This window comes from Rhincodon typus, chromosome 23 (assembly GCF_021869965.1).
Source record: "Rhincodon typus isolate 14 chromosome 23, sRhiTyp1.1, whole genome shotgun sequence".
NCBI lineage: Eukaryota > Metazoa > Chordata > Chondrichthyes > Orectolobiformes > Rhincodontidae > Rhincodon > Rhincodon typus.
The window spans coordinates 31,914,601-32,058,779 of record NC_063354.1 but is presented as its reverse complement, the minus strand read 5'-3'; positions in this window follow the sequence as shown (position 1 = coordinate 32,058,779).

The following is a 144,179-nucleotide window of genomic DNA, read 5'->3' as shown; positions in this document are numbered from 1 at the left end:
CAAACAGCTTCTGTAAATCCTATTTATATGAACTGAGAGTAAGTTGTTTTCTTGTATTTAGATGGCTTAAGGCTTAGTTACACAATTTGATTTCACTGATCTGTGTCATTGCAAAGAATGAATTAGAAACTGGATTTTGAGTTAATCCAGAGTTGGGTAGCTCATCGTAACCAAACTTAATGCAGTTAAGCTTTGTCCAAGCTGAACATAATTTGTTAGCAAAATGAAAACTTGGAGCCGAGATTTTATTTTCCTTTTAACCTTTGAAATCCCATTCATTTTGGATTTCCTTTGATTCCTTTTGTCTTTTCTCCCCCCTGGGCATAGATGTTCTGTGAGTTATCCTGAACAATTACACTGAACTTTTGGACCCCAAGAACTCTTTGAATCACTTTTATTCTAAAGTGAAAGGACAGTGAAGATATGAGCCATTCAGCTTCATCTTGCACAACAGTGGTTATTGGCAAGATAATGAGTTTGTTTGCTTGGAATTCATCAGGAACTTAGCTCCTGTAAAATGCTTAGCTGTAGACTTAAACATAACATATGCAACATATGGAAAAAATGTAAAGTGCAAATAATGCAAAGCTTTTGTGATACCCCCAAGTTACAAACAAATAAGAAACAAGACTTGGCCACTCAGCCCTTCAAAACTGCAACACCATGCAATAAGATCATGGATGATCTAATTTTAACCTCAGCTCTACCTTCCTGCAAATCCCCATTAATCTTTTATCCCCATGACTATCAAGAATCTATCTACCTCCTCCTTGAAAATATTTAAAGATTCTACATCCACTGCCTTATGAGGAAGGGAATTCCAAGGACTTGCAACTCTCAGAAATAATTTTTTTTTCTCATTTCTGTCTTAAATGAGTGACGCCTTATTTTTAAACTATGAATTTTAAACTAGGAGTCATTCTAGATTCTCGAACAAGAGGCAACATTCTTTCAAAGTCCACCTGATCAAGTCCCCTCAGGATCTTATATGTTTCGATTAAGTCACCTCTCACTCTTCTAAACTCCAGGGGATCCATGCCGGGTCTGTCTAGCCTTTCTTCATAAGGTGATCCCCTCATTCCAGGTATTAGTTCGGTAAGCGGTCTCTCAACAGCTTTGAATGCATTAACATCCTTACATAGTTGTTGGTTTTACAAAGTGCAATCAATTTTCACGCAGACTTTGAAACCTGAAACTGTTTCACAGGCCTGAAACTGGGCATATGCACATTGCATGATTCTGCTTTACAAAAACAGCCTATAATTTTTACGGTGTTTGGGAACAAGGGTGTATCCCATCATTTTTTAAAATCAGGCACCTGAATCTACACTTCAGCTGAAAATGCTATAGATCTCGGATGGTAGATGACTAGTTGTGAGCTGTGAGGTGTAATTCAGGTTGTGGAGTTTCTGTTTACATAGTAAATACACACATTGTATGTTCATTGAACTGGTGCCAAACTTTAATACTAATGTGACATGTCACCTGAAATTGTGCCCTTTAGACTGAATTGAACATGCACAGTAACTTAATGAGGGCCTGTGAAGAAAGATAGCTCAATGTTTTGGTTGGATCTTACTTTGGATTTTAGCCTCACCTTTCTCTGGCTCAGTGATATTGCTTTTGCCTGTATCTCTGGAGAGCCCATTGTCTAGGCTGACACTCCACTGCAATAGTGAAGGAGTGCTGCAAGATCAGAGGTGCCATCATTTACATGTGGCGTTAACTGGTCTGCCCTCTCAAATGGACATAAAAAATCCCACGCCCTTATTTTAAAGAAGAGCAGGAAACTCTTCCCCACTGTCCTGGAAAAAATTCATCCTTCCACAAACATCACCAAAACATTATCTTTCTTCTGTCTGTGGGATGTAACTGTGTACAGATTGGCTGCTGTGTTTCTTATCAAACAACAGTAGCTTGTTGGCTGAAAAATGCATTGGAATATACTGAGACTGTAAAAGGTGATTGACAAATTCAAATTCCTTCCTTCCATTTTTGTTTGGTTTCTATCATTTTCTCGTTTTCCTTCTGACCCTTTACTCTCTTTCTTTTCTATCCCTTGCTCCCCAATCATTTTACTTATCTGACTTATTTCTGAAGGACAGCTGAAGCAGAAGCTTAATTCACATCTTGAAACTAGCTGATAATTGGTTGTAATTACATTTATTTTTAATTTGAGAAAGCTGTTTGAAGGCACAGCCCATAAACAAAATACCATCAAAACCGAAAATCAGAAGGGTGTTGAAGTAAATCAATAGGCAATGACAAGATAGTACCAACTTTATGCTTAAAAGCCTATTTTTTGTGTGAAAAGAAAAACCTATTGACCCCAGTGAGATAGGAAAACTATGGATAGAAAATGCTTGCTCCAAGAAATTACTGAAGATCCTTGAAGAGGAGTGTTTTACAATACAATGAGTTAAGAGCGTGAAACAAAACAATTTTTTGTGTCGCTATGTTGAAACATTGCTTTTTGATTAAAGAAAGAAGAGGGAATTTGAAAGATTGATTGCATTGTATAGAATATGAAATATTAAATTGTTAATGATCATTGCATTACAATGGACATAGAATATGAAAATAAATTGTTTAAATTTCCATTAGTTTCATCCAAACCATACTTGAAGAGAGGCGTATCTGGTAATAGAACAAGTAGTTAAGCAGGTAACTGAAGTTAATTGATTGATTAATTGGAGAACTGAAACGTCAGTGTAGTACTTCAAAAGTGCTGTCACAGGCGCCATTTTGTAAATGTAATGTTAAACCAGGTCTGACCTATCACTTGGCTAGGTATAAAAAATCCTAAAATGCTATTTGAAAGGGACCAGGAAGCGTTATTGGCATAATTTCTCCCCTCAATCAATATCATAAACACAGATTAATTAGTTGCTTATCTCCTATTTGTCAGATGTTCATTTGTACAAATTGGCTTCCACATTTGCATACCAGTAAATCACTTCTGTATCCCAGGGATGGAAGCAATGTCAATGGAAGTTTTCTAAATGTCACTTGTTGATTATTTTACTATTGTTAAGTCATTATTCTCCCATACTAAAGTTAAACTGCATCAGTGTGATTGTCCTTTGGTTTAAGAACCTCATGCAATCATGAAGGATACCACAACTAACCATGATTCATATTTTAGAGAGTCCTGTGGTAGGATGTCTAAAATGTGAATTATGGTCAGTTGTGGTACCCTTCATGATTGCATGAGGCTCTTAAGTATGATTTGTCTGGTATTAGATCTTCTTTGTAAATTTGATCTGCTTCATTGATTGTGATTATTGAAATGAACAGTTTCTTTTGTAATGTTGATGAACAGTCACTGCTGTGCATTTTCTAAATCCAATTTCTGACAATCATTCTAGTGACATGCTATACACCACATGACTCTGTTCAACCCTACTCTGTGAGTTTTCAGAAAACACAGTCACACTCTGAAATTAAAGTAATGACTGTTCTCTCACTGTTTTATAAATGTTGGCTTTTTTTTCATAAATACGTACAGTCCTAAAGGTGAAATTACAGTGACATTTCTTTTGAAAAAGGAGCAGGATGTGGGACACAAAATTCTTTTCATTTCAAGGAATGTTGTTCCACTGTATAACCTTCTTAAATGGAAAATAACAGTTGGACTCAATTATATAATATCCTTGCTTCATTGTGACATAGTAATGTACACTACAGCTTAAAGCAAAACTACGAGCATTAAAAATTCTGAAGTAAAAACGAAAAAATGTGCAGCACATTGATCATCATCAGAGTGAAAACAACAGGGTACATCAACACTGTCAGTTCTCATGAAAGATTAAAGCAGAAATAATGGGCAGAATCTTGCCATACATCTTGGCAAAGTGTTGTTTTGAACAAATCTCATGGAAACTTTCTCTCCAAATGGCCAATTGACAATCATCCCAAAATTGTTCCATTAGCTACCTACTCCACTCCTACAGCACCTCTCTCATCTGAGGATAGCCCAATTATCCCACTCAATTTAACATCTCAAAGTTTGCAGATGATACCAAGTTGGATGGGAGGGTGAACAGTGGTGAGGATGCAGAGAACATTCAACATGATCTGGGCAGGTTGGGTGAGTGGGCAAATCAATGGCAGATGCAGGATAATTGGGATAAATGTGAGGTTATTCCTTTAGAAGCAAAAACAAGAAAGCAGATTACTACCTGAATGGCTGTAAATTGGGAGAGGGTAGTGTGCAATGGGACCTGGCCATCCTTGTGCACCAGTCGCTGAAGGTAAGCATGCAAGTACAGCAGGCAGAAAAGAATGTTATGTTGGCCTTCATTGCAAGACGTTTCGGGTACAGGAACGGGGACTTGTTGTTGCAGTTATACAGGGCCTTGGTAAGGCTACACCTAGAATATTGCGTGCAGTTTTGGTCTCCTCTTTTGAGGAAGGATGCACTTGCTCTCGAGGGAGAGTAGCGAAGGTTTACCAGACTGATTCCAGGGATGGCAGGACTGCTGTATGAGGAGAGATGGACTAGCTTGGCATTGTTTTTGCTAGAGTTCAGACAAATGAGGGGGGGATCTCATAAGGACTTATAAAATTCCAACAGGACTAGACAGGGTAGATGCAGGGAGGATGTTTCTGATGGTGGGTGTGTCCAGAACCAGGGGTCACAGTATGAAGATTCAGGATAGACCATTTAGGACGAAGATGAGGAGACATTGCTTCACCAAGGCCTGGTGAGCCTGTGGAATTCATTACCACAGGAAGTAGTTGATGCCAAAACATTGAATGTATACAAGAGGCAGCTAGATATAGCACTCGGGGCAAATAGGATCAAAGGTTGTGGGAAGAAAGCAGGATTAGGCTATTGAGTTGGGCGATCATCCATGATTGTGATGAATGGTGGAGCAGGTTCGAAGGGCCTAATGGCCTCTTCCTACTTCTATCTCCTATGTTTCAAGATAGGTAGAAGTACTCATTATTGTCAGGATATCCCAGAACAGACTAACATCTCAAGCATTGTCTTTACAGAACTGCTCGGAATAGCTGTACACACTCTCTTAGAAAAACAAAGGGAAATTGGCACCCCATGTTATTAGCAGGGACCTTGACCTCCTGATGGATGACACAGGAGGGCTGTTGTCTTTCCTCTGGAATGCCAGGGAGGACACACTCCCAGATGCTGCCAACCTGGAATCTGTTCGCCACCCAAACAAAAGTGGTCTGCACAGTTTGAGGGAGCAGCAAAGTGAAAGGGGTATGAGGAACATTTAAGCTGACTGCAGGTGCTCTTTCCTCTTCCCAGAAAATGGGGCAATGTCAGTAGGGACCCTGCAGGAGTGGGAAGTCTCCTTTCGGGTCATCTCCAGAGGTGACTGGACCTTCCAACGGAACCCTGCCTGTCTCTCTTAGCCCTGTGCGAGTTCAAGCTGCACCTGTCTCTGGCAAGAATAAGTTCAGCACTGCCCTCTGGACAAACTTGCTCCTGAGGTCACTTGCCAAGCCTCAAAGGCCAACAGGCCCCACTGTAAGGCAGATTCCCTCCATCCAAGCTGTGGAACCCAGGTCTGCACATAGATGTAGCGGTGGAGAAGAAAAGAAGGAGATGTTAAGAGGTCACATAGATAGCACGAGTGACACTTCATTGTATATTCTCACTTTTGTTAATGGTGTTCTGTTCTCACCATCATCTATAAGTGAGTCTCTGTCTGGCTGCGAATACATCATTGATGGTAAGGAACCCACCTATCCCTATCTCTACACAATGGTTCATGAACCAAGATGTGAAGTGAGCAGCTCCTGCAGTTGACTATGACTTTGACAGGTAGGCTCCATCTTTTCCAGTGGTACAGTTTTTGTGATTTGTATCGTAAGTATTTGTGGGGTTTGGTTTTTATCTTGCCTGATATCTGAAGAAGAGTCATATCAGACTTGAAATGCTAACTCTGTTTCTCTCTCCACAGCTGCTCTCAGGCCTGCTGAGTTTCCCTGGCACTTTCTGTTTTATTTCCACGAGACTGCATGAATTTGTTGAGAATGTTCAGTGTGAGGAGTTGGATTACAAACATCAGGCTCATGTCTAAGAATCACAATGAATTTAATTCTCATAGATATGTTTCAGCTTCAGCGTTTACCATTGGTGGTGTAGTAGCACAATGGTTAGCACTGTTGCCTCACAGCATCGAGGACCTGGGTCCAATTCCACCCTTGGGCAACTCTATGTGCAAAGTTTGAATTTTTTTCCCCGTGTCTATGTGGGTTTCCTCTGGGTGCTCCGGTTTCCTCCCACAGTCTAAAGATGTGCAAGCTAGATGGATTAGCCATGGGAGATGCAGAGTTACAGGGATAGTGGTAGGGCGGTGGGTATGGGTGGGATGCTCTTTTGAGGGACAGTGTGGACTCGATGGGCTGAATGACCTGCTTCCACACTGCAGGGATTTTATGTTTGGTGACATGACCCCTTTCCCTCCCTTGCTCTACCATCCAACCACACTTACACATTGATGTAATCCCCTTCAGTGTATTGTCATCTCCCTGCATTCCAGTATTTTCCCTCCACTGCTTAAGATTAAGGTCCAAAGCCTCTCTTCTGAAGCACTGGTCCTCTTATAGCTCCCCTTTAGTTTTAATCGTTGGAAACCCAGACTCACTATGGCCCACCTCTTTCAGTAACTTAACCAGACAATCCAGACCTCTGACTGATAATTGGACAGCTCCCTGACTGTGTTCCGGGACTGACTGTGATCCACTCCATGGATTGCAGAAATACACACCCACCAGCTGTCACCGCCCTGACTTATTGTCTGACCATTGCCAAACACCTGGACAGATATTCAAGGTTGCTTTTGGCCCCTGGGACCCCTTGGCTGACTGTTACTTCTATGAACTTCAATCAGCACTATTCCCCTTAGACTTTGAGACATGGCCATTTGCTTGCTGAATATTCAGTCTGTTTGCATGGTTAGACTCATATAGCACAGTGCTGGACAGCAACATGTTCATTCCATTGACTGTTGACTGTTGACAAGCATGACAAGCCTCTTGGTATTATATCTGCTTTAAGAGGCAAGGCTACACAGCAGTCCGATGGACTTATAAGCTCTGTTTGAAGGGGCAAAGTGCTAAATGCCCATGGAGGCTTAGCTGGGATGCTGTGAGTATCCAGCTAGGCATGAAGTAGGAGAGTGATAAGGGAGCAAGTGAATAACTCTGAGATGCAGCCTGGTCCAATCCACGAGCTGGGTGCCTGTTCCTGTTCTGTGACCTAGTAGCAGCATTTTGATTATAGATGTTAGTGCACTGCAAAGCATGGTACTGTAGAAGCATACTGTAAATGGATCAGAGATAAAGGTACAGGGAGGCTGCCTGTCAGGGACTGTGGATGTTGGTGGTGTGCACTTGCTGTCAATGGACAATGCCATGAGACATTGATGCTTGGTGTCCCAGATGGCGGTCCAGGGAAGCAAGCAGCGAGCTGGAGTAACCAGGTATTCATTCGTATTGCATATTCATGGCATCTAGTTTCCATCCAGCAAGTCGTAGAATAGAAAACTATCTAATAATGAGGCAAGATTAGGGTGCAATGAGAGTGATAATGACCAACAATCCCTGATAATAACCCTCCTGCTGCTCCCAATCAAGAATGTCACCTTGACACATGGAATTCTTGGAAAATGCAACTTGTTCTTCCCAACATCAAGAAAGGCCTCACTCGACAACTCGTGATTCTTCAAAATTCCTATCCATAGCCCTTGTTGTTCAGTGTCTGGGAAGATTCCACCCATTAACTAGCTCTCATATTCTATTCTACCTGCTGGCATTTCCTGTTTTATTGTTGCTGGGAGTTTTATTTTACATGGATTGGCATCTTGGACGTTTTAAATCAGTTGCGAGCAAATAGCTTGAATTAACTGGAACAAATTAATAGAAGTTTGATTTTAATGGATCTATTTCCTTGTAACATTAAAATCCCCATGAAAATCAATGCCATAGATGAATTATACCAGATATAAAGCTGGTTTATAGTAAGCTACATTTCTGCATTCATTAGGGACTGGACATGTGGCGAGGTTTACAATGCTTATAATTTTAAACATGAATGTGTGTGTGTGTGATTACAGCCTGGTAAATAAAATATACTACTTCCACATCATAAAATCAAACTATATTTCTTTCACCTTGTGCTATTCAAATTTAAATCTCCTGGAATGAGCAAAAAGGAAGTTTGTGCTGCTCCTCCAGTGGTAGAGATTGCAATTAGGATGTGAAATTTTAAATTGTCAACAGAGATCAGTTCTTCTGATAAAAAAATTAAGTATCTGATTATATTGATGGTATTTTCTTCTTTGCTGAGTGCAGTTTGAGCTGATGGTAGATGATAAATTTGTTTCATTGACAAAAATCAAAAATAACATATTTCATGCTGATAAAGATTGGCTTGTGGATTGATGCTTTTGTGTTCATTCAACTAAATAATTCAGTTCACAAGCTTAAATCTGAGTGTCGATTCACCAGCTTAGCTCCTTATCTTGCTGAAACTGTAAGCATTTTGTCCTCAGTCTTCCCTTGTGTTGGAATGAAAATGCATTTTTGCATGAAGAACAACATCTTTTCGTTAGGCACTTTATAACTTTCTGGACTTGATGTTGAGTTGAATAATTTTAGATTATAATTCCTGTCCCCCTTTTGCTTCCTTTGTCTTTCCTCGTTTTGGTTTCTTTGCTTTCAAATGGCAAATCTTCATGATTCTATTATTCATGCCTTTCTAGGCCTGTCGTTTTTTTTTGTTTTTTTTAACCTTGTCCCATTCCCATGCACTTTGGCTTTGCTATTTTGTATCTCCTGCCTTGCAGCCTATCACAATCCTTCGCTGCCATTCTTATTTGCACTCTCTTTTTCATTTGCTTAAAACTATTATTACATCTGTGGATTCTCTCACTTCTGAGGAATGGTCACTGACTGGAAACATTAACTCTGTTTCTCCCTTCACAGGCACTGTCTGACTTGCTGAATATTTCAGGTATTATCTGTTTTTATTTCATATTTTCAGAGACTGCATTATTTTACTTCAATCGGGTGGTCTGGATTAATGCAAGGCATGTCAGTTCAATTCTAGACTTTCCAGCAAGGCCCACTTCCTGAGAAATTAAATGAAATAAATTTAAGGCATGTGTGAGTGCTTCCAGCCTTAGACATTGGCCGGACATCTAACAGCTGTTATTATAGTGAGAGTATTATGGTGGAATGCAGAGAACAGTTATACAGCTGTGTAACAGAACAATAGGCCCTCTGGAAAATGTTAAGTAGCTGCCATTTTTAAATCAATGGCTAAGTTGAGGTGCAAAGAAGGAATAAATTTAATTGAATTTCCACAACTGACTTAAATTTGAATCGGAAGTAGGTTCAATTAATTTTTCTGGATATGTTGAAAGATTTTGGGTTTAATTTTATGTCAGCATTTGGGCTGGTTGATATGTGAAATCATTGCACCTTATTTCAGTTAATGCCAAAAATATGAAGCACACACCATGGGCTGTGAAAGGGGCTTGAGACCATGATGAGTCTCCTGGAACATCTTGACTTTCCTCCTCGAGTTAATTTGAAGGCAAATCCTTACATAAGTCAGCAACTTACAAAACAATTTTACCTTCAGTGTGACACATACAGCTTTGTCCTTTCTTAATCTAGTTTAACAGTGCAAGGAAACATAAGTTTACATCTCCAGACTGCAGGTCAGTAAAAATGATGTTTCATCAGTTCCTGTGGTTTCATACTGTGATGAAATGTTTATGATGCACTAAATCAAAGCAGTCTTTTAGTGTCAGACGGCATTAACCCAGAATGTGAACATGCATCAATAATTCAGGTACCATTCGTCCCTGAAGCCCGGCTGGCTGACTGAGTGAGGCAGCCAGTGATGGAATGTACAGAAGATGGATCATGTGCAAATTCATACAGATGCATTTGAACAGCTTCTGGAGTATTTTCATTCCCTGAGGTATTCTGTCTCACAGCCACATCTGACGAGACCGCACATGTATGCCCGGTACACGTGAATGGTGTGCACTCATGTGAATTTCAATCCATTTAAATATTGGAGCAAGTGTTAGGAAGTGAATTACTATGTTCCTAAATATTAAAAGGGGTAAGATGTACGTACCTAGGAAAACTGTGGGAAGTTCTTGGCTTGCATGTGCTATCCCCACTTCGACTTGATGCAGTGATTTTAAATGGTGAGGACCGCTTGCAACAACATGCAACTTCCACTGTGCTATTTCTGGATCACAGCTTGATCTTATCACTGTGGAGAAAATTCCCCATGGAAATATTACTCATTAGGCTGCCTTTGGTCAATAATTTAATGACATAAAACCAAAATTCCACTTAATATTGAGTTTATTTCTTTAGGTTATTGTGCCATAACAAGGGGTGGTAATTTGAAAAGTCTGCTTTACCTTCAAGTTTATAGCTGTGTGACAGGCTTGACCAGTGCCCCCAGTAGTTCTTAAAGAGCCACAGAGGGAGGAGGGGAATTGAGGAGCATTTTATCTATGTAAAAGATATTAACTGCAAAATTTCAATTGTACGTTTAAGATGATTCCAGCTGATATAACAACTGGACAAGGCAGATCCCAGGGTGAAAGGCAATTTGACAGATTATATTTTGTTCTTAATTTAGGAAAATCAATGTGACAGACTTTCACTGAAACATAGACATGCCAGGCTGCAGGTTCATTTCAGAAGTAAAAGAGAAATTTATTACATTAAACAAAGGAAAGTTTAAAAAATGTCAAGTTTCCCACATAAAAAAAAGTTGAAAACATTGTAAACACCCCAAGATCCCATCTATTCCCCAACACCATAAATTTTGCAGTTAATCAAAATCCAGAAAAAACGTTTCCTTCCCTATCAAATCTGCAGATTGACTTAACTGTTTCATTTCAGTTCCGGTCCTGTGCATTGTGAAGCCTTTTTCCTTGATTCATTCAACTGAGAGATCTTTAACTTTCTCAATTATGAATAACCAATGTATATTTCAAACCAAACATTCCTGTTCTGGATGTTTTCACACACTGAAACCCTTACACTGAAAGTAAATTATTCCTTTAATTGCTCTGAGCAAACTAGGAGATCTATCCTTGTATCCACCTTCAGTTAGGTCTCTTTCAAACTGATTCCAACAGGCTTTTTTTATTTAAATTAAACAAAAACTGCCTAAACCAGAATGCCCTAACTTTCTAAACCAATGGCTTAATGTTTTTTCTCACTTCACAATATATCCAAACTTTCATTAAGACTCCAGAAGGTTTCAGTGGTCAGCTGTCCGACATATACTTAAAAACCACGGTTCTGAAAAAACTGTCCTAGTTAATTATTAAACCCCTTCACACAAATAGACGAAAACCCATATGCCTCGTTTATATCATATGATTAGTTTAAAATCCAAAGTCTTAAAAAAATCTTTTATAACACGCCTTTTATCACAACCCCAACAAAGGATCAAAAGTCCAACCTGCTTTTATTAATAAACTATGGCGGCTTTCACTTAATATTAACCCTGGTTGGCTCTTTTTCATTTTCTTTGTTTTTGTGAATTCTGTAAATCATGGCTACTTTTAATGCTTAGTTGATACTTTTGATGTTTCTCTTTTCTGGTTGGTAATGAAATAACATGGCTGCCCTCCTGCTTTGCATAAAATACCGTTGAGATTTGACCGTGACTGTTCTGCAATTATGTGAATGAACCACACTTACTTCAAAGGATAAACTTGCATAATGCATGCTCTAGAATAATGTGACCACATCCAATTTTGAACCATGCTATTTTTAAAAGGCACATGGGCCCATATCAATCTTAATATTCTTTGTTTCAGATGTGTGGTTATTAAAATTCTCATTTCACACTTCTGATAATGAACTCCAGTCCAAGGATGGTTGACATGTGAACCTTTTTATAGCCATTTGTGTGATGCTGTTAATTCTTACCTGTGTCATGTGATTGGATGCAAGCCTTGCACATGTGGAAGTTCTGACATCTGGGGATGAAAGCTGATACTTTGTCTGATTTGCCTCAGAGCAAGTGTATGTTTTGGCTCAACAAAAATTTCTGCTGCCACAGGAACCTCCAGAGGATTCTGCAATTTGATGAGTTGGTTTTCCAGTAAGGAAGGAAGGGAAGATGTGTTTTTTTTTGGAGGGTGGCATGGGACAGGAAGAAATATTAAGGTTCTTTTTAATGTGATAAAGTCACTGGGTAAGTGATAGTCTCTATGGGAGCCCCTAAGACAAATTAACAATTCTCAGAAAGGAATTGGAAGTTTGAGAATGGACTGGCATGGACAGCCACAGTGTCATAGAAATCTACAGTACAGCAAAAGGCCCTTCGGCCCATCACATCTGCACAGGTTAAAAACAACTCCTAACTATTCCAAACCCAAATGTTCTCTTTTGCACTTTCTACTGGTTGCAGAGTTCATCATAGAATCATAGAATCCCTACAGTGTGGAAACAGGCCCTTCGGCCCAACAAGTCCACGCTGACCCTTGGAGCATCCCCCCCAGATCCATTCCCCTATAACCCACCTAATCTACATATCCCTGAACACTATGGACAATTTAGCATGGCCAGTCCACCTAGCCTGCACATCTTTGGACTTAAAGTTGGCAAAGGTCTGGAAAACATGATGGATAGTTAGGTGTGGAGAAAAAGATGCAGTGTAAAATGTGTGTGGAAGGTGCTGAGATGGAATGCCAATTTGTATTTATGTACAAAATGTCTTGTTACACAAAGCTGACTGGGACACTTGCAAGAAAGCAAAATAAGGACTGGAAGAAAATAACCATCAATAGTGTTTCAATTACATTGGACTGAATTGAATGGTGATTGTGATGCCATTTGTTCCTGCTTGGGCATGCTGATCATGTCATTCAGACTCTTGTATAGAGACTCTGAAATTAAAGGAAGTGTATTGATAAAAAAATGTGTAGTCTGTAATTTACATAAAATTATGAAATATCATGTCAAGAAATCCCATTGCCTTGACTTTAATATTCATATTCATTTTAGAAGTCAAACATTGAAACAGCAACGTCTTCTGTTTTGAGAGTTGATGGGAGGTGCACATAAACACTGAATCTATGGAGCAATATGATTACAAATATGTTGAAATATAACATTCAGTTCTGTGCTTCAGTTAGGAAATTGAACCTACAGGGAGTGTGTTGTGGGAAATCAAGAGCAAGCGGCCTATGATTTTCTAACCATTAATATCAACTGGTGCAAAATCATAGGGCGTGAATCAATGAATTTTGCAATGCACTCCCTGCTGGTACCACATACCAGTGAAGGCAGAGAATGAATGACACTGATCTAACAATATTTGTGGTTGCATTTATTGGCTTTAGCAGTCTTCTGTAGGAAAAAAATGTCAAGTCTGAGGGAAAAGAAAATATAGACAGGATATTACACTTCAATGCCATTGTAAGAACATTTTGACACATTTGGATCAAATCTGATCTAATTTTAATAGAGTCACAGCTTGTTTATTCCTTTTGCTGGATCAGAATGCTCATTAAAAGTCTAAAAATGAATTAGATTTGAATTAGTTGACTGTGTGTTTGAACAGTAACATTGCATAGCATAATGTTCAGACTACAAAGCTTCAACAGGAAGATTTACAAGGGTAGAGGTCTGCAGGGAAAGATCCTTTAAATTAATTGGGTTTTCTAAACTTAGAACAGCAGATGCAAATATGTTTGAACTTAGAAGATCCCATAACTGGATAAAGTAGACAAAACTCTTATTTCACTCTTCAACTAATGCTTTATGCTTTTAAAGAAATATTTTTGGTCAATGTAAAGTTTAAAGTTTCACACATGTCTATATTAGTCCTGTAAGTCAGCATTTTACTTTGTGTGCCAAAGTGTCTATAAAAATTACATTCAAAAGCTACTTTCTGAATTTCCTTTTCACAGGCTTGAAAATGGAATGGAGACACACTGTAAAATGCAACATTAATTTTCAGTACAATACCTGGGCTGAGCATTAAGAGATTAGAATATCTGGAAACCTCCACAGATGAGCTGACTAGGATCATGACATATAAGTGTGGTTGGTGAGTTTACCGATTTTTAAATAAAATACGAAAGAAGATCATCCATGATCAGACCTGAAAGGACAAAAACACCTAATCTTCCCATTTGTTATGCTCTTAAATTAGTGATGGTGGTGGACTATATGCATTGATCCTGATCCTTATACTTGCCTGACCAGTGAGCTAGATTAAAATTAATCCCATAATTTTGTCCTGGTCTTTGAGTTTGATAAGAAGTGGCTTCACTCTGCTTTAACTTGTGTTGCGTTGGCATTCACTTGGTGTAAGAGCGGTAGTATGTGCACTCTCACTCTTACTAATTACTGTTGACAACTGTAATAGTCACTTAAAGCTAAAAGTGGTTCAGGTATTTGCCAAACTAGTGCAAATCAGCCTATGATTGTCCCCATCCAAGTACTATTGCTGCTGCTGTAAGAAAAGAAGGGCTTGAATGCTTGCCATATGTAGAAATCCCCCAGCACCAGGAATTTACTCCATAACATGAGCGCTAAAATATACCAAATAAATGTCAATATTGAAAACTATTTAGAAATGGTGCACAAAGAGCCATCCAAAATAACATTTTGACCATAGTGTGGAACAAGCTCCTTTCTAAAATTGGAGCTTCACCACGTGTGAAAGGGTGAACTTACTTTACTTCCTTTTTAAACCAGACGAGATCAGATTTCTTTGTTTAAATGTTTTTTGTGCATGTGTAGGAGCTATACTTACTAAAAATGGCATACAACTTAAATCTTTGATACAAAACAATGGCCTTATACTATTTTTACAAATAACAAATTTCCAATCAACTATTTCTACAGATAATAATTTCTAATCAGAAGGTCACATATTTATTCACTTATCTCTATCCAACAGTGTTCATGTTGTCTGCATTTCATGTTAGTACTGTATTATCTAATCACATTCAGACTAACACACATTATCCAATCATATTATAACATCTTCTAGTTGTAAGTATATCTTCTAACTGGAGATACATACAATTACCAGAAAACCTATACAGTCCCTTCTCCCCATTTAATATCCTACTCATATTATTGCAGTGCATTTCACACGCTGTGCGGTTGTCAACAGTCAAGTGCTGTGCACAAAATTAACTCACTTTGATTGTTTGATTGCATAACTTGTACTTCTTTGATAGCAAAAAAACAGACATTTTATTCTGCTGGTAACTGTAGTAACAGAGTGACCGATCTGCTGTGGTTAGGAGGCAGTTAATATTTGGGTCATTACCTTTACTCTCCCCTACCTCTCAACAGTTTTGCTGTAGACATTACTTTTGAAGCTACTGAACCCAATATCAAGGATTCCTGGGCTGCCATCATTACAGATTCACAACAACAACTCACAACACACAACAATTTCACTATTAACCAGTCTTTGGAGGACTCTGGTGTCTCAATCAAAACTGCATTTGAACAGATTAGAGTGAGGTTGGTTATGCTGAGTTGATTCTATCCTTCATTCTAGATTCAAATACTGTGCCATAGCAAGATGACTATTGCATTGGGGAGGCACTGACCTAGTGGCATTATCATGAGACTATTAATTCAGAGAGTCAAGTAATGTCCTGGGAGCCCAGGTTTGAATCCCGAGATGACAGATGTTGGAATTTGAATCCATTAAGAGTCTCAAAAGAAGAGTCCAATGATGATCATGAAATCAGTATCAATTGTTGGCGAAAAACCCGCCTGGTCCACTTATATCCTTCCAGGAAGGAAACTGCCATCCTTAACCAGTCTGGCCTATATGTGACTCCAGATCCACAGCAATGTGGTTGACTCTTAACTATCCTCTGGGCAATTAGGGGTGGACAGTAAATACAGGCCTAGCTAGCAACGCCCACATTCTGTGAATGAATTAGAATGAAAGAATATCATTATATTTGATGGATATTTCAGAATGCTGTCAGCCTCCCACTGTGATAATTACCATTTTGGTTGGTCCTCCTTTTATTTCCTGTGTCTGATTTGCAGCTGGTATTTTTGGCTACTGCAGGAATACAGAAATATTGACATTTGCTGGAATATTTATCGAGGGCACCAGTCAAATTCTCAACTCCCACCTTAACTCCCTGAAACTAGAAGCAAAATTTAATTTCCCCAGAAAATGGAACATATATTACACTAATAGCTTCCCTTACACATCTATCTGAAAGATCAGTCATTCCTCCTTTCGAAGACTGACCTGAAAAATCTTTTGTAGATAAGCTGACACAGCAGTGTTTGCATAGTTTGGATTTCATCACCTGCATTTATGATGATCCCTCACAGGATTGTGGTTTAACCGAAGATACATGATGCATTGTGGTGGAATATCTTTTTCAGCATTATGGTTGATGTTGCTGCAAAAAAAAGGTGCATGATAAAAACCTTAAACAGTTATGTCATTTTTCTTTAGCATTACTCAGGTTCTGTACTACCAAACAACAAGATAATTGATACTGGATGATCAGATGCAGCCAGTGTATTTACATGGATTTGTCTTTAATTCCTCTACCATCTGAAATCATTGCAAATTGTGCAAACAGTTAAGTCTTAGAAAATGTACTCACATGAATTTCAAACAAAGAAGTGAAATTGAACTAACAACATGAGGACCAAGGCTTGCAAGTAATGTATTGGAAACTGGTTGAAATTCACCTCACTCCAGATTCTTAAATTTTTGATACATTTATTTTCCAGGCTTTATTTAAGTTTATGGTGAGCATAAGAGGACACCCAATCAGCTGAAGCCATTCCTATTCTGTTGGTTGTGCACTTAGGGATTTGGGATAAAGTTTAATTTTGACTTGGAGAATTGAAATTTTGGATTCCCAGAATCCTTTGTCTCAATTTAAAATACATTGTGGGCAAGGAAAATAGTAGAAGGATATAGTTAGACTATTGTAACCAAAATCATTCAATTCATAAGACGCCCTTTTGAACAAGATCACCTATTATGATTATAGTAGTGAAAAATACATTTGGAGGAACAATATCTCCAATGCATATACCTACTTTAGCACATGCTCAATTTTATTTTGCAAAATAAAAGTGAGTAACTTAGATTTTATCTGTTCTCTAATGTGCATATGAAAGTTATATAATTGTACCATCAATGTTTCCAACCTTCTACTTAACTTTCTTCAAGATTAAAGAAGAATTCAATGTCTCTGTAAGTTAAATGACATAAAACCATAATAAATTGACCTTCATGCACTAAACAGAGTTCATTATAAATCTTGATAAGCAGGCAGTGGTATGATTCATTTTTAATTTCATCATATAAAACTATCAACAAACATATTCTGGTGCTTAATTTAGAGAAAAAAGCTATTCCCTCGCTAAATAGTGTAGACGTTTTAAAAAGTTATTAAACAGCTTGCCAAATCGCTGTCAAAATAGTTAAAGGGCCTTAATTTTGGACCATGGGAACAAGATCATACACCACACTTGGGAACTATAGAAATGATTGTCAAATCTCCAAATGTGTGAGGCTGTGGATATTTAACATGTGAACCAGGGGATACTTTCCGAAAATATTCTTCTTTTCTTAACCCTCACAAATATTATAGGGGCTGGGTGGTCATCACTATACTCACTTAGTTCAGCAATAAACCATTTAATTAGTATAAGTTTATCCCTACATGATACTGCTTAAGCTAATAATCAAACACACCTATGAAATTGCATTATTGACTGTGATGTAGAATAAGTTCTTTCTTCATTGTTTTAATCTATCATGGTAATGTGTACATTTAGTATTAATGAATAAAACAGTCTCTTAACTTCACCTCACTGCTAGGCCAGCACTTACTGGCCATCTCTCATTGTTGAGCCAACCACATTATTGTGGATCTGGAGTCATGTGTAGGCCAGACCAAGTAAGACTTTACTGGACCAGATGGGTTTTTCTCCTGACAATCGATACATAGTCACCATCAGACTCTTTATTCCAGATTGCTTTTTGAATTGAATTCAAATTCCACTATTTTCCCTGGCAGAAATTTGAATCCAGGTCCCCAGAACATTATCTGGATCTCTGGTTTAAAAGTCCAGCGATAATACCATGTGAAATATGTTCTGCTGATTGGGATTCAAACAAGGAATAATGGCAGCAGGAACCTGGTTTTTCACTAATTTGAAGGATGAGGATGTTGTAAGCTAGATCTGAATTTTTTGCTCAATCCTAATTGCCTCTGAGAAGCTGGTTTTTGAACGACTTTGAGCAGGTATGCCCATTGTTGGAAGGGAGCTCCAGGTTTTTGACCCAGTGGCAGTGAAGAATGATGATACTGTTCCAAGACAGGATGATGTGTGATTAGATGGGTAACTTGCATATGGTGGTGATCCTATACAACTGCTGATCTTCTTCTTCTAAGTGGAAGAAGTTGAAGGTTTGGAGGGTGCTGTTGCAGGTGCATGGCGAGGTGCTCGCATTTCTATAGCATTTTTCATGGTTGCAGTCCTCCAAAAGCATTTTATAACTAATTAAATATTTGCAAGATATGTCACTGTTGTGATGTAGTCAATTTGCACACAGCAAGGTCCCACAGACAGTAATCTGCAAAGCATTTAATTTTATCCCTTTACACTCCCACCTCAATAAATGTCAGGCACAACGTGGTGTTGAATTCTTCATCTGTCGCCTTCAGGTCAGTGCCCTCTTCTTTAGATGGGTGTCCTCTGTCCACTCCACAGATTCTTTTATTCACCTTCAATGCTCGCCCACGACCTATACTTCTGCCTTTGGTTTTTTCACTGCAATTGGTCACTTCATCAAGAACTGTCAATGCGACATCAGCTGCCTTAATTTCTTTGCTCCCCTCACTCAATCTAAACTGTTTCCCTCTGAAATTGCTACACCCCGTTCTCTCAGGTCTAACCCTGACTTTGTTATTAAACCTGTAGGTAAGGGTAATTTCCTCCTCTTACCTTGCAGGAGCTGAGCATTAACTCTCCAATATTTCCTTCAGTCTCCTCTTGGATCATGACCCCAACACTGAACATCAAGCCATTGTTTGTAGGACTGTCACTGACCTCATTTCCCCACCTCAGCCTCCTGCCTAAGAAGGCCAATTTTGGAATGATAGCAACAATTTATACCACAGGAGAATAAGAGGTGCCAATAAGTTGGCAAATCTACTTAACAAGGCATTACCATGGAGAAAAAAATACTTAAGTAATTTTTAAAAATTCAAGAAGGTGTATGGCTTGACAATATTCACATTTTTTTTTATAAAGAACAGGTCCTTTCATAGGAATGTATGTTGCTTTTTAATAACATTGTTCATTTATACTTGCTAGAAGAGACATACATTCATGTACAGGACCCTTTTTGTGTGAACAAATGAATATGTTCAAGCCATGATTTTTAAAAAAATTAACACAGAATCTTGGGAAGGTAATCGATCAGCAACTTTTTCTCCTGTCCCATTAATTGTGGAGATCATTTGAAATTTGGCATTCTTTGGTTTGTCCTGAAGAGTGAATGACATAAAACTTCGGCAACTTGTCTCTCCTGTCAGCTATATACTTTCTGAAATAACCCACAATATTGTTGCTTGAGGCACTCTGGGGCTGCATCTCTGCACTACCACATCACCAATTCTACATCTGAATGCAATTTCACAGTCGGATGCATTCTAACTTAAGCAGAGAAACCATCCACCAACCTTATCCCCATTTCACAAATGTGCCTGAAGTGGAAAAGTGCAGAAACCCAGCACAATGGGTTTCCAGCACTGTTACTCTGCCTTATGCTCAGAAAATAAGCCAATCCATAACAACGTGTGAAAGACAATCAGCCCCATCAAGTCTTGATCATAATGAGGGGCAGGAATAACCATAGATTTGGCAATGAAATATTCTTTTCCATGTTCTCCATTGCAATGACCATGTTGCCCTTGGGAGTAGATGGGTGATAAAGCATTGACCTTGCTTCAGCCATGGTAATATATAGTGACATGAAAAATAGAAACCTACTTTTTGGTTGAGAATGTTTGTGTAAAGTGCCTTAGGGTACTTCAAGGCTGACCTTATGGGTAATGGAACCACTAGGTATAGCAAACAAGCAGAAATGAAGCATTGAAGTGCAACATCACTACCAGCGATCAAACGGAAAGTACGGTGCTATCCATATATTCACAGGATGTAACCAAACTTTAGTGTTCCCCATAAAAACAGGGAGGTGGCTTTGCTGGAAAGAGTCCAGATTGAAGTTTTACATCGGAGCTGCAAGTATCACATGGACAACAAGTCAAGAACAAATACAAAGGGGGAGCATGGGGGCGAAAGAAAAAGAAACAGGCAGTGAGAGGTTGTGTAGAGAGATGATGGTGGTTAGCAAAATATTTGTGATAATCGGACTGGGTTTTACTTTCAAATGTTTATATTCGTACAAATGACACCTCTGATCAATCAGGCTTATCTCTTCTTTCTGAACCGGATCTTAATTTGCTGTAACTTTTTATTATTTTACGTTTTCCAGCACCATGCTTGCATAATTTACAATCATACTGCTTTTATGTAATCCATTTTACTGCAATATTGCACAGTATAAGGTTATCACTGTTCTGCTTTCTATACTTTGAAAGCCAGAGTGAAAACTGCTAGTGTGCCAGTTATGATGTCACCCCCGTACATGCAGAAGCACACTTCCTATCACTGGAGACCAACATCACTAAACTGCACATGGGCAGATTGCCCTCAACAGCCATCCTGAATGGCTGCCTGTGTTGGGAACACAACCTTATATTCTGAGGGTGTTGCAATAGTAGGATCTCAACTGCTTTCCAGATTTTTGTATTGCTACATTCTGAAAATGAGTAAACTGCTCTCCTTTTCCCTTTACATTTATATATTTTTTTCTTCATTTATTTGTGGGATGTGGGCGTCACTGGCTGGCCAGCATTTCTTGCCCATCCCTGGTTGCCCTTGAGAATCATAGAGTCCCTACAGTGTGGAAACAAGTCCTTCAGTCCAACAAGTCCACCCTGACCCTCAGAGCACCTAACCAAACCCATCCCCCTGTAACCCACCTAATGTATGAATCCCTGAACACTATGGGCAATTTAGCATTGCCAATCCAGCTAGCCTGCACATCTTTGGACAATGGGAGGAAACTGGAGCACCCGGAGGAAACACACGCAGACATAGGGAGAATGTTCAAACTCCACACAGACAGTCACCCAAGGGTGGAATTGAACCTGGGTCCCTGGCACTGTGAGGCAGCAGTGCTAACCACTGTGCCACCGTGCTGCCCAAAAGGTAGTGTTGAGCTGCTTTTTTGAACTGCTGCAGTCCTCCTGCTGTGGGTTGACCCACAATGCTATTGGGGAGGGAATTCCAGGATTTTGACTCAACAACAGTGAAGGAATGGCGACATATTTCCAAGTCAGGATGGTGAGTGACTTGGAGGTGAACTTGGAGGTGGTGGTGTTCCCATATGTCTGATGTCCTTGTCCTTCTTGACAGAAGTGGTCATGGGTTTGGAAGGTGCTGTCTGAGGATCTTTGGTGAATTTCTGCAGTGCATCTTGTAGATAGTACACACTGCTGCTACTGAGCGTCGGTGATGGAGGGAGTGGATGCTTGTGGATGTGGTGCCAATCAAGCGGGCTGCTTTGTCCTGGATGGTGTCAAGCTTCTTGAGTGTTGTTGTGGCTGCACTCATTCAGGCAAGTGGGGAGTATTCCATCACACTCCTGACTTGTGCCTTGTAGGTAGTGGACAGGCATTGAGGAGTCAGGAAGTGAGTATTTCCAGCTTCTGGTCTGCTCTTGTAGCCACTCTGTTAACGTAGTGAGTCCAGTTGAGTTTCTGGTCAATGGTAATCCCAGGATGTTGATAGTGGGGGATTCAGTGATGGTAACACCATTGAATGTCAAGGGACGGTGATTAGATTGTCTCTTATTGATGATGGTCGTAGCCTGGCATTTGTGTGGCGTGAATATCACTTGCCACTTGTCAGCCCAAGCCTGGATATTGTCCAGATCTTGTTGCGTGTGAACATGGACTGCTTCATTATCTGGGGAGTCATGAATGGTGCTGAACATTGTGCAATCATTGGCGAACATCCCCAGTTCTGACCTTATGATGGAGAGAAGGTCATTGATGAAGCAGCTGAAGATGTTTGAGCCTAGGACACTACCCTGAGGAACTCCTGCAGAGATGTCCTGGAGCTGAGATGATTGACCTCCAACAACCACGACCATCTTCCTGTGTGTCAGGTATGACTCCAACCACCGGAGCGTTTTCCCCCTGATACCCATTGATCCCAGTTTTGCTAGGGCTCATTGATGCCACACTCAGTCAAATACAGCCTTGATAACAAGGGCTGTCACTCTCACCTTACCTCTGGAATTCAGCTCTTTTTTTTCCATGCTTGAACCAAGGCTGTAATGAGATCAGGAGCTGAGTGGCCCTGGCGGAACCCAAACTGGGCGTCACTGACCAGGTTATTTCTGAGCAGGTGCTGTTTGATAGCACTGTTGATGATACCTTCCATCACTTTACAGATGAACCTTCCATCACTTTATATGGCAATATCAATACCATGTGGAGCTAACTCCCACACTCATAAGTCAATGTCATTTGAATTTTTAGCATCTGACTGTTATATTTGAGAGCAACCATGAGGTGAATCTTTTTCAAAGGGAAGAAACATAGACCTAAAGTGGCTGCAGTGGTCATCTGATCACAGTCTGAAGAAAGCTTTGTGTAATAAATGATATTGGCTGCACTGAAATTACTAAAGACATCAAAACCCTGCAACAGAGTCAGCATCAAAACATTGGCATCCCTGTTTTAATTCACGCTTGTATGATTATTTTGTATGATGGGAGATGAAAAGCCTGCCTGCCAGTTAGCCAGCTTGGAATATAATACAGCAAGACTTAGGAATAAACACAGAAATATATTTCACCAGCAGTTTTCGAGAAGCAGAGTAGGAAAGGAAAGTGAATTTGTAATCATGAACTGAAAGACTCCTCCCTTTCTCACTTCTCTCTCAGCATCATTTCAGCATCAAAAATTCAAACTGGGGAAATAAACATTTATTGAGAACTCAAAGGTATCTACAAACTTTACCAATGCTAAAGATACCAGTCAATAATTAAACATCAGTAGTCTCATGTTAAAAATCTACCACCTGAAAGATTTTGAGGACTTTCAAAATGCATAGCTTGACTCTTTCTATCCATACCAGGCTCTCTCCCCATTTAAGCTTATTTGTGTTTGATGTTGTATTTTGTTTTTCTTTCAAGGTTAGTTGGGAATAAAATTGCTTCCCTTTTCACTCAAGAATACTTTGGTAATTGCCTTCTTCATTTTGATCCTGTCAGCTACATCTTTAACTGAGGTGTGATAGTTGGGGTTAAAAAGAAAAGTACTTGAGGTTACCAAAGGTGAGGAGATTAAAAATTGGGAACCAATTACCCTTCCTGGTGTGGTCATAAGGGGAGGCTGTGATAAGTCAGGTGTCTGCATGCACAAAAATACTTCCCAAAATGTTGAACTGTGTGCATCCTGGTGGAAGTTGGTGTGCACACTTTGGACATGTTTTTGATTATTAGCTTATCATGAAGTGTGCAAAAATAATTCCAATCTACCCTTCTTTAACCTTCTTTCTAAATTATTGTTAATCTCTCAATGATGAAATCTCTGACTCACGTAATGAGAAAAGATGAGCAAAAACATCTATTCAGCAACAACTGTGAACTGTATAAGGTGGAGAGCTCTTTGAAAAAGCCAGCACGGGAGTGACAGACCAAACAGCCTCCTTCTATGCTATTAAATTCCATGTCCTCATGCTTCAAATTTTACTGTAAACTTTCAACTTGCACCACCCAGAAGAACAAGGACAAAGAGCACATGGAAACTCCACTACTTGCAAGCTCCCTGTAGGATCACAAATCATTTCACTTAAATATATTGCCAGTCTTTCCCTGTTGCTGGGTCAAAATCCTGGAACTCCCTTCCTTCCTAACAGCACTGTGGGTGTACCCACACCACATGGGTTGCAGCTGTCCAAGAAGCTGCCACCTTCTTATCAATGAGGGTCTTCACAGGGATGCCCATGTCCCATGAATGAATTTTAAGTACCCTGTCATATTTCGCTATCAGCCTTTTAATAAAAAAAATTTACATTTTAGCACATTAAATGGTTTCACTGCTTACTGTACTTTACATTAGAAACTTTTCCGCTCTTGAAAATGCAATTAAGTGCCAACTCAGAGGAGTTCTCCGCTGGTTTGAACGGCTGGTTATGTGGTGATTGTCTTCAAGCTGTTTAAGGCTCAAATTGAGAAATTGCCTTGTGCCTGAGACAGTAAATTACGGTACAGTACAGTAGAGTAATAACACCACTCTAATCCATTCAGCACCCCACTGAAAGCTGTGATTGCTTCCTCTGTTGAGGTTGAAATTGGTCTGTCCTAACTGTGCAAAATGGGCTCTTAGTAAATCAGCAGCCAATGTTTCATCATGCCTGACCTTTTTCTTGAAGTACACGGAACAAGAAGTCAGAATGTTTTTAGAGGCAACATTTTATAAACTCATTTGTTCCTTTTACTTGGTTTAAGATTCAACACTTTGACATAACTTTCCAAGTCAGTGGAAAATAAATCTGGCATGATGAAAAATTGGCCGTCGATTTGCTATAAGCCCATTTTGTCCTGCTGTCATAAACCAATTTCACTTCCATTATTTTTGTGCTTTTTGACTGGCTGTTTATTCTAATGGTTGCTGGTTTTGTACTTCCATTGTCCCTATCTATTTTCTCTTCATAAGCCATTATAGACTGAAGTATCACCACAGTTTTAAAAAATATGCAGCAAGGTATTTCTCACTTCAATGACTTGAGCACAAAGAAGATTTCAGTCCAAACAACTAAAGTGTGAAATCGTTAAACCTCTGATAAACTCAACTTTAGTGCACACCTCAATCATTATTGAATATCAACTACTTGCATATGCTTTCAAATGTGAATCATGGTATGCTTCTTTTCCCTCAAATCTTCTTTTGCTTTGCAATTCAACATAACCTCTGTTCTAACAGCCGTGGATGTTGTTGAAATATGGACTGGTAACAAAGCTCAGGACAAAGCAAATTATTTTGTTGTATGCATTGTCTTCAGGACTGGCTGATCTGTAATGTTTGAATGCACGGAGATTCAGTTGAAATGTCCAAGCAATGGTCCATGCAGGCTGACTAAACAAATATTCACTTTACATACCTGGTGAATTCAAAGTAAATTAATATGCCAACAATTGTTTTAAACAAACAGGTTTGCTGTTGTTTCAGTTAGTGCTGTCTGTTTGATGAAATGGATAATGTTTCCTCATATAGATCAATAGAAATCTCTGTTTGTCTTTTGCTGATGAGTTCGAGGGCCTGTTCTAGAGCTGAGTAGGCCAGCAGTGAACTGTGACAGGTGCAGGTTACTAGAAATAAACACGGTGTCTATCAAAGCATTCCTATGCTTCTAGCAGTCACCTCTCTTTTCTCTATATGGGCTCTCTGACCTTTTGCATTCAGAATGACTGTTTGCTATGGCCCAAATTGTTGATTTTGTGTTTCTTGGTTAACCTGTTCCACTTTAACACCAACTTCGAAAAACAAGGTTACATGTTAAGAAATTACATGCTTAAATAATTATACAAGCATTATGCAAATCAATGTCAGAATAAATGTTAGGATAAGCAACAGGTACCATAAGTATATGTGGGGAAAAAAACTGAGGAGCAAAAAAACACTACCCAGGATGACAGCGATAACCAAAATTGAGCTCTGAAATTCTGAAGTAATTCTCTTGATCTCCCTCCACAATCTTGACATGAGACTAACCAAGAAATGGTCAATGGTTGACCACAGAGAAAAAAAATCTGGGCCTGAAATTCTGGTATGGGGCAATGGAATTTGGATGTAATTCATGCACTAGAATTCCAAATGTTCTAAAATACACATTTAATGACCTTGATTTGATTTCCAGCAGATGATGCACTTCTATCTCAATGGTTAGATTTTTGTGAAAGAGACAGAAGTGAGTCTTGAAACTTGTCTCTGTTGAGGAGCCCGCAGTTACCATATCTTCATTCCAAGGAATGGGGGTGGGGATTCTGGGCTGGATGGAATTGGCCTGTCTACCTCTAGCAGCAGACCTAAGGCACCAACAGAGGTGGGTAGATAGCAAGGACAGCAGGCTTAGCAGCCTTGTGTATTATGACATTGATCCAGGTGTAGTCATTATCAATAGACACTCCCCCTCCTCATACCCGTTTATAATTTGGCAACTGTATCCACAAAATAGGCTGGGGAATTGGACAGGCATCGGTCTTGTTATGAATATCTGGCTGAGCTCCATCGATGATTCATGGTTCTAGCCCTATAGATAATGTTGATGCTGTTTGCAGGAGATTGATAACTCTGTTGCATTGATATCTTTATTACCTTATAATGATCTGACCTTTCTTTGAAAAATTTTCTTTAAAAAATGCCTGGGTGGTTACTTGTATCAGATTTAAGAGGTGTAACATAGATAAAAGTGGTTTGTTGTTGATATTGTGAATTGGTCTGGCAGCTTTATAAGAAGTTAAGAGGGGTAATGTATTTCAAAGGGACTATTTTGGTTCCAGGCTCGAGACTAGGGTTTTGGTGAGGTTCACACCTCCTCTAAGTGCTATGGATCACCTTTACAAATAGGACAGGCCTGTTCTTACAAAAAAAAGTCCTGAGCAAGGGCCACTGGACCCAAAACTTTAACGATTCTTTCTCTTCACAGATGCTGCTAGACCTGCTGAGTTTTTCCAGCAATTTCTGTTTTTGTTCCTGTTCAGTCAAAATTGTGGGTGTGGGGTATACGGGGGCTACTTTGAAATATCCACCCTGATAACAGAGCTGGGCAAGAGTGGAAATACTGAATGTGGGGTCACTACTAACACCTGCATCCTGTGCCAATAAAAATGGGCAGAAACAGGAATGAAAGTGGAGATCCTGAAATCTACTTCCACTGGCATTTTCAAAGTTCTCCCAAATTAGTGCAACTTTATGAAAATCTACACCAAAGCTCTGTGATTGTTTGTTTGTTTATTTATTTCATTTGTTTGTTTATTTGTTTGTTTCATTTGATCATAGGATGTGGATGTTGCTGCCTTGGCCAGCATTTATTGCCTATCTCTAATTGCCCTGCAGAACATGGTGAACTTCCCTTTTAAACTGCTGGTATTTTTGCAGAGTAAGTACATCACTGGATCTTGACCCAGTGACATTTTAGTAAATACAAAGCCCTGGAGGCAAGTGATTGTCTCCACTTTGTTGAGTGATGAGTGGTGAGCCCTCTGTAGAGGACACATTCTTTGGTAATGTTCAGCATTGCTTGTGTCTCTCCCTAACAATGGCCCAGTACATAAGGGGTTTGTGCTGAAGCCCCAGGAGTCAAGGTGGTGCATAAGGGCCCTGGCTTATCCTGAGCCTGTTTTGCAGGGGCAAAAACAGAAGTTGCTGGAAAAGCTCAGCAGGTCTGGCAGCATCTGTGAAGAAAAAGCAGGTCTGGTGACCCTTCCTCCGAACTCACACCCTGTTTTGCAGGGTCCACTCTCACTGTGTCAGTTCAAAACTGTCATTTGACAGATGGTGTTTGTCATGAGGAATTTGTTAGTGATTTCCTGCTTTCCCAATCCTTGATCTACAGGATGTTTGCTGGTAGATCTTCCTCAGGAAGGTTGCTGTTCATGGGGCATTGAGATGGAAGGCAGGCAGTAGGGGAGTTGAACAGATCACCATAGATTTGGTCAGTGATGTGCAGCATGGATGGTTTCAGCCAAATTGTGGGTTTCTGTCACTCGGTGGATGTGTGGGGGTGTGATGTTGTGAGAATAGGGTGCTAGGGGAGGGGGATTGACTGGAGGGCTCCAGTGATAGTGCACATTGTTGCATTCAGGTGAGTGCCAACAAGATGTGTGTGTGAAATGACTCTTGTCGAACAGGTGCACAGTCCTCTGTTGTGGAGTGTGATAGTCAAATGCTGAGCACTGGAGGATTGTCGTAGCAGCGACCCATGTGGATCCAGTGAGATTCGCTAATAGGTTGCTTCTGGTTTTGATCATTGCTGCTGTTTTCTTCAGATGTTCCTGGAAGGACAAAGTCCTGTCTAGAATCACTCCAAAGTTTGTTGGCTTGGAGTTTGCTTTCGACTCTGACCATCTGTGCAGATATACAAATAGTTCTTGAACTGGCCTTGTGGAAGTAGAATACACTGGATTTGGGGTCGGGGAGATTCAATGTGACATGCCATGTGCTGTAGTAGTTTGTCAACTTTGTAACATTTTCATAAAGGTCTGGACCAGGGTTCAGAAGGATGGCACTTTGGTGTTACAACAGATATCACCAGCAGAATGCGATTGAGGACAGGTCATTTGTATAAATACTGTACACCACTGGGGCTGGCACTGAGCCTTGTGGTAGTTCAATAACCAGTTTTCTTTATGCGCTTCTCTTTGAGATGTCAAGTATCTCTGTAGTGACAAATTAAAAAGAGAAAAGCTGCTGCCTCCCATTCTTACCATAATTAAACCTGGTGTATATTAATGAGGAACAAGTTACGCACATGACCTGTTAAATTTGGGAGTGATTTTTCCGTAATCACATTCAATAACTTTGCCACAATGCAATCAGTGCCTCCACTTCCCTTCCATCTCCTGATTCCTTTTCTCTTTCTCTTGTCCCAGCTTTCCTACTTTGTGCCATATTAACTAGCATCAAGCACAATTACAAAATTATCCCCATAATATTTCTTAGTCAATCAAATGAACTGCACAAAGCTTTGATACAACTGGTGAAAGCAACTGATCCAATGGTGTCTGTGTAGAAAGGCCAGTTAATGATTTGGGGCCTGCTCTTCTGACAGACAGGTGTATTCGAAATATTTTCTATTTTTCCAAATATTTCCCATACTTCTGAACATTTGAACACCTTGGTACAATTTAAGTTGTGCAAAGTTAAGATGGAAGGAGCAGGGGAATGTTCAACTCAAATTGCCAAATTTGGATTGGTCACTATTTTAAGCAATGCAGCCTCTAACATTCTAGAGTGAAGTTGGGTTAGCGACTATAAACATATGAAGAATTCCTACAATAATGTCTTCTGAATGCTGAAGTCATTTTTGCTGGAATTTGTGATTCTGTTATACGATGCACATTTGAGAAGGACCTACATCAATTTATAACTCGTTATGTTTTCATTTCCATCTGCACCTTCCTAAAGAGGCATAATGAACTTCAGTGAGGTATGTATAATCATTGTTTTAATGGCTGATCTACTGTTTATATTTCACCTTGCTGGGCTGTGATGTATTGTTTTGCTTTAAACTTTAACTAAAATTTATGGTAAATGACATAACAGTAAAATCCTGGCCATGGTGTGACTATATGCAGCAGCCTTACACTTTTTTGCAGGAATAATTACAGCTGCGAGGATTATCTCTTCGATCTAAGCTGTCAAAATTAAGTATTTAGGTAAACTATTTCCCCTGAAGCTGCATTCTTCAATACTACACTGTGAACAGAAGTTTAGTTACCATAAAAGTCATGGTTTATAATGAACGATAAGTAACTAAGCAGGCATGTTTAAAGCTTGCTTTCTGCACGAAAGGTTATTGTTTCCATTCATGTAAACTTTTTATTGTGCGCTAATTAAAGTCTGAGCATTTTCTCAGCGAAATGGATGCCAGCTGACCAGCTGCTGCACCTCATTTTCCCTTCTTTCTTTGGAACGCATTTGCACAGTGACTGGTTAACCATAGCTTTTTCTATCCAGACAGTGAGTATCAACATGCTATTCGGTATCAAGGGAATTTCACAAGTGATCTGGATCCTGCCCATGGTCTATTTTCCAGCAGGTTATTGGAAAACACTATGGACCTTGAATCTGGATTGATTTTTTTTTTTTTTTCCATCCTTATGGTATTGAGGGATTTGTGGAATGCTTTATTTTGCCACTAGGACTAGCATGATCTAATGCAACACCAACCAAGGATTCAACTTGAATTTTCCCTCTCTACACACCTTATTTACACAATAGGCAGTGCAATTGTCAGCTAGGCCAGCAAAGCATTTGAGCAAAATTCCCCAGGTCTGTTATCATTCTGGTGGATTATACCCGTACCTAGGCTTGCGATGTTAAATCACCAAATTAACAGCATAGCCTTTGAGAGAACGACTAGATTTATATGTGTATAAATACATGTTTTTATTTCAAAATTGGTTCATGGAATGAGAGTGTCACTGGTTAAGCTCTGAGAAATTAATGTTGAGCTACCTTCTTGAATTGTTTCAGTCCGTGTGGTGTGGGGATACCCACAGAGCTGTTTGGAAAGATGTTCCAGGACTGTGACTTGGTGACAGTGAAGGATAGTTCCCAGTCAGGAAAAGATGTGGCCTGTAGGGAAATTTACATGTAGCATGTTCCTATGGATCTGTTGTCCTTGTCCATCTGCATGGGCATGGGTTTGAAAGGTGCTTTGAAGGGGCCTTGGTGAGTTGCTGAAGTGCTTTGTAGACGGTACGCACTGCAGCTACTGTGCATTGGAGCTGAAGTGGTGAATTTTGAAGATGATGGAAATGTTACCAATCAAGTGGGCTGCTTTGTCCTGGATGGTATTCAGCTTCTAGAGTCTTGTTGGAGCCACACTCACTCAGGCTGTGGACATATTCCATCATATTTTTGACTCATACCTTATAGATGGCGGATGAGTTTTGGAGTGTCAGGAGGTGAGTGAATTGCTGAAGAATTTGAAGTCTCTGATCTGCTCTTGTAATTGCAATACTTAAATAGATGGTCCAGTTCAGTTTCTGTTTAATGGTAAGCCTCCAAAATGTTGATACTGGAGGTTTCATTGATGCTAGTTTCATTAAATATCAAGGGGGATAGTGAGATTCTCTCTTGTTGGAGACAGTCATTGCTTGCCACTTCTGTGGTGCACCTTGGAAACAGACCCTTTGATCCAACTAGTCCTTCTGGACTATGTTCCCAAACTAAACTAATCCCACTAGTCTGCATTTGGCCCATATCCCTCCGAATCTTTCCTATTCATATACTTATCCAAATGTCTTTTAAATGTTGTAACTGCAACCTGTATCTGCCACTTTCTCTGGCAGTTCAGTCCACACATGAACCACTCTCTATGTAAAAAAAGTTGTCCCATGTCCTTTTTTTAAACTTTAAAATTATGCCTTTTAGTTTTGAATTCCCCAACACTAGGGAAAAAAAAACCTTTTCGATTCACCTTATCTATGACCCTCATGATTTTATAAACGTCTATAAGGTCAGCCTTCATCCTCCAATGCTCCAGGGAAAGAAGTCCCAAACTATCCAGCCTTTCCTCATAACTCAAACCCTCCAGTCCTGGCAGCACCCTGGTAAATGTTTTCTGAATCTTCTAAATGACATATAAAAGTGGACCTAGTATCCATCCCTGTGGAACACTGTTGGTCACAGGCCTCCAGTCCGAAAAACAACCCTCCTCCACCACTCTCTTGTCCAGGTCTTGCTGTATTTGGACATGGACAGCTTCTATATTTGTAGAGGCACTAATGTTGCTGAACATTGTGTAATCATCAGTTAACAACCCCATTTCTGACCTGAGATTGGAAATTCATCATTGAAGTAAGTAAAGATGGTTGAGCCTAGGGCATTGCCCTGAGAGACTACTGCAAAGATATTCTGGGATTGAGATGAATGTCCTCCAATAACCACAAGCATTTTCCTTTATACCAGATATGACTTCAAATGATGGTGACATCTCTTACTGATCACCATTGACTTCAGTTTTATTAAGGCTCCTTGATGCTGTACTCTGTCAAATGTGATCAGGTTACTGTTGAGTAAATGCTGCTCAGTAGCACTGTCAATGACTCCTTCCATTACTTCTCCAGTAATCGCGAGTTGACTGATGAGATGGTAGTTCAGCGGGGTTGTATTTGTCTTGCTTTTTCAAAATCAAGTGTGCCTAGGTAATTTTCCATATTGTCAGACAGATGCCAGTGTTGTAGCTGTACTTAAACAACTTGGCTAGGGGCACAGCTAATTCTGGTGAACAAGTCTTCGGTAATATTTCTGAACAATGTTTGGTCTTATAGCATGTGTAATATCCAATGCCTTTAGATGTTTCTTTATATAGTGTGGAGAGAATTAAGCTGGATGAAGACTGGCATCTGCAATGTCGGGGTCTTCAGGAGGAGGTGAGACAGGTCACCCACTTAGTGCTTCTATCTGAAGATGGATGTAAATGTTTCAGCCTAATCTTTGGACTGAGTGCTGGTTCTGGTTGCAGATTAAGGTTGTAGATATTTGTAGAGCAGCCTCTTCCTTTTAACTGTTTGACTGTATACTAATATTCACAACTACCTGCAGCAAGACTGCAGATCTTAGATCCAAACTGTAGGTTGGGGAATTGCTTAGGTTTGTCACATCCTGCTTCTGCTGTTTGACGTGCAAGTGGTTGTGTTTTAGCTTCACTTGGTTTTTAGTTATGACTGGTGCTGTTCTAGACATGCTGTTTTGCTGTAGTAGCTGTGCTGCCAAACCACTGTTAGTGATGGATATTGAAGTCCCCTATCTAGAGTATATTCTATGTGCTTGCCATCCTCAGTACTTTTTCCAACTGGTGTTCAACATGGAAGAGTAACTGAAGGATGGGCTAGAGGTGTGGTGGTTATATTAGGAGGCAATCAACAGGAGGTTTCCTGTTTGACCTGATGCCATGAGACTTAATGAGGTCTGTAGTCAATGTTCAGAATTCCAAAAGCAACTGCAGATGGTGATTGTGCTGTCTGGCCCTCCAATTCAATAAGTATAACTTTGCAAGCGTCCTGCTTGACTAGTCTGTACATCTAATACACCCTAAGGAGGACTTTGCAGGTTGACATAGCAGGCTGTGCCGTTGTTGTGACCATTGCCTAAGTCAATGCCAGGTCATAGAGTCATACAGCACAGAAACAGACCCTTCAGACTAATTAGACCATGCCAACCATAATCCCAAACTAAATTGGTCCCACCTACCTGTGCTTGGTCCATATCCCTCCAAACCTTGCATATTCATTTTCTTATCCAGTCAGGTGGTCCATCCAGCTTTATTCCTTCTACAATTTGTCGTGGTTAGCTACAACTGAGTGGCTTCCTAGGCCATTTTAGGGGGCAGTTAAGAGTTAACCATGTTGTTGTGGGTCTGGAGTCATGTGTATGCCAGTCCAGGTCGGAATGACAGATTTCCTTCCTAAAGAAGATGTCATGAACCAGATGAGATTTTAGGACAATCAGCAATTGTTTCATGATTATTATTAGACTAGCTCATAATTCCTGATTTATTCATTTAATTTTAATTCCACCAGCTGCCATGGAGGGACTTGAATTCAGACTCATTGTTGTCAGACCATCAATCTGGGCCTCTGAATTACAAGCCTAAAGACATTACTGCTACAGTGCCAACTCTGTTTCTATATATTTATATTCATATCTTCGTATTTGTATATGTCCTTTTGAATCTATATACATAGAGAGATGCATATAGATATTCTAATCCATCAAAATATTCCTTTTCTCTGTGATAAAATCCCTTTTGGGACTTTTAAATTGTCCATCATCCAGTTCTCCCTCAACGATATGGGTGTCTCCTCAAATACAAAGAGGGGAAGAGAATATCTGTTACACCATTCCATAATTTCATCCCCAAACATAGGAAACCAAACAAAAAATAGAAAAGGCCTGACAACCTTTAATTACAATAACATTAATTTATGTAACTTTTTTTAAAATCCCAAGAGACTTCACAGGAGCCTTATCAACCAAATTGTAAGTTTACACCTTATATATCAGCATACATAATCATGGCTTCCACAGTGATGGCAAATATGTTGGCAAATATAGATTGACACCATTCATCAAACCAAGGTTAAAAGGCAAACATGAGCTGTTTTGGAAGCTGGATTTAATCTTTAAGAAAGTCCAAGTGACTGCGATGGTAAATCTAATGGTCAGGTTCGAGGATGACAAAAAGGCATTGGAAAAAGTTTGGTTTGAGAAAATGTATAAGTACAGACGCCTTAATCAGGAAATCAGGGAACTGACAGGAGGCTCCAAGTCAGTGTACTTTGGCTTTGTCATGGGCAAGCATCAAAGAGATGGCTATTCACGATACATCCTGTGCAAAGGACTTGTATCACTGGATTCCCACAAACCGCATAAGGGTGTTGTTTATCTCCAATTACCCCCCACAGGGACACATTGATTAGCACTGCTGCCTTACAGTGCTAGGCACCCGAGTTTGATTCCAGTTGGGTAACTGTCTGTGTGCAATTGCACGTTCTCTCCATGTCTGTATGGGTTTCTCCCGGCTGCTCCGGTTTCTTCCCACAGTCCAGAGGTGTGCAGGTTAGGTGGATTGGCCATGCTAAATTTCCCCATAGTGTCCAGGGTTGTGCAGCCTAGGTGGATTTAGCCATGAGGTTATGGGGATGGGGGAAGTGGGCCAAGGTGGGATGCTCTTCGGAGGGTCAGTGTGGACTCCATGGGCCAAATGGCCTCTATCTGCAGTGTAAGGGTTCTAGGATTCTATGCTGGCCTTTGGAACAGCATAGAATGAGGGACATTTCATTTCCAAATCCACAAGACAATTATAACATTTAAAAGGCATCTGGATGGGTACCTGAATAAGAAGGGTTTTGGGGGATATAGCCAAATACTGGCACATGGGACTAGATTAATTTAGGATATCTGGTCGGCAGGGATGAGTTGGACTGAAGAGTCTGTTTCCATGCTATAAAACTCTATGACTCTATGATGATCCCTGCCCTTCATTACAAAAATGACTTGCTAGGACTGATTTTCCGACACATGCTGACCTGAGTGAGCGTTTAAAATAAAAAAAATGCTTCTCTGTAACAGTAGCACTGCAATGCTAGAGCTTGCATAACATTCCAAACTCAGCAGCAGATGGAAGAACTGGATTTAATATTGCAAGAGCTCTGAACGAAATGGATTTGATTTCTACAAAACCAATATGATTGTCAAATTTGATATACATTGATTATATTTGTAGTCTGAGAGAATGCACCCACAGGAAATATCATGCCTTCATGTTCTATTGTTTTTGGGCACTTTAATTGGAAAAAAAATGGCAGATGTTTGCCCTAGAGTAGTCCTACCCTCATAGTTAATAATAGCTACCCATGTGAAGTGGAGGAGAAAATAGTTTGTGTCCATCAGGCACAATAACCCTGCTTTAGTGCTTGGATAAAACAAGGAAATAGTTTCAGACTACCTTTCCCAAGATTCTTTGGTAAGCTCCTAAGAGGATAAAGCAATTTTCTTTCGATCTTTGCTTTAAGAGAAGGCAATTTGTTTGGGAACCTTATGATATACAGACTTTGTTTCTCACTGACAGGAGAATTAAGGTTTATTTGTCAACACAGTTTATTTCCATATTAATTTATTAAAAATACATACTAAATTAATAGATCCATTTCACAGCCTTTTCAACGTAATAACTTGCATTCATACATTACTGTTCACATAATTTGCCTTTATTTGGCAGAGGTTTTTAAAGAGACAATGAGATAAAAATTGAGAACAAGGTTAATGGCTAGAAGATTGGTTTCTATTGGTGGAGCAGATGGAATTGTGCTATAAAGACAATAAGGACTGCAAGATGCTAGAAGCCAGAGTCTATACGTGTGAGGCAGGAAAAGCATAGCAGGTCAGACAGCATCCAAGGAGCAGGAAATTCAATGTTTCAGGCCAAAACCCTTCGTCAGACTATAACTTTGAGGTGGGTGAGGGAGCTATAGTCTGGGATGTACTGTTGAGGGACATTCCAATAAGCAAGAATGGTGAAAAACTAAAGAAGGATTTGGAAGCAAGGGCAACAATCTTAACTGTTCTGTTGGAATCTCAAACATAATTATACTTGATGGGGACAATACAAGTAAGATTGTGGGAGGTAGAATGGATTTTGATATTGTCCAATGTACGGGAATATCTCACAAAGTTCAACAAGGTCAATGACCTAGTTAATCTGTGCTTTTTAAAATGATATTTATTGAGTGGAATGGCAATCAGGGCATCAGAAGTACTTACTTAATTTGGTGCAATGGGACCTTGAGCATATACCCGAACAAACAGGCACATCTTCAGATCAATGTCTAATTCAAAGGTCAGAACGTCTGACAATGCAGTGCTCTCAGGACTGCACTATCATGACAACTTAACAAACCTTTTTAAGATTTGGAAGAAGCTTGAACATGTCTGAAGTGCAAGGACTACCTAGTCAATCTGACGCAGGAAAGGTTGGTGGTTTCGGTGAATACTGGTTTTATGCTCTTCCAGATCAGGATAAAGCTCATTTGAAAATGTTAATTGTTTCCTAATGTATAAAGGCATTCATCTGACTGAACAGGCTGATTCTCGACTTGCAGATCTTTGGGGACATGTGGATTGACATCCCAGGGACTAGTGGGATCCACAGTGCAGGATTTGCTTCCTTTTCTGCTGTGCTCTGCCTCATCATTCAGACATTTGGTCTCAACTTGTGCTGCAGATTGATAGACACGATTCTTGCCATTTTGAATGATGTGTAAAAAACTCCTCCCAGTCATTAATCTCAAAGGGACAATTCCTCAAAGAGAACTTTAATGTGTCTTTGTAAAACTTCCCATACCAACATCACAAATTGCAACAGTTCAAGAAAGTAGCTCACCATCACTTTAGCAAGGGCAATTAGGATGGATAATAAATGCTATTCTAGCCAGTGACGTCCAGATATCGTGAATGAATAAATGGGAAAAAAATACTTTTAACAAATGTGGCATATTAACTATATTATTCATATCCACAGTATATTGTGTAATGACAAACATGGGATTGTATATTAGAGAATGCATGATGCTTGCACTATGCCACATAATAAAATCAGAAAAGAAAATTAGATTAGGTCAAACTAGATATTAATAAGAGTGGCATCATACCAACAATGGAAATGTGTTCAAGTCAAGCATCTTAGCCTTTCTCACTGTGTCCTGGGTCCAGATGACTGAGCACTGCTAATTGCAGGCTCCAAAGGTCAAGTTTTTAGGTTCAAATTGTGTCAATGTCTGCCATCATCCATCATGGTTTCTCAACTGAGTAGTCAGAAGAGTTGTATCCTAAATTAACAAAGAGGGTACTCCGTCACCTTGTCAAGTTTTATTTTACATGGAAGAGTCTAGAAGGAATAGCATCATTTATCAAAAGATTCTTTAAACTTGTCACAGAAGTCACAAGATAACAATTTTGGATCATTGCTGTTTTATCAATAACATATCAATAAAATTATGCAATGGAGTGTGCAAAGTTATCCATGGGTAGATGAATGTGAAATTTCTCCCCCAAGGTATCAATTTTTTTCAGTCAAGTTGTTATCTGCTTTGAACATGATTATAGCAGTTGTCTCCACTGCCCTTAAATTGTTTAGTATGGTGTTGGATCCCATGTTATGCTTTACATTGTCAACGAGAAAGTTTGCAAAGTTAGCAAGGAGCTGAATTTTGATATGCCTAAAACAGCACAACTACACCGATATCAGGCCTTAAACAACTTGCTACTCTGAGCTGTGACCTGTTGGTTTTCTAGGGAATACATTTTGAACAAAGGAGGAGAGCGCTATCACTGAATCAAGTTAAAGATGAAATCGTCATAGAATAGGCTGCAATGCAAATACACATATTCAACAAGTTCTAGTGCAAGTTCCCACCTTCAGCATTGAAAGAATGTGGGTTTTGTACATGAAAATTCTTCAGCTTTTTCTATGAAATAGGAATCATGCTAATAATTGGAATTGCTCCTGCTCTCTGGTTCAAACGTTTCTGTTGTCATTCAGATCATGTATTTCATGCCACCTTCCAGTCCCATGTAGTAAGATAGAATCTATTATAAAATATGTTACAATAAAGGTTTTACTTTACATACCCTAATAGTCTAAATATCTGCATTACTCTAGCTAAACCATCAATATTATATGGTGACAGCGAAATAAAGAAGTTAGAGAAAAGTCTCTCCCTTTATCACAAAGCCTAAAGTGGGGATTGGCCTTAGTCAACCAGAGGCATGGCTGAATTGATGGTAATGTGTTGCCAGCATTTATTGCCTAGACAGCAGTTAAGAGTTGCTGAGGGTCTGGAGTCATATGTAGGCCAGGCTACGTAAGGATAGCAGATTTCCTTCCCTAAAGGCCATTAGTGAATCAGATGCGTTCTTCCTGACAATCAACAACTGTTTCCTGGTCATCATTTGACTCTCAATTCCAGGTGATTTGTTGAATTCAAATTCTACCATCTGTCATGGTGGGATTCAAACCCAGATTCCCAAAACATTACCTGGATCTCTGGATTACTAATTGAGTGATAATACCACGAGGCTACCACTTCCTCAATTGGATCAGTTGGAAATTGGGATGAGACTTTTGCATCCAGGTCCCATATATCATTAGTTAAGTATCCCCAAATCTGGTCCCAGGAATAGCGGTTTGATCTAAAAATTAAAGCCAGACATTTCAGGTGTAAAATTAGGAAATGTTACATTGCATTACATTGGCTGTATGGCACAGAAACACACACTCAACCAAACCAGTCTGTGCTAAAGTTTATGCTCAAGTCAAGCCTCGTTCTATCTTTTCTGATTTCAATCTACCAATATAATCCTCTTTGTAAATTTTTTTGCGCTTCTCCTTAAATGCATGAAGACTATTCAGTTTAACCACTTGCTGCGATTGCAAGTTCCAAATTCTCATGTCTCTTGGGTGAAGACATTTCTTATCAATTTCCTTTTGGATTTCTTTGTGACTATCTTACATCGATGGCCTCCAGTTATTTTTTTCCTCACAACAGCTAACATCATGCAATGCGTTGTAGGTACATGGAATTCTCTTATGAAATGGCAATTGATGCTGAATCACTCGTGTTTTTAACTTTAGATTGGAAGTTCTTTGTTGAAAGGTATTGAGGAATATAAGTCAAAAGTGGTTATATGGGAGGGAATCCTTTAGGAGTCTGAGATTCCCATCCTATCACCCACTGAACGGAAACTAAATGTGAGAATTCTTGAGACTGAAAGTCTAATTGGGTGCCAGGTTCATCCAGCTTACTGCTTGTTCCTCCAGACCTCTATACAGCAGCCTCATGCACATCACAGCCATGGAAGCTGGGATCTGATATGCACCAACCTTTCAGAATCCTCATGGCACATCCTTGATTCACTCAGAGTACGGTTTAGCAGTTTAAAGCTGCATTTCAGGGGAGCACCAGCAACTAATATTGAAATGCTACTTCAAGGACACTTTGCACAGACTGGACAAGGCCGCATCTCAGGGCTGCTCACTTGTTCACTTAGCACTCACTCTTTTAGCACAGACCTCCATGTCACAGCAGCTCTGCCTTGCTGTATAGTGCCATGACCTTTTAGTGCTTTGGCACCTCATCCAGAACCTCAAAACTCTCAGTACTGTCATTTAGACTGGCTGTTCAGAACAAGCAGGAGGCCAGGAACATTTCATGCTTATCTGCAGTGATCAATCTAATGGGTAGACATCTTGCTTTACGCTACATTAATACCTCAATCTCACACCTTAAGCACATGCCAGCTACGGAATGCTTCAACCAAACGACTACGTCTGAAAGTCCGTGGGGTGTAGTCCTCACCTGGGTCAAGGTGGGATACTATCAGCCAGGGGTCCACGTACAGTGACTCAAGGCCACAAACCACACTGCTTCCAGGAGCTTGGCCACAATCAGTAATCCACTTGGCACAGTCATGACCAGGGGTTCTATCCTAATAACAGTTCTGTGGAGCTATTGCAACCAGTCAAGGGGATTGTGTATCATCAACTGGAAGCTACAAGGAGTGGCCAGGGTTCTGGTCCATCATTTTGTAGATCTGACTGTCCAAGTCAGTCAGGGGTTTGAAAAGAGCAGTCAGTCCTGGGATCAGTACAGTGAGGGGATGTTAAACGGGACTGGATTGGAAGGGTAGTCTGTGGTGACAGGGTGTTGGGGCATTCTATACCGGGGAGGGGAGACAGAGGCATGAAATGAAGAGAGATCAAGGACAGTGACAGAGATGGTGTTTGTTTTTAGGTCTGTCGGGGGAGTATAGCACTGGCAGCCATGTTATTGTAATGATGAGTATGTGAAGTTCCAATTGTAATAGGGGATTCTCTAGTGTGGGGCACAGACAGATGTTTCTGTGACCATCAGCGAGACGTCAGGGTAGTATGTTACCTCCATGGTGCCGGGGTCAAGTTTTGGAAGGGACAGTGACCAGCATGAGGTCATTGTGCACTTTAGTACCAATGACATACGTAGGGAAAGGGATGAGGCTCTGCAGAGACAATATAGGAAACTAGGCAGGAGATTAAAAAGTAGGTCCCTGAGGGTAGTAACATTTGGACTGCTACCAATGCCATGTGCTAGTGATAGTTGGAATAAGAGGATAAAATGGATGAATGTGTAACTGAGGATCTGATGCAGAGGACAAGGATTCACATATTTGGACCATTGGGATCTATTCAGGGATTGAAATGACCAACATAAGAGGGATAGGTTCCACCTGGATTGGAAGGGGGCCAATATTCTTGTGGGGAGATTTGCCAGTGCTACTTGGGAGGCTTTAAACTAGTAAGGGGGGGAAGGGGTGGGGCTGGGATGATACTGAGAAGAGAGAAAAGACTGAGGCTGGTACAGTAGGTAAGCAGCATGAAATAACTGCTGGTATCCCATCACCAAGTCACCCTTTATTTTCATGTGCATAATACATGGGCTCCGACCAGCAGCTCATTACCAGTTCCTAGAATGAGGAGACCCTCTGAATCTCCTGTTTATCTGTCAGCCAGGGCTCCCTGATCGGCCCAGGTTAACAACTCCAATCAAGGATCTCATAGTCGATGGATCTATCTGGCCCTCATTCCAATCACTAAGAGGAGCAAGGTAAATAGTCAAGTTGGAGAATGAGAAAGACTGAAAAATTAAATTGTTTTTACTTCAATACAAGAAGCCTGACAGATAAAGCAGATGCACTTAGGGCATGGTTGGGAACATAGAATTGGGATATCATAGTTTTTACAGAAATGTGGCTCAGGGAAGGACAGAACTGACAGCTTAATGTTCTGGGATATAGATGTTATAGGAAGAATAGAAAGGGAGGCAAGAGAGGAGGGAGAATGGTATTTTTAGTTAAGGATAACATTACGGCCGTGCTTAGGGAGGATATTCTTGGGAGATCATCCAGTGAAGTAATATGGGTAGAACTGAGAAATGAGAAAGGGCAGATCGTCTTGTTGGGATTGTATTACAGGTCCCCCAGTTGTCAGTGGGAAATTGAGAAGCAAATATACAAGGAGATCTCAGATTTTAACTTTCCACATGTAGACTGGGACTGCCAAAAAGTTAAGGGCTTGGATGGAGAGGAATTTGTTAAGTGTGTACAAGAAAACTTTCTTACTCAATGTATGGATATTCCTACGAGAGGAGGAGCAAAATTTGACCTTCTGTTGGGAAATAAGGCAAGTTACGGATGTGTCAGCGGGGGAGAACTTTGGGGCAAATTATCACAATTTTGTTAGTTTTAAAATAGTTATGGAAAAGGATAAAGTTAAAGTTCTAAATTGGAATAAGGCCAATTTTGACAGTATTAGACAGGAACTTTCAAAAGATTGGGCGAAGCTATTTTCAGGTAAAGGAATGGTTGGGAGGTTGGAGGCCTTCAAAAATGAGATCACAAGAGTTCAAAGATAGTATGTTCCTGTTAGTTTGAAGGGCGAGGCTGGTAGGTGTAAGGAATGCTGGATGACTGGAGAAATTGAGGCTCTGGTGAAAGAACACAAGAATGCCTACGTCAGGTATAGACAGCTCAGATCGAGTGGACTCCTAGAGGAGTATAAAGGCAGTAGGAGTGTACTAAAGAGGGAAATCAGGAGGGCAAAAAGGGGACATGAGATAGCCTGGGCAAATAGCATTAAGGAGAATCCAAACAGATTATGTAAGTATATTAAGGACAAAAGAGTAACTAGGGAGAGAAAACGGCCCCTTAAAGATCAACGTGGCTGTCCGTGTGTAGAACCACAGGAGATGGTTGAGATACTAAATGAATACTTTGAGTCAGTATTTACCATGAAAAAGAATATGGAAGCTAGGGTACTTGTGGAAATAAACAGTGTTGTCTTGAAAAGAGTTCGTATTACAGAAGAGGAGGTGCTGGAGGTCTTAAAACATGGAAAGGTAGATAAATCCCCAGGACCTGATCAGGTGTTTCCTAGAAATTTATGGAAATCTGGAGTAGAGATTGCTGAGCCCCTTGCTGAGATATTTGTATCATCGACAGCCACAGGGGATGTGCTGGAAACTTGGAAGTTGGCTAACGTGACGCTATTACTTTAAAAAGACTGTAAGGAAAAGCCAGGGAACTACAGACTGGTAAACCTTGTATCAGTAGTGGTAAGTTGTTGGATGAAATTCTGAGAGACAGGATTTACATGCATTTAAAAAGGCAAGGACTGATTAGGGATGGTCGACATGGCTTTGTGCGTGGGAAGTCATGTCCCACTAACTTGATTGAACTTTTTGAAGAGGTGACAAAGAAGAATGATTAAGGCAGAATGGTAGATGTTTTCTACATGGACTTCAGCAAAGTATTTGACAAGATTTTGCATGGTAGACTGGTTAGTAAGGTTTGATCACATGAGATCTGGGGGAGCTAGGCAATTGGATACAAAATTGGCTTGAAGGTAGGAGAATGAGTGTGGTGGTGGAGAGTTGCTTTTTGGACTGGGGACCTGTGACAAACAGTGTGCCACAAGGATCAGTGCTAGTTCCACTGCTTTTTATCATTTATATAAATGATTTAGATGTGAATACAGGATGTATAGTTAGTAACTTTGCAGCCGACACTAAAATTAGAGATAGTAAGAACTGTCGATGCTGGAGTCAGAGGTAACGCAGTGTGGAGCTGGAGGAACACAGCAGGCCAGGCAGCATCAGAGGATCAGGAAAGTTGATGTCTCGGGTCAGGACCCTTTTTCAGAAGTGGGGAGTGGGGAGGGAGCTCCAAAATAAATAGAGAGGAGGGATGGGGCCTGGGGAAGGTAGGGGGAGGTAGGAAAATTAGAGTTGTAGTGGACAGCGAAGAAGATTGTCTGAGCACAACAGGACCTTGATCAGATGGTCAAAGGGCCGAGGAGTGGCAGAATGATTTTAATTTAGATAAACGTGACGTGTTGTATTTTGGTAAGGCAAATCAGGGAGGGACTTATACAGGTAATAGTAAGGCCCTGGGGAGTAGAACAACGAAGAACAAAGAAAATTACAGCACAGGAACAGGCCCTTCAGCACTCCAAGCCTGCGCCGATCCAGATTGTCTATCTAAACCTGTCACCTATTTTCCAAGGATCTGTATCCTGCTGTTCCCTGCCCATTCATGTATCTGTCTAGATGCATCTTAAATGACGCTATTGTGCCCGTCTCTACCACCTCCGCTGGCAACGCGTTCCAGGCACCCACCACCCTCTGTGTAAAGAACTTTCCATGTGTATCTCCCTTAAACTTTTCCCCTCTCACCTTGAAATAGTGACCCCTAGTAATTGAGTCCCCCACCCTGGGAAAAAGCTTCTTGCTATTCACCCTGTCTATACCTCTCATGATTTTGTAGACCTCAATCAGGTCCCCCCTCAACCTCTGTCTTTCTAATGTAAATAATCCTAATCTACTCAACCTCTCTTCATAGCTAGCGCCCTCCATACCAGGCAACATCCTGGTGAACCTCCTCTGCACCCTCTCCAAAGCATCCACATCCTTTTGGTAATGTGGCGACCAGAACTGTACGCAGTATTCCAAATGTGGTCGAACCAAAGTCCTACACAACTGTAACATGACCTGCCAACTCTTGTACTCAATACCCCATCTGATGAATGAAAGCATGCCATATGCCTTCTTGACCACTCTATCGACCTGCATTGCCACCTTCAGGGTACAATGGACCTGAACACCCAGATCTCTCTGTGCATCAATTTTCCCCAGGGCTTTTCCATTTACCGTATAGTTCGCTCTTGAATTGGATCTTCCAAAATGCATCACCTCGCATTTGCCTGGATTGAACTCCATCTGCCATTTGTCCGCCCAACTCTCCAATCTATTTATATTCTGCTGCATTCTCCGACAGTCCCCTTCACTATCTGCTACTCCACCAATCTTAGTGTCATCTACAAACTTGCTAATCAGACCATCTATACCTTCCTCCAGATCATTTATGTATATCACAAACAACAGTGGTCCCAACACTGATCCCTGTGGAACACCACTGGTCACAGTTCTCCATTTTGAGAAACTCCCTTCCACTACAACTCTCTGTCTCCTGTTGCCCAGCCAGTTCTCTATCCATCTAGCTAGTACACCCTGGACCCCATGCGACTTCACTTTCTCCATCAGCCTACCATAGGGAACCTTATCAAACGCCTTACTGAAGTCCATGTATATGACATCTACAGCCCTTCCCTCATCTATCAACTTTGTCACTTCCTTAAAGAATTCTATCAAGTTGGTAAGACATGACCTTCCCTGCACAAAACCATGCTGCCTATCACTGATAAGCCCATTTTCTTCCAAATGTAAATAGATCCTATCCCTCAGTATCTTGTCCAGCAGCTTCCCCACCACTGACGTCAGGCTCACCGGTCTATAATTACCTGGATTATCCTTGCTACCCTTCTTAAACAAGGGGACAACATTAGAAATTCTCCAGTCCTCCGGGACATCACCCGTGCTCAAGGATGCTGCAAAGATATCTGTTAAGGCCCCATCTATTTCCTCTCTCGCTTCCCTCAGTAACCTGGGATAGATCCCATCCGGACCTGGGGACTTGTCCACCCTAATGCCTTTTAGAAAACCCCCCTCCTTATGCCGATTTGACCTTGAGTAATCAAACATCTATCCCTAACCTCAACATCCCTCATGTCCCTCTCCTCAGTGAATACCGGCGCAAAGTATTCATTAAGAATCTCACTCGCATAACTTCCCTCCTTTGTCCTTGAGCGGGCCAACCCTTTCTCTAGTTACCCTCTTGCTCCTTATGTACCACAGTATTGCTGAGCAAAGAGACCTAAGAGTGTAGGAGAACAGTTCCTTGAAATTGGAGTAGCAGGTAGACAGGGTAGTGAAGAAGGCATTTTGCATGCTTGCCTTCATTGGTCAGAACATTAAATAAAGAAGTTGGGACGTCATGTTGCAGCTGTTCAGGACATTGGTGAGGCACTTTTAAGATTGTATACAATTCCGGTCACCCTTTTACAAGAAAGATGTTGTTAAACTTGAGAGGGTGCAGAAAGATTTACAAGGATGTTGCCGGGACTGGAGGGTTTGAGTTATAGGGAGAGGCTGAATAGACTGGGGCTTTTTTTCCTGGAGCATCGGAGGCTGAGGGATGACCTTATAGAGGTTTATAAAATCACGAGGGACATGGATAGGGTGAACAGCCAAGGTCTTTTTCCTCGGGTGGGTGAGTCTAAAACTAGAGGGCATAGATTTCAGGTGAGTGGAAAAATGTTTAGAAAGGACCTGAAAGGCAACTTTTACATGCAGAGGCTGGTACGTATATGGAATGAGCTGTCAGAGGAAGTGGTGGAGGTGGGTAAAATTACAACACGGATTTGGCATCTGGACAGGTATATGAATAGGACAGGTTTAGAGTGATATGGGCCAAATGCTGGCAAATGTGACTAGGTCAGATTGGGATGTCTGGTTGGTGTGGATGTGTTGGATCGAAGGGTCTGTTTCTATGCTGTATAAGTCTATGACTCGAGATATAAGAGACTTAGCTGGTAAAAAATAGGGGGTCATGGAAGGCTACAAGAGGAGAGCAATATGCAGTGACAACCAAGATGGCTTCAACCAGCTATTGTCTCACTACAGTAGCAAGCCTGAAATCAAGGCCTGCTATTCACAGTCATTAAAAAAAAACTTAAAAGATTTTAAAAAGTAAGCAGAGTTCCCAATTTACCTATCTTTTAAATCCAGGTTGACACAAAACACAGACCTTCGTAAGAATCATTATTTGTTACAAGTAGACTTTAGCTACACATAAGGAATTATGAGCCACGTAACTCTATTAATTAAAACTTTATAAATTCTCCTTACACGCACATACAGACAGGAAAAATTCATGGATGTTATTGGCAGAGGGAAATCAGGGACAGCAGTTCAGTTGTCCCTGTTTGGATGATTTGTTAAAATGACTCTTGTGTTGATCAGAATGTTGCTTCTCAGTCTTCCTTCTCTGAATGCTTTTACTTGTTTTTAGGAGGCTCAGGTTGACTGGTTCATATTTATAAAAGCTTATCACTTAAAACACACTGCCTACATCGACCATTGAAGGAAAAGCAAACTGGCCTTCTTCAGGCTTAAAGTGGCTTTTACTGCAGAGAACAGAGACAGATCTAGAACCTGCAGGGAGCTGATAGATGCTCACTATCTTGTTCACAGTCTTGATCTGTTCAACTACCTGGGAACATATCACATTATTGTTAGCAAGCAAAAGGCCTTTGTCATCAATAACTGGTTTCTAGACCACAGACCAATTAGTTGCTTGTTGCTGGCTGAACTTCCATTTGTACATAGCCTTTAGTTCTAACTCATCTGCAAACTACACTTTCACTTATGCTTTAAACCAGCAGGTTGTGTCAACAGTACTTACAATGACTGTTAGGTGACTTGCTCATAGTATCACTGCAGTAATCCTTCAGTTTTTGGTTTTGAAAACAGCATTTTTTCCCATTTCAGTCCACAATCAAAAATACAGAAAAATAAAAATATATGGTCTTTACAAGGGAAATGAACAGCACACAATGGGCCATCATCAAACTATAGTGCTGCGGCTCCGAGGCCAAACAGGAAAGTTGGAGGTGCAGTTCAATATTGTGGGTGTCCATAATGGGGAATTGATGGAAAGATGGGCTGACTGGATACTGCCAGGACATGGGACATGGCAGCTCATAGTGAAGTTGGGGTGGGGGGTGGCAGGAGGAAGGGCTGCAACCAGATTGAGGCACATGCTGAGGGCGTCCTCTGAGCTGAGTTCCTACTGTTAATCTACAATCATGTGCTTTCAAACTGTGGCTTCAAGTCATTTGCAAGCATATGATGGTGATTCGGAAATGAATGCAGTGTACAAGTATTTGTGATATCCACCATGTCGTTGGTCCACGCAACTTGCAACATCTCAATGAAGCAGAATTTATTGCAACCAACTTTAAAAAGGTGGATACTGGCAACGACTACCACAGTTCTTAGGTGACTTCCAGAGTTGCTGTGGGGCTCGGAACTAAATCCCTTTCTACCTGTACTGTAAGTCTTTGCATGTTGTTTACAGTGACAACTTTCATGTTTGCTGTGGGGCTGGGATTGGAAGGGGTCAAAGCTCATGTACACGGCTATGTATTTGTGACTCAGTTGATAGAATAACTCCACCATGTAAGTGCCTATTTCAAACAGCTGTGATAAATTGATACATGACCCTCCTTGCCAGGGATGTCTCATTGTATGGAGGACTGTGTGTAACTGAAATTGGCAGGGTACACCGGATTGACTCTTCTCCATGCTAGGAGCCTCTTCTGTTCTTTACATTCCCAAAACAAGTCCATGCCAGCAGCAATGATGGATCCAGCTGCAGGTGGGATACTCTTCAGTCAGTTGCCTTGCTGAGAAAGTGAAGACAGGTGGAAATGGATTCAATGTGTTAGCAAACCCAGGTGATGCAACCAGAACACTGCAGCAGGTGAGTGTTGTGAAGTTGGGTAGAGTATTTGATGCTTGTAAAATGATAGAGGGGAAGAGTGCATTGTGCCTTTAAAAGATGATGTGTTTTTCTAGGTTTGGAATAAAAAAAAAGTGCAGGTGCACAGAGAGATCCTGAAATGAAAAGATCGCATCAAAAGGCTGTGTGGTTAACAGGCCAGGTAGTAGTTTGTTTTGTTGTTAAGACAATCAGTTTGAAAATCAGCCAATTAATTTAAACTAGGCACTTAGAAACTAAAAACCAATTAAATGTAAATCTGATGGTTTTGACAACCTAGGACGAATCCTATTGTAAGAAATTGATAGGTCATCAAGAGTATAAAAGAAAAGGGGTTTTGAAAATTGATGTGAAAACAACTGCCATGTGTTAGACTTAACGACCAGCAGCCTTAAAGAGAAAATCATTGGCTCTCACGGAATTCTCTGAACTCTCAGAAAACCATCATCTGACTTAAGGTACAGCGGCACTCTTAGCTAATATTCCTGACACAAGAATTTGATGGAGAAAGGAGTTCCTGATGGAAGAACAGCAGAGAAGGGATCAAGCATTCTGCATGATGCATCCTGGCTGTAATTTTGAGAGATTAAGTTTTAATTCATTTAATTATTATTTTATTTTATATAAGTGGCCCTTGTATTTATTGGAACAGCATACCATTAGAATTTTATTTTATTCAGGAATAGTTAAGGGGGAAATTGTTTGGTTTGTTTGTAGTTCTGTTAATTTGTTCACTGTTAGAGTTAAATAAATAAATTGTTACTTGTTGATAATAGAGAGACTATTAGGAGTTCATTTTATTTAACCTGCCCTTTAAAACAGAGTCTGGGGGTGAGAGGCAGGTTATACCACTTTTCACACTTCCTTTAACAGATTAAATGGTGAGGGAAGCTTCTCTGGATATTTTGGTTTTAATTAGGTTGAACTCTGCTTCTTAACAGTGAGGAGCCTCCAGCAGAGGAGGTGGTCACAGCTTCAGGGCCCCTCAGGATGCATCAGAGGCTCAGGAGACCAGAGTCTTTCATCCTCAAAGCTATTTCCACAGAATGAGCAAAGCACAGTGTTGGCATACGTTCGACCGGCCCTGCGGCACTGTGATGGAGCTGTGCCAGTCTCATGTGACCTGAAGGAGTGGGAGGACATCAACTCCCGATGGGTGTGAAGCTGACAACTGCTTTGAACTTCTATGCAACTGGCTCCTCCCAGGATTCACTGGTGACCTGTATGGGATCTCTCAGTTATGCACCTACAAACACATCAAGACAGTTACTGATACTATCTGGGTAAGATCACACGAGTTCATTTCATTTCTTGATGAAGAGGTCAGTGTTCCTGCCTGGGCAATAGGATTCAGCAGCTTAACTGGCTTCTCCAAGGAGTAGGTTACTATTAACTGCACAGTGAGAGGGCCATATCACAACGCTGGGGAGTTCATCAATGGGAAGGGATTCCATTCCATTCCATTTATGTGCAAGTGGCCTGATCTGCTGTGCTCTACATAATTGGAGCAGGCGAAAAGAGGATGTGATAAATACTGAGGGACTGAGACAATGCAAGCAGCATGGAGAAACATGAGGATATTTTGGAAAAAGATGAGGAGAAGGTCATCTTGTATGTGACTGAACTTAGTTGTCTTGGGCAACGCAAGCCATGTGGGACCTGATACAGAAGATGAGAGCTGAGTACTGCAAACAATCATTGACTATAAAATCATTGTTTGAAAGTGTGCAAGCAATTTACTTACATTCTGTTTGATTTTGTTTCTGTTTGCTTCTGTTGATTGCAGATAAAAGATAGTCTTTGGCATTGTTTGAATGCTTCCCTGTATGTGATGATCCACCACTGGGCAATGAGATGGTGGTTTGTAGGGGAATTGGGGAAGAAAGTATCGGTGACTTAGAGAAGGCATGTGGTTAAGGACAAGTTCACTGTTTTGGCCTGGTGGTTTACCAGTGATTGGTGCAAGAAAGTGGAGGTATCTGCATGAGGCAGCGCCAGTGTGCCAGCGATGTGCCATGAGCAGTGTAGGTTTGTGGCTCCTGTGCTGCTACATTGCCAGTGAAGGGCAACTCCAGAGAGCCAACAATCAGCCAAGTCTTCAGTCAAGGTTGCAAGATGGCACCAGTGCCAAGGATGCCAGTCTATTCTGGGATATTCAGGTAGTAGCACATTCATCCAGCTACAATAAGTGGTGGAATCGGCTAGTGTCAGACAAGAGGCAGTCTATGGAGGTGGGTTAGGTAGAAATGAGGCAAACTTGGCATGACAGCATGAGAAAACCTGTTAGGCAAAAATCAGTCCTAATTGGCAAATGGTATAGACATCAAAATATAAGAGTTAACAGATCCTTAAGAGAAGACAAGTGCATTGTATTGGAAACTTCTTGATATTGACCAGGAGAAAGAAAAGACCAATGCCAGTGTTAGAGGAAAAGAGTAGAAGGACTGATCCTATCTATCTGTGTCAAGTGACTAATCTTTTTTAACACTATATAGACACAGTTCCATTTCTGAAAATAATTAAATATTTTCATTAAATGAAATATTGTCTTAAACTATGAAGACAAAGGTTACAATAGTGGTGGGATTTAATTCAGGCAACGGGGCTCTCACACCCTGGTTGCACAGCCACTCATAGAGCCACAGCTCCTCAGTTGGGAAAGGTCCCACCTTTGTTAAATGCCAGTCAGTTACTTAATGCCCAATGGCTTACCTTCCTGGGCTTCCCGTTGTTGTCAGTGACACTGGGCAGTGATAAGAATTGCTGGGAATGCATCCAACCAGACTCCCAGGACCCAGACCACAGGTGAGTTAAGGTGGGATGGGGACATGGGGAGTGGGTGTCACTGGTTGGCAGGGAGTGGACATCATGGAAAGGGCAAAGGGTGGCTCCCAGTGGACTTCCCGTCTTTCCAACGCTTGGTCCCTGAATCAAGGGCACAGTGCCTGAAAGGCAAGGACAAGCCCTCACCCAACCCCAGGAGCTTGTTCTAGCTTCTTGCATGAGAAATGCACTGCCTGTTGCTGGATGAATTTCAATAGTGGTGGAATGAGGCCCTTAAGCAGGTATTAATTGCCCACTTAATAGTCTCAAACAGCAGTCAGGTAGAACATTACCCATGGTTTTTTGGTGCCACGCTTATTTGGGGCTGAGGCAGTTAGACATGGGGGCACTTCCTGGCACATTCCTGCCTGGTTCAATGACTGTCCTCCTCCCCATCTTGAATCATATTTTGGAAGAGGAGGTTAAATCCTAAATCAATATCTCTAACCTATTAGAATGCTCCTGTCACACTGCATTGCATATTGTGTGCACAAGGGAGGAATGCGATGTAGGGGCTGGTAGTGCACACAATCCAAGAAGGATTAATCCATTCTTTAGTTATCTGCAAAAGCATATTTGCTTTGCAAAATGAACCTTCTATGCTTTAGGGAATATCACTGGGAGCTCTGGTTCCTAAATGAACTTTGGTTTGGTAGGATGTCCAGATGTGTTTTGTTCTTTGCCATGTCTACAACAGTTTCAAGGCCTGACAGTTATATTTGTTACAACTTTGAGTTAACTAGGGTTGGATGTGGCCACTTACAGAATGCATCAGTCATGAGGCTTCACAGATAGCAGCTCTTTCCTGCCCAGACAGGCCAGAAACATCCCCTGAGCCTAGAGATGATGAACAGCCTAAAACAGATTTTAAAAAAAAACTTTTCTGACTGAAACCGGAATGAATATCAATAATCTGCAGGCCACAATGGCAACAGGCATTCCGAGTTTCTCAGATTCTCTGGTTTAAGTGGAACGTTCACTAGAAGTAGAAAAACATGCAAAAAAACAAATGGTTGAAAAGCACATTGGATTTTGCATGATGATGTTCTGGAAACCTTTTGACATTTAAATTCCATTTATGTGATGAGATCATGTTTATGCTTTGGGGGGGGTAGGTGAGGGCAGCAAGAAGATATTACGGGAATGGATACTGGTGTTACTTGGCTGCAAAAAAGATAATGAAATTGAAAATGTTTATGTCAAGATTCTAGACATTCTCCAGTGGACAGGAATAAAACATGATTCATAACTGTAATCCTGAAATGTAGTTAATCAGTAAAACAGTACCTTGACAAAAATGAGCATAGAATTCAGAAACTGGCTTCTTATATCATGCATGTAGCTCATGTATTTTATTTCAACCTGGAATTATGTTTGAATTACAGAATGCATATGTATCAAGATATCATTAGATATGATTTTCCGTATTATTGAACATGTGTTGTAAATACATAGTTATACATATCTCTATATTTTCCATGTGACATGTTTGTGACATGTAATGATGAATTTATATAATTAATCTGAGCTTAATTTATTTCCAAAATCAACTAGTATATTTCTTTTAAAACTAGGAATTCCATAGGAATCTTTCTGTGTTTACAAAGGCAGGACTTGCCCTTTGCCTGCTGATTAGAGTGAGGGAGTGAGGGATTCCAATGTGGAATGATTCTGTAAGGCTGCTGGCCAACTAGTTATGTTCCCACATTCAAACTAAGAGCATTGGGTAAGGCTGGTGAACAGGAAGCGGGGTAGTCATCAACATGAAGAGAAAATGATAAATTAATTGCAAAGTCACGCATGTTTTCAAGGTCACCAGTTTGTTATTTCTTCTCATTAAACGCCTCCAATAGTAGCTTCTATTTGTTGTCTCTTTTTCTTACTTGTTGTCTTCAGTCTATATTCACTACATATCACTAGATGTTTTTCCAATAACACAGAAAAAACACCTGAGGATGGATAGTTGTCCCAATTATGCCTCAATTGATGCAGTTCTTTAAAACATTTCTCATTATTGAGAAGCAAAAGCAACAAGCTGAGACTGATGAGATAAATGACCATCAGCATTAGAAAAGGTAAAATGACAACATGCAATTCTGGCATCGGGATTGATGTACTGACTTCATTTGAGATCAATGGAGAAAATACAACCAAGAAGTGGAGATTACAAAAGGATACAGGAAAGAAAAATGAAAGATTAAAAAAAAAAGCACTTGTGGGTTGGTTGATATGATGGAGAAACTATTAAGAAGAATTAAAAGGAAATAGTGCCTGGAGCTGTGGTTTGGAAGCAGGTGTGTAGGGTTGGGGAATCTATCAGTTTGTCACTCACATTGACAGCGAGGGAAAATGCCGTGAATGGCAGAGTATTTGCTCTAGGAGAGAGAGGTGCTGGATGGAATCAGTCCCAACACCCTGTTTGCAGATTAGAAGCAGTCACAAAGGCCGGTGAGTGCTGAAATGCGTTACATAAAAGGCTCACATTGATTTTTTGGAATTTGTCCTAGTTGCTTCATTAAATATTAGGCACTCAGCCTCATTTCTTGTCTCCCCTTATCTGTCTTGCACTTGTCATGTTTTTACATTCCAACTTTTGCCAACTGATTCTCTCATATACTGGGTACCTCCTATGCAACTTGGTACCATCTAAAGCTCCCATTGCCTACTTTTTGTCCTTGCAGTCTCCAAGCAAACCTACCCAGGTATCCATCGTTGCATCATCTCAGGAGCCATGCTGGCATGAAATAATGCATTGTTTTAAATATGTGCAACTGACTTCACATATAAAAAAAGTTATTTCATGAAAGCCTATTCATTACATTTACGCTCATCAAGTGCCTAATCCCTTTAAAAAAAAAAGTACTTGTATTTATACGACCACAATAAAGTTAATCTTTAATATTGTTTCTGAGCTTTCAATCAACCTTGCAGCTACACTGACTGTGAGAATGAAAGATGTGGAATGCAGTCAAGCAGTAATAATGCCAGAATGCTTCTTAGAGATATGTTAACAACCAGCTATTGAAACTGCGAGCACAGATTTCTATCAATTCCCAGACACACAGCAGATATTTTCTACAATATCATAAAGGGATGGCTATTTAAATAACTTTAGAGATTGGCGGCTCTTCAAATCATATCCATCTCCATGAACATTTATTCATACTCTAAAAGATCATAACACTCACTGCAGGATAAGTTCCAGTGAAAATGGTTGTGTTTTAATGCAGTACTGACTTCAAATGGCCCTGCTGAGTTCTGGTTTCCCTTGTCTGTGCCACATCCTGCTGCCTTTCCTCTACTCGGATCTGTTGGATTTGGGGGCAGGTCCTCTGTATCTAGCCCTCACAATCCAGCTTTAAAGGTCCCTGGAATCTCTGTTACTGTGGAAAACTAAACCTAGATTTTCATTCCCTCAACAAAGGCAATGGATGATATCAAGGCGTGTTGTCCAGCACCTTGACTGCAAAAAGAATGAAGGAGGTCTGCACGCAGAGGTTATGAAGTTAACTGAATTTAGTGAATATATAGTAAAATTAACAGCACGTGATAGAATGATATCCACTCCTGCAATCTTTCTTCAGGGGAATCTTGGCATACCCTATAGTTAATGGGGAGAAAGAAAGGAATCATACAGTGGTGCATTGATATAAGTTACCTCCATTATGCTATATTCTTAATGTTTTTCTAATTGGTATTAGATTTTCAATCACAGTCATTTTGTTGAATGTAAGAGGGAGTGGAATTAAGTTAAATAGATGGATTTCTTTGCAGTGGCACCTTTCGAGCAGTCATCTAGGAATTGTAGCTTTGGTGGATCAGAAAACACGGGAGAACCTAATAATTCAAGATCTTTGTCTATAAATCTGACTAAAGTAGTTCACACTGAGGTAGTAACAACTTATCTGGAGGCTTGACATTTAGAAATGAAGTGAGATCAAGGAGTATGATGTCATCTATTGGATTTGCTCACCGATTTTTGAATCTGTAAGATGTCAGCAACTTGCTGAAATCCCATGTGAAACCTAAAGGATTTGCAGGCTGAACACAGGACTTGGAACACACCTGAAGACAGAATTCTGCCCTTGAGCTGACCAGCTTTTTAGCTGGTCTTGCTCTCCTAATCTACACGAGTTTCCAAGACAATATTTCATTCTGATTTCACTCCACTCTCCCACAACCCCCCCATACCCCGCCCAACTTAGCAGTGCTCAAGGCACACAGATACAATATGGGCACCTGTCTGAAATATTTACATGTCTGATCCTGCTCTGACCTTGTAAACAGCAATGGGTCATGTTGTTTCTCTATCAGTGCATTGCAATGTGTACTCTGCCACCGATAGGGCAAGAAGATAGGGTAGAATCATTGAAATGTCGGCCCTATTTCTATTCCTACATTTGTTTATTAAGCTTCCTCATACTCTGCAACATGACGGCAGCTGTTAACCCTTTTAACAAAGCAAATCCTGAATCATGTTTTAGAATATTTTCACCTTCCCTTTTTGTTTTGAAAAGTTGCGCTGGGAATGAAGGGATGACTTTTCAAGTTGTTTCTCATTTAAGCCTGTTTTTAAATTGTTCAAGGAGTTCGAATATATTTCTTGACAGTCCTCATCTGTCAAGGTCCTTTATACATTGATGTCTTCTATTAATTTTAGAAAGGTAACATTGAATTATGAACACAGCTTTCATAAAATGCTGTTGCGCAGGTCTGAGTTTAAATTAAATGCAGTAAATTGATGCTGTTTCAGAGATAGCTTTTACTCAGATGCTTTTATTAGAGAGTTGTTGTTTGTGATTCAACTAAAGTTGTTTTGCTTATAATCTATGATTATGAATAAAAATTATGTTGAAGTTGGACTAAAGGAAAATAAGTTAAAAAGAATAAAACAAAAACAACCTTAATTATCCTTTCACAAAGTTAATCTTGATATTTGATCACTTATAGTTTGAAACTCTTTGTTTATTTACTCTTCTGGCAAGCAGAAGCATATATTTGTGTCCTGTGACCTCACTAAGTGAGGGAGGGATGTTACTTCTGACCTAAGGAAAGCATCTTTGCTTTTGTAAACCCTCTAGTGCACCATATGGTTGATAAAAGAGGCTGACTTTTCTCTAGGGAAGATGTTAAAACATTTCCAAGTACAGTAATTCCTTGGTTAATGTTCCTCAAAATTACAACTTTAAAAGAAACAATGTTAGGTGATCAGAACTTTTCTATTTTCCCATTACGATGAATGTAAAAGTTTTACTTAGGTCATGTGGGATGTTTCTCATCAACGAAAATAAACTGAAACATTATACCTTGTAAGATTAAATACTGTACATTGCTAAATTGCTATATTCTTCAGCAAAATAACTTTTAAAAATGAATTAACTTTCATAATAAAATAAATATATAAATATGAAGGAAAACATGAACTCTTTTGCCTTTCAGTCGCCTTCTCTGCTGATTGCCAATCCTTCCAACTCCCTCGTTGCTAACTCTCTCCCTCACTGTTTCTCTCTCCAGAACTCTCATCTGTGAGTGAGGCTGTGGGAGGTGTGTGATGAGAAGTGGGAAGAATGAGAGCAGCAGAGAGTTGTAGGGTGATGGAGGCGAGTCACAAGCAGCATTGTAATGGCATGCCAGCTCACAACGCTGTATGAGCTGTATGCTTATGATGGAGGTTGCTGCCTTCACTTTGTTTGAAACTACAGAGTCTATCTGGCTTCGTTTGGTAGAGGAAAACTAATAGTAATTAAGAAGATAAAATTTATTGCATGTTAGCGACTAGTGACAGGTTAAGTTGCTATGATAGACATTGCTATAGAGGCTTTAAGGGGAACAGGTATTAGGTCTCACTCCTTTGAGATCCTAAGTCATTTTGTCCACAAGTCATTGTGAAATCATCATAGTGTGTGGCGCTTGTGGCACTCCTCAATATTAACTCATTTCACACTTCTTCAGACTCATGTACAACAAGCAGGAGAGTAGGTAAGTGGGTGTATTAGGCTGTCAAAAATGGTGTTGAACAGATTACACCACCTGAGCTGTGCTAAACATAAATACCCATTCCATTAATCAATTGACAATAAATCAAACAACTTAAAAAGGCAGAACTTAAGGTATGGATTTACTGTAATGATTTTTAATGGCCTACTGAAATGTAAGTATTCGAAATATGGCAATCTTTAGAATAGCATGTTCAAGTGTTTATATTTGTTAATAATTTTATTAACATTTCATTTCCTTTCAGTTTGAATAACACACTGATGAAATACAATATCTAGTCATTAAATGGATGAAGAGACTACTTTGAAATGAAATTACAAAATGAAATTGATCTTATGTTGACAATGTCACAATGGATTTAATGGAAGAGATAGTTAAAGGTTCTAGCTAATTGTTGTAATTTGTGTAGTATTACCATTGTATATAGATGTAGATAGAAGTTGCTTTATGTATAACTGTAAATTAATATCTATAAATTGTAAAACTAAAGGGAAGATCGACATGTCACTCAGTTCTGACAGAAATAGCATCTAGGAGATATTTTTGCTTTTGACTTGCAACTATGTATATATTCATGAAGTCAGTGAAATTTTGTTTGTGAAATGTGAATAATTGCCTATAGATCATTCAATCCAGAGGTGACACTGCTGTAGTGAACATTGTACCATCAATATCCATTTTTTTACATCCAACATAATCAGTCATGGATTCTAGGCAGTTCAAAGGCTAATTCAGCAGTTAAGCCTAAAATGCTTTATGGTCTCCACAGGAGACTGGAGGGCTGAAACATTCAGTTTCTAGACGATGCTACTTCTGTTTGTAGAAAATGTAGGAGGATTATTGCAAGAGGAAACTGTTCACTAAAATTGCATCAAACCTATGACATCTAGTTGGGACATGGAGGGGCATTGGAGGTTACTTATCTTCCAAATTTAAATCTGTTCTCTTTAAGTCCGTGGGCTGAACTGCTACAGCAAGCTTTGATAGAGACTGTTGGTGAGGTTGATGGAGACCATGACACATAGAGTGATGAAACATTCTTATCAAAATATCCACAAGAACTTTCCAAAACTCAAGCCATTTACATTCAATATAAGTTTTAGGTAAATGCATTGCTTACTTCATTCTTGTCTTTGGTTTGTTTGAACAGTTTGATCAGCACAGTAACTTGTGGACTTGTCTTTATATTAATTTGAAATACTAATTGACCGTTCAGTTCACTTGAGATTAGTTAATTGCCTAGAATGTGTAAAATAGATGAATTGGTTTATCACACTTGAATGGAAAAGTATTAATAGAGATACAGGTGTATTTTTCTCATAACCTGGGGCAACCCTCTTGAAGGTCGCTACCATTTTCTGAAACAAAAATGAGTCACTCATGAGTTTAAAATAAAAGCACTTCTCTAGTTTCAAAGTTCCCACCCCTGTCTTACACATTTTGCTTTTTTTCTCTTCCTCTCTCTCTCTCTATTAATCAATCCGACAGTTGTGACTTTTTCTGTACATCCCCTCTCTATTCTTCTAACTCTACACATTCGGCGAAGTGTACAGTAGATCAGCCATAACACTTGGCTCCAAAATGATGATGGTGTTAGTGTTATGAGAACTGGCAGGGGAAGTAACTCTGTCTGGGGGGCAATAGCATGAACGTCCCAAGCATTTGCCAGAAGCAGAGTGAGCAAGTCATGATGCCTCTCATTCGCTCTACTTTTGTTGTGGGATATTTGGACGCAGCTGGTTCTTTGTGTCCCTCAGAGTTCTTAGTCAATTGTTATGAGAGATTTTCTGACTATTGATTCATGTTTGTGACAATGTTGCATTCATTGTACGAAGTAATGTTTACAAAAGTTTTATTTCATAACTTCTTAACATCCCTATTTTTAGAGACACCCATATCTACCTGTCAGTACCAGAACTCTTTTTTTCCCAATGCTAACCAGACAAAAAGACAACCATTTACTTTCCTTCAATTTTTCAGGCTGGTCTTCCAATACACAGACACTTTCAAACTCAAAAAGCAGAGGCATCCTTGGAGGAAACAATGGAGAGAATTTTCATAAAAGGCACAGCCAATTTTTGGCACTAACTGGTGCAATCTGGTAAGCAATGTTTAAATGTCTCAGAATGTTGCAGTGAGTTAGTGTGTGTACACAAATGTATGGGTGAATGTGTAGATGTGTCAGTGTATAGGATGGGTGAGCCAAGTATGTAAAGGGGCAGAGTTGGTGATATAAGTGAGCTAGGAGCAGGTAGTGAGGGTGGGTCTTTTGGAGGTTAAGCAGGATTCGAGGGGGGCCAGCAAGGGTTGGGTGATTCAGGGTTCAGGCAGGTGGTCAGTGTGTCAATAGTGGAATTGTAGAGGTCAGAGGAGATTCTTAGGTGAGTTGACAAGGTGTAGAGCTGGATGAACACAGCAGGCCAAGCAGCATCAGAGGAGCAGGAAAGCTGACGTTTCGAGTCTGGACCCTTCTTCAGAAATGGGGGAGGGGGTGTGGATTCTGAAATAAATAGAGAGAGAGGGGGAGGTGGATGGAAGGTGGATAAAGGAGCAGATAGGTGGAGAGAAGACGGACAGGTCAAGGAGACAGGGATGGAGCCAGTAAAGGTGAGTAATTAGGGTGGGGGTTGGTCAGTCAAGGGAAGACGGACAGGTCAAGGAGGTGGGGATGAGGCTGGTAGGTAGGAGGTGGGGGTGGGGGTTGGTCAGTGACGTGGGAGGAGCAGATAGTTGGGAGACAAGATGGACAGGTCAAGGAGGTGGGGATGAACTGGGCTGTTTTTGGGATGAGGTTGGGGGTAGGGAGATTTTGAAGCTTGTGAAGTCCACATTAAGACCATTGGGCTGCAAGGTTCCCTGCAGTCTTCAGGTGGCATCGTTGTGGCACTGGAGGAGGCCCAGGATGGACATGTCATCCAAGGAGTGGGAGGGGGTGCTGAAGTGGTTTGTGACTGGGAGGTGCAGTCGTTTGTCGTGAACCAAGCGTAGGCGTTCCACAAAGTGGTATCCAAGCCTCCGCTTGATTTTCCCGATGTACAGGAGGCCACATCGGGAACAGCGGACACAGTATACCACATTAGCAGGTGTGCAGGTGAACATCTGTTTGATGTGGAAGATTTTCTTGGGGCCTGGGATGGGGGTGAGGGGGGAGGTGTACAGGCAGGTGTAGCCACTTCCTGCGGTTGCAGGGAAAAGTGTTGGGTGAGGTGGGGCTAGTGGGGAGTGTGGAGCGGACAAGGGAGTCACGGAGAGAGCGGTCCCTCTGGAAGGCAGATAAGGGTGGGGAGGGAAAAATATCCTTGGTAGTGGGGTCAGATGGCGGAGGTGGTGGAGGATGATGCGTTGAATCCGGAGGTTGGTGGGGTGCTGTGTGAGGACGAGGGGGATTCTGTTTTTGTTGTTATTGCGGGAGGGGTTGTGAGGGATGAATTGTGGGAAATGCGAGAGATGCAGTTGAGGGCGTTTTCAACCACTGTGGACGGGAAGTTGCGGTCCTTGAAAAACGAGGACATCTGGGATGTCTGGGAGTGGAATGCCTCATCTTGGGAGCACATGCGGTGGAGGTGAAGGAATTGGAAATTGGGGATGGCATTTGTGCGGGAAGGTGGGTGAGAGGATGTGTATTTTAGGTAGCTATGGGAGTCAGTAGGCTTGAAATGGATATCAGTTTCCAGATGGTTGGCAGAGATGGAAACAGAGAGGTGCAGGAAAGAGAGACAGGTATCAGAGATGGTCCAGGTGAACATAAGGTTGGGGTGGAAGGTGTTAGTAAAGTGGATGAACTGTTCGAGCTCCTTGTGGGAGCACGAGGTGGCGCCGATACAGTCATCGATGTAATGGAGAAAGAGCTGGGGGATGGGGCCAGTGTAGCTGTGGAAGAGGGATTGCTCCACGTATCCTACAAAGAGGCAGACATAGCTTGGGCCCATGAGGGTACCCATGGCCACCCCCTTTGTCTGTAGGAAGTGGGAGCAGTTGAAGGAGAAGTTGTTAAGGGTGAGGACGAGTTCGGCTAAGTAGATAAGGGTGTCAGTGGAGGGGGACTGGTCGGGCCTGCAGGAAAGGAAGAAGCGGAGGGCCTTTAGGCCATCTGCATGGGGAATGCGAGTATATAGGGGCTGGACGTCCATGGTGAAGATGAGATGTTGAGGACCAGTGAATCGGAAATTCTGGTGGAGGGCGTGGGTGGTGTCATGGATGTAGGTGGGGAGTTCCTGGACCGGGAGGAGAAAATAGGTGAGTTGAATGGGTTGTGGGTGGAGTTGGAATATCAGCGATTGGCTGATTTGGGGAGGGGAAATCAGGATTGAGTTGGTGCTAGGGTGGTGGAGTTGCGAAGTCAGGAGGGTTGGTTGGGGAATCAATTGTATAGTTACCCAGGTGTTAGGCTAGGATTTTGCCAGCTAACATTTCCTGGATAAATGTCCAGTTAGGTAAGCTAGAAATGTCTGAAAGTTGGAGACTTTGTCAGAGGATCACAGGGAGAATGGGAATTTCCCACTGGAAGTTAAAATGTACTACAGATCATTCACTGGGAATGCTGAGGGGTCCTGCTGGGTATTTTGGGAGTTACCAACTACTCAGGGAGTAGACGATCTGATCCACGATTAGCAGAACAGTTTCACTGCAACAAAAATTTACTCAACTGTTTGATTAGAACGGTTTTCTTTATTCTGTGTCTCATTTTGTGATCCATTTTATATCTCTAAAGAACGGCCTGAGAGTAAAGGTAAAGTCACCATAGTCTTACCAGACCATAGGGCTGCTCTCTCATTAAAGAAAATTGAATAGTGGTAATTTAACCTTAGGTCACCACACCTCGGGTGAGGTTAGAATTTGAGAATTAGAGTCCTTCACGGTAACGTCAGTTGATGTTGGAGTTGATTCTACCCTGATGTCATCACTCTGTTTCACAAAACAACCGTGCAGCCAACTAAGCTTTCAAAATCCTCTTTCTGAGAGTAATTAGCCTGTCTTCAATGTAAGACCATACGACATAAGAGCAGAAATAGGCCTTTCAGCCAATCATGGCTGATAAATTTCTCAACCGCAATCTCCTGCTTTCTCCCCATAACCCGTGATCCCCCTGATAATCAAGAACCTATATATCTCAGTCTTAAATGTACTCAATGACCGGGCCTCCACAGCCTTCTGTGGCAGTGAATTCCACAGATTCACCACTTGCTGGCTGAAGAAGTTTCTCCTTATCTCTGTTCTAAAAGGTCTTCCATTTAATCTAAGGCTATGCTCTCCTACCAATGGAAACATCTTCCACTCTGTCCAGGCCATTCAGTATTCTGTAAGTTTCAATTAGATCACCACTCATCCTTCTAAACTCCATCGAGTATAGACCCAGAGTCATCACTTGTTCCTCATGTGTTAAGTTCTTAATTCCTGGGACAATTCTTGTGAATCTCCTCTGAACCTGCTCCAGGGCCAGTGCATCTTTCCTGAGATATGGGGCCCAAAACTGCACACAATGCTCCAAATGTGGCCTGACCAGAGCCTTATAGAGCCTCAGAAGTACATCCCTGCTTTTATATTCAAGTCCTCTCAAAATAAATGCCAAAGTTGCATTTGTCTTCCTAACTACTGACTCAACCTACAAGTTTACCTTGAGAGAATCCTGGACTAGAACTCCCAAGTCTCTTTGCACTTCAAACTTCTGAATTTTCTCCCCATTTAGAAAACAGTTCATGCTTCTATTCTTCTTACCAAAGTGCATTACCTCACACTTGCCCACATTGTACTCCATCTGCCACTTCTTTGCCCACTCTCCTAACCTGTCCAAATCCTTCTGTAGCCACTTCACATCCTCAATACTACCTGACCCTCTACCTATCTTTGCATCGACTGCAAACCTAGCCAGAATGCACTCAGTTCCTTCATCTAAATCATTAATGTATAAACTGAAAAGTTGTGGTCCCAACACTGACCCTTGTGGAACACCACTTGTCACTGGCCTGCCATCCTGAGAAAGACCTTTTTATCCCCATTGTATGCTTTCTGCCAGATAGCCAATCTTCTATCCATGCTAGCACCTTGCCTCTAACACCATGGGCTCTTATCTTATTCAGCAGCCTCCTGTGCTGCACCTTGTCAAAGGCTTCTGGAAGTCCAGATAGATAACATCCATTGGATCTCCTTGGCCTAACCTGGTTGTTACTTCCTCAATGATAGAACAAAAACCTCTATAAGAGATTAAGTATATAACAATCTAGCATCAGCTCTAAATGGCACAACCATTCAATGTCATCCACCATCTGCTAAAGTGTCAACTGTGGTTGTCAAATCGCTGTTGGTCTGTTGGAGCTATGCTTGACTATTGTTTTGGATCCTTGAGCGAAGTTAGAGTGTATTGTTAATTTATTGGTGACCTCTGGGCCTCCTTGATTCTTGAGCCCTAGCTGTGCTTCAATGATGCCTCTGCTTTCAAGATTATTGTCAGCTTGTTCCATTTCGTGATTATGCATCATCTGCAAAGTGAGCTCAGGCAGTACAAAACCAGATGGCTGGACCACCCTGTGCAACACCCCATCAACACTCCCACCCCAAAGCTCCCTAGGACATGCATGAAAAATGGTGAGTCTGATGCATAAGAATTATTGAACCTGTACTTTCGGGTCATTTTTAAACCCTTTGTTTTGGAGATATGGAATACCTTTGCAGCTGAATTGATTCAGGAGGAGACAATTCCTGTTCTTCACTTCAAGCACAAGTGAATCAATGTAAAGTGACAAGTTAAGCATTAATTGAACTGAATTCTTCTACATAATGTTAATGTACAAACATGTCATTGTGTTATATTCCCCCTGTTAACTGAAGTGTCACTTTGTTTAAAACAAGTGTTAAATCTTTCTCTCAGACAGTATTGAAAGGATATAATTGAAAGTCAATTGTGCTACCAAATACTAACACCACATATAACATTTTCCCACCAAACATCAAAAGTAAGCCATCAACAGACTTCAATCTGATATGAGAATTGAGTGAAGAGGTTGAATAATAGATTTACTGCATTGAATAATGGATTTACAGCCCTAAGCTCTCCTAAGAATAACCAACAACATTTCATGATTTTGAGAGTGAAATAAAATAAACAAATATAGTGCCAAATTTCATTGTTTGTCTCTATATTCCCGAGCTGGCGTTGCAGTGCAAGCTAAGAAGGGTTTCTTTTTAGCATGTCTTCACACACTTTTTTTCCCCTTTTGGTGCATGGTGAAGAAGTGATGGAAGGCTTTTCAGGATAATTGTCGATCTATTAAAACTTGCTGCCAATGCTCTTTCTGTGGCCAACATGTCCTGGTGCAGGATTTGAACCTAGTGCTTCTGGACCATTGGTAAGGACAATACCACTTCCTCACAAGGATCTCCTATAATACAAGAAGGTGAACATTCATTACATTATACCCCTATTCTGAATTTAATTTCTAGATGAAACATGCTGTCGGCAAAATCTGATTGGTAAAATAAATAAACCTTATCAGTAGCCTCTGATTTTAATTAAGATGGAATTTGATTGAAACTCAGAAGTGTCTGAATTGAGCCTTTTTTAAAATCAGGACATTTACTGAAGTTAATATGTCTTCTTTTCACTCTTAGGTTTGAACAAATAAAATGTGAAATTAAAACAGAAATTGCTGTGAAAACTGAATAGGTTTTGTAACACCTGTAGAGAGAAGCAGAGTTAATCTTACGGGTCCAGTGACCTTTTATTTGCTTTCACAATGTGTTTTATTTTAGAGTTGTGACAAGAATTATTTTCTTTCTTTCTATGGGTACGTATTTTACTTTGGGTGATCTCCTTTGCAAGATTGGTGACTGTGTCTGTGTAATGCATACGCCTGCTCCCTTGTTATGAAGATAAGCAAAATTTGAACATTTTCCATTGTCGAATCATGGTCACAACATCTGTCTTCCATTATCCATTATCTTGCAGGTAAAATGAATCCCTGGTAGCTGGTGGTACAATCACAGTATTTGCTTTCTTGAGCCAAATGAGCAATCCAGGCTCATGGAGTATCTGTGCAAATGCTAGTACTGAAATGGAGACAGTGCTAATTATTGTTAATCTTGCAATGGTATTTGTCCAAAGGGTGGACCATGAGGTCCACTGTTGAATAGATAAGATTTTACATGGGAAGGCCTATTGCCTTTACTTCCATTTATTTTTGTATGCTTGTTTTCCAAATGTTTGATCCATTACCAAAGTGTTCACCAACCTTTTACTTAGGTTTTGTTCCAATATAACTAGCTTTGGAGCTTCAGGGTTAAATACCAAAACTCAAAAGCTGCAACGAATCCAATTCTCATCTTGTGCATGTTGGGACAAATGACATAATCCATAGTTCTAATACTGCTGTATTGTTCGTGACATTCTTTTTACATTATGCTATTCCTATTTGTCTTTTGGGTGGGATGTTAGATCCAATCTCCGTATGGATGCTGTCTTGGATAATAAGATCCCATGATATAATTTTGAAGATGAGGAGAAATTCTTCCTGGTGTCCTTGCCAATATTCAATTCCCTTAAACCAATAATATTGCAGCGAAGTAACTGGTCGTTATCTCTGTTGTTTGTAGGATCTTACCATGTGGAAATTGGCTGATGCCTTCTCCATGTTACAACTTGGGCTCCACTTCAAAAATACTTTACTGATATGAAGCATTCTAGGCTCACCTCGGCTCCGGAAAGGAGCTCTATAAATACAGTTATTCCATTTCTGTAGGATTCCAAAACCGACAACGTCGTTACAATTTAGCATATTTGCTTCAATAAACAGAGAAATAAGTAAATTCAGCATGAAGGACTGCACCAATAATGTGTGATCATTTCTATGTGATTACTGCAAGTGGATACACCTTGAAGTCAATTAGAATTGAATTGATAATTGTTAAGAGAAATTTGTAAATTTGAAAGTTTGTTGTAAATTCATGCTTCCATGCTCCAAGTTGTCTAAAGTGACTGCCTCTTCTAAAAATTTGGTATGCTCTCTGAAATACTATATATGCTCTGAAACTGTACATGTAAAATGGATAACACAGTGTGGAGCTGGAGGAACACAGCAGGCCAGGCAGCATCAGAGGAGCAGGAAAGCTGATGTTTCGGGTCAGGACCCTTCTTCAGAAAATTTTTGAAGAAGATTCCCGACCCGAAATGTCAGCTTTCCTGCTCCTCTGCTGCCTGGCCTGCTGTGTTCCTCCAGCTCCACAATGTGTTATCTCAGACTCCAGCATTGGCAGTTCTTACTATCTCCATGTAAAATGGAATTGTTTCTTCAGATGCTTGTGACTATTTTCCCTGCCTGTTCTTAAATTAAATGCAAAGTCCAGTTTTAACTCAATGGAGCATCTACTGGTTCTCAGTTAGATTAATGTTATGAACGGCATATTAGTATGGCAGATTGACATTGGTTACAGCACGGAACTAAGAGAAGTGGGCCTCTGGCTACATAACCTGTTTGCACCCTTCAAGAAAAGGCAGGCATTGGACAAAGTTGAGGTTTTCTTTTAAAGTGAATAGGAAGCATTGAGGTGCGCATCAATATATTTAGTTCTGTGCACTTTTGAATGGAAAACTATAAAAGTTAAAGGAGAAATTATTCTTTTGCACTGTATAAGAAGGAAAATAGAGTACTTTACTTTGGGGTCCACTCATTACACTTGATTATACTGCATAAAAAGAACCTTGATAATGTGACCTTGTGGTGACATCCTCCACTAATATCCAACATAATGACATAATAGGCATCTAATGGCATATTCAGTGTAGATATAAATGGAAATAAATTACTGCAAATGCTGGAAATCTGAAATGTAAACAGAATGAGCTGCAAAAGCTCAGCTCACCTGGCAGCATCATGGAGGGAGAAATAGAGTTAATGTTTCAGGACCAAAATGACTTTCTTCTACTAAAGGGGGCTGGAAAAGCAATGGCTTTAATGTATGAAATCTATTACTTTTCCAGCTCCCTTCAATTCCAAGGAAGAGTCATGCTGGAATTGAAATATTACCTCCATTCCTCTCTCCATAGATGCTGCTAGACCTGCTAAGTTTCTCCAGCATTATGTTTTTGTCTCAAAAGTTGAGGGTTCAAGTCTCAGCTGCTTTTAGATTTTATGAAATACTAAACAATACACAGCAATTTGGTAGCGCAGGTGAAAAAAAAGAGCTTAGTAGATTTTCTGAAGAAGGGTCCAGACCCGAAACGTCAGCCTTCCTGCTCCTCTGATGCTGCTTGGCCTGCTGTGTTCATCCAGCTCTACACCTTGTTAACTTAGTAGATCTGTTGAGCTTAATTGCCTGTTCCTCTGCTGTAATGTTTTATACATTTGTTTCTATTATTCTAGCTAAAAAAAAATTCATTGTTGTGTGAACAAGAGCCATGGAGAGAATACAAAAGGACTTAAGAAAATTATGTCCACTGCAAAAAAAATTAGCTTTAGCTATTTTCTTGAAACAGATAAACTGTACAGCTGTAATATCACTCGATAGTCAAGGTCAATATATGAGATGATCCAACGCCAATAGCTAGTTCACTGTTTAATACTTGATTTGAGACTCAATGCTCCCTTATATGACATGTTCTGATCCTTAGTTTATGATAACAGGAAATTTGTTGGTCAAAGATATGTCAGAAGCAGCTGTTCTATGAGATAATGCCAATTTATTCCAGATGTGATGTTTGCTGTAAACAGTCAAGCTACATGGATGAAGTTTATTAAAAGTCTACTCGAAATGGAAAGGACACTGTAAGGATTTACCATCTATGCCTAATACCGTACCAGCAGTTAATAGCCACTCTGTGATGCAGCAAGTTTGCCTCTGGTAATCTGCCAGCATGGCTCATGTGGTACAATTCTGAGTCTGAAACTTGTGATTTTAAATCCCACTCCAGAAATTGAACATATGATCTCATTGCCATTTGAGTACTGCAGTGTCAGATGTGCCAACAAACGAATGAAATGATGTTGTGGGATCCATTCACTCCGATCCAAACAGGGATCCCACTGAAGAGCAAGGTGTTTCTTGGGATCTTGGCCAAAATTTCTTTCTTTGCCAACAAGGAAAGCTTTAATTATTCATCTCATTTGCTACTTGTACATTGATCTCGATCACAAATTGGCTGCCATACTTAACTACATAATGTTGGTGAATACACTTCCAAAAGTCTTGGGGATCTTGAAGATGTGAAAGGTATTCTATAAATTCCTTCCTTCTTTCCTTCCATCTTTCATTGTTTTTTTCTTTCATTCCTTTCTCTCTCTATATATCGCATAATTAAGTGTATTTTATCTGTAGTAATGACAGAAGATCCTTTCAGTAGTGTCAATGAGGATTCATTGCTGATCTTCTGAAGTTCCTGGTGATCATCGATCACCACTCTTAAAATGCCTCACTGCTTCTCTACATCAGAGAATCAGAGTCCCTCAAAGCCCACCAAGATGAGCTGGCTAACAAAGGCCAGACTGCCTGTCAGCAATATGGGAAACCGAGGGCGCTGTTGGTAATTCATCTACCAGACTCCTCAGATTGATCAGGGACAAGGGTCACAGGTGAGTGAGAGTGGGAAAGGGGGCTGATAGGAAGTGGGAATGTTATTGACGATGGGATGGGGAGACTGTCAAACGGTTGGCTTTCAGTGACACCCGTTGGTCTCCTCGATCAGGCACTGTGCCTTTGAATGAGAAACCTTTTCCTGGAAGCCCGGTCAATATGCTTTTTGGGCTCTGCAATACAACTCCCCTTCCAGCTGAGCGCAGGTTAGACTGTTAAGCAAGCATTCGTTGCCACTTAAGAGCCTCAATTAGCATCTGAGTGTAACTCCTTTCATATGCGATCCTCAAGGATCCCAACTACACACTATGTGGCCCCTTAAGACCCGAGACCTGTAATTCTCAGTTTTAAAATGTCACTTATCAGGTGGCAGCAATGTATTATCTAAAAGGTTGATTAACTTTTAATGTAGAACTTTGATTGTTCCTTGATAAGAGTCTCTGGTTTGAATGGCAGTATTCAATCACTATGTTTATAACAAAATTGAAGCGAAAAGGTACATTTCAGCTGTTGTTAGAGGAGAAAAATTGTGTTTATTTCTGAAAACTGGGATTTTTAATGATTATGATAAAAAAAATTACCAAACTGCTAGCAATGAGCAAAAACAAAGTCAGAACTTAAACAAGCAAGGTGAAAAGATATTTGAGCATTTCTATATAAGGTTTAGAAATTGTCAGCAAATAGAATTTTCAAATAGATTGCAGCTTTTTACAATATTTGTATTCGGTCAAAGATCTCATGGTTTGCTTGGAGCAAGAAATTTTGGCCCAGAAAAATGCAAATTCTTACAATGAATTTGTGATCTATTTATAATTTATAATTTCAATCTCTGTGATTTAGATGATATTGGCAGAAACTGTTGCTACAACAATCAATTACAATGCTGTATTTGTATAAGCAAAGGAAATGAGAATGAATTCCGTATGAAAACCCAAGTTTGACTTTGGCTTTTAATTGTCGATAATAGAATGGAATCAACCATGAGAATATGTGAACAATTGGATTGAGATAATATCACTGCTTTTAGACAAGCACAAAGTTTATGACATGCAGAAAGGGAGGGACCCTATTCTGAATCCACGTTTCTGTAATAGTGTAATTGAAGTACTCAAGTCAAAAGGCAAACTAATGCCTCTCAGGTTACAGGACTATAGTGACCTCAAAGAGCACAGCAATATCTTTGGCATTTGACTTTGGTCTCATTCAGTCACCTTTAGGTCAATTGTTTATTATGATAGACTTCAGCTGCAAAGACATTTGTATAATGTCCGTGGAAAGTAGAAATATCTGAAGCAATGATTCTTAGTCTATGTTTATTATACACTAAATGACAGATTAATTGTCACTACCTATTTGAAACCTTTGCAGCAGGATAGCTACTCCTTATTTGCGCTGAAATCCTAAATAGAGACCCCTGCAGAGCTCAGTTAACTGTGCAGAGGGATTGCTGGATGAAAATTGAATGCTATTTTTCTGCACTGGTGAAGTTCTGTTAATTTGAATAGACAAATGGTTGTGGTTGTGCTGGTAGATCACCTATATCTCTCTGGGAGGGGAAGGGAAGGATATTTTAAAAAATGCATTTCCTCTCCCTCATTTAAAAATCTGGCATTCACTTCCAGAAATTTTTATGGTCCTACAGCGCTGCATTGAAGCGATTCTTTTCAATGCCTGTTAATTGATAAAACAATTTAGCTATGCAATGCATCATCTCAACCCCAATCCAGTTTTCACTGATATTGATTCAAAACTGTTTTGCAAACACTGATCAAAAGTGGGAATCTTACCTGGTATTTTGCTTTGCTTGCCTGATAGTCCAGGCCAATTGTAATTGCAGTATTGACTTTCAACTGAGATCAGGTAGTTTAGTTATCAAGCGACTCTATTTGGGTTCTGCCACAACCATTCAGCTCCTGAACTCACTGCAGCCTTGACTTCAGAATAGGCAAAAGAGGTAAACTCCAGAGAATGAAATGGGAGTGACAGCCCTTGACATCCAGGCTATGTTTGCAGAGCAAAGTGATGGACATGCCTGTGCACAGAGTGGGCCCAATGCCCAGTTGCAGACACACACTGATAATGTTAACAGCGCAAGAGATCTTACCCCAGTGAGGTGGGATAAGACACACTATTCATTGAGCAGAATTATTCCTCTGGAGTGAATTAAAGAACCATTGACCCAGAAAAGCCCTCAGGAAGAGCCCTCAGTGCCCTCACCTACCACCCCACTCCCTGAGCGAAGTGTCAAGCAGGGTGACAAGGGTAGGAGCTGGGGCGTGAACAGGATGGTGAATGGGGCAGTGAATAGGATGGAGAATCAGGTAATGAAGGGAGCAGAGAACAGAGTGGAGAAAGGGGCGGCCAAGGTAGTAGAAAATGGGGCAACGTGGGAGAGGCACCAGCAATGGGCTCATTACTTCTGGTTTCAAATCCAACTTCCATTTCTAGTGCAGTGTGGAAACAAATATCAATGGTATCAACTTCAGGTTCAAGTGCATTGCCAGAATAATACTCCATTTTTTTTTCAAACAAGCATTGTTTACAAAAAGGGGTGTGACTCCTGCAGAGATTCTCTTTGACTCTACACACCCATCCTAAACCACCTGTCCCCACCACCCAATTGTCTGTCTATCCATGGGCCAGTTATAATGTTATTTCACTTGGAGTGCTCTCTCAGTGCTGCACTTTGGTCTAAACAGTATGGGAAAGACTATGGAATGGGACCATAAATTTACAACCAAGAGTGCTGCCAAGGCTGACACCTACATCGTGTGTTGTGTAGATTATAACATCAATAGGGAGTGAACATGTATCAAAATACCACAATTAGCTATTTTACCCCTTTCCTCTGGCCAAAAATCTGAAAGATCTCTCACATTTGCTCACTATCCTATGAGCTCACCTGAACTACATTAAGTTTGGACACCAATATAAACTTACTAGGAGTTTAAATTAATAATGCACAACTCTCACTGTCTTGGACTTTATGAGTCTGTTTCAGCATTGGCAAGTTAGCAGCTTCAGGGAGAAGAACATAAAATGAATTGCTTGGTTGAATTACTCCTTAATAATGCACTGTCCAGCTATGTATTATATTTCCTGAACAATCACAAGCTTGAGATGTGATTGATTCCATGTGCTACGGTCTGTCTATGGATATCAGTGATTTTTGAGCAGCATTCTTGGTAATAATGTGAACAACTTCAGGGGTTGTGATGAATTTTCAAAATCATCCTTTCAGGTATCACACTTTCATTGATCCCAAAGTAAATGCTCTTTTTTGCAGAAATGTATCTATAACGTTTTGGAAGATGCATTGAGAAAAAAAGTATTTATAGAGAATCTTAACTTAAGTAACAATGTGTATTAAGACACATAAAAAATATGGAACTAGTCTTCTTAATGTTTGCAGCTTGGTTTTGTTGGACTCTTGTATAGCATAGGAAAATATATCCTGCAGTTGTAGCAAAATCAGAAAGCTGCATCCAGCAGTCCACATCAATTCACAGGAGTGTGGCTAATCTGCCAGTTATTTGAATGACCCAGGGGTTATTCTGGCATTTTGTCTGGTTCCAACATCAAACCCAGCTCAGGTAGCATGTAGTACTCACCTGTGACTTCATTACATAGAAAGTCAAACGTTTCATTCCTGACCATCTTCAGAAACAATTTTCTACAGTTGACTTTGTGGTCGGAGTTAAGCAAGATTGACAAAAGCTGCCTTCCCTTGAGTGGTAAAAGCCTTAAATGACATTTAGCACTAATAATTAAATCCAAGATTCTGCTGGCCCATTTTGCATCATTACCTGCTCCTTTGGTTGTAGCTTTTGTTTAACAGGGATCAGTTTAACAGATTAACAGTTTAAACCTACTTTTTATTTAATTTCCAAAAGCAGTTGGGTTTTTGGGCGATGGATGTGGAGAGGGTAATGGAAACCTAATGAAACCAAGTTAAAATGAAATTTCTGTTACAACATTAAAAGATGGCAGCAGTGAATTTTGCTCGAGGGACAGTTCTAATGAAGAATAAACCCACCACCTACAAGACACAAATCAGAACTGTGATGGAATATTCCCCACTTGTCTGGATGAGTGCAGTTCCAATGCCATTAAAGGAGCTTGCCATTATCCAGGACAAAACAGCCAGATTGCTTAACACCACATCAGTAAACATTGACTCCCTCCACCAATGCTTCAACAGTGTGTTCCGTCTCCAAGACGTACTTCAGAAATGCACCAAGACTCCTTCGTCAGCACCTTCCAAACTCTCAACCATTACCTTCTAGAGGACAAGGCAGCAAATACATGGGAACACCACCGCCTGCAAGTTCACCTCCAAGTCACTTACTGTTCAGACTTGGAAATATATTTCTGTGATAGCATGTGGGTGTACCTACAGTAAATGAACTGCAACTCAAGGAGCCAGCTCACCACAATTTTCCAAAGGGCAATAGGGATAGGCAATAAATACTGGTCCAGTCAGCGAAGCCCATATCACTTGAGTGACTAAAAGAAAAAAGCATGGTATGTGCTTCGATGAAAATGCTTTACCTTAACTCCCCACATTTGATACACTATTGTGGCACTGGACTGTTGTACCCAAATAAATGGATATGGAAATTGAATGTAGCTGAGCAAATCTAAATGATCCAGAACGTACTGTGTCAATGTGCTATAATTACAATGCTGTAATATTTATACAGCAGCATATTGCTGGCTAATTGCAATTATATTCCAAAAGTCCCACGAGATTGCAATTAAGAGGAGTCAACTATATTTGAAATGTTACAGGTGTAGTGAATGACAGCCAAGTGTAACACATTTAGGATAACATTTCCATGAATATGTAGTGACAAGTTATAAGGACTGAGTGTAGTTAAGTGCAGGTGAAAACATTCTTGTGTTACTGTCTTCAATAGAGTTTGGACATTCATTTTAACAAAATGGGTTATATTTACAATAACTGGGCTGAGGCTTTGCATATTATGAGAACAGAAATAATTTCAACAACAACAATGAGCAAAAATATTCTTATCAGAGCCTTGTATCCTCCTCCTATTACTATCTGAAATGGTTCATCTAAATGCTCATTCAGATATGTTTGTTTGCATGCATTAGATGTTTTCCATCAAGGTCAGGCTTAACAGTTAGTTTAAACAATAAGTACTGCTGGTGTCCTTCAGGCAGGGCTGAAGCTCATGGGTCATGGTCAGGCTTTATGTAGACAGTGTGATTTTTCCATCTCTGTTTATCTGTGTCCACATTAGTTAAAGTGCATGAAATTAAGTGCAGAAACAGTTGTTTCTAAATAACAATGTGATATAACAACTAAGTTTGGTTTACAAAGAAATGAATTCACTGCCAGCCACTGGAAATTATTAAAATAACTTAAAGGCTGTGTTCTAGCAAAGTAGGGGCTTTTTGTGTTAGATTTGAAATAATGTTTGACTTTTAAAATTGGTGCATATAAATTAACTGCAAGGGAATGCCTCTTGTTACTTAATAACTGTCTATTTCACAGTTTTTTTGGAATTATGAATAATAAACTACAGTACATTTTCAATTAGATACAAGAGGGAAAAAAAAACTTGGATTGGTATACATTATGAGGTAACAAGGGAAGTTCCATGAAAATCAACTAATCTGGAAAAGTGTCAGAACTCCATAACCCCAGACCTCCATGTCAATATAATATTAAGGAGACAAAACAAGAAATAGTTGAAAAAAACTCAGCAGGTCAGGCAGCATCAGTGGAGAGAAAACAGACATAAGTTTCAGGTCCAGTGACCCTTCAGAAAGATTTTTATAAAAGAGACACATCTTTTTCAAGCTTTATTTCATCAATGACTTTTTAGGAGGTTCATATATTATTTTATTCTTTGGAATTTCTTCCCTAACCCTCTTGGTTTGTCATCCTTTCAAGGGACTCTTTGAGTCACATACTTTCTGGCCATCTGACAGTTCCTACCTTGGTTTGGTATGCACTTGTTTTGTCATGGCAAAATGGTGAAATAAACACAGAAATGACAAGTTTTATCTCCAAATGTGACACTTCCATTTGTGTGGAGATGGGAATGAGGTTGAGTTAGGAATGAGCACCTGCAGTTCAGTGAGGCAGCTGGCCATTAATATCGTCATCTAGCTTAGCAGGTTTGAACTTTGTGCCTTCCTTTGGATAGCCAAGTACCCATTTAGGGAAGCAGATTGCACCTTTGGATCTGATCCCAGAGTACCTTCAGAGTGGTCAGGTGCCCTTTGGGGGAAGGTAAGATGTCCTTTAGAATGGTTAAAATAGGCATGAATGTGGGTAAAAAGTGCATACACTTATATTTCAGGCTCATTGGAACTGTTAACAGACATGTTATTAGCAATAGCCAAGATGACCTCTCAAGAAAGCCTGGTAAAGGCACTTGTTAAGCTGCTGAAGTATTTAAAACTTCTGCCCATTGCATCTTTTAAACACTTCAGAGATTTTTTTTTTTTTAAATTGCTTGCGATTCCACACTGCCCATTGACATAAGCCTGATAGTTTCCATTTCACTGCATGACTGATCTTACAATCATCAGTTGTCATGGTGTTGTACTTGCTATTTAACTGTGTGATTGACAGTTCCAAGTGGTAATAAACTCTTTGAATTAAATGTTTTGTTGCTATAAGGAATTCCGTCGTGAAATAGTGCAAATATAATATTTTTTAATGCACAAGGGCTTTTTCAACATGGTGAAGTTTGTAATATACATTTGGAACTTTATTTAATAGCGTCTTATTTTATCCAAACACTTCCAAGGTCACAAAGAATAATTGTCAGGAGGGTGCAACTGGAGAAGATGGTGGGTGAGGGCATGGGTTGGCATAAATTGGCATTTGGGTTATGAAGAACCACAGGAGTGGGTAGACAGGCATATATTGGCATGAAGAGTCATGGGGGTGGGTGTAAGAGAATATATTGGCATGGAGGTTACCAAGTTATGGTTAGTGAGTGCCAGGCATGTGATGGAATCAGTTGGCATGGATTGAGCTTTCGCAGTGTATGGGGTTGAGGGGGTGTGAATGTTAAGCTGTAGGCTGGAGGGCTATTTTATGTTGATTTTTAAAACATCAATTCAATGCCTTCCACTCAGTCCACCTCCACACCTCACATCTTCTGTCACTGGTGCGGGATGACCAGCTTGAGGTATACCCCAGACTGAAATGCTGATGTTCCTATTTGGTTGGTAGAGCCTGGAATTCACCAAACTCTCTGCGCCTGACTGACAGGTGCAAATCCAGACCTAAGCCTCTGATTCCAATTCTAGCTGCAAGCTTGAGTATGAAAATGATTTCCTCATAAATTTTAGAGTATTGCAATCAGAGAAATCAGAGTCAATAAACACCTGTTCAGGATTTGTATTTCTTTATGAAATGAATTAATGCCAGTAGATAGGTGAAGTCCATTTTGTTCGTAAATCAGCAGACTAATTTCCCCAATGATGTTGTAGAAAACATTTTCAGAAAACGCTTGAGAAATGGTGAAAAAAGTATTAACATTGATTTTTAGTTTTGCAGTCAGGTGATTTTTTTTTGCTGGTGGAAAACAGGGTCCAGGCCCTTTCTGTCTGATTCATCATTTCTGCTTCCCACAGAGCGTCAGTAGAGCTGTAAAATACTCCATAGGCACAAAAGGAAAGGATCAGAAGTAAGCACAACAATACAGGTTAATGGGGTCCAGGAAGCATTTTGTTCAAACTTCATGGACAATGGTCGGTGTCAGTGAAAGGATTAATGATAGAAAATTCAATCAGTTCTTCTTGCATAGCTCAGTCATTTTCTCGAGCAGTATTTCCTTCATCAGCATTTCCATAGCATCTAATAATGGAGTACATAAGCTGGTAAATCTCATGCCACATATGTTTAACCATAGAGTCTCAATCAGAACGAGACACAGAAGGGTCTTTCTGTCAAGTCTTTGAATAACATCAAGATACAGCGCACCAAAAATAACTAGTACACATGGTGATGATACGCATTGTTTGGACTTCTCCAGTTTTATTGAGTTGTGCAATGGGCTGTATGTTAATGGCAGTACAAGAGAAATAAATAGAGGGTAATGCCTGTCAGTGATCTCCAAGGTAATGATTGAATTAGGTGGTTCTGATTACTCACAAAGAAAGCAAGTAAAGCCTGAACTATTTGTAGAAAGCTATCAACCTGTTTAGATTGAATTCCAGCAGGAATTCAGCTGCATATATGTGGTTCTTGGTAGTAGAGAGTCGTAAAAGAACTTTTTAAGCTTTCCTGTTGCTGCTAGCTAGATGCTTGGAGTGCTGCAGTATCATGCAGATAATTTGATGCATATGTAAGATTTTGATTCTTCTGGCAAAAGAGCACTGTTTCTCTGCATGAGATTAAAGAAAGTTGACCAATTTATTGTGCAAATGAGATTACTTTTTAAAACATCTCTCTCCAATTTTCCGTGCAGAAAGGAAATATGCTCCCTGTAACCTGAACGTAAACATCAGGTACCAAGTTATTTTGAAGAATCCTAAAGTAGATCACCAGAAAATAAGTAGCATAAAGTCATGGCGCAACTCTCATATTATATTTATATGCCACAAATGATAGCAATCAGACTTCCAATGGTTGGAAAATTTATAATTTTGGTCAAATATAACAATTACGAAAAAGACAAACAAGAGTAAAGTCATTATAGTCTCAGACAACCAAAGACTGTGCTCTGATTAGCGAAAGAGTTGCCTGGTTGTGAGTTCAACCTGAGAGTCATTTCACTCCAGATGAAGGGTGGAATCTGCCTGATAACTTCGCTTGGTAGAGGAGTTGAACCTGTGCTGTTAATATCTCTCTCTATTTTCAAATCAGTAATCTAGCCAACTGAGCTAACTGATTCCCAAAACTTATACACCGTGGAAGTTAGCTGCATATTTTCCAATTGCCAAAGGCAGTAAAGTTCATTCCTCCACCAATGATGCACAGTGGCAGCAGTATGTGCCATATGTAAGATGCAATGCAGAAACTCATCAAGGTTCCTTTGCTAGCATTTTCAAATCCAAGACTTCTAGCATCTAGAAGGATAATAACTGCAGATATGTTGGAACACCACTACCTACAAGTTCCCTGTCAATCTACCCATCATGCTAACTTAGAACTATGTTTTTGCTTTTTCGCTGTCACTATACCCCAATGACTGCAAGCTATTCACCATCCTCTCCTATGCTTTTTGTAGCAATTTCAATGAGATCTAGGGATAATAAAGGAATGGAGTTACATATACCAGGAGACTTCCCAACTTTGGCCCACAGTTTGTGTTGTATTTGTCAGTCTGTGCTTTGGCAGATCTTTTAATTTTTTCACAGGACTTGAGAATCAGCATTTTGTTGCTCATCACTGATTGCCCTTACATTTTGTACCTAGTAAGTATTGTTGCCACTGTGCATCAGTTGCGGACACCATAAATGTTTGAGGAAGAATGGCTGACTATCAAGTGGGTTACTTTTTCCAGGATGGCTTTGACTTTTTAAGTCTTGTTTCAGCTGCAAAAATCCAGGAAACTTGAGATGACAAAGACTGCTTTTTGTTCCTGAGTTAGGAAGTAAATCTTCAGTCAGGGTTTTGCATCTGATCCTTGTTCAGGGATTCTGTTAGAAGTGTATATGAATGAATATTATCCAAGAATAGCTGGATACATACCATAAGACTCTGCTGAAATAATCTAGAAATACTCTCTGTTGAGACATTGCACCTTAATAATTGTTACTTGGACAAGATGCCCGTGTAACAAATCACAGTGAGGTGAGGTAGAGACAAAAAAAAAGATTGGTCCCATAGCCTTGAAAGAAATTTACTATATATTAATACTGCACGATTTATATTAATGACTTGGATGAAAGAATCAAATGTATTGGAAGCAAATTTGCTGATGATACTAAGTTCGAAAAGCAAGTTGTGAGGACGACGCTGAGTCTGCAAAGAAATACCAATAGATAAAGTGAGTGAAGTGAAATGAAACAGTTTACACAATGTTGTGGTACAGAGGAATCTGATTATCCTTGTACATGAATCACAAGAAGTTAGCATATTGGTACAACAAGTAATGAGAAAAGTAAATGAAATGTTGGCCTTTATTGCAAGAGAAATAGACTGTAAATGTAAAGAAGTGCACCTACAGCTGTACAGGAGATTAATAACCACACTTAAGAGTATTTGGTATGATGTTAATCTGCACACTTAAGAAAGAATATACTTGCTTTGAACACAGTTTAGAGAGGCTTCACTGAGCTGATTCTCAGTGTTGCCACAATGTTGTCTTGTGAAGGAATGTTGAGTAGGTTGTGCCCGATCTCATTGGAGTTTGGAAGAATGAAAGGTGATTTTATTGAAACATGTAAGGTTCTCAGGGGGCTTCACAAAGAAGATGCTAAAGGGGTGTTTTCCTTCATGAGGGCATCTAGAACTAGGGAACAGCATAGTTTCAGAATAAGGGTTTAAGATTGCAATGTAGTTGGAAGTTATGAATCTTTGGCATTCTCTGCCTTACAGAACTGTGGAACATTGAATATGAATAAGGTTGAGATCGATCAATTTTTGAGTTATAGAGAAATTGAGAGTTACAGGGAACATGTGAAAAGTGGCTTTGAAGCCAAGATCATGTCAGAAATTATTTCATTGAATGGAAGAGCAGGAGCAAGGAGACATATGGCCTATTCCTGCCCCTATTACTTATGTATTTCAATTTTGCAATGGTAATAAGATCATAAAGGATGAAAGAGGAAACATGGATGAAAATCCATGGTGGTAAAAGCCACGATTAATCTTGTTGTAGAGATGAAGAGTAATAGATTGGGAGATGAGAAAATTGTTCTTTAATTGAATAAAGGAAATCCCAACTGTTCCACCTGATTATTGCCAACAGGGTTTTGGCTTTGGAGTCTGTAGGAACCAAAGATTACTCTGACACATAATTTGCAGGTGGTATTTTTGTTGCCTTGCAGCAATGGGAAATTCTTCATGTAAAATTCCAGTGCAAGGGTAAAAACTATCAAGATAAGTTGAAATGTGTATTTTGTATTTTGAAATTATGATTGATAAAGACAATATTAATGTAATAATGCTTCAGTAAAGCTCCTTCACTCAAACTGGCGATTCCTGAAGTGTCATTTATTGGCAAATATTTGACCAAAATCAACTCTTGGCTTCAGGAGCTTATCGTTGACACTGTTGCCTTTAACATAAAGCAGAGGTAAACTTGACAAGATCAGTTTTATGTGCTGCAGTTAATGACTTCCAATTCTGTTTCCGTTTCCAGCTTCAAAACCTTAATTCCTCTACTTTCTCAGCAAATGAAGAGAAACAGCAGCAAACCCTTTACCATGATGCTAATGTCACTGCTGGATATTTCAGCATATTGTTTGTACACTTGCTTCTTGGTGGCTGAATATACACACTGTTACTACTGGAAACGACATGGACTCCAGTCAGAAAACCAATTAGCTGGAAGTAACTTCTTCCAGATGGCAAGGAGCTTCACAGATTCAGTTGGTGGAACAGCCTGGTCTTCATTAAAAAGACAAATTAGATACATATGAATTGTTCATGGATATCCCATACCCCACAAGTCTGTCCCATTGTGACTCATGAGACGGTGTGGCATTGTCGCTTGGCCCTGGAGTTTGACTCAGACAATATGCATTTTTTCATCTTCCACTGAGGATATTTCATGTTTTCATATACACTGCTGTGTAATTACATTTTTGTATTAGTCTTTTAATTTGGGACAAACAATAGATCCTCTCAACTTAATAATTTGTCACTTAAATTATTTCCACCCTTTTCTTTTTAGTTTGATTAAATTGGGTCTATATTTTCTTGATTTAGCAGAAAGAAATGCAAAATTCTGAAGGGCTATTCCAGGGTAGATGCCGAGAGATTATATCTGCAGGTTGGAAATCTAAAACATGGGGACACATTCTTAGATTGAAAGGGCCGATCATTTGAGAGCAGGATGATGACGAGAAAAGTACTTCACTGAAATGGGTTGTGAATCTTTGGAATTATCTACCTCAGAGGATTGTGGTTTCTCCATTATTGAATATATTTAAGGCTGCAACGAATAGGCTTTCTTGGTCTCTCACAGAATCAAGGGATGTGGGGAGAGGGCTGGAAAGTGGAGTTGAATCTGAAGATCAACCACAATGATATTGAATTGCAGAGCAGGCTCTAGGGATGCATGATCTGCTCCTGCTCCTATTTCTTGTGGTTTTGTGTTCACCCTATTTCCTCTAATAACAAGACTTTGACTGCTTATTAATCTTTATTGTACTTTTGAACTCCCCTTGTCTCAGAATTATAGGTCAGGTGGACACTGAGTAAATATTGAAATGTTGCAAAGGCAAATACAGACCAGAAATCAATGTGAGGTTATTCAGGTTTTGTTTGCTCCTGAAGGGACATGTTTAGGAACTGTTTTGACTTTTCATTTATGTAAACAACATAAATTCTTGATACTGCTTATGGTATTATATGCCCTTCATTTGTTCCATGCAATCATAAAATCAGCTGGATCAGATGAAGTTCTCTGGTTAATTTTTAAATTATTCTTTATTGATTTTAAGTGTTACTGAGGTTTTGGGTCCCCCAGTCAACTTCATGGATTATGCAACAAGTGCAAACCCTTGAAAGGCATGAAAAGAATTTTAGTAACTTCAGAATAGCCAATATTCAGAAAAGCATAGGAAGAATGCTAGAATATAGTACTTGTAATAGATGTCATACATTAGTCCCGCTCCTGCGCTCTCACCGTAGTCTTGCAAATGTTTCTCCTTCAGATATTTATCAAATTCCTTTGTAAAAATTATTTTTGAATTTGCTTCCACAGTCCCTTCACACAATAGCATCCAGATCACAACAACACACCTTATTTTTTATATCCCTTGTCAACTATGGTTCTGTTCTCAATTACTTTAAATCTGTATCATCTGGTTTTTGCCCCTTCTGGCCCTACTGAAAATAATTTCTCCTTATCTATTCTATTGGAACCTTCATGACTTTGGACAATTCTGTAAAATTCGCACCTAACCATTTCTGCTTTAAGGAGAGCAACTCCAGTTTCTCTGGTCTCTTCCTATAATTGAATTCCTTCATCTCTGGCGTCATTCCAGTCATTCTCCACCACAGTCTCCCCAGAGCTTTCATACCTTTCTGAAAGCGTGATTCCTAGAATTGGACGCAGTATTCCAGTTAGAGTCAGACCTGCATTTCATAAAGATTTATAATGTCTTCCTTGATTCGATACTAGAAACTCCTATTTATCAGGCCAAGAATTTCATTAGCTTTTTCATAGAGTCATAGAGATGTACAGCATAGAAACAGACCCTTCAGTCTAACTCCATGCTGACCAGATATTCTACATTAATCTAATCTCATTTGCCAGCATTTGGTCCATATCCCCCGAAACCCTTCTTATTTGTTTATCCCATCCAGATGCCTTTTAAATGTTGTAATTGTACCAGCCTCCACCACGTCCTCTGGCAGCTTATTCCATACACGCACCACTCTCTGTGTGAAAAAGTTGACCCTCTGGTCCCTTTCAAATCTTTCCCCTCTCACCTTAAACCTATGCTCTCTAGTTTAGACTCCCCTACCCTGGGTCAAAGACTTTAACTGTTCATCCTACCTATGCCCCTCATGATTTTATAAACCTCTAGAAGGTCACCCCTCATCCTCTGACATTCCAGAGAAAATAGTCCCAGCCTATTCAGCCTCTCCTATAGCTCAAACCCTCCAACCCTGGCAATATCCTTGTAAATCTTTTCTGAACCCTTTCAAGTTTCACAACATCTTTCCTATAGCAGGGAGACCAGAATCGAATGCAGTATTCCAAAAGTGGCCTAAACAATGTCCTGTGCAGCAACAACATGACCTCCCAACTCCTGTACTCAATTCAATGATCAATGAAGGCAAGCAAACCAAACGCGTTGTTCACCTTTTCAGCAGCCTTTCAGCTTATCCTGCCACATCCAAAAACTTCTCCATGTTCTTGCCAGCTCCTTCAGGGAGCTGTACAGAATATATTTGCATCCAAAAGCTACTGAGGCTAATTCATTAGGATGTGGATGTTGCTCACCAGTTGTTGGTCTGGAGTCATATGCAGGCCATACCAGTTAAGGATGGTAGATTTCTTTCCCTGAAGGATATCAGTGAACCAGACAGATTTTTATGACAACTGCTAGTTGTTACTTGGCAAAAGCAGACAGCAAGTCCCATTTTCCCACCCTTTTCCTTTCAGATAATTAACCAAACCCTTTTTGATAGCTGCCATTGAACCTACCTCGATGGCATTCTCCAGTCAGGGTACCATCGGGGAGGTGGTAGGGTGCCAGGTAAGTCAGATGCCATTTGGTTAGGGTGCAAGGCAATGTTGCAGTATTTAGGTTAGGTCAGGTGGGTAGTAGAAATCAGTTCAGCGGGGTTGGGAGGGAAGGTGGGGTGTGGTGTCAGGACTGGTCTGGCAGGGAGTTTCAGGTTTGGTCCAGCCAAAGGATATGTCAGATCTGGCGAGTGGTGGGGGGTGCCAGTGCTGTGTCAAGTTGGGTCCAACAGCAGTTGGGGGGAAGAGTGTCACGTCGGGTCAGGTTGGGTGGGGGCAGTCCTGATGAGGCGTTGTATCAAGTCAGGTCCAGTCCAGATGGGGAGGAAAGGGCGTTGGGTCATAGGATGGGGGTCAGGTCACCTCAGGTGTCTGTTACTGGGTCAGGGGGTGAATGGTGGAATGTGAATCCATTAACCCATGACCCATTAGCTTGGGCATTGATTTTGCTCATCTAGTGATATTTTCAGCATGCCACTGCCTGCCATTGTGTGTGGCATCAATTGAATGGGTGAAACTCAATTATTATGAACATTAGCTCCTTCAGAACCATTTCTTTATACAACAATTACTACTAAAATTATGCACAGCACTATGTCAATACATGGAGAAATATACTCAAAGATTGATTACTGTTAGAAAAAGAACTGATGTTTGCCTAATGTATCCTTTCATTTGTTAACATCTTATAATTTAATGTTAACTGGAGGATGTTATTCCTTTTTTCTAATTTTTTTGGTAATGTATAATTGATCAAAGAGGAAGTGTTGTGGTGCAAAGGAACTATTAGATTTGCAAAGCTAGGATTGAATTGTTGAAAATGACACTGATGCCAATTACAAGGTTCTACACGCCATGGTTAATGAATAATGAATCTTGTTCATAGAATCCTGTGTACCGAGATAAAATGAAGAACAAGCAACAACAAGGCTCTGATTGTCAGTAAAGGTACCTTGCTACCAGACCAGGTTATAAATTAGATAGTCTGTGGAAAATGGCACAGCTGTTTCTCCAAAGCCTCTCCACTACCCACAAGGTACAGGACAGGAATGTGATGGAATACCCTCCATTTCGATGACAGCAGCTGCAATTATACACCATCAAATCCAGGGCACACTCGTCTGCTTATTTGGCATTTATTAAATGTTGATGTTCTACACTGCTGGCAACTAGTGGCTAAAATTTGTATGATCTGCAAGGCGTTCCTCAGTAAACAATACCCAGAGGCCAACATCCCAAGAATGAATTGAAGAAAATGCTGTAAGCTGGAAGAGACTGGAACCAAAAGAATGAAAATCCAAGCCATCAGGGTGTAAACATTTACCAGAAGGGAACATTGTTAGCAAAGCTTCCATGATTTCTGATTAAGTCACACATTACAGCAACAAAGCTCCCTACTGATGGTGCTGATGCCTCAGATAACTTTACTTCTTTTAGTTATTGTAAGAAAGAATAACAAATATAAAGATATCTCTTTTGGATGTAAATGATTCTAATTTATTTCACACTCATAGTTAGAGCTTCCATTATAATGAGTGGTGGCAGCCACTGTAAATGCACTACTTTTACTTGTGGATGCAAGATGAGGAAAGGTCAACAGCAATCCATACCCATTTAGAGAGGTAAGTTTCTGCCCTTAGAATTATGGGGTGAAACTTTGAGTTTTGGTTGTGTTATGTTCCAGGCAGTAGTTCTACAGTTTGCCTGATATTCCTCTTCTGGAAGGTAGTTTGGCAGGTGAGTCATTAGAGTATATAATGGGCTGTTGATCTATTACTGCCCATTGTAAACCTCAGTAAAGTGGTTTCCTTGTTTAATAGTAGTCTAATGCCAAAGTTGCCTCAAATGAACATGATCCATGACAGGTGGAAATGGGATGGGCTTGGGGCAGTTGGTGGCGGGGACAGAGTTGAGATGGGGTTGATTCTATTTTCTGACCCTCTCTGGATGTCTTTTTAGGGATGTGATGTGATGTGTCAAGTTCTCTGCAGACTCAGCGGCAAAATTAATCCTCCTACTCTGATAGGCTTGCAGTGTTTAACATTGACATTACACAACTGTTGTAAAATTTTGTAACATAAACAAAAAAGTCTAAAGCAGGAATTTAATGTGAGATCAATTTTTTTTTCTTTTAAAAAAATTGAAATTATTGAGTACTTTAATAGTTCAATAGCTCATCCTAACATTGACTAATAAGCTGAAGGGTTGGATCCCAAGCTAAGGACTGAAGTCTATTAACTTGCAGTGACCTCATTACAATAAAATTCCGACCTATCTCCTTGATGAAAGTGACCCTTTCTAATGCAAGTGTCCTGTTCTGATGTAGATCCATATCTTTTTTTTCTTTGAAAGTATGCCTGGCCTCTAAAGTTCCCGTGAGCAGGGTACGACCAGGCCCTTATAAATCATTTCTGTCACACTACAAGAGAATGTCAGCCCCAGGCTTGAATTACTGCAAATTCATCGCTAGAAAATCTGCCATGAAATTGTGTGGCTCCTGGGAAGCGACTGCCATCTGCTTTTCCCCTTTCACTTGCCACTCCACTCTCCCATCAATCCTAATTTTTACTGCTTCTAACATAAACTGCTCAGGAGGAATTCATCTTTCCATACCCTGTGCTCCACAGAAAACTGCTTTATCTAAGCATTTCTTTTTCCCTTTATTTTGTTTTGTTTCCTCTCAGCTTTTGTGCATTTTACCCATAATGTTTCACTGCATACAGAAGACTTGATTGGTCACGGTGTTCTTTATATGTGGGGAAACCGGATTCCACTTGTAACTGGGTTCTGCAGTCACACCTGTCAATCAGAATTGGGGGGTCAGGTTCATGCTCATGCTCCACCTCAGAGGTGTCACTGGAATCTGTTCTGCCCTCATTTAAACACAAAAACTGGAGCAGGAGAACACAGACAGTTCCAGGCCTGACAGCTGACTCAGACTGAAGTGAACCAAACTGAATGCATCAGAAGTGACTGTTTAACTTCTTTATTGATATATTGTGTCTAGTGAAAAGAGGCACTATATTGAGAATGAGCGCATTAATATTTTTCTCTACTTGTATCAAGCAAAGGATGATTGTTGTTTACAGGTGACCCCGATATCATTGACACTGATATTTGTTGTTTGACAAAATTCTTACAAAATTATATTTAAGGTTGGTTATTGTACAATCAGCGGAAAGCCACATGTGGAAATTATGCAGCTGTAGTGCTCAATTTTTAAGTGTCGAACCTAACCTTTTCCAAACTGCTAGTGGTAGAAAGTTTTACCCACTCATTTCTTCAGTCACTCACAGTCCCCTGTGGTGAGGAGTAAAGAAGATGAATTGCTAAAACAATCCCATAAGAGAAAACCGGTGTTTAACGCGTGAAACTGATTCAGATTGACCGACTTTTCAATTGCATTTCTGACTCATGCTATTAGCAAATATGCAGCTTAAGGCTTACTTGGAAAAAATTAAAATTATGGTAAATATGCATTAATCATTTCCCCGTACTTCTAACATTCCCATCTGAGAACTACAACCCAGGCTTGTCTTTCTTGCAAAATGAATGGTTGCTTTTTTGAATGAGAGTTTTATGAATGAGAATTGCAAGACACTTGCTTTCAACTGTACTACTTAGTCAGATATAATGATTACTTATACATTCAATGCAGTCATCAATGTTACATTGTGCATTGTTTTCTGCAGAATAGTTTACAAGACGTGAGTTTTATTTCCACTACCCTCTACTTTCTCTTCCTTGATGGAACAAATATTTGCTGGACTGTCTTTATAGGCATAGATTGTTTTCTGATATTTTACTCACTTATAAGCTTATAAATCAATAGATGTTATTCTAAGGCTTTACAAAGCAATCGTCAGCATGCTGCGGATCACATCACAGATGGGCCCAATCTTGTTTTCATCAGGCATTTAAGTGTACATATATGAGGATACTATCCTTGCCTTCATTACATGGTACCAGTCTATTTCAGTAAAAGCCAACCCCGGACGAGAAAGATTACATCTTCGAGAGTCCTAGTCTACATTGCTTTATATCACATTGAAAAATGCATTTGCCCATGAAGTCACCAGGAAACCTTCCTATGAAATGTTATCGATTCCAAGGCTCTAATATTATGGCACAGCTGAGGGCAAGTTGTCTTTTTTATGACTGTGATGATGTAGAAATTGATCATTGGATCTTATGGTTTGTTGTAGATTTTAGATCCATTCTGGACCTATTATTTAAGTTTGTGTTTAAAAGTACTTTGCCTCTTGCGTACATGTTTACTGTTATTTTGCGTAATGTTCATTCAATGAAATGTCACTGATGACTTGGTCATGCTGGCCTTGATACAAATGTCTTTTTACTCAGATTTCACAATGGATGCATCAGCTTGGCAATTTGTGAAATCAATTGCCAAATAAACATCTTTTAATTACATAATTTCTAAGCATTGATTACCCCACCATAGCAAAAACAAACTTGTCACTGTTTGGTATGAAATGTTGTTGCAAAAATAATTAGGCCATTCCTTCTTCTAGTTGTCAACATTCGGATTTTTCATATGATCATGCAGTAATTCATGAATATCAAAGTAATTAATTATACCACATATTTACTAGCACTTCCAATTTAGTTAATAAAATAGTGGTCAGAAAGTTTTGAGATTGTACTTACACCAGGGTTCAAGCAGATGCTCAAAAGGCTGATACTCCTGTATGATAGGAACATAGGAGCATAAGTAAATCATTCAGCTGCTTCTCATTCTAAACCATAGTTGATCATCGACTTCAATGCCATATCCCTTGCTATCCCTGTATCCTTTGATATCATTACTAACTAGAAAACTATCAATTTCTGTCCTGAAAGTAATTAATGGCTGAGTTTCCACAACCTTCTGCGGTAGAGAATTCCAAAGTTTCACCACCCTCTGTGTGAAGAAATTCCTCCTCATCTCAATTCTAAGCCATTTACCCTTTATTCTGAGACTGTTCCCCTAGGTTCTAGGTCCTACAGTGCAGGGCGACATTCTTTCTGAAACTTTTCTATTTATCCCTTTAAGAATTTTGTAAAACTTTTATGAGATCACCTCTAACTCTTCTAAACACCACATAATACAGACCCAGTCTTCTCAACCTCTCCTCATAGGACAATCCGACCATCCCTGAATTCGGTCCAGTGAACCTCTGCTGCACTCCCAAAGCAGCCATGGGACCAGAATTGCACTCATTACTTATAGTGTGGTCTTACCAGTGCTCTATAGAATTAAAGCTAGATTTCTTTGCTCCTATACTCTTGCAATGCTGAGGGATTGGTGTCTTACATGTGTCTCATTCTTATATTCTGGTGCTTCAGTGGGACATTAAATGTCCCCTACTAACATTCAAACAAAAGCAATTCCGTCAGTGTTCCAGTTAATACTTCTATTCTGAGCAAGTTATTTACAAACGCATGTGTAATGTGTGCTTGACTACAATGTGGAATGGTTTTTGCATTGCTTATGTTACTACAGTCACTGTAGTTTCAAAAATAATTTATGTAGCATATTGACAAGAAAGGTGCTATTTAAATGCAAGAAGATGTGATACAACAAATTTTAACTTACTGCTGTCAGATCTATTACATTGTAAATAGTAAGAAGTGTATTTTACTACATAGACCGCATGGTTTGTATGCTGATAACTTGTGTCCATAAACAAACCTGTTAATACAATAAAATGATATGTGCATTATGTATGAGTACAATGTATCTCCTTACACCATCAATTCCTTTAACGTCTTCTTCCCTGCTATTTTGCACAAACCATTTAACATTTCAGAACAGAAAGTGACAGAACACTGCATTACTTCTGCTTGATGCCATGGCAGCATATTCTTCCCTATAGGTTCCCTACTCCAAACACAATTCTTGGCTGAAACATTCTCCATCTGTGCCAATGCTACTGTGTGCAAGCCAGCAGAAGCTGAATAAAAGTGAGCCAAGATGATGTTATTTCTCCCACCCCCTCACTATAGGGAAGTGTTTAGCTGTATGCAAAATGGCTGCTACATTCCTTACGCAGCAGCAGTGACTTGACTTCAAAGCAATTTACTGTGTGAAATGCCCTTGTCTCATTTGGACATAAATATTATTTTTCTTTCCTTCATTGTTCTTCTTCTTATTCACTCTTCCTTTCTTGATTGAGTGTCTGTGTGTGCAAGGAACATAATTTGAAATCAAACACCTTTCCATAGACGGGAGTGAGTTGCTGTTTTTTGACTTGTAACTTTAATGTTAGTATTACAATGAACATAAGCATTATACTTCTGTTTCCAATTATGCTGTAGAAATTGAAGCTGTGCCATTAAATAGCTAATTCCTGTTCCAGTTCTACATTGAGCAGAAGGCATGTATCAAAATGGAATGATGGAGGTATACCATCTCCTGTAGTAAAACCAACAATTCACGTCCGCAATTTTGATCCAGAAACCAAAAGTAGTTTGTGACCGTGATAAATAAGAAGAATATACTACTGTAAGATTAGATTAGTTCATTATTCTTAACATCCCACAAAGATGATTTAAGCTGACAGCTAGTCAAGGCCTCCAGAGGAAGGAAAGGCTTGGTTTCGATAGATGTACTCAAGGGATCTTTACTGTGGTATAAATAAAGTCATGACATTATTTTGATGATGAAGAATATGAAGAGCTAGCTGAGAATCCAAGTATAATTCAGAAGCTTTGTAATCTCAAGTCAATTATGGGTTATAAATAATATTTCATGATTAGCTCTGTGTTGGCTATAGATTTAACTAAAGAATCTTCCATACAAGAGATTGACAAAGTACTCAGCTTTTCAAAACTCACTCTAAAACAAGGTCTTTGTTCTTAGGCAAATGGTCCAAAGGTTCTTTGACAAAATGTTTGTTCATCCGGATACTATTTTACTGACCCCTATTTCACAGACATCAATGCTGCAGTAGTGGTTGACATTTGTTGACATGTTTCATTTTGTTCGTTTCCACAAGAAAGCTTTAGTGATCAGTTGATGTAGTCAGATGATAACATTCTGAATAAAATTGTTCAAACTAAAATGAGAATTCTTGAAGGTATATCTTTTTGAAACTGATGTTGTGCTCATCAAGGTGAGAAAAACTAACAGCGAAGGATACATTTTATACAGTGGCTGTCAACCACAGCAAAAACGAGTGTTTATGTAGCACCTTTAACACAATAAAATATCTCAAGGTGCTTCACAGGAGTGTAATCAAACAAAGATTGATATTGAATCAAAGAAGCTATTAGGACAGGTAACTAAAAGGTTGAATAATGTCACAGATTTTAAGGAACACCATAAAGTAGGAGGAAGCGGGGACAGGAGAGAAATCCAAGGTGCAATTTTCTGCTCCTAAAGAAAGTGAGAAGAAGATTGGGAATGGGAACTAATTTAGGTGACAGTCCAAAAGTCAGATTCTTGCTGTCAAGATAAACAATAACGATGAAGTTCTCCATCCCTAACGTTTGCACCATTAGGTGACAGAAACCTCATCTCCATGTATTTACATCCCATTAATTAGACACCTTGCTGGAATTAGCTCAGCTTTGCAATTAACTGCTTCCCAACCAAGGTGCACAACATTTCAGATGCTTGACTGCAGGTAATAGGTACATACTTGGTGACTTGGTCGTTTTCCTCCAGTCCAGATACGTTCTTTGATTTTGCTCATTCTATTGAACCATTATGAGTGTTCATTTTCAGAGATGACCAAGGCAGACATTTACCTGGGCCAATATCAAGTTGAGAACGGCAACACAACAGCTTGTGATTCAGAGGTAGCAACTTAATGCAGAAAACCAGCAACAACTTGTGGCTTTAGGGGCCATTTAATTTTCAATGTTAAAAGAGGGTACAACATGTAGCTGAAAGGCACATGCTGCAACAACACCAGGGATGATATGTGTGATACATGGCAAACACACTGCCTATGTGTGAAAAGCATGGTGATGTGTGAATGGGAGAGAGGGGTGCATAGTTAGTGGGGTGAGGATGGACTCCTTTCAGTCACTGGGTACTGCCACAGTCAATACTGGGACAGGGCCATTTCTAGACAAGGTTGTTGGCTAAGGTCAACCAGGCATATGGTCCAATTTAAGTTTGCGACTCAGCAGCCTCCAGTCTGGGGATTGAGCCACAGTCAGCCTGCAAATTGAGCCAACTCATATCAATCAATCCATGCTTTGCTAGTTGGTCAATCTTTCAAATTCCATGTGGGAGATCTGCTTTCAATTTCCAGTTTGGCAGCATATCTACAAAGCTCATGCCATCCAAAATGGGGATTTTATGATGCTACGGTATTGTCACTGGATTAGTCATCCAGAGTTCCAGTCTAAAGCACTTAAGATATGGTTTTGAATTCCAGCATAATAGGAGGTGATATATTTTCTGCCTACAGACCCTACCTTTACCTTGAGCACTCTACTAGATAGTGAGTGCTAACAGCTGACTTTTTTCAGCAAGTGCACTTAATTATGATGATTGGATTTATATAATAACTATTTAGATCATAAGTCGTAGAAACAGAAATAGGCCTTCTTGGTTCATCGAGTTTGCTTTGCCATTCAATGCGATAATGACTGATCTGATAATCCTCAACTCCACTTTCTTGCGTTAGCTCCAGAATCCTTGATTCTCTTACTGATTAAAAAGTTCTATCTCAGCCTTAAATATACTAATGACTCACCCTCAACAAAGTTTTATCGTAAAGAATTCCACATATTTAACCTTCTGAGAGACTAAATGTCTTCCTCATCTCTGTCTTAAATGCACAACCACTTTTTTTCTGAAATTATGCATTCTGGTCCTAGGCTCTGCCAATAAAGAGACATAACCTTTCCGTAGCTACTCAGTTAAGTCCCCAAAGAATCTTTCAATGAGGTCACATCTCATTCTTCTCAACTCCAATGAGTACAGGACCAACCTACTCACTTCTCTTCATATGACAGTCTCTCCATACCCAGGATAAAATTAGAGAACCTTCAATGGACTGTCTCCAATGCCAGGATATTATTTGTTACATAGAGGGACCAAAACTGTTCATAGTATTCCAGGTGTGGTCTTTCTAGTGCCTTGTATGGTTTTAGCAAGATCTCCCTATTTTTATACTCCATTCCCTTTGCAATAACATTCTATTTACCAATTAACCACTACATTTCTAGCTCTTTGTGATTCATGTACAGAGATCCTCAAATCCCTCTGTACTGCAGCTTTCTGCAGTCTTTCTACATTTAAATAAAATTCAGCTCTTTTATTCTTCTTGCTAAAGTGCACACACTCAGAAATTCCCACATTATATTCCACCTGCCATTTTTTTGCCAAATTGCTTAACCTGTCTATGACTCTCTGCAGACTCTGTGTCATCCTCACTGCTTGTGCTGCCACCTATTTTCATGTCAGCCACAAACTTTGCACTATTACTTTCACTTTCACTATATATCATACGTGATTATGGCCTCAGCATTGATCCCCTTCGCACCTCAACAATTATAGTCTGCCATCCTGAAAATGCACCCTGTATTCCAACTCTGTCTTCTATAAGTTAGCTAATTCTCTATCCATACAAATGTACTATTCCCAATGCCATGGGCTCTTGTCTTAAGAAGTAGCCTTATGGATAGTACCTTATCAACATCTGAGTGATGTCACTCAGCTCTTGTTTGTAGATTATTTGGAAGCTGTAATGTTTAAAGGATTTGTCCGTTTTTTTTAAACCAGGACCTGATCAAAGTTTTGGACATGATCATCTCAAGTTCAAGTTCCTGCCTGGGAGTATATGGAATCCCCACAGTATGGAAACAGTTCATTTGGCCCAACAACTCCACACCAACTCTCCGAAGAGCATCCTACCCAGAGCCATCCCCATCTTCCTACTGTATCCCTGTAACTCTGCATTTCCTATGGCTAATGCACCTAACCTACATATCCCTGAACACTCTGGGTAATTTAGCATGGCCAATCTACCTAACTTGTACATCTTTGGATTGTGGGAGGAAACTGGAGCATGTGACGGAAACCTACATTGACATGGGGAGAATGTGCAAACTCCACACAGACAGTCGCCTGAGGGTGGAATTGGACCTGGGTCCCTGGCACTGTGAGGTAGCAGTGCTAACTATTGAGTGATCATGCTACCCTAGCAGTGGCCCCAGTCATGACTGTCATCAAGGAGTCATTGCTTTGGAATCCCCTCCTGCTACCCACTCCCCTACCAAACAACATGGCTTTTGGTAGCTTGTAAAGGAGATGGATCAGGCTGGGATGAACAAACTCATGGATGTTCCGGACGGTGGAGTAGAATGTTAGATGACACCCCATACAATTGGCACATCAGGTGCCTGTAGATGTTCAGCCTGTGGCCAGTGCCACCCATAGACACGTAATGCTTGGCTCCAACAACACTCATGGCAAAACACCAAAACAAAGCCAAGCTTCGGCCAAACAGTTAAAATTTTCTTCAGGATCCAGGCTGACAAGCCATTGTAATTGCTGCCAATATGCAGACATGAGACAGGAAAAGAGTCTCACAAGAACTAAACTGAGTAAGAGAACTCATAGGCCAGTATGGAGGAGAATGGATACCTTGGCAAGTCCACCTGCATTTGGTTTGGAATGGTTAAATTGCTTTGCAACATCCAAACCAGAATCAATCAGAATAAACATCTAGTTAAATGGTCACCTGGTTCCTGCTGGATTTGAGGACCATCCCTCATGGTTGGTCAGGGACAGCCCTAGCAGAGTTGCTAATGGGGAGAAGACTCCATTCCAGGTTAAATGTGATCTTCTTGGTGGGAGGAGGGTGAAACGGCATCTGGAATGCCAAAGCCGGACACAAGACTCGACTAAGCAAGAGAAACAGTTTACTTTAGGAGACAAAGTTTGGTGTAGGAACCACAGGAATGACCCTGCATGGGTAAAAGGCATAGTTGATGTATAAAGTTTGGGTAGAGGCAATAGTCCTGAACAAATATGTGACCATATGAAAGCTACAAACTTGCAAACAGTGCTGGATCAAAATGTGCCTGGCTCCTCCACAGCTTTTGCGACTGTTCCAGAACCTGTGGGTTCTTCCTCTCTGTCAAGCGTTGAAAAGACCTCGGAATCTGAGATGGACATGGTGGATGTCACCGCCTCAGTGCCTTTACCGTCTGAAAAGGAGAATGAATTTTTTCCGAAATGCTCTGGGCACAAGAGGTGAGCTACTGTGTGTTACCTGCTAGCCATATCAGAGGCAGACTTGGAGGAACCTAACCCGAGCTAAAATGACCCAGGAGGAGATAGAGAAGAAAGAACCAGCTTATGTCCTTGGACTCAGGGTGGGGAGGAACGTAACGATTGTAACAAGGTCAGCCAGGTGGACCTCATAGAATATGAATTCTGAGTGCTTTGTTTTCCCGTCCAACTCCATTTTGTTTTAATCCATACACTTCTCCTTCACTTCCTTCATGTAAGCATTGCTTTTATCGGACTTTGCTTGTTACTGGGTCACTGACCACATGGGCATTGTCCTGGTGGTGGAAATATTGAATAAAGTTTTTTGCATGTGGTGTCTTTTTACTGAGACACTGCACCTACACACACCACGGGTGATGTGGGGAAAAGGTAAGCACTTACTGTTGCGCAGCACTAGTGTGGGGGAATAAAAAAAATATATAAACGGGGGTTCAGAACCTTTTCCCTGATTGAGGCTGTAAACCTGGTCCAATCAGGGAGCCCTGGCTGACAGATAAGAAGGGGTGTCAGACATCCTGTTCACTCTGAGAGCTGGCTCTGAGGAAGCTGGATCAGTGTCAAGTGGGGCGGCACAGTGGCACAGTGGCACAGTGGTTAGCACTGCTACCTCACAGTACCAGGGACCCGGGTTCAATTCCAGCCTCAGGCAACTGTCTGTGTGGAATTTGCACATTCTCCATGTGTCTGCGTGGGTTTCCTCCGGGTGCTCCGGTTTCCTCCCACAGTCCAAAGATGTGCAGGCTAGGTGGATTGGCCATGCTAAATTGCCCGTAGTGTTCAGGGATGTATAGATTAGGTGGGTTATAGGTGAATGGGTTTGGGTGGGTGCTCTGGAGGTCAATGTGGACTTGTTGGCAGAAGGGCCATGTTTCCACACTGTAGGGCTTCTATGATTCTATGATCTCTGTGACTCTCTATGTGGAAATAAAAGGTGACTTGGTGACAAGATACCAGACTCTGTGGAGTTATTTCATAGCTGGCTTTTAAATGTGGCATCACAAACTTTGACCCCAGAAGGTCATGCCTGCTTGCTTGATATGACTTGCTGATTAACATACACCACCTGTACTCTTCCATATGTATAATGAGGTGAAAGGCACTTAATTGTGCAAAATAACTAATCCTGTGCTATGGCAGAAGTGACAAATTATAATGTACAGAATGGAAAATCCCAGCCTCAGAATTTAGATTTACAGAACTGATTTCACAGCCACCAATGATTGTACAAAGAAAGTTTGATAACAAGAAGCCAGAACTGGAAAAACACAGCTCCCTTGGAGGTTTCGAGACAACAAGGTGCAGGGCTGGAGGTTTGTCAAGCTTGGGAAGATTACAGATACTGGCAGAGACCATGTTGAGAAATGAACAAAAGGATATAATGTTTCTATCTGAGACATTGTTAGATAAGGGGCCAATGCAGCTCAGGGAGTGCAGGGGTATAATGAATTAACCTTGGAGTGGATAAAGATAGGGGCTGGTTAGCTCATTTGTCGAGACAATTGGTTTGTGATGCAGAGTAACATTATGGATTCAATTCCTGTACAGGCTGAGGTTACCATGAAGGACTCTTCTTCTCAACCACTCCTTTGCCTGAGGCATGGTGAACCTCAGATTAAATTACTACCAATTGCCTCTCTCTCTAATGAGATCAGCCCACTGGCCTGGTAAGGTAAAGGTGACAGTCTAGTGGTATTATCGCAGGACTGTTAATCCAGGTAATGTTCTGGTGACCAGTGTTTGAATCCTGCCACAGCAGATAGTGGAATTTGAATTCAAAGTAATTTGGAATTAAGAGTCTAATGATGATCATGAATCCAGTGTTGATTGTCGGAAAAACCAATCTGGTTCATTAGTATTCTTTAGGAAAGGGAATCTGCCATCCTTACATGGTCTGGATGACATGTGACTTCAGACCCACAGCAATGTGGTTGACTCTGAACTGCCATCAAGGATAAGCAATAAATATTGGCCCAGCCAGCCATGCCCTCATCCGTGAATGAATAAAAAAAGACTATGGTGACTTTACGCTTGGATAAAGATAGGGGCAGCGTCATTTCAGGTGGGATGATGTTTAAAATATGGAATAACTTTTGGAATCGTCAATTCTGGAAGCATAGATCATGGTGTTGTGCAGCATATGGACTGAAGCAAGGTCAGAGGCCAGTGATATTATGAAGTTGGCTCTCATAGGTCAGCTTGGGGCCAAATAGAATGGGGAGCTGTCAACTCTGGTTGGATTCATTTCTTGACATTTCATCACATGACTGCAAACTTTCTGTCCACTTAACCAGTCATTTTACCCTTTATAAATGACATTCTTCAAAAGGTGGAAAAAACGTGCTTAACAATTTTCTTCCTGGGTTTCTCAAGTGTCTCTGGAGATGTAATCTTTACTTCTAGGAATGTCAAGAACAACATGGAAATTTGACAATCCTAAGTAGGGTGGTAAAGAACTGTCTGGTTTAGTCACAGAGAGAATATTGGATGCAGGCAAAGACCATACAATTGCAATATAAAGCTCCCTCTATCCTGTTCTAACATATGCCTGAATTCAGACCTCAGAAGAGTAACCACACCTTCATAACTTTCCATTTCTCACATCAGTCATTCTGCAGCTACGAATTCTATGCTGGTTTTATTCTGTGGTCCCAATTGGCTTGAAATTATCCAAGCCTATTTCATTCTGATACTTAATACTTTAACAAAAAAAAAGCTGCAGCTGCTGGAAATCTGAAATAAAAACAGAAAAATCTGGAAATATTTAGCAGGTTCGCCAACATTTGGAAGGAGATGGAAAATTGAATTAAATGAGTGAACTTTCTCAATGAAAGTGGGTTTAGAAGACAGGATCTGGAGTAAAATGAGAAATTAAAGAATAATAAGTGTGATTGACAACTTGACACATTCCCATTTTTCCAAGTCAACATACTAATGTGAGGTCAACAAGGCAGTGGCTTGCTGCGTTACATGGCAGGGAGTCAGTTTGGCCCACTGAGCATCAAAATGAAAGCACATTGCTGATGGATTTGAGATGTTCTTAACATCAGAGCTGCTGCCACTACCCCTACTCCCCACCTCCTGAGTCCAGAGCTTGGCAACTCCTTGGAAGTGGCCACATGTTTGCAGGCTGATTTTTTATTAGTCATTCAGGAGATCATTGGCCTTTATTGGCCTTCCCTACTGGCCTTGAGGGCAGAATGATAGAGGCACCATATCCCGAGGGAGGAGATGCTAATATTGAAGGCAACTGACCACTGTCAATCTTGTGAAAGGATTTTCCCCTCTACACTGATGGCCCAACCAGACTTCTTCATGCTCCAATTTGCTGAAGGTTTCCAAGAATCCCTTCATGTCGGGGTGCTCCTTTCTGCCCAAGCAGTATGCATCTCTCACAGTGAGCCTGCTGGAGATCCTAGGCAGACAGATTGGACCTCCCAATTTTGCTATCTCAAATCTATGCATATATAACACACCAGCTGATATGATTCTAGCGACTTATTTGTATGAGTTTCAAGTAATGATTTAAAATGTTTCCTTCATGTTTGCTGCACTTTTGCTACCAGTGCTTTCTGCATGTTTTTCTTAGTTTTCTCTGACATTCACCCAGACTTAACTAATCCAACACGACGATTCAGTAGTGAACAAACATACATGTTGAAACACAGAACAATTGAACACTACATTTGCACTGGAAGATAGCTGCTGTCCCGGATTGGACAGGATTCCTCAACGCAACTTTTTTATTTGAATACCTCAGGAAAGATTGTGTCTGTGGTCCTGTCATGACCTCTTCCAGGGTCCTCACCCAGAATTCATTCTCAGGTTAGGATTGTGGCCTGCCTTGGCATAATTCAGCCTATCCTTTCAAGTCAATGACCTTTCCTCAAATTTGGAAAACGTTATGGACATAACAGATTTTATCAAGGACAGACCGAGGGAAAGCAAATAGAAACACCAAAGGTAAGGTCTGTGAATGGCTGGACGGAAGAGAAATTAAATAATAAAAAGGCTAGTGTGATGATAAGAACTTCTTTAAAATAGACTTTTGTTCTCTCTCTTCCACCTTCTTTTCCTGCCTCAGTGACTTAATAACAAGACCCGATGAAGATTTTCTTTGCCTCTATTTCCTGACCACACTCAAGCAAATTGAAAGCCTGATTGGGTGTTGGGTAGATAGGCAATTAATATGAGGTTTCAGTCAATGAACATAAAGGAAGGAGGCATCAGAAGCCTTGAAGGGTGATTGGAAATTTTATGTTTGCATTAGGTGGGATGTGAAAAGATAAAAACTTGAAAACTTATCAATGTCCAGTTCACAAGGAAATGAAGACAAGGAGATCAATTTTCTCTCTGTATTCAAGAGGATGGATAAAACAGGCAAGTGGAAAGGCCTACTGGATACGGCAGTCTTACTGACAGCTGGTCAGGATTAAATATAAAATGATAATCAATTTTGAGGTGTGTAGCCTCATTATAATCTTTGAGTAAGTGAGCAAGTTGATCTCCTTATTTTAATCTCCTTATAAACTGGGCATTGACAAGTTTTATTTTTTTTTTAAAACATTGCAAATACCACCTAATGCAAACAGATCTATTCTGGGAGTTAAAGGTCAGAATCAGGCCTAATCGCAAAAAGTAGACTAATTGTTTATCTGTGGAAAGTGACTGATATTTTGAATTCATTCTTCAGATGTGAACATCACAGAGAAGCTCAGCAGTTATTGCCTATCCCTAGCCGCCATTGAGAAGGTGGTAGTGAGCTACCTTGAACACTGTAGTCCATTTATTGTTGGTAGTCCCACAATGTTGTTAGGAAAGGAGGAAACTAGATTCAGAATCAGTAACCAGATTATATGAAAGATAGGCTTTCGAATATGTCAGGGAACACTTTTCAATAGGTTTCATCAAGTTGACAGAGGGCATTATTTTGTATCAAGTACCTGCATCACCTACACAAAAATCAAGTGAAGCAAACATGGAATAAATCATCAGCACAGAGGACAGAGGGATGTGAATGCCTTTGTTTATTATGGGTAGGAGCAGTATAATTGTATTGGGGAACATTAATATTGCTTCAATTTCTGCACACACAGAGAAGAAGGAATCTTCAACCAGAACAATGCATTAGAAATGCATATATGCTATGGCTGCACACAATAGAATAAAATTCCAATTTTAGCTTGTCTGGACCCAAATCTCAAAAGGGCAGCCATTACTGCACAAATATGACATTTCATTTCCCATACCTTATGGTTTCTGTGCATGAAGAACCAATGGGGAACTAGATGGAGTCAGTCCAAATCTGTTTGATTAAGGCTTCCTTTAGATAGCAGGGAGACTAATCCTAGCTACACTGTTAATTCAGGGCAAATTTAAAAGCTGTGGCTGTATAAAGACTAAACTGAATTCAATGTTTTGATGGCAGAATCTGCAGGGAATTTCACACTTTGATATTCAATGAACAAATCCAAATTTACAGAGATTGGAAATGTGTGCAGTTGAATATGATTTGGATTTTCACAGGAATTTAGAATCTGGTGTGTTTCTAATTTCTCACTGAACAACTTTTCAACTGTTAATGTAGTTTCCAGTATAGATTCATAGAATCATGGAATCCCTACAATGCAGAAAGAGAATACCATAAATTCTGCTACCTTGTAATGGGATTTCTTTATAATTTATTGCTGTTACTTGGTTTATTGGTATCAATGAAATTCAGGTCGGCTTAGTGGGAAGCACACTTGCACTTGATTCACAGCAAGTTGTTCCAACCCCACTCCAGAAGGCACATAATTTTGCATTATTGAGAGAATGGTGCATTGTCTGCAGGTTCAGTTGAGATGTAAAACTGATGCTCCATTGCATGTTTAATGGAATATGGAAGTATGAAACACTATTAGATGGCTTTGCCAAAATTACTTTCTTAATATCACTGAAAACCAGTAAGTGCTGAAAATGATCAGCAGGCCTGGTCACATCTATGGAGTGGAAAAGAGAGTTAACTTTTCACTTGAATATGACTTTTCTTCAAAACTCTAAGGGGTTGAAGAGGAGGGAGAGGAAGACCAAAATGGAAGGTTTAAGAGAGGATAAATGTCTGGTGAGGTTAAATGACAAAGATGAAATGGAACAAGTGGCAATGGAAATGGGAATGGTTGGAGTAATAAACAACTAATTTGTCCAGAGTGAGTGTAAATGGCAAAATAATAAGCAGCTGTGTCTGAAGCAAAAGCACGCAAGACAAGATTCAATCTGGCCCGTGGCAAAGAAAGTGAAATGAAAACTGGGAAGAGAGCTCTTTGTCTGAAGTTGTTGGGTGCCATTTTGTGTCCAGAAGGCTAAAAAGTGCTTAATTAGAAAATAAGGTGCTGTTCCTAAATGTGGATTAAGCTTCACTAGAGCACTGAAACATGCTGAGGACAGAAACGTGAGAAAGAGAACAAGGTTGTGAATTAAAATGGCAAGCAACTAAAATCTTGGGGTCATGTTGGTGGACAGAGTGGTGATGTTCTACAAAATGATCACCCAGTCTTCGTTTGGTCTCCTCACTGTGCGCCCTACATTGTGATGCAAACAGTTCAGCATAATGGATATCACAATAGTTGTCACAAGGTGGTAATATGAGGTTTGCAGCAGTGAGAGTTGTGAGAGTAAGGTGAATGCTAAATATGAGTCCTGATGGATAGAGGTTGTTGGGTTGTAAGTGATTGGGGACTGGTGGATTGTACAATGGCTGAAGATGATGATGCACTTGGCTGAAGATAATATTTAAAAATGCATTCATTTAATGATCACTTGTTGAATTCATTGTAACACTACATGCAGAACCTTGGGGATTGATTCTTTGAACTGTACTCCATGACTATTTGCTTCAACTACCTTTTGATCAGAAGTCTGGAGACTGTCCTGCCTCACGTGGGAGACTCAGAACATCTTTTCCATAGCACCATAGAACGGCTCCAGCATTGATGAAGGTCATTTGGCCCATTACATATTGCCAACTCTCTGCTATCTAGTCCCATTCCTTTCCATCACCTCCATCAAATCTCCAGTGCAATGTCAGAAGAACTTGGAGCCTGCCCTCCCCGATGATATGCCATTCCTCACTGTTTCTCAGGACAAATTTATTTCCTGCATCATTCTAGCACCAATCCCAGGTGCATGAGTTTCTCTTCAAAAGCTGTGGGCTACATGATGTTAGGATGTTACTATTTTTGGACCCTGCGCTGATGTGCGCAGCCAATGCACAGTGTTGTTAGCCCTGGCTGGATGTAGAAATCCTTGTGTTGGCTGCTCGCTATAGAGTTGGTGTGTTGTCTGTGCCTGGGTTATTTGAGTGTTATTCTCTCTGCCCTCTCCTCTATGCTCTCTCCAATTTACTCCCTAAAACTCTTAATAAAGCACAATAACTCCATTAAGTTCTTGAACTGACGTCATCTCTGGTCACTGTTGAAGTAAAAATATGCGTTAAGTGAAAACAAGCCAAAAGAATGTCAAAATAAATTATAATTCATTTGACCTGTTCAGTTTTTAAAAGGGGTATTGACGGCCCTCTTTAAACGATGTGACTTCAGAAATGTAACATTTGTACTTCCTGACAGATTTCCACCAGACATTGTTAATGTGCTGAAGGCGTCATTTGAGACCCTGGATTTGAGAAACACCAGTCACTTTCAATTCACTGTATTACTCATACTCTTCTATTTAAGATTTAGTTTGGAGGAAATTCTATTAATGTTATCTCTTAGGACAGTAAAATCTTTCATAAAAGTGTACAAACAAGAATAGGCTGCCAAGCCTCAATCATTCTCAATATGATTCAATCCTTTTTAATCTAAAACTATTAAGTATTTATATATTCATTTCACAGAGTAGATGGGGTTATCCTTTATCCTGATAAACTATTAAGTATTTATATATTCATTTCACAGTGTAGATGGGGGTTACCCTTTATCCTGATACTACTGGTCTCAGAATCTTACACCCAGTAACATGTTTTAATTGGCATTTAGTCTTATGCTTCCCTCAATGTGTGGGACCAGACATAGGGAGCCAGTTTTTACCAAGAGTCTAAGAAATCTTAGATTGTAAACTATCTGGAGAGCAGGAACGTTATTCATGACTATTCTGGATTTAAACCAAATACTGCAGTATTGGTTCAATTCCCTCTTTCTACCTTTAGTCACAGAGCAAAATGTGGACCATTTAGGTTAAAAGACATTCTGATACTGCTTGGCCATTTATGCCTTCTTGATTTAAAGGGAGGCACTTAAATTTGTTAATCGTTAATTTTCAAGGTTCAGCAGTTATTTCATTGAGTTTAAGGAGATATTTTCAGAAACAAGGGCAGTCTTGACATAATGGTTCCTTCTGTCGCAAAGAATAATGATTAACATTTATGTTCTCTTGTTTCCCCACCCCTTCCCAGGTTCTCCCATTTTCTTTCCTGTCCCTTCCTGAACAGTAATTCATTGGCAGAATATGTTTCCACAGCCACTGGCAGCCCTTTATCTTGCCAAAGTGGCCATTTGTCATGTTGTGATCTTAGACAGTGACTGTCAGCAACATCGTAGCGAGTCTAATCCTGTGCTTAACTGATGTACGTTAGTCACAAGCAGCGGCCATTAGATGGTGAGCAGGAAAGAGAGTATAGTCTTTAAAATAATATATTTTATCCCTTCTTTAATCAATAACGGTGTCCAAATTTGAATCAACTGGTATTTTCTTAGATAAAAAAAATACTGTGGAAGCTGAGAATCTAAAAAATGCTGGGATTGGCAGCATCTATAGTCTTCAGAATGCCAGTCATGTCAGATTCAAAGCATTAGCTCTATTTCTCTCTCCACAGATGTTGCAAGGCCTGTTGGGTTTCTCCTGCACTTTCTGTGTTTGTTTAGGATTTTCCTATGTGTGCAGTTTACTATCACATATATTCATTCACCTAGGATCAGGAAACATTTTTGATTCTTTAAATGCATCTTGTTGAACATCTGATGGTCTTTTATCCTACTAAAAGAAGTGGATCTATCTCAAAAGTGCAAGACAACTGACTGAATATTTTGTGCTTGACATGAGAATAGATTGAGTTATAACTGTGTGAATATTAAGTCAGCTTTCTCTCACAGTTGTATTTATTGGGGTCCATCTTCATTTTCATTTTTGGGCAGGGACTAAGTGGCTATAATGTCAATTATGGAGTAGCACATAATGGACGGATCAGGCAAACAGCTCAACAACCCTTAGAAAAATGGGCCCTATGATATCAAGAGGATATGAGGTGTTCACGTAACAATGGGTTGACTGTATACGGGGTATGTTCTGCCCATTAGCACATTATGCAGAGTATGCTAATCCGCCATCCTCTCAAAATACATTGCATGATTTTTGGGACTTCATTAAATAAATGGTTTTGATGCTTCAAGAACACTGGAAAGTAATATAAATCTTCTACATGATGTCAGACCAAACATATAAACTTAGGTTTGAATTTCTAGTTCTGACCCAGGTCAGGCAATAAATTTCAGTTACTTACATGCAATTTCTTTTTTCAGGCCTGTCTCCTGATGGAGAATCCTGCAGAATTCACCAAGCACTGCAAACCTCACAAATAGAAATGCAAGGAATCTTAGTAAAAGTCACATCCATTTTTTGATGGCCTGAGTTGCTGCATTCCAGCAAAATGTCCAAAACCTCTTTGAAAGACTGCAAAGACAAAGTAAATGTATAAGGTGAGTGGGGAGGGGGATAGGGTGGTGGGGGTTGATTCGGGGTCATAGGGTGGGTTGGGCGGCAACAATTGGGTATTGTGGCTAGTCAGGTCGGGTTGGGTGGATCGTCCAACATGCTAGGATGATATTCAGTTGCAGGGGGATCTCGTCAGATCGGATGTGTAGTCAGATGATCAGGGGTATTCACGGAGTTGGGAGACAGGGCATGGAATAATTTGTCAAATTGGGTGGGTGAGAAAGTGACCACTACTGGAGAGTTATTTGGGCAATTGGGGGTGTAGTTATGTCCAGTTGGTGGGGAGTGGTCCAGTGACTGGGGGTTTTCAGATAGTGAGAGTGGTAGTAGGAGGCACCATTGTGGTTGCTGGGTCAAGTTAGGGTTAGTTGGAGGGATCAGAGCTAGTTGGGTAGGGGTGAGTCAGATGGTCATGTGGGAAGTCAAGCATCAATTGTACACTTATAATCATAGAATCCATACAGTGCAGAAAGAGGCAATTTGGCCCAATAGGTCTGCACCGAGCCTTTGAACAGCATCCTGCCCGAACTCATTCCCTCACCCTATCCACGTAACCCTACATTTCTAATGGCTAGCCCACCTAAGCCTGCATATCCCTGGACCCTATGAGGCAATTTAGCATGGGCAATCCACCTAACCTGCATGCCTTTGGACTTATTCAGGAACTATTGTGGTTTTTATCTGCATAACGTTCCTTGGGTAACTATCACATAACTGAATGGGGAATCATCCAAAATCCACAGCTCTAAGTCAGAGCTGGAGATTTCCTTGGAGAATACTGGATTGGGGAATTGCCTCTTGGAAGTCGAAACTTCTCGGGCAATTTCCACAGACTCGGTATGTCAGGAATTACAGAGGGTCCTGACACATATCTTTTAGGGCATATCGAATCTACAATGATTCAGATGCTGGAAGATGTGAGAGTTAATATGTTTGATCTGGCATTCCTGAACACACCTGGCCTTTTTTGCTGATTGTGAAGTAGAAAAGGAAGAAGGCCAACTGCTGTCAGCTGCTAATGAAGATTTCCACTTGGATCCTTTCCAGAGGTGTTATCAAATGCTTCACTAGCAAATGTCCTGCATGAACTTTCTCTGAACATTAGTTCCATCTTACAGTCCATTGGAAAGTTGTAAGCTAAATGTTATATTGAGGAGTCACTGCGACTTTTCTCCTGCTATCTTTTGCTCCCTCTCTTGTTAACTAGCCTCTCTGGTATCAATCTCATGTAATCAAGAAGTAGGAGATGCAAACATTCTGCGGCTAATGGGACCTTCTGGTATATTAGCCATGGGCACCATATTTAATGCCGAGATCCACAATACCTCTGATGCTACAAGCCAGGTACTACCTGGCATGCTGTTCAAATAGGAAACTGAACTATCTCAAAAAAGGAAGCTGGCATCCCACCTTCTAGGCAGGGACCTAGAGGTTTAATGGAGGATGGTCTAAAGGAGAGCTATCCTCTAGCTGGCAGACCACCAGAGGAGGCTCAGGCACCAACATCCTGTACACAGCTAACAGTTCAGGCCAACGCTGTATCAAGGTCTGATGAATGCTCAGCAGTGCAAGAAAAATTCACTAATCTTCCATGCTCCCTTAATGGTAATGCCACCATTTTCTCTTCGCTGTGTCACATTCACTCTGACACTGCACAAAAACCTCAGTAATGCCTTTGGATCATCAATCTCAGTATTGCATGTATCATCTTCGCTCAATGGCTCTCATCCTTCACACTTACAAATCCTTCCTGCCCTCTGGCTAAAATGCTGTGCACTCCACAAAGGGCACAAAGTGAGTGAGTGCTAAGAGATGAAGCTAACTAGATGCATGAGATGGCTGGGGGTCCCTGTGTTTGAAGGCTGTAGGAGGCAAGTCAAAGACGTCCCTGAGCTCCAAAGTGAAGTTATAAAAGGCTGAAGTGGATTCTGAGTTGGCTGAAGGTTCATGCGGTAAAGCTGGTTGTTTGCTGGTGTTGTGAGTGAAGGGTGGACGAGGATGCTATCTATAAACTATACAAGGATATGTTGATGAAAGAACATTACAATGGAGGTTTGATTTGAGTTGATTTGATTTGATTTATTTTTGTCAAAAATACCAAGAAACATTGAAAAGTATTGTCTTGCATGCCAACCAGACAAATTATACCTTATATAAGTACATCAGGGTAACAGAACAGAATGTAAAGTACAGTGTTACAGCTACAGAAAAAGTGCAGAGATATATCAACTCTAATATACAAGAGGTCCATTCATAAATCTGATTACAGTGGGGAAGAAGCTGTTCTAAAATCTGTTGGTTCATTTTAAAAACTTTTGTATTTTCTGCCCAGCGGAGAGGGTGGAAGAGAATATAACCAGGGTGGGAAGGGTCTTTGGTTATGTTAGCTGCTTTCCTGAGGCAGTCGGAAGTATAGACAGAGTCAATGGATGGAAGGCTGGTTTGCGTGATGGACTGGTCTGTGTTCACAACTCTCTGTAATTTCTAAAAACCAAAAGAACTGCAGATACTGTAAACCAGAAACTAAAACAGAAATTGCTTAAAAAGCTCAGCAGGCCTGGCAGCATCCGTGGAGAAAAATCAGGTTTAACATTTTGGGTCAAGTGATCCTTCCTCAGAGAGGAAGGTTCCCTCAACCCGAAATGTTAACTCTGATTTCTCTCCACAGATGCTGCCAGACCTGCTGAGCTTTTCCAATCATTTCTGTTTTTGTCTCTATAATTTCTTGTGGTCTTGAGCAAAGCAATTGCCATACCAAGCTGTGATACATCCAGATAGGGTGGTTTCTCTTGTGCATCTATAGGATTGTGGACATGCCGAATTTCCTTAGCCTTCTGAGGAAGTAGAGGCATTGTTGTGCTTTCTTGACTGAAGCATTGACGTAAATGGACCAGGATAGATTGTTAATGATATTCACTCCTCACAACTTGAAGCTTTCGACCATCTCTGTCTTGACACCATTGATATAGACAGGACTGTCCTTCACTCTGCTTTCTGAAGTCGGTGATCAGCTTCTTCATTTTACTGACATTGAGAGAGACATTGTTGTCTTTATGCCATGCCACTAATCGCTCTTTCGCTTTCCTGTAGTTTGTCTCATTGTTGTTTGAGATCCAATCCACTATGGCGGTATCATCAGCAAATTTATAAATGGAGTTAGAGCTGAATTTGCCCACACAGTCATGAGTCTATAAGGAGTATAGTAAGGGCCTGAGTGCGCAGCCTTGTGGGGTACTGATGTTGAGGATTGTGGAGGTGTTGTCGCTTATCCACACTGATTGTGGTCTGTGGGTCAGAAAGTCATGGATTCAGTTGCAAAGGCGGGTGCAGAGTCTCAGTCTTAGAACTTGGAGATGAGTTTTGTTGGAATTATGATCTTGAAGGCAGAGCTAAAGTCAATAAATAGGAGTCTGACATCAGTGTCCTTGTTATCCAGATGCTCTCGGGATGAGTATAGGGCCAGGGAGGTGGGATCTGTTGTGGACTTATTGTGATGGTAGGTGAATTGTAGCGGTTCAATGCAATCTGGGAGGGTGGAGTTGATGTGTGCCACTACTAACCTCTCGAAGCACTTCAGAGCCACCAGGCAATAGATATCAAGGCACGTTGCCGGACTTTTCTTTAGAACCAGTTAGACAGTGGCTTTTTTGAAGTAGGTGGGAACCTTACATTGTCGTAAGGAGAGGTTAAGGATGTCTGCAAATAGTCCGGCCAACTAGTCTGCGTAGGATCTGAATGCACAGCCAGGGATTCCATCTGGGCCATTCGCTTTCAGTAGGTTTACCCTCAAGAAAGCCAATCTAACATCTGTGGCTGTGACTCTGGGTGCAGGTGCAGCCGAGGGCAGGTTAGGGCAGGTGACATCATTTCACCACCCTTCTGCTCAAAACAGGCATAGAATGTGTTGAGCTCATCAGGGACGGCTGTATTGTTGGCAGCAATTCTACTCGACTTCACTTTATAGCCCGTTATATCGTATAATCCTTGCCACAGTTGACATGTATTCATGTGGTTAGTCTGGGACTCTAATTTACTTTGGTCTTGTCTCTTGGCATCCCTGATGCCATTGCGAAGATCATACCTTGATTTCCTGTATCGGTCAGGGTCACTCGACTTGAACGCCTCAGACCTGGACTTCAGTAGGGAGTGATACTTCCGGTTCATCAATGGTTTCCGATTGGAGAACAATTGGATTAATTTCTTTGGCATGCAAGTCCTCTACATACTTACTGATTGAAGTCTTGACGGTAGTGGCATACTCACTTAGATTGGCCACTGAGTTCTTGAATATGGACCAGTCCACCAAATACAAGCAGTCATGTAGAAGCTCATCTGTTACTTGGAGTAGACCTGGAGGTCTGAACAAGAAAGCGGTGACCTGTAACTACTCTAATTTCAAGTCAGGGATTATCATCATTTAGTTTCATAGGAGAGGAGGAAAACTTGCAAGCTGCGTGTAAGTGAGATGAGTAGGGGTATTAATGAAATGCAGATTCATGGAAATACTGCAGTTACTGTTTATCAGTGAAATTGAAACTTTAAGGGGAAAATCTGAAACCTTTCGCTTAACATCAAGCGTCAGATTTTTCCATTGTCACAGCATTTTCCCACATTAACTGCTATCATCCATGTTACTCCAGGTATAGAAAAGTCTTCCCATAGTTCTCATCCTTTTTCTGAGGCCTTTTCTCTTTTTATTGTACCCATCGCCTCCATTCCTCAAAATTTGCATTATGAACTATTGACAAGAACACATTTAATCCAAGAGAGGGAATGACCAGTTATGAAGATATTGAGAAACATTTCACCAGTTTTGCAAAAGCTGTGGCCATACTATGATAGAACTGCCCTACAAGTAGCAAGAAGATGAATGCACAGTCTTAGTTTACTAGTATTGAAGGAAGGGTAATTTATTGGATACCAAAGAAATTAGCCTACATTGCTTGCTGTGTTTTGAATAGGCAGGCGATATCTTGGGTTAGCATCTTACCTGAAGAATTAAAAATTAAATTTCCCCTTCCTGATACTGAGGAAATTATGTTAGGAAGCCCAAAGTTTGATTTGCAGTAGCCAATTAAATGGCAGCTTGAATGTCATTTTACATGAGTATTAGGTCAGCAACCAGACTGGAGAAAATAGTGTCCGTCAGGAATTGCCAAAATTACTGCCCCATCACCTCCACTTTGGGCCTCCCTTCCTTCACCTTGAATCCCTGTTATTGATCCTTCAACTAAGGGGAACAGCTACTTGCTATCTAGCCTGTCCAGGCCCTTTGTAATATTATACACCTCTGTCAGGTCCCCTCTCAGCTTTATCTGCTTTAAAGAAAACAGCCTGATCTTATCCAGCTTCTCTTCAAAGCTAAAATACTCCAGCGTGGACAATACCCTACAGCACTTCTCCAGTGCATTCACATCCTTCCTATATTGTGAAGACCAGAACAGCTCATAATATCCTGCTTTGGCCTAACCAAATTTTGTACAGCTCCAACATAATCTCCCTGCTCTTATAATATATGCCATAGACCAATAAAGGCAAGTGCCTCTTATGACTTCTTAACTATACTATTAACCTATAGTCCCAATAAGCACCACAAAATCCCACTGTTTCTCTGAGCTTCCTACTGTCCTGCTATTCATTGAGTACTCCCTTGTCTTGTTATGGCTTCCAAAGTGTATCACTTTACACATATCAATGTTAAATTCCATCTGCCACTGATCTGCCCATTTGACTAACCTATGTATCTTCTTGTAACCTAAGCCCTTTTTCTCACTATTAATCACCCAAACAATTCTTCTGTTATCCACAAAATTACTTATCAGCCACTCCCTACATTTTCAGCTACATCATTTTATATACATATATGTATGTATTTAAAAATATCATTTAGATAACTTCTAAGCTGCCAGCCTTGGTATCTGCCTTTCCCACCTTGGATTTCCATTGGGAGGTAATGGCCATGACTCCAGCCCATGACCAACTCTGTGAGATGAAAATTCTGGGTGAACAGGTTGACTTTAAAAAGTCAGGAACGTAATGTCAGGAACTGGTCTGGCTCACACTTTCTGACTTGTACAGAAACATCCAGCCCTGTATGTCTGACAGTCATTTGGTATTGCACTGAAGTGTTGGTCTAGCTTATTGGAAAAACTCTCAACTTCACCAACATAATGAAGGCAAGCGCCAGAAATGAAGCCATTTTGTTTTTATTTAAATCTATGATTTCCACCTTAATTAATAAGTGTTTTTCCCTTGCAATACCTTGGAATATAAGTCAAACCCAATCAAGAGTTTAAGTCGCAAATGTCTCAAATTCTTGACATGTTACATTGAGCTGGCTAGACTGAATTTCCAAATTTCCTTCCTCAGCAATATAAATATTAGTTCACACTTTTTGTATCAACTCAAATGTAGACCAAATTAAACTTGCAAATCTGTTTCTTTTTTATTCAAAGTGCTTATTTGTAACATGTTGTGTCATTGATTATAACAAGAGACTATTCTGAAATATTATGAATCCACCATGTGGACAGGGATTTTAGTTGAGAAGGGTGATGGGTGCCTTTCAACATCTCATTATTTTGAGTATACATGAGATATTAATCTATTCATCATTATGCCACAGGGGAGAACTGATAAGCTGGATTCTGTAAACTACTGTACACAAGAGCAGTAAAGATCAGAAAGCAATTTTTTTTACAGATTGAGACTGGCCAGATGGCAAGAGTCTTTAGATTTCTATTTACTCAAATGCTTCTTATTATTGTTCAGACACCTCTATATCTAAATGATAATGAATACATGTCAATAGAATAAGGTTTGTTAACATAGATTTCCCCGATCAGTTCCATCATTTGTCAACTAATAATTTAAACATTAATTAATGCAAACTCCTGGAGGATCTGTTTTGCTAGACCCTACAAGGTCAAAATAATTAATCTAAATTTATTAGGCAATCCTGTGCTCTCCATTTTTTTTGCAATCCATTCCATATCAACAATTATGAGTGATAATCACTCATTTTCATTCAAAACTTGACATTTATACGACATTGGTTAAGGATTGTTGTGTTTTTTTTAAAATAAAGACTCAATGTGGTGCTTCCTGAACTAACTCCAAAGAGACTGGTATTCCATCACCAAGTCACCCTTTATTTACACGTAGAGAGCCCTTGACACTGCTCCAGCTCCCTGAGAGCCAGCTCGCAGAGTGCATAGCACTCTGACACTCCTGTTCTTATCTATTAGCCAGGGCACCTTGATTCAGACCAGATTAACAATCAGGGAACTCCTATTCTATTAAGTCCACCTAGCTGACCTCAATACAATCACTACAATTCCTAAAGGTCATAAATGACGTTCATAACATTTTCACAATGCTGATTTGATGCCTCTGGTTTTCCCATAGGATCAAAACGGGGACAAAAAATATATTGGGAGAAAGATTGTTTTGCATATGGTGGGTCTAGTGCATTGTAAAACGAACTTGGATTTTTCATTACCCAGCAGAAGCACGAAATGATGATTCAGGCACCCTCGTGCATGCATGCATTCCTGGTAGTGAGTATTTATTTACCACTCTTTATATTCAACTGTAGCAGTTTCAAATAGTTTGGAAGCAATTTTGCTGCCAATTCTTGGAATCTCCTTATGCCAGTTAAGGAAGTCATTTATTTTCAGGGGATAGGTTTACTGATCATATTCTGTGGGAAAAAATGCTCTATCTCGGTGTTCAAATGCAGATCTGGCATTGGAAATGTTATTTATTGGAACCTAACTTCCTATATAGTCCAACCCTTAAAGAATTAAAGTCAAAACTGGACTCTACAATGAAATTCTGATTTATTTAGGAAATATTGAGTCTTAGATCTACTTCAATACATTATTCCATGTTATGAAAGTGGGAACGGTTCAATGTTTCTCTGCATGCAAGATTTGAAGAAATTAATTAAATCACAGAATGATACATTTTGACAACACAGAGGAGATCATTTGATGAATCATATTGACTACAGCAATCTAAAACTAATCCAACTGTTATGTTCAGTCTGTAGCCTGCTAAGTTTCTCTGGCATCATCTTCTGCCTTAAATGTTTTTTTCCCCCTTTCAAAGAGCTAATGGCCTTGATTATTCCTCAATGATTATTCCTTAATCTAATCATTCTCCACATTCGGAAATTTGTTGTATCCTCTGTCCTCGTTCATGACAGTCATCAAGCTGAATTAATCACTTGTTACCGGCTCTTTAATGAAAGGAAATAGTCTTTTCCTTTTCATGCTATCAAAATCCTTAATAATTTAAAAGGAAAACACTTTTAAATCTTCTCTGTCCCTACTTTTCTCCAGTGGGAATCGTCCCAGTACCTTAAGCTTCTTCTCATAATATGGTTTTGCATTGCTGTCATCAATCTTCCTGCTGAATCATTGTAGTAACATTCTACAGCGTGAACATCTTTCTCATAATGCTAAGCCCACACTACATCCCAACTATAACATAAGCATTACTTCTTTAGCTCGTGCACATTGTTGAGCAAATTGAATTTTACTTTTATTTAAAGTAAACCCGCTAAGCATATGTGTATGGATTTATGTCAGAGACATCAAATCACTTGTATCGGCGAAATAAAAACCGAAAGAACTGTGAATGCTGTTAATCAGAAACAAAAGCATAAGTTGCTGGAAAAGCTCAGCAGGTCTGACGGCATCTGTGGAGACAAATCAGAGTTAACGTTTCAGGTCGACTGACCCTTCCTCAGTATTGAGGAACACTTTTACTGGAACCTTGGCCTGTACAGCTCCAGATAGGATGTCCTATTACTATCTCTGGTAGTTAGTTATTTCCATTAAAGTTTGTTGCTGTTCGTTCACATTACTACATTATGGTGACAGTAACCAGACTCATAGTTCCAGAGACAAGCAGTCAGAAGAGCTAAAAGTGAAACTCAGCAAAGAGATAGGTAGTCTGTGAGTAGCCCAGCAGTAGAGTATACCGTGAGGTTATGATGAATTCTTTTTTGGACGATGTGGCAGGCCCACAGTTTGTATTTGACACGTCTAACAGTACAAACGACAGAACAAATTCTGGCATGCAGAGATTAAGATAAACAGCAGGAAAACTGGTTTTAAATCAGATAATGTAGCAAATGTATTAATCCTTTCAGATGCCATGCCGTGGTTGAGGTCAAGCATCCTCAAAATATTTTCCATCCAGCTTTTAGGGCTCAGACATAACTGGAGACCAGACACATGCTGAACTTTACTATGGGGGAAAAGAGATTCCAGAGTATGTGATCCCTAATTGTTATGATTATTAGGTGGAGTGGTGTGTACAGCTTTAAACATTCTTCAGTTGATGGACACTGAAGACACCCAAGCCCTAAAACTGCAAAAAGAGGAAGGCAACATAAGCTGAAAATGGCAGAAAAATACAGCAGAAAGAAGGTGCTGACCAGTCACCAGAGGGCATTCTGGATGTCGGTTTGTTCTTTCAGAGAAAATAATCTTCGTTCACGTCATTTGTATACTGGAATCTGAGACTTTGGACCTTCTTGTACCAATGCATTCAGATTGAACTGTTCCTGAAAACCCAACTGTCTCCATAGAGGAGAACCAGTCCCTTGTGAAAGAGGTAAAGTTGTTTAATTATTGCACAAAACCTTCTGAAGAGATGCTGAAACAGCAACTGCAGCCATGGTTGGTTGAAAATGTAAAGTAGAAACCTGAAAAGCAGGAACTAAATGGCACAGTGGCTCAGTGGTTAGTACTGCTGCCTCACAGCACCAGGGACCCAGGTTCAATTCCACCCTCAGGTGACTGACTGTGTGGAGTTCGCACATTCTCCCTGTGTCTGTGTGGGTTTCCTCTGGGTGCTCTGGTTTCCTCCCACAGTCCAAAGATGTGCAGGCTAGATGGATTGGCCATGTTACAATGCCCATAGTGTTCGGGGATGGAGCTGGGTGGGATGTCTGAGGGTCGGTATGGACTTGTTGGGCCAAAGGGCCTGTTTCCACACTGTAGGGATTCTATGATTGAACTGTGTACTAGTGAAACTTCAACCATCCTGCCAGTCCATCAAGTCAACGCAGAATCTATTTTTCATAATGGGATAGTCCTATGTTCTCATGGACTCCCTGAGATTTTATTGCCTACATTCAGTAGGTTCACTCTGCCCGAATGTTGAAGTGATACCCCTTTCTACATAGCAACGGCAGCATTGGCGAAAATTGAATAATTTCACGATGATGCTGCAGTTATATTGTAAATACCTCCTTTGCAAATTTAATTATGAAACAAGTTAAAATTTTGGAGGCATATTTCTCCTCATGAATTCTACTCCTTCATCTTCCTCCAAATCTTCCTTCCAAATATTGAGCTTCCAGAGGAGAGGATTGATTGACAAAAACTGTATGATTGCAAAAAAGATGGATGTGGGATCTGGCTGGACAGCTTTTGAGCTCTTTGCCAAGCAGATGACATCTTTACAAGGTGGGAAGAAGCTTGGAGACACTGATTGATAGCACGCTAAGGTGGCCTGATAAGAGATTATTCATCTGCATGACTGTTAGGAAATCTTGGTATCACCCAGAGCTTTTTGTGATTTTCTGGTTCATACTGAGTGATTAGGAAGTAGATTCACATGGCACAGTCCTCTCATAATTGCTTTCCCCTCGACTTCAGATGAGTATATATTGGTGGGATGCGGAGAAAACAGTTGACTGCTCTTGTCAGAAAACCGAGTGTTAAATATCTTGTCCAACAGATTTGATCTGACTCCAGTTGACCGCAATCACAATTTATTTCAAGAAATTAAAGAAAAATCAATACCTGCACATACTCAATCAGTAGTTAACAAAATAGAAGAAAAATTATATTACCGAATCCAACTTGGGCAGTGGTCACAATTGTAGATGCTTGTTGCTTTTTTTTGCGTTTGACTACCTTCTTCATCTGGTTATTGACTCTATGCTAACAAATTTCTCTGTATTGCTCCTTAAACTATGAAAAATAGCCAGTACTCCACTTATGAGACAACAAGGTGTAGACCTGGATGAACACAGCAGGCCAAGCAGCATCAGAGGAGCAGGAAGGCTGATGTTTTGGGTCTAGACCCTTCTTCAGAAATGGGGGAAGGGAAGGGGATTCTGAAATAAATAGGGAGAAAGGGGGAGGCGGATAGAAGATGGATAAAGAAGAAGATAGGTAGAGAGGAGACAGATAGGTCAGGGAGGTGGGGTTGGAGCCAGTAAAGGTGAGTGTAGGTGGGAAATTAGGGAGGGGATAAGTCGGTCCAGGGAGGACGGACAGGTCAAAGAGGTGGGATGAGGCTAGTAGGTAGGAGATGGGGGTGGGGCTTGAGGTGGGAGGAGTGGATAGGTGGGAGGACAGATTAGGGAGGCGGGTACGAGCTGGGCTGGTTTTGGGTACTCCACTTATTCTATGTAATCATATGGATTATAATAATATCATAATCACATCACAGACTTGACTGGATTCAGACTATGCTCCCAACCCTCACAACCTTATCTCTTTTTTAGTTTCCACACACTCCTTTTCTGTATCTGCAAATGCTGATGCCCTTTATTGACTTTAGTAGTAAATTGAATTTAGTAGGTAGTACCTACTGTCAGAGACTCCTGACTTTGAATTCTTTGTAAAATTGAATAGTATTTTATTTGATTAAAAATTTGGCCCTTGTTTTACCATCATTTTTTCGTTAATTCTTAAGAGTAAAGTAAAAGTATGCACTAATAAAACTTAACATTACATCTGTAAAGTTTAACTCTAAAATTGATTAAAAAGCACACCATCTCGGCCCAATGGGGCTGTGCTTTTAGGAATCCTGTGGTTAACTTATTGAGGAGTCCTTTTGTAACTCACTACAGTAGCAAAATGTGCTCATGTTCAAACTATTGATTTTAAATACTGGTTTCTTGTTGTATGTGACTAGAAGTGCTACACATTCTATTGACTGTCCTCTGTTCTCTACACTTCGGGGTAAACTAAAGCCATCAGCTGCATTTTCCTTTTGAAAACAGAAACCTGTAATATGACTGATGAGTGTAATTATGCTTGTCATTTGTAGAAACATGTCTTGTGAAATTTACTTTTTTCAAGTTTTGCCTTGAATAGTGGTAATAGTGTCAGTTCAGGCTAAATGAGATCTACAATTGCTTCCCCACATTGTCAGGATGATGTCTTGCATATGTATGGTCTGTCCTTGTGTCCCATGGGAAAGGAGAGGAGGATTTTACCTTAGTGAGAGATCATTAAAAAATGTTATTTTCCCACTCAGGAATTCACATTTCTAGGCTAAATTAAGCAAGAGTTCTGGATATTTCATTACTTTGTGCTTCATTTCCAAATAAATAACCATCAGAGCAAGCCAAATGGCTTAAAGGGTGGAATATACATCTTCTATGAAACTGAAGTCACTTTGGCCAAGAAGGCAAAGCCACGATTCCACCTTTATTTCTTAATTATTCAGTTGTGGGACAGGAACATCGCTTGCTGACCAGCATGTATTGCCTGTCTTCAGTTACCTTTGAGAAGGTGATGGTGAGCTGCTTCCTTGAACCGTTGCAGTCCATGTGCTGTAGGTTGAACCCATGTGCCCTTAGGGAGAATATTCCAGGATTTTGACCCAGCGACAGTGAAGGAACGGTGATATATTTCCAAGTCAGGATGGTGAGTGGCTTGGTGGGAAACTTACATGTGGTGGTGTTCCCACGTATCTGCTGTGGCTGTGGGTTTGGAAGGTGCTGTCTAAGGATCATTGGCGAATTTCTGCAGTGCATGTTTTAGACAGTATACACTGCTGCTACTGAGCGTTTGTGGTGGAGAGAGTGGATGAGGTTTTATCCTGGATGGTGGCAAGCTCCTTGAGTGTTGTTTGAGTGTTATAATTACCAAGATTTTTTACCATGACTTTTTACTCATGACCCTTGCTGGAAAGTGGCTATGTGTGTATATATGTATATGGGAAATGAGGAGTGGATCAGACTCAACTTTTATGCTTGTTGTCATTCATCTGCCAGTACATAACATCACTACTCATACGCAGAATAGCCAGTGTAGTGAGATACCAAGGGTTGGTAGCGCCTAATGAACAGTCGTGTTCCAGAGGGATTGGTATTGGATCCACTTTTGTTTTTCATTTATATAAATGATTTGGATGTGAATAAAGGAGACATGGTTAGTAAGTCTGTGGATGATACCAAAGTTAGTGGTATAGTGGACAGTGAAGAACGTCATCTAAGATTACAAAAAGGTCTTGATCGATCATGTCAATGGGCTGAAATGTGGCAGATGGAGTTAAATTTGGATAAATGTGAGCTTTGCATTTTGGTAAAACATAAAAGGGCAGGATGCATTCAATTAATAACAGGCCCCTGGGTAGTGGTGTAGAACAGAGACGCAGGGGTTCAGGTACATAACTCTTTGAAATTTGAATCACAAGTAGACAGGGTAGTTAAGAAGGTGTTTAGCACACTTGCCTTCATTGCCCAGACCTTTGCGTAAAGGATGTCATGTTGAAGCTGTACAGGATGTTGGTGAGGCATCTTCTGGAGTTCTGTGTGCAGTTGTAGTCGCCCTGCTAAAGGAAGGATATTATTAAATTGGAGAGGGCTCAGATTTAGCAGGATGCCGCCAGGGCTAGAGAATTTGAGTTATAAGGGTAGTCTGGGACTTCTTTCACTCAAGTGTTGGAGATTGAGGGGTGATCTTATAGAGGTTTATAAAATCAACACTACTGTCCCCTCTCTTGGTGCATGTCTTTATTAAGGTGCCACCTATTGCAGTTTAGCAATTGATTGGCCGAATCAGGAGGACGTCACTGCACCTCCATCTTGCAATGCATAAACATCAAGGGAAAAACAGTCTATACAAGAGGCACCAGACCATGTGGTGGCATGGTGGCCCAATGGTTAGCACTGCTGCCTTATACCACTAGGGACCCTTATTCGATTCTAACCTTTGGTGACTGTCTGTGGGGAGTTTGCACATTCTCCCTGTGTCTGTGTGGGTTTCCTCTGTGTGCTCTGGTTTCCTTTCACAGTCCAAAGGTGTGCAAGTTGGGTGGATTAGCCATGCTAAATTGCCTATAGTGTGCAGGCTAGGTGAATTAGCCATGGGAAATGCAGTGTGACAGGGATGGGGTGAGTCTGGGTGAGATGCTATTCAGAGGGTCAGTGTGGGCTCTGTGGGATAAATGACCTACTTCCATACTGTAGGGGTTCTATGATAACAGAGAAACTGCAACCTTCATCCCTCCATGAGCTGCAGTTCACTTTGGACACCTGCAATGCCTAAGACAGTACCTTCACAAAGTAGGTTATAATGGAAGTGTAGGTGCAAAGCATGGACCAAGAAATCACAATGGTGAATTTTATTAGGAGGCATCATCTTAAAACATCTTTAAGCTCTCTGGTGAGGAATGGTGAACTGGCTTCCCTTCTTAATTCACCCATGCCCTCATTTGTTTCCAACATGATTAATTTGAAAAGGATTCCTTCCCATGTGGATACCTTTCTCCCAAATTCAGATGAGCTTATGTTTTAAAAGAAGCAACTTTAATTAGGTACGCTAAAGGAATTATTGAATTTGAGGAGAGTTAGTAACATGACACAGAAACACACAGATTAGAAATAAGAGGTGGGTACAAGTTATATGGATCAATCTTTGAACTGTTCATGAAGAGCATGTAAGACAATGTTGTGGCCATTATTGGGATGTATTAGAAGTGTTGACATTGGCAGTTGATTTTTGGTTTTGTTGATTGATAGACGTTCCTTTGTCCTGATTCCATTTTTTAACTGGTTGTGGGGCTGAGCGAAAGAGAGCTTTCCTTTGCTTGCAACACAGCTATAATTAGGGAATAGTTCTTTGACTGTAACCTTCACAGCATGTGAACACTAAATGCAGGCTGGTATGCATGAGAGTGTTCAGAGTCATTCGACTTTCCAGTAGATTTGAATGTGGCTTTTCAATCCTTGTCCTTGTGTATTCTTCAAAGAGAAAATCTCAAAATGGGTCTGCAGTTTGGAACATAATCCAAAGAGGGTGACCTTCTGTTGAGCAGGGACTAATCACCCCTCATTATCTTTATAGTTACAAGATTTCACAGACCATTCTGTTTGAAATTTCTTTGACACTTTAGGTGTAACATTCCATCAGTCTCTCTCTCTCTAAACAGCCAGTTAATTCAATTCTACAGCCATTTTTAACTGTGCTAGCCTTCTTTTAACAAAAGATATTTTGGAATAATGGGTTAAAAATTCTTGTAGTATTTCAGGATTCTGACAGATTGTCATAACTGGTATATTACAGGTCTATCCGTTGTAACAGGTGGAATTTTTATTGATAAAGGTCATTGTATAATGCAATGCTATGGGGTAGTATGGACTGTGAATGGTTCCTGCCATTTGGCCTACTTGATGTGTAGAATTCTGCCCCAATCAATAAGACTGGATTGACCCTCTCCATTCACGCACAGGAAGTTTGACAAACTCACCAGCTCTCTAAACAGGGCATCGGCCACTGGCTTAATGTAATGGTAGGTTGTAGATTGACTGACTGTGGATTCATCAAAATACACATTATTAGTACTTTTTTAATCAGACATTCTCCTCTGGGCATCTTCTATCTCATCGTCCTGCTCAACATAAATTGAAAATACGATTTTAAGAGTTAAGTGAATGGTATTAGGCAATGGCTAATCAAATTCAGTGATGGTGCTTCCAGCAACAAAAGTCTAATGTGTGAGTTCAAGATGGAATGCTTCTAATTCCAAAACTGCCGCAATAATGTGATGTATTCAGCTCACTTGTAACAATTTGGCAATCAATTAGCACTTGTAGTCCATTTGAACCTCTGTTATCTTGGAACACCACTGCCCAATAATATTAATGACATGGCAGGGGTAATGGGTAGTGTTGGAATTTTAGTTGCACTGGGGACGGGAGGAAAACTGCAAACTCCCGTCCGTTCCACACACCATACCTCCCCACACTCCAACATGGCAGAGTTTTCAGCACTTGGCCTTTTACATTTTTCTACCTTTCATAGCAAAATTGCATGAAAGAATTAAGTCTAAAATTGAGGGAATGCTTCAGGCACTCAAGCAGCATCTGGATCAAGCATCCAACTAGTAGAGGCTTGGAATAGGGCTGGGAAATGATATATAGCATTGGGAAATTAAGGTGAGAAGTTCAAATAGCATCTCTCAATTCTTATTACATGTATTGGAAGGCAGCTACATTGGGAATCGTGTTTCAATGTCCATATAATGCTCCAAATTATGTTCAAAGGGCTCCTTAAAGGCTACTTACCTTCTGATCAAGGCAGTAATGCTTATTTGATGAACCATAATAATTAATTTAAAAGAGCTCAGAAATTATACAGTGATTCTCTTATTTCTTGCTGTTAACATGCAAAATGCATTTTTACTTGAGAATGCAATATATAGGTCGCATTATTCCCTAGAAATCAATCACCGATTAATAACAATAATGGATAGAAACTATCATAAAATAAGGACTCAAAGCTTCAGTACCTACTGCTGTTTAAAAAAAAACACATTGGTTGAAAATAGAGCCATGTTAGCTGCAGGAATTTCACAGCTTATATGATATTAAAAGAAAAGTTGCCCTGGAGTGATTTCAAAGCAGAAATCTCATCCTGGGGATCAGATGACTGTTACAAAGGCCTTGATAATATTACTCCCAGGTATCTATTACTCTCGATTTGCCAGAACAAAATGAAATTAAAATGACAGAAATTTAGAAAGTGGCAAATGTCCAATTATTTCACTGATGGCTACAGAATGGGGTTGTGAAAGGTCCCAGGGGAAGTGATTCTGTAACTTTATCTTTGTTCACTTTGATTTTAAACTATTATGCTTCATTAAATAAGAATTATTGCCTTGCTGACTTGATTAGAAAGTTGGTGAAGAACTTCTTAAACATAATTTTGGTTATTAAATGGAATATGAAACTTGATTCACAACGTAACTGCCATCTGCCATGTGAAACATGTCACAGGTACTGCGCGATGCCCATTGGACTTCGCAGTGTATTTTTTTCCATTTACAGTCGTTTGAGATCTAACACTGCCACGCCCCACCCACCCCACACCACCCTCCCACCACCCCCGCTCTTTAGGCATCAAAGTGCCATATTAATTAATATATGTCTACTTACGTACCATGGTCTTGCTGCTAAAGTACTCCAGAATGCATGACTTCATTTAAAACGTTGTATGAATATCAATCTGCCTTTGAAGTTTTAGCTATTTTTTTCTCACGATTTCTTAATGCTGACAGATCTACAGCTACACCTTGTGCCTCAGGCAGAAGTTCCCATGAGGTTGGATCAATGGGATTTGTATTGTAAAATATCCAACTGCAGTTTGGTGAATGCATTCTGAAGCTCCTTTCAGAGAACATCAAAAAGACAAGGGAGCTGGATGCATGATGAGGTACACTCTGGTCCAGGAAGGAATGTGGTATTCTTTATTCATAACATTTGTTAAATGTCAGGTTAGGAGATTAGCAGAAGCATGTGACCACTTAGTTCTGAGTTGGGCAGGTGGAAGTCAGAAGGTCAAGATGCTCCGAAAGCACTAATTGATGTCTCTTCACAGATACACAACACCCCATTAAGGGTAGCTATTTGTTTTCTAACATCATTAATAAGTGCAAAATACATTTTTTGGGAGGGATGGTGCCTGATAAAGCTATCACTTGGAGGATATTAATAGAATTCTTAAAAGGGCGGTTTTGCAGAACTGTGAAGTTTTCAATCGGGCTGCTTTAAAACCATAATTTGTGTCAGTCGCTGTTGGGAAAGTTGACCATATCGACTTTAAATGTTTCACAGATAAAACATTTGTTCTGGACAACTTTTTCTCAGTTGAGTTTGCTATAACTTTCAGACCATTCTTGGTGAATTTTATCTCTCAGTTTCCATTCCCCCGAACCTTAATCTTGCATGTTCATATATGTGTGTGGCTCGGTGGTTAGCTTGTACTGCCTCACGGCACCAGGGACCTGGGTTCAATTCTAGCCTCAGGTGATTGTCTATGTGGAGTTTGTACATTCTCCCCACATCTGCGTGGGTTTTCGCTGGGTGCTCCAGTCTCTTCTCACAGTCCAAAGATATGCAGGTTGGGTGGATTTGCCATGCTAAATTGCCTTGTAGTGCCCAGGAATATGTAGGGTAGGTGAATTAGCCACGGTAAATGCAGGGTTATGGGCATAGGGTAGGGGGGCTGAGTCTAGGTGGGATGCTGTTTGGAGGGTTGGTGCAGATTTGATGGGCTGAATGGGATTCTATGATATTTACTTCTAAAATAAGCTGCTTTTGCCTGTCAGTGCTAAGTAGCTATCATTAAAGGCAACCTTCTGGTTGAGGCGCTGTTTTAATGCATTGTTGGTACACTCTCTAACATGGTTAACACTAGCGGCAGAATCTTGTTCGTAATTTCAAGCCTTACCAAGTACATCAACTTCATCTTCCTTACAGTGCTTCAAGCTGTTTCAAGCAATTAAATTCAGTGTTACACATCACCAAGTTAATAACCTGCATTGAATTTTTAATGAACATCCAGAGGCATTAAGGAGAAAAATGGTTTTGCCTGGTATAACAGCGATGTATCCTCTTAGGAATCCATCATTAAAAAACGTAATTTTAAAATCAATAATAAAATATTTTTCCTGACCACTTGACCCATTCTGGGTTAATGCTAATGACCTAATCATTCTCCTTTAAATAATTTTTTATTAGTTCTGCTGCCAATCCTCCAGGGCCAAGTGAAATATTGTGAGGAGCAATGGTCAGAGCAAGTGGATAAAACACTCTTTTCTGTAAGAGAATAGGACTTGATCATTACAGTAAGCCAGTGTCTACTTCCATCCTTTGTTATAAGCTGAAACACATTACTGGGTATGGAAGGTTTGAGTTATAAAGAAAGGCTGGATAGCCTGGGACATTGAGGATGCAATGGCCTAGTGGTATTATCATTGGACTATTAATCCAGAGACCCAGGTAGTGTCCTGGGATCCTGGGCTCAAATCCTGCCATGGCAGATAGTGGAATTTGAATTCAATTAAAACAAAAAATCTGAAATTAAGAATCTAATGATGACTGTGAATCCATTGCTGATTGTCAGGAAAAACCCCTCTGGTTTACTAATGTCCTTTAGGGAAGGAAACTGCCATCCTTACCTGGTCTGGCCTACATGTGACTCCAGACCCACAGCAATGTGGTTGACTCTTAACTGCCCTCTGGGCGATAAATGCTGCCTAGCCAGCAACGCCCTCATCCTGTGAATGAATAAAGGGGAAAAAAAAATCATTTTTCACTGGGGTGTAGGAGGTTGAGAGGTGACCTTATAGAGGTTTAGAAAATCATGAGGAGTATAGATAGGGTTAATGGTAGGTGTCTTTTCCCTAGGATGGGGGATTTCAAGACTAGGGGTCATATTTAAATGGAAAGGAGACAGATTTAAAAAAAGATATGAGGGACAATTTTTTTTACAGAGAGGGTAGTTCGTGTGTGGAATGAACTTCCTGAGGAAGCAGTGGATATGGGCATAATACATAGTTTAAAATACATTTGGATAAGTACATGAATAGGAAAGATTTGGAGGGATATGTGTCAGGAGCAGGCAGTTGGGACTAGTTTAGTTTGGGATTATGTTTGGCATGGACTAGTTGCACCAAAGGGTCTGTTTCCCTACTCTATGACTCTATGAATCTATGTCATAGATGCATGGTGGAAGTTGGAAAGGGTAGATAAATGAAATGTTTTAGAACAAGTAAAATAGACTGACATTGAAAAATATTAACATCTTGGGATTTTTTCAAACATTAAAATACAAGGCACTTCTTGAGTTTTATAAAACGAGCTATGACACATCAAAGGTCTTAAGGCTAATGTCTAAAAGTCTTGTCAAACAGATAGATTTGAAGAGTACCTTAAAGGAGGAAAGCATGTTGGGGTGATGGGGAGGTTTGCAGAAATATTCCAAAGTTTAGGGTCTTAATAGCACAATGTTCCGTTACTAATAGTGGAGCTGTTAAAATCAAAAAGTGCTGCAGGGACCAGAGTTACAGGAGCACAGATATCTTGGAGAATTATATGGTTGGAGGTGATTACTGAGATGGACTAGAGCAAGTGATAGGACTCAAACAAACAAGAAATTCCTCAATATGAATTTTCTAAAATCAGGGCATTGTTTAGTCATGGGTCAGTGCAGGTCAATAAGAACAGGGATGATAAGTGAATAAAACTTGGTCATGTAAAGGAAGTTTTGGATGATCTCAGGTTTATGCCATGTAGATGTAAAGGTTGTATAGCAGCCAAGTCTAAATGTAACAAAGAAGTAGGTGAGAGTTTTCTCTGTCAATGAGTTGAGGCAAGAGTTCAGTTGGGTCTTGGCAATGACATGGATACTTGATGCTTCAGTGACGTAGCAGAGAGGGGAATAAAATCAGTTGCGAAGGGACAGAGTTTGAAATAGGGGAAGATTACAATGACTTTGGTAATTGCAATATTTAATTGGAGGAAGTTTCTCCTCATTGAACTCTGGCTGTTGGACAAGCAGTTTGCCAATTTAAAGAAAGTAGAAGGGTTTTGAGTGGTGAGACTGGAATAGTGCCTGATGTTATCAGCTTCCGTATAGAAACACCAACTTTCAGACAATGTCATGATTCTCTGGCTATGTTCAGTTTACCATTTGTGAAGAACTGTTTCAGCACTGTAGCAAACACATAGATCTGATTTTATGGGTTCAAACTTGAAGCCCTGGAATAGAATGACATGAATTTGGGAAGCAACAACACATTCTTATGCAGAGAAAAGGAATGTTAGAGATGGGGCAGTAGTTTGCAAGAATAGAGGATTTTTTTTTAAAAGTGCATTGATTACATCAGATTTGAAGGAGAGAGAGATGGTACATGAGAAGACAGAGTCACTAGCAATATCAATAATAATTTGTCTGTAAACAAAAGGACATTTGTGGATTAAAATTTCACTTTTGGACTGTGGACCCACCTTATTCCAAAATCCATGTATCTATAAGTCCAGACATATAGTTTAGTTTCCAATGAATAGTCTATACGACTGAGAATATGATCATGGAATGTCAATGTATGATTGAGAAGAAAAGAAAGATATTTATCATTGTTAGATATACCCTTCCATCTGTGAAAGATAATGAACTTGCAACAAATGATCCATTTCAGGCAAGATGTCTTTATATGGTACAACTTTGCTGACGGTTGAAGAAGCCAATCCTTGAAAGGCAAGTTCGACAACAAGTGCTGAAAAAGAAGCTATCACATGTTGTAGGTAGTTACTTTTGGCATTTGTATCTGTTAAAAATTGGTGTAGCTGCTCTTCAGTGTAACGGTGCACACCCATCCAGAGGAGGAGGCACCAATTTCCTTTGTTGTCAGCGAATGACTGTCACGTGCAATAATCAATGTTTAGGGTCTTCATGTCATACATATAGATATTTTTTATATAGAGCTTTGGGCATCCTACTGCTCACCAGGCTCTGACTACCTCACCACATAAAAAAATCCTCATGTATATGATTGCCTGCCATTCTGTGTATGTGCCTGCATCAACATGCACAATTTTATCCTGGCTGGATATACCCATAATGTGCTTTGCATGGTGAAGATGGAAATTATTGAGCTTCTTTTTCTGGTATCTGCAGGTCATCCATGTTTCACAGCCATACAGAAAGATATTGAAAGCACTGGCCTTCTAAAACCATCAGTTTGGCCCTAAGTGTCAACTAGATATTATTCTGTGCATGTTTTGTAAGTCAGCCAAATTTGGTAGCTGCCTTCCCTATGCATGTATCACAGATAGATTGTCATGATGGACCTGAGGCAGCAGAATTTTCCAACCACTTTTAGTGAAGCATTATTTCATGTGGTCAAGGCAGAGATGCAATTGTGCCAGGATTATAATTTTCCTAATGTATACATTCAAGGGCAGGTTACAGGTGTGGGAGTGAAAGTCCATTGGGTTTTATAGCTGAGTTGCTCTTTGGATCACTAGTGCAACATCATTAGCCCAGAGGAGTTCTCTGATTAATATATGATGTGTTTTTGTCTTAGCTTTCAGAATTGTAGATTGTACAGCTGGCTGTTTGACCTAGCATACATGTAGTCGGCATCCATATTTGCAGGGAAAGTGAAGCATGGCGAAAAAGATGGCATGGTGAACAGAGTGGGGACTAGGATGAGCCTGCTTCACTCTGTTTTTCAATCTACACCTCTCAGAGATGGGGCCATCAAACTGTCCAGCACATTGCAGGTTGTCATTGAAGGAGAGTAATGAGCTGTGGTGATTAACTGATTTTTCTCAAAATCCAATACACAGGGCCTCTGCTAACAGTGTTGCATGCCTTAATGGGATCTACCAAAATAAGGTGAAGACCCTATATCCTACATCTGACTTGTAGCTGATATATGGAGAAGATCATATTCACAGCAGACCTACTGGCATGGAAATGATACTCTGCCTGCAGGTACAGCCTGTATATAGGTTTGGAGCCGACTTTCCAGCAGATATGGGAGACGATTATAAAGCTTATAAAAGATTAAAAAGATTATAAAGGTAATAGGTGAGACTTTTTGTGCTTGAGCAGTTTGTTTGAGATTTCATCTTCACGGATACCTTTCTGTTTACTAAGCAGTGTGTGGTATTCTCGACATCGAGTGGTGAGGGTTCATCATCTAACTCATCCATGAGAAGAAGCTGCTAGAGATGTGGAGGTGTCCATCTCACAGGGTATGGTGCACAGTCATGTTCAATCCTACGTCAGTGTTGGTGAGTACTTCACTGCCTGTCGACTTCAGATGGACAACTTTGATGATGGTAGGAAAAGTATTCTCACAATCCCTTCATAAATAGTTCACAGACTTTCATTCGCACAGACCAGTTGGATTTCTTGACACATATCGAACCGATATTTATTTGCATGGTATCTGTTGTTCCTGGAATCCCATCCCTAATAGCATTATGGGTCAACCCACAGCAGGAGGACTGCAGCGGTTCAAGAAGGCAGCTCACCACCACCTTCTCAAGGGCAACTAGGGATGGGCACTAAATGCTGGCCAGCCAGTGATGCCCACATCCCACAAATGAATAGAAAAAAAAATTCTGTTGCACTGCCGATTGTTGGGTTTCTGACGTGCATGTTTTGCTCTTCACTTCAATTACAGCTGTCATCTCAGATGAGCAGATCTCAAGCCAGTTGTCATTTCGAATTTAACCTTTGCCAATTGATGCCTCTACTGCTTCACAGAGGGTTGAGCTTAACACCTTCAAAGCTTCATTAGTACCAGCATCGGTTCTTCCTGGTTTACCCTTCCTCCGTAGCAATCATTCCAGTAAGCATACAGTGCTTGTATTTAGTTCTATTACTTGTGAATGGTATGTTAATGTGTGGCGAGCTGTCAAGTGAAATCTTTTAGGGTGTATCTTCAATCTACTGCTGACAAGAGAGTAGTCAGTGTTACGATCCCGGCTGTGGTAGGTATGAGAATGGAAAACATTGGAGGTAGACTGCACTTGCTAATGATGACCAGTTCTAGATTTTGCCAATATCCAGCCCTTGGGTGAAGCCATTATACCCTGCAGTGATGTCTGCCCTGGAAGAAGTGTTTGTGGTACTGACTTCAGTCAGGGCATAAAGCTTAGAAAGGAAAGTGATGAACATTCATAATCTCTTCGCAGCATCTGCAGAGAGAAATCAGAGCTCATGTTTCGCGTTCAGTGACCCTTCCTCAGAACTGATGCTAGCTAGGAAAAAGTTGTTTTTTTCATGCAGAAGCTGCATAAAAAACAACTTTTTCCTAGCTACCATCAGTTCTGAGGAAGGGTCACTGAACCTGAAACTTTAACTCTGATTTCTCTCTGCAGATGCTGCCAAACCTGCTGAGCCTTTCCAGCAATTTCTGCTTTTGTTACTGATTTCCAGCATCCACTATTCTTTTGGTTTTTATTCACATTCTCTTGTTTATTGTCAGATTTTGGATGGAGATCATGTCCCATCACCTACAATAACACTGCCAGCAAGGGCTTTCTCTTTGCTGGAATGTGAGGATCACTGATCAGTTCAGTATTTGTTGCCTATCCCTAATTGTCCATAAACTGAGTGGCTTCTTAGAGGACAGTTGTCTTGGATCACAGAGTGTATCCAAGTGGTTCCTTTCATGTTCAGTTAAATGTAGTTGAGAGAAGGCTTGACAACAGCAATTGGCGTAAATATGAGCATTTATTGAGCAATTATAAAAGACGAAAAAGAAAGGAACACTTATTAAGTAAAAGAATGAAAAAGAGGTGGATAAAAATAAACCTCACGCTCTTCTGCCCGTTGGGGTCTCCTTGATTGACAGCTGGTCTGGAGGAGGAGTTTGTTCCTGGCACTGTTCACGATCCCGGTCTGAGGTGAGGTCCCGCAACTTGTAATGAAACTCTCTGTATCTTACACAGTGTAACAAACAGCCAGCACAAAGAAAACAGATACAGAAGACAAAACACAGCTACAGTAAAACAAGTTGCAGGTACTGTCTTCAGCACATAAAGGAATGTAACAAGACTCATCTAAAATCATGCAGCTTGTCGAATATCATCAACAATTTTAGCCATTCAGCCCATCCTATCTTCTCATGCAGCTGTTGAATATCATCATTAACTTTTAGCCCTTCGGCCCATCCTATACAACAGTTAAGAGTCAAACACATTACTGTGTGTCTGAAGTCACATGTTGATCAGAGCAGGTCGGGAGATTTCTTTCCCTAAGATACATCATGACAATTGTTGATAGAGTCATAGTTGCTGAGATTAGCTTTCAGTTTCAGATTGTTTATGAACTGAATTTAAATTCTACCAACTATGGTGATGACATTTTAACCTATGCTGCTTTCGTAACTTTCCCATCTCCCCACTCCAATTTCCATATGACCAAAAAGTCAAACCAACACGTTAACTTATATTATACATTTGATCCAAATCAACAGTCACTCACCTACTGTTACTTTATCACCTTTGGGACAATATCCCTTTAGAAGCTCAACATGCAAGTGAGCCAAGTACCAAGAGGCTAACAGATGACTGCAAGCTCACTGCACTGTAGCACTCAAGGCACAGACTGTGTCTGAAGATTACTCCATGATATATAATGGTTTAGCCTCAAATAAACCAACCAAAGATCTTCAAGTAAATGGAATCTGTGCACCTCATTTGTGTCACATTTATATATTATAAGAAAATTAATCCACCTCCAGCCTTCAATTGATGCAAGTAAGGTAGGCTAACGTGGAAGGAGTAAATTTTATGCATGTTTATGCTAAACCTTTCTAAAGGGCAATGTCAAGCTAAATGATCTAGATCTGGAGGCAAACATTTAATATTAGTCTCAAAAAGGGTTAATTGTAGTTACCACTGGATTTGGATTTCAGATTTTCTTGAAATAATGATGCATCCTCCCAATGGCAATACTATCGACCTATGAGTACTCCTTTTGCTAAGTAAGTTTATAAATCATACAATTAGAAGAAAGAGGGCAAAGGTGACAAGAATTAATGTTGTGTAGGTGTAACTTTAATATTCCAATTGCAATGATGTAATAGGTTTCCATTTATCACTGTCCTTGCTTGTTAACTCCATCAACCCTTGTAAAATTGTAGCATGGTGAGATCATTTTTTACAGGATGCTGCTCTATGTCTTTCTTGCAGAAGTCTAGAAGAAAAGTTGTGAAAAGAAAACAGTGTTTGAAATTTAAGTCTGTTGATGATTCTGAAACTCACTTGTCTGTAGAGCTTAGAAAGTCCAGCTGCACACCTGGAGTTCTAACTATTGGTCATGTGATGTATCACCATTATAAAGCTGCAAATTCCAGGGTGATGAGATCTAAAAGCAAAAAATGGTTGGTTGATGAATCAGATCATTTTTACATCTTTCTTTTCAAATTTATTTAATTGAAGCTTACGACTGTGTGTTTATAAAATGTAAACTGGCTATTAGCTTGTTCCTCAAGGTTCTTTATCATTGGGCATCTTGAGCTTTGTTACTTATTCCTACTCGTGACATTGAGTTAATGTTCCCTGTTCCTTGGGCAGGCCAATGACTCCCTTCAGCTACCAGCCGGAAGACACTGGGGCCAATAAGTGGGTGATAAAGCCTCTTAACCTCTCACCTTTCTGCTTTTGCCTAAATGTTATTAAATACAAGTAGGAAACTGTATTTCTCAGGAATAATCTTTGAATAGCAGTCTCCTCGCAAATCTTATGGACATTGTTGGACTACTAAGATGTAACTAACATTCCATTGCAGAACACATTATTATGTCAAGTGCATCCTTTACTAATTTTAGAACTATTTCTTTGTATTTGTTTGCATCTGAATTTGATTATAGGGTTAATTCAATGAAATTCTCTTTTGGAAATTTGCGTAATCATTATTGTTGAAACAACAGCGATTGCTATTATTGTTCACTAACTCATCACTTGAACCCATTGCAACAACCTTAATGTTTCTTCTATCACATCAAACTCTCTGTATTATGTATTATTGAGAAATACCTATGTTCTTAGAGTCATAGAGTCATAAGTAATACAGCATGGAAACAGGCCCTTCGGCCCAAACTGGTCCATGCTGACCATGGTGCCCACTTCACTAGTTTATCGTGTAATTATTTAAGCCACTTTGCCACCCACTTTGACAAATGTAAAATTACTTTACTCAATTAACAAATTATTAAATAAATAATATAGAAACTGATAACCACCAATATGAATAAGCCAAATTAATTAACGGCTAGATTTTTGGAGGGAGCATTGAACTGTGGAGAGAAGGGTAGAAACAAAAGGATTCAATTAATTTATAGCACACCTTACATTTAGTGCTATTGATGATAATCAAAACTTAATCTGCTGCTTTAAGTATTTAATCCTCCTGATGGAATTCTCTTAGAATGAAGATCGGCAAGAGGGAAGTATACATCATTTTAGTTCTTCATTCTGTGAAAGATTAACAGGGACGATTACATCTTTGCAGGCCATTTTTCTGACTGTTTGACAATGTCAGTTCCAGGAAACAGCCATCATGTTAAAACTTTGTCCATGGGGATGGTTTCCCTGGTGAATCTGATGTTCTTTTTCTCATAGCAAATGGACTTGAGGAATATTTTTCTCTCTGTTCGTTTTGGTGAATTAAAAGGTTTTCAGTGTCGAATGGAACTGGTGTCATAGAGAATCGTTTTGTTAACTGCATTATATTGCATAACTCTGTGCAGAATCTGGTAAACAGATTTTCACCAAACAGCATTGACAATCTAAAGAGGAAGACAGTAAGATCTGATGATGAAATCCAGAGCCATGTATAATGCAGAGCATAAGTTTCCTTTTGACCTCATTAAATAAATACATTTCTTTCAAACTGAGATCATGTGATTTACTGTTACAACTTTGTTTTATACTCCAAATGCAAATTGAATACAGTTCTAATGTTGCAAGACTTTGTTCTTTTATAAACGTTTCAATATGTACCTTTCTTTTACTCAGGAAGGAGAGAAACAAATTTAAAACTAGCATATTTTTGATTCAATAATGTCTTTTTGGTTTTAAATTCACCTTCAGGTGTGTCATCTCAGGATGCTATGACTAACTAGACCCTCACTGTTCTGTTGATATTGTCCTTGTTCATTTCCACAGACTCTCATTCCATTCATGTTATTTAAATAGTTTATAGGAACAGGAGTGGGTTAAATTACAACACCAACCCTCATCTCCCCTCCATCCACAGCTCCCCACCCACACACCTACCATCCTCCCACCTGGTAAGTTGCCTTTACACTCCCTCCAACATCAATATGGGTAGGTAATGGCCCAGTGCATTATCATTCAACATCAATATGGGTAGGTAATGGCCCAGTGCATTATCATTAGCCTATTAATTCAGAAATTCAGCTAATCTTCTGGGGACCCAGGTTCAAATCCCACCACAGCAGAGAGTGGAATTTGAATTCAATAAAAAAAAATCTGCAATTAAGAAACTGCTGATCACCAAGAAATCATTGCTGATTGTCGGAAAAACCCACCTGGTTCAATAATGTCCTTCAGGGAAGGAAATCTGCTATTCTCACCTGGTCCAGCCTACATGTGACACCAGACCCAGAGCAAGGTGGTTCACTCTCAAATGTGCTCTGAAATGGCATAGATAGATACTCATTTACATCAATCGCTACAAAGTCTCAAAGAAATGAAACCGGTCAGATCAGCTAGCATTGACCTAGGCACTGGAAAAGACAATGGCAGAAACAGCCATTTGACCCTGCAAAGTCCAACTCACTAAAATCTGGGGGCGAATGCCAACATAGAAAGAGCGGTCCCATTGACTACACAAGCAACAGCCTGACAGAGTCAAACTCACAGAGTCATACCTTGCAGACAATGTCCCAGACACCATAATCACCATCCCTGGATATGTCCTGCCCCACTGGCGGGACAGACCCAGCAGAGGGGGTGGCACAGTGCTATACAGTTGAGAGGGAGTTGCTCTGGGAGTCCTCAACATTGACTCCGGACCCCATGAAGCCTCATGGCTTCAGGTTAAACATGGGCAAGGATATCTCCTGCTGATCATCACATACCGTCCTCCTCCAGCTGATGAATCAGTATTCCTCCATGTTGAACAACACTTTGAGAAAGCGCTGAGGATGGGATGGGCACAGAATGTACTCTGGGTGGGGAATTTCAATGTCGACCACCAAGAGTGACTTGGCAGCTATGATACAGATCAGCCTGGTTGGGTCCTAAAGGACATAGCTGCTAGACTGGGTCTGCAGCAGGTGGTGAGGGAACCAACAAGAGGGAGAAACATACTTGACCTCATCCTTTCCAATCTGCCAGCTGCAGTTGCATCTGTCCATGACAGTATTGGTAAGAGTGACCACCACACAGTCCTTGTGGAGACAAAGTCCCACATTCACATTGAGTGTAACCTCCATCGTGTTGTGTGTCACTATCACCATGCTAAGTGGAACAGACTTCGCACAGGTTTAGCAACCAAGACCAGGCATCCATGAGGCACTGTGGGCCAGCAACAGCAGCAGAATTGTACTCCAGTATAAGCCGTAACCTCATGGCCTGGCATATCCCCCACTCAACCATTACCATTAAGCGAGGAATCAACATTTGTTCAATGGAGAGTGCAGGAGAGCATACCTGAAGATGACGTGTCAACCTGGTGAAACCACCAAATAGGATTACATGCATGCCAAACAGCATAAGCGACAAGTGATAGACAGAGCTAAGTGATCCTACAACCAATGGATTAGATCTAAGCTCTGCAGAACTGCCACATCCAATCATGAATGGTGGTGGACAATTAAACAACTCACCGGAGGAGGAAGCTCCACAAATTTCCCCATTCTCAATGATGGAAGAGCCCAGCACATCAGTGCAAACGATAAGGTTGAAGCTTTTGCAGCAATCTTCAGCCAGAAGTGCCAAGAGAATGATCCATCTCGGCCTCCTCCAGTGGTACCCAGTTTTACAAATACCAGTCCTCAGCCAATTCGATTCATTCCATGTGATATCAACAAATGGTTGGAGGCACTGGATACTGCAAAGGCTATGGGCCCTGACAATATTCCAGCAATAGTAGTGAAGATTTGTCCTCCAGAATTTGCCGCTCCCCTAGCCAAATTGTTCCAGTACAGTTACAACACTGTTATCTATTGACAATGTGGAAAATTGCCCAAGTATGTCCTGTACATAAAATGTCGGATTAATTCAACCTGGCCAATTACCCGCCCCATCAGTCTACTCTTGATCATCAGTAAAGTGATGGATGGTGTCATCAACTATGCTTTCAAGCAGCACCTGCTCAGCAATAACCTGCTTAGTGACGCCCAGTTTGGGTTCCGTCAGGGCCATTCAGCTCCTGAACTCATTACAGCCTTGGTTCAAACATGGACAAAAGAGCTGAATTTCAGAGGTGAATTCCATCAAAGCAGCATTCAACCCAGTGTGACATCAAGGAGCCGTAGCAAAACTGGAAACAATGAATGTCAGGAGCAAACTCTTATTTGCTTGATTGGAGTGATTGGTGTCATACCTGTCACGTAGGAAGACAGGTGGTTGTTGAAGGTCAATCATCTCAGCTCCAGGACATCTCTGCAGGAGTTCCTCAGGGTAGTGTCCTCGGCCCAACCATCTTCAGCTGCTTCATCAATAACCTTCCCTTCATCATAAGGTCAGAACTGGGGATGTTCGCCAATGCTCAACATCATTCGCAACTCCTCAGATACTGAAGCAGTCCGTGTTCAAATACAAGATCTGGACAATATCCAGGCTTGGGCTGAAAAGTGACAAGTAACATTCGTGCCACACAAATGCCAGGCTAAAACCATCATGAATAAGAGACAATCTAACCACCGCTCCTTGGCATTCAATGGCGTGACCATCATTGAATCTCTCACTATCAATATTCTTGGGGTTATCATTGATCAGAAACTGAACTGGACTCACCACATAAACATAATGGCCACAAGAACAGGTCAGAGGTTAGGAATACTGTGGTGAGTAATTCACCTCCTGACTCCTCTAAGTCTGTCTGCCATCTACAAGGCACAAGTCAGGAGTGTGATGGAATACTCCCCACTTGCCCAAATGAGTACAGCTCCAACAACACTCAAGAATCTTGACACCATCCAGGACAAAGCAGCCAGTTTAATTGGCATTATGCCCACAAGCATCCACCCCATCCACCACCGACACTCAGTATCAGCAGTGTGTATTATCTACAAGATGCACTGCAGAAATTTACCAAAGATCCTCAGACAGCACCTTCGAAACCCACAGCCACTTCCATCTAGAAGGACAAGGACAGCAAATATCTGAGAACACCACCGCTCCAAGTTCCCCTGCAAGCCATTCACCATCCTGACTCAGAAATATATCACCATTCCTTCACTGTCGCTGGGTTAAAATCCTGGAATTCCTTCCTAATGGTATTGTGGGTCAACCCACAGCAGGTGAACTGCAACGGTTCAAGAAGGCAGCTCACCACCACCTTCTCAAGGGCATCTAGGGATGGGCAAGAAATGCTGGCCAGCCAGCGACGCCCACATCCCACAAAATGAATTTTAAAAATTACAAGAATGAAATAAATACCCAGGGAGGTAAAGTACAAAAAAGTAAAAGGAGAGGTTACACAAACTAGGGTTGTAACCCTAGAACATTGAAAGGGATGATTCCAAGATTTTCAAGTTAAGGGCAACATATAAGGTAGATCTAAAGAAACAATTTCCGCCAGTAGGGGTACCCAGACTTAGAGGGCAAAATCTAAACATCGGAGCATGATCTTCCAGGAGTGGAATTAGAACTTCATCATGAAAAGGGCAATAAAGTTTGAAACTTTCTTTCAGCAAATGATGATTGATTTAGCATTAATCATTAAATTCAAAAGCGAGAAGTTGACTTTTATTAACCAAAGATATTAGGGCATGTTAGCCAATTATGGGTGTATAAATTTATTGCTGATCAGCTAAGATCTCAATGAATAGCAAAACAGGCACAGCGTGGGAGGATGGGGAGCTGGTGAGCTAACAATGCTGCTAACGGGCCACAGGGACAGCCATCTGATGCATCAGAACAAGATTCTCGGCTTACTCTCTCAGCGCTCACTCACTTTGTGCCCACTTAAATGCTCACAGCATCTCTGCCTTTGCTTTTACCATATTGTTGCTTCATTCAGACCATTCAGGTTTACAATAGTCATGTCTTGTTTCGTCATTTAGTGCAGACAGAAAATCAGATAGCTTGTCATGTTTATCAGCACTGAAAAGTCAAGCTGGGTGTGTGTAAGTTAATGTATAGCTCTGCGCTTACACTGCAATAGTACTACATGTGCTTCAACCAAATTTTCTGTGCCTGAAAGTCTAAGTGGAGTAGTCCTTGGTCCAGTCAAGGGGCATTATGCTCTATCAGGGATGCCACCATTATACACTCACAGCATTGTCCTTTCTCAGTTCAGGAATTGGCCACGGTCAGTTAGCCATTTGGTGTAATTGCTATCCAGAGATCCATGTCCTTATAGTCCGGAATTGGGCCATGGCCAGTCCTGCAGGTCGAGTATAACCAGTCTGCGGATTACCTGTAGGTCCATCAGGAAGCTGCACAGAGATCAGCCAATGGGCTGAACTTGGGGCTATCTTCCCAAGTCATTCCAGAGCCAGGGCCATTGTCAGGCCTGGGGTAGTTGTGCATTTGACATCAAAGGGGGCTATCTGGGGCTAGTGCTATTTTGGGGAAATCATGTGGAGATTGGATGCCGGAATGCAAAGGAAATAATCACTATGAAGAAGAACAATTCGAACAATAACGGTATGATCTGATACAGCAAGGGGTACATTGGGAGGGGCTCATTGGCCACCAGTGTGTCTTCGATGGAGGTGCCGTGTCTTAGCACTAGACCTGTACATTGGGGTGATGAATAGTTGAAGAAAAAAGGTTGGGTGGGAGCATGGAGAAGCTTGAATATAATGGGGTGGACTGGGACTGCAACACAGAAAGAAAAATGACATTTAAGAGATACCAAAAAATAACAGGCAGAACCTGCAACTCTCCCCCTTGAGCACATTGTTGAAAGTCTTCCATCATGATCTGATTCTCAACTGTGCAATAAACATGAAAAATGGCTGCCAACACATCCAGAGTAGACAGAGTAAGCTTGTTTTAATTATTCTGTGTAGTCAACTCAGAGGGTAAGGGAAGTAACGACTTAATGGTATTATCACTGGACTGTTCATCCACAGACCTGGGTATTGTTTGAATCCTGCCTTGGTGATGGTAGAGTTTGAATTCAATAAAAATCTGGAATTAAGGGTCTAATTATGACCATGAATCCATTGTTGATTGTTGGGGGAAATCCCACCTAGTTCACTAATGTCCTTTAGGGAAGGAAACTGCTATCCTTACCTAGTCTGGTCTACATATGACTCCTGACTCCAGACCCACAGCAATGTGGTTGACTCAACTGCCCTCTGGACTATTAGGGATGGACAATAAATACTGGCCTGGCCAGTGATGGTTGCAACTTTTATGTACTATGAGGCTATTGAGGAGGTAATAGCATGAATCAGGCACTCAGAGATTCAAGATTAAACATATTGATGATCACAAAATTTTGTATGTTCACCTATTTAGGTTAGAAATTCTGGTCACAAGTAATCTTCACCAGATCATTACAAAATAATCCTCGCTATCTTTGTGAAGCACCGACAGCACAGGGGCACAGGCCTGCTTTCCTCTCATGTTGAACTGTATGTCAGAATATGCTTTTTTAGACAATGCTGCTGGGAGTGACATGGGGATTGGGAAGTTGTTGGGTGAAACAAGTTTTCGGTAATCCTACTATACTTAACAATCTACTGTATTTGTGTGACATTGGCTTAGAAGATACAAACCTTAAAAAGAAATAGGAGTAGGCCATTTGTCCTCTTGAGATTGCACTGTCATTCAATAAGATCATCGCAGATCTGCAGTATTCAGCTCCTCTTTTGTGTAGCTCCACATATCCTGATGTTTAAAACTTAACACCTCCTCTTTTAATGCTACGGTGATCTAGCCTCTGCAACTCCAGACAGTCACTATCCTTTGGGAGAAATTCCTTCCCATCTCAACCTTAAGTGAGTGCCCCCTTATTCTGTAACTATATCTCCTAGTTTAAGATTCCCCAACAAGTGGAATATCTTCTCATTATTTATCCTGTTAGGACCTCTCAGAATTTTGTGTGTTACAAAAAGTTCACCCCTTATTCTATTAAGCTGTAATGAATAATGGTCTAACCTTTTTATCCGTTCTTGATAAGTCAAATTCTTCATCCCAGGAATCTGTGTAGTGAATCTCTTTTAAACTACCCCAATGCCAATGAATCCTTTTCTAAATGTAAGGAGCAAAACTGTACAAAGTACTCCAGGTGCAGCCTCAACAACAGTCTGTACAATTGTAGCAAGACTTCCCTATTTTTAAAATCTGAATAAAGGTAAAATTCAATTTGTTGTCATAATTATTTGCTGCATCTCATGCCAACCTTTTGTGTTTCATGCATAAGAACACCCAGATATCTCTACAGTGCATTTTTGGTGTTTCTCTTGTGATGATACTATGGTTTTAAGAGGTGTATTTTGTCCTTTTTTTATGAAGAGAGGTTGAGTCAGAGGTACTGAGCGCCCTGCTTCAAGCTAATAAAGTAAAAGCTTATGATGCTCGGGTTTTCTTTGATTTGTAACAATAGAAGAAGCCTGAATAGGTGGGATCAATCTCCCACCGAACCAGGGTTTTTAGTTTAGCGTTTAGTAGCAGTTGGGGTTGTGAAAGCTGTTCCATCTCTCTCTCTCTCTCTCTCTTTGCTACAGCTGAAAGCTTGGCCTCACTTTCTGCTATTAGAATTGCACGTGAGACAATTTATTTTACTGAATTTGCCTTTGCCAAAAGTGTGTTTATGGGATCTTACTATACTGGAACAGTTAAGGAGTAGTTAATTATTTTTTTAAGTACTTTGATAGAGTGACAGTTAAGCCAATTCTTTTCTTTTGTTTTTATTTTGTCTGTATTTTAACTTTTTGAATAAAGTGTGTTTCGTTTCAAGCCTGATAGTTTGACCAATGAAATTGCATTCAAAACCCAACATTGGGCACTGCTTTTAAAATAAGAAAATATAGGGTCTAAGCTGTCTCCTTGAAATGTTTTGAGGGGGTTTGGTCTGGTCCATTACACTCTCCATTTAAATAATAGTCTGTTTTCTGATTCTCCTACCGTAGAATCTGACCTCTCTTTTCCTATATTAATCTTATTCAGCTGCTTTGAAAATATGCAGCTGAATTTTCACTGGGCTTTCATTCCTTGACATAGTCAGAAACAATAGTTTATTACTGATTAGCCTGGGTTCCCTATGATTATCTATTGTTGCGGCTTGGGATTCAGTTAATCATTGAATCCCCACAGTGTGGAAAGAGGCCATTTAGCCCATTGACACCAGCCTCCAAAGAGCATCCCACCCAGTCCGAGCCCCAGCACCGCACTCTATCCCATAACCCTACATATTACCATGTCTAATCCAACCCCTGGACACTATGGGCAATTTAGCATGGCCAAGCCACCTAACCTCCACATTTTTGGACTGCTGGAGGAAACCAGAGCACCTGGAGGAAACCCACACAGACACAGAGAGAATTTGCAAGCTCTGCACAGACAGTCAGCCACGGCTGGAATTGAATCTGGGTCCGGGGTGCTGCGAGGCAGCAGTGTTAACCATTGAGTCACCATGTCTACTATTCTATTTAATGTGTAGCTAACAGACTCAAATCAACAATTCAATTGTTAAATAAAGGAGCCACAATAAAACATTCACCTTTAATTGAAGTACCATTTGTTGCAGTTTAGTGACCAACATTGTCATGCCATGAAAGACAATAAAACCACAAGAAATAGGAACAGGAGTAGGTTGTTTTGCCCCTGGACCCTTCTCTGCCATTCAGTAGGATCATAGCTGATCCTTTTACTCCTTCTAGAGTAATACTGCATGGAAGTAGACCCTTTGGTCCAACTCGTCAGTGCAGACTAGACATCCCAATCTGACTTAGTAATTTGTTAGCAATTAGAGTCATAGAATCATAGAGTAATACAGCATTGAACAAGCCCTTCAGCCCAAACTGGTCCATGCTGACCATGGTGGCCACTCAGCTAGTTCCAATTGCTGCTTTTGGTCCATATCCCTCTAACCACCCAGGTTGATAGCATTGTTAAGAAGGCGTACGGTAAATTAGGTTTTATTGGTAGAGGGATTGAGTTTCGGAGCCATGAGGTCATGTTGCAGCTGTACAAAACTCTGGTGCGGCCGCACTTGGAGCATTGCGTACAGTTCTGGACACCGCATTATAGGAAGGATGTGGAAGCGTTGGAAAAGGTGCAGAGGAGATTTACCAGGATGTTGCCTGGTATGGAGGGAAGGTCTTATGAGGAAAGGCTGAGGGACTTGAGGCTGTTTTCGTTAGAGAGAAGAAGGTTAAGAGGTGACTTAATAGAGACATACAAGATGATCAGAGGATTAGATAGGGTGGACAGTGGGAGCCTTTTTCCTCGGATGGTGATGGCGAGCACAAGGGGACATAGCTTTAAATTGCGGGGTGATAGATATAGGACAGATGTCAGAGGTAGGTTCTTTACTCAGAGAGTAGCAAGGGCGTGGGATGCCCTGCCTGCAAAAGTAGTAGACTTGCCAACTTTAAGGGCATTTAAATGGTCATTGGATAAACATATGGATGATAATGGAATAGTTTAGGTTAGATGGCCTTCAGATTGGTTTCACAGGTTGGCGCAACATCGAGGGCCGAAGCGCCTGTACTGCGCTGTAATGTTCTATGTTCTATGTTCTAAGCCTTTCCCATCCATGGACCTATCCAAATGTTTTCTAAATGTTGCTATTGTACCTGCCTCAAGTACTTTCTCTGGCAGCTCATTCCATATATGCATCACTCTCTGTGTGAAGAAGTTGCCCCTCAGGTCCTTCTTAAATCTTTCCCCTCTCATCTTAAAACTATGCCCTCTAGTTTTCAATTCCCCATCCCTGGGAAAAAGATTAAATGCATCCATCCTATCTATGCCCCTCATGGTTTTATACACCCCAATAAGATCACCCCTCAGTCTCTTGCATTCCAAGGAATAAAGTCCTTTCCTGGCAAACCCCTCCCTATAACTCAGGCGTACTAGTCCTGGCAACATCTCCTTTGTGCACTTACCAGTTTAACTATGTCTCTCCTATAACAGGGTGATCAAAACTGTGCACAATATTCCAAGTGTAGCCTCACCAATGACTTATACAATTGTAACATAACGTCCCAACTTCTATACTCAATGCCTTGACCGATGAAGGCCAGTATGCTAAATGCCTTCTTCACTACCCTGTTCATCTGTGATTCCGCTTTCAATGAACCATGTATTTATACTCCTAGCTCCTCTATTCCACAACATCCCTCAGGACCTTACCATTTACTATATAAGTCCTACCTTGGTTTGACTTTCCAAAGTGCAACACCTCACACACGTCTGTATTGAATAGCATTTGCCCGATTCCCCATCTTATCAAGATCCTTCTGTAATTTTTAATAACCTTCCTTGTAATCAATGATACCACCAGTTTTGTATCATCCGCAAAATTACTCATACCTTGTATATTCACATCCAGATCATTTATGTAAATAACAAACAAAAACGGTCCCAATGCATTTGGCTCATATCCCTCTAAACCCTTGCTATTCATCTACCCTTCCAGATGCCTTTTGTAATTGTACCCAACTCTACCACTTCCTGTGGCAGCTCATTCCATACATGCACCATTCTCTGCATGAAAAAGTTACCCCTCAGGTCTCTTTCAAATTTTCCACCTCCCACCTTAAACCTATGCCCTCTAGCTTTGGACTCTCCTACCCTTGGAAAAAGACCTTGGCTATTGATCTTATCCATGCCCCTCATGATTTTATAAACCTCTATAAGGTTGCCCCTCAGACTCTGACAATGTTCAAAGCATTGAGTATAGGAGTTGGGATGTCATGTTGCAGCTGTAAAGGACATTTAGAATACTGCAAACAATTCCTTTTGTTCTTCTATAGGAAGGATTCTGTTAAACTTGAGAGGGTGTGGAAAAGATTTACAAGGATGTTGCCAGGACTGGAGGGCTTTAGTTATCGGAAGAAGCTTTTGGAGCGCTGCTCCTTCATCAGGTGAAGTTCTCCTTTGAAGGAGGATGAAGCGCTCCAAAAGCTTATGATTTCAAATAAACCTGTTGGACTATCACCTGGTGTTGCGTGATTTCTGACTTCGTTCACCCCAGTCCAACACCGGCACCTCCACGTCATATGACCATAAGAAATAAGACCAGTAGTAGGCTGTTCAGCTTCTCGAGTCTACGCTGCCATTCAATAGGATTGTGGCAGCTCCAACATTCTTCACATCCACTTTTCTGTCCTTTTCCCCTTAACCCTTGATTCCTCTCCTGGTCAAGAATTTATCTATCTCTGCCTTAAATATACATAAAGACTCTACCCCCACAGATCTCCATTGCAATGAGTTCCATAGACTTACAATCCTCTGACAGAAAAAATTTCTCCTCACCTCAGTCTTAATTTGGTGCCCCTTTATTCAGAAACTATGCTGTCTGATCCTACACTCTCCCGTGAGGGGAAGCATTCTCTTAGTATTTACCCTGTTAAACCCCTTAAGAATCCTATATGTTTCTATGTCTATTTATCTCTCTCAACCTTCAATATACACAAGAACTTTGCCCCCTTCTATTCAAGAATCTATCTGTCTCAGCCTTAAACGTACAGAAAGTTTCTGTCCCCACAGCTCTCTGTGGCAAGGAGTTACAAAGACTCAACCCTCTGAGAGAAAGAGCTCTTCCTCATCTCACAACAAATCACTCTGTCAAACCCATTAAGAATACTATGTGTTTCAATGATATCACCTCTTATTCTTCTAAATGTCAAAGAGTAGAGTCCCAACCTGTATAATCTTTGCACATAAGACAGCCCCTCCAGACCAGGGTCATCTTCATGAACTTTCTCTGAACTGTCTACAACGAAATGATATCTTTCATTAAAAAAGGGGTCCAAAAATGCTCACAGTACTCCCAATGGGCTGCTCTTGTTTATGCCAGTGACAAAATCAATGCAACAATTCCATATATCGTAATATTGCTCTTTAAAATTCCAGTGTCATATCATGTTCTAGTTTTAATGGTCATTACCTCAAATTGTATCTGAATTGTAAATTGCAATTTCTTTGGACTTTATTTCCTATTTTAAATATGTAACAATAGAATTAGTTACCTCCATATCAATTTTGTAGAAACACCAGCTTTTCAGGCAATAAAGGTGTTTATGCTTCAGTTTTCCTATCCTTATGTAGATTCAGGCTTCTGTGCAGGCATGAAAAGACAGGAGAAGTCACATTTCCTTTAGTGCCAAACATCGTACTAATCTATTTTTCACTGGATAAGGACCTAATATTGGCAACACAAATAATGATATCTGTGATGAAGACAAAAGGGTAAGCAAATAAACTGTCGTCTGGATTTTTCACTGGAATCTGCAAGTCAACTCATGCAAGTTTGAGAAAATGTGTGTTGTTTTATCACAAATTCTACCTGCCCTGTACCCTCCCTCCTTCTCCCAGGATAGCTGTTGCATTCCATTCTCTGCTTCCAAGATAGCGTGAGCAAGATCAGTAAAATGTTATATAGGAGAATTATAAAGGAGGTAAGGTCCTGTTCGTATTGCTCTTATTACACTCATTAGATAGCTTTTATAGGAGGACTTTTGTAACAGTCACTGATCAAATTAAATTGAGCATTGCATTTCACCACATCACGAAGCTCTACGAATAGAATATATCATTACAAAGGAGGCCTCTGTCACAGGACAGAGCTTTAGGCAGGACGATTTCTACCATTACACAGAAGACCTCTATCACTGAGCATAGCTTTAGGCAGGAGATCTTCGTGACTGAATGCATCATTACACCTCATTACACCAGCTATTTTTCACACTAGACAGGGTATTCGGTAAGAGCATCTTTGTTATTGAATGTATCATTGCACAGAAAATTTGATCAAATGAACTTAGAATTGCACAGAGAGGTTTTCTGGAAAATGCAATCAAAGCAGTTTCAGTTTCCTGAAGCTTCAACTTGTAACATACTTTCAATTTGAATCTACTGAAGCAAAAGGAACCAAAAAAAAATAACCTTAACTATACCTGAATGCAGAAATGATCATCAGTTCTACATTTATTTAATATGATTTTATGGTGACACAATACTAAGGTGTAGCAGCTAGCCCCTCACATTTAACTTTAGGATAGGTTTCTGCTGTCCCATGAGGTGAAGGAAAGATTCAAAGACTAGACATTGTCACAGATCTAAATACAGGTTTGTCAATGAGTGTTTTTGCCAGAATCATATGACAACATTATCTGACTTCTTGTTTCTAGGTAGGGGCCAGGAACATTTAAATTAATTATGTTGAATTATTCATCTTGGTTGCTTGGATGTACAACCAGGTGGTTAGATGTTCTGCACCCAAGTTAACTGTTAACTCTTCTCCTGCTTTTGCCTATACTCTAACTTTTTAGTATCAATATGAAGCTCCTTGCTGTGCCTTAGATTTCTCGTATGGTTGCAGGATAAATATTTGCAACTAAATTACCTGAATGGATCCGAGACATCAGACTACATGTTATCCAAAAATAAAATTAATATTGATGACGTTCAGTCATTAGGTATGCATCCTGATTGTGTGTAAAGGACACAAGATGAGTGTTTCAGATTTTGCATTGGAAGCACACTTTTACAAACCACAATATTGTGCTGTTTTGTCCCTCCATTCAGTTTGAAGCCATAATGTAATGCCTCACTGTTTCCTTAATAGCTCA